We start from the raw sequence: 127825 nt of genomic DNA, 5'->3' as shown, positions 1-127825 counted from the left end.
AACTGCTTTTCTAATACAATAAACTGTAAATAATTACTAGAAATTATTTGATCACATCTTTTTCAAAAACTATTCTAGTGACTGTTTAATTATTTATGGTAGTTCTTAAAATATTGAGTATTGGGTATCTTGGGTCTCTGTGATCTGCGTACTATATCATTACTCCCCTTAGGAAGAGGAACCTTGTCCTCAAGGTTCAATTCAGAAAATTGTTTGTGCAAGGTAGTGGTTATTTCCCAAGTAGCATCTTCTGAGTAGTATATGATGCCATTTAACAAGACTTTCTTCCATAAACTTGGAATCGCGCTTAATCCATCGGTGATCAAAAATAGATTTTGGTTGTAGGAGTGGAGCACCGTCCTTTGCAGTAGGAGGCAGGATATCTGTAGTAGAAGTGATAGTACCAAGCTTCTTGCGAAGTATCGAAATGTGAAAAATTGGATGGATGCAGGATGTAGCAGGCAACTGTAGTTTATAAGCCACTAGTCCAATTCGTTAAATGATCTGGAAAGACCCATAAAAACAACAAATAATTTTGTGAAAGGCTTGTTTGAAGACAGATTGTTGTCGTTTGTTTGAAAACCCAATCATCCTCTTGAAACTAGACGTCACGCTGCTTGGAATTGGCCATTTGCTACATGCAATGGTTGGCACTGGAAATTAAGTTTAAGTTGTTGTAGCAAGGCATCGCAGTTAGTCAATTGAATATCAACTTCATTCACAAGGGAACCACCCGTATGATAAGGAGGAATATTAAGCAGTGGTCATCCGTAGAGTCCTTGGAATGGAGACATCTTGATAGATGAATGGTATATGGTATTGTACCAAAATTCAGTCTAAGGTAATATAGAAATCCAACTGTGAGGTTGTTAGTGGCAAAGACATCGAAGATATTGTTCCAAACTTCTGTTAACGACTTCAGTTTGATGATCAGTTTGAGGGTGATATGTTGAACTCATTTTGAGCTTAGTACCAAACAGTTTAAAGAATTCTTGCCAAAAGTTATTGAGAAATATGGGATCACGATCACTAATAATTGACCAGGGCATGCCATGTAATTTGACAATTGTGTTGATAAAGAGTTATGCAACAATCTTGGCAGTATATGGATGACTCAGAGTGGCAAAGTATGCAGATTTAGTGAGGCGATCGACTACATAAAAAATAACACTTTTACCATGAGAAATAGGTAAACCTTCAATGGAATCCATGGAAATATCTTCCCAAGTTTGATTGGGAATTGGCGATGGTTAAAGTAGTCCAACTGGAGTAAGAGTATCTGCTTTAGATTTCTAACAAACATCACAAGAGGAAACATACTCACGAATGGTCTTATGCATGGATGGCCAATAAAACTGTTGAGCAAGACATTTGAATGTGTGTTGAATACCCGAATGCCCTCCCATAGGTGAATCATAAAATTCTTATAATAGTTTATTCATGATGTCGGTTCAAGGAGGAATGACTATCCAATTTTTGAAAAAAAAATCAATCCGTCTTTCTTTGCATATGGCTGGTCAGGATTTTCCATAGCTAATTTTTCAATTTTCTACAGATAAGGATTTGCCACGAAAGACTGGCGAAGGATTTGTCACCAAAGACTAGCGGATGTTGTCCCATAGTTGTGTATGCAGATTGGATAAAACATGAAGTGTAGGACTGTCATCTCTTATGGATAAAGCCTCTACAACAGAATTTTCTTTTCTTAGTTTGTAGATAATCTCATAATTATAACTAAATAGTTTTATAAGCCATTTTTGTTATTCAAGAGTTGTAATACATTGCTCAAGAAGATATTTCAAACTTCTATAGTCCGTCTGTATATGAAATTTGTGACCAAGAAGGTATGGCTGCCACATCTTAATTACAACAATAATTGCCAACATTTCTTTTGCGTAGGTAGACCAAGCTTGTTTGGAAATGTCCAAAGTTATGCTCATATATGCAATTGACTGAATAATTTGAGAAAGAAATGCCCCAATACCGTCACCAGGAGCATCAGTCTAAATCACAAAAGAAAATTTGAAAGTTAGGTAGTGCAGAGTGGGAGTTGATGACAAAGCCCATTTGAGCTTATTGAAAGCTTGCTCGGTTTCTTCTGACCATCCAAATTGGTCTTCCTTTGAGAGATTGGCCAAAGGCCGAGCTATAATTCCATAATTGCGAACAAACGTTCTATAATAGCCAGTGAGTCCAAGAAATGCTCTAAATTCAGTGATAGTAGTTAGACTAGGCCAAGACTCCATTGCTTGAATTTTGTGTTAATCTACCTTTACTCATTATGGTGTAATAATATGTCTTAGATACTCTAATTCTTGCTCACCAAATACACATTTCTTCAACTTGAAAAAGAATTGGTGTTGCTTGAGAATATTGAATACCTGCTCAACATGTTCAAAATGTAAAACTCAGCTGCTACTATAGATCCAGATATTATCAAAAAATACCAATACGAACTTATGTAAATAGGGACAGAAAATAGAGTTCATGATAGCTTGAAAGGTAAATGGAGCATTGCCTATCCCAAATGGATTACCAGATACTCATTATGCCCATTATGTGTTCGAAACGTCGTTTTGTGAATATCTGTAAGATGAACTCGTACTTGATGATAAACTGCAGTTATGTCTAATTTAGTGAACTGAGTTCCATGTAATTCATCGAATATGTCATATACAGTGAGGATAAGAAATCTATCTTTCACAGTTGCCAAGTTAAGAGCACGATAGTCAGTACAAAACTTCCATGTTTCATCATTTTAGCGTACCAATAGCGTTGGTGATGAAAAAGGACTATTACTGGGTCTAATTAAACCAGAATGAAACATCTTGTTAACCTGTCTTTTAATTTCTGTTTTTTAAAAATGAGCACACCGGTAAAGTCGGACATTGATTGGTTCAGTACCTTCTCGAAGAACAATCTGGTAGTCAACTTCTTTAATATGCGACAACCCTTTTGGATCCTGAAAAATGTCAGAAAATTTGGAAATCAAATTCTGTAATTCTGGCTTAATGGTAGGTGACTCAAATTCTGCATGGGTAACCACACAAATAGTAAATAGAGAGTGTTTTTGGTTCCATTCCTTGCTAACTTCTTTTAGGGTAGTTGATCAAGGAAGAGGTGGAGTGATACCTCGAAGGAGTTCCATCTGTCCTTTTCATACGAATTTCATCGACATATTTTGTCAGTCACAAACGACTATGCCTAATTCGGACAATTATTGTACTCCCAAAACCAAATCTAATCCAATCAAAGGCAATGCATAAAAAGTGAGGGAGAATTTGATACCTTACATTTCCACCAGAACTCGTTCAAATCTTCCCTGGCAACTCATGGGTTGTCCACTGGCAACGCATACTGAAAAGGAATTGGTCAGAATGACAGGAAGGTGAAGTTGATTGGGGGAGTCGCTCACTAATGAAATTGTGAGTCGAACCACTATCTACAAGGACCACTATCTTCTGGTTGTTAATGGAAGCGACAATCTTCATGCTTCGACCGGTCAACCAACCTGAAAAAACATGAAGGAAAATTTCTAGTTCTTTAGCTGCGATCATTTCTTCTTCTTCCTCTTCACCTTCGATTAGTAGCAATTGGGGTTTGCGACACCGGTGGCCGACCACAAACTTTTCGTCACAATTGAAGCATAAACCCTGGGCTCGTCGTTTCTACATCTCCTCCCAAGACAACCGCTTGGTCGATTTCTGCACCAAAGCACCTGGAGACAGAGACATGATTGTTAGGGTTTGCGTCTGTGTATTAGAGTTGAGCTGTTCAGTTCAGGTAGACCGCCTCAGCCAGTTTATCCGAGCCAGGCTTATGGCCTCCTTTAGAGTTTTGGACCGAAATAAACGGATCCCATCAGTAATCTTGGGCTTAAGCCCACCCATGAAAGAGCCAACCAAAGCTTTCTGAGTCCAGCCTCGAACCCTATTGCCCAAATGCTCAAACTCCATTTGGAATTCTCAAAGTGGGCCAGTCTGCCTTAATTTATATAGGGCCTCATCAACATCTTCACACTTAGGTGGCCCAAAACGAGCTCAAAGTTCATTTGTAAACTTGGTCCAGTCCAATTCTCCTCCTTCTTCCCTGTGCATCTTCTTCATCCACTGCCACCAGAGATTTGCCTCCCCTGCCAAATGAAAAGCTGCCAATGACACCTTATTTGCTTATGGAGTATCTGCGAATCAAAGAATTGCTCAGCCCAGCTTATCCATTCGGTGAGATCTGTATCGTTGTAGATCGAGAAATCGAAGCGTCCCAGTCGCGAACTAAACGAGGGTCAGTTTCCTTCAGTACGATCCGTGCCACCGTCTCTGGTCAACCATGCCTGACCTTGTCGACCGACCGCGTTGCTGTTTGAGCCTTCCTTATTGAGACACAAGGTTTCTGTCAATCGCCAAAGGCTTTCTTCCGTCGCGTGGAGTTTATCCACCACACCAATTTCCATTAGGTGATCCTGCAGACCCCCCATACTTACTTTCAATTGTTCGATTTTTTATTTGTTAGTTGACATACCTGCTCTGATACCAATTGATAAAATCCCAATCAGAACAAGAATAGATTTTGAAACATTTTTCTTAGGATGAGAAATCAACCACAATTTTATTGCTGAAATTCTTGTCTCAATACCTTAGACATACAAGCTTAAATAGAAAAGAAAATATACCTGCTTTTCTAATACAATAAACTGTAAATAATTACTAGAAACTATCTGATCACATCTTCTTCAGAAACTGTCTTAGTAATTGTTTAATCCTTTTTTGTAGTTCTTGAAGTATCGAGAGTTGAACATCTTGGGTCTCTGTAATCTGCATACTGTATCAGTTCCATACACTAAATAATCAGGGGTTGTCACTGTTAATTATCTTGATCTTGTTCCTTATCCCCACAGCTAAAAATAAACTTTTGCCGCCCTTCAAAAGTTTAAATTTGGAGCAATGAACCAATCTTTATGATAAAATTTAAATTATTCACAACCTGATCTAACAGGAAAAAATAAATAGTTCATACATACATGAAGTTAAATTTTTTGTTATCTACATCAAGTGTTATATCAGTTTGTACAAAAAAACTTATAGAAGATCTGTACATTTAGCATTTTCCTCCAAAAAACAGTGAAATAATTGATAAATACTGGGTTTCAATTAATCAGGATACAAACCGGAATGTGAAACAAACCAGTAAAAAGCAATACAAGCAGCTACTAAAGATAGCTAGCAGAAGTTAGAAGCCAAAACAGCCAAATAGAAAAATGAGAATATCCTACCATACACATCATACCTTGACTAGTAAAGCAGGCGCTTTCTGTATATATTGACAAAGTTACATTGCACATGTCATCAACATTATTCCTTCCGTGACTAGACCTGAAACTCCCCAGCTCAGAATCGTGAAAGAACTTCTGCCAGGAAGATTACATTCTCCAATCACGGGAGAAATAAATCAAATTTACAAGTCAAGGTCATTCAGTGACTCAATTACAGAAACACCAGCAGATCTTCTTTGAACCGCCTCCAACTAAATGAAGAACATAAAATGACAAGGTCAGCTGGTTGGTTTCTTTCTAAAAGCTGGGTGTATTGTTCCAGAGGAAGAATCTAGTTTGTCTATTCTAGCTATACAATCCTTCATCCTCTTCACAATAATAGGAATAGCAGAGATATTACTAGAAAGTTTGTCTTCAAACAGACGCATTTTCTCTGCATCTTTTAGCTCAATGTGCATTTGTTGTGATCCTTTAATAGATTGGAAGTGTCCTGGATCGATATGGTAAAACAGAAAATAAATTAATAACAATGGGATTATGGGAAATTACAACCTTATAACAATAAAGAGATCAGTGGAGATACAGCACGAACACCATGAACAATATCATGAAAGGAAAGAAAAAAAATGTCTTCTAAAAAAAAGAAAAACTACATCAGTAACCAGGTATAGAAAACCAAGTTTGGATGGGTGGAAATTACAACCAAAGAATTTGATTCAATAAAGATATATTTTTGCAAGTCCGAAAACTTCAGGACGAGAGTCGAACCAATTGCTACTCATCAATATTCTCAACATCTCAAATTGATAACAGGCATGAACCTAAAGTTTCTCACTATACTACTTTGGCTTTAGGGCGTGTGGCATTTATGAGCTCATATCTGGATATAAAATTACAATTTCCAGACTTCTATGAGGTTATAACACTTCGGAATGCTCATGCACCTTTTTATGGATGACACAATAATCAGGCATTTATATAATCAAAAAGACATTTATAACAGAAAAAAAAAAGTGTAATTCGATTCTGTTAGACAAAAATTCCTTTAACGATGCACTTCAAAGATAACATGTTTCGATTCTGGTGCCTAGATTCTCATTGAAAGATGCCAAGGATTTCCACAGTAAAAAGCTGCCTCTAGAACAACAATAATCAGTTTCCCTAACCAACCAGGGCAACTAAGCCCAACTAAATTGTTTCAGTAGTGGTTCAGAACCAGAGTACGTTTAGCATTCTATCAGCATGGAACTACAGCCAAAATGCATTTGACATACACGACGTAAATCTCCCTAAAATTTCACATTTCTTCTTTGTTCTTCTCAGTTTTCTCGGTAACCAAACATTAAGAATCTGATAATCGCGTTTCGCAATAAACACAAAAAAGAAAAGGAGAAAAGCCCAAGAAAGCGTCACCAACCTGGATTTTCTTCCCCTGATGGTCCAGACTCCGAACCAGTTGCAGTGCGGGGCAAGACGGCTCTATGCTCAGAGAGAATCGAGGTCAATGTGTTCTTCAGCTGATCTGGGAGAGTTGCTCTATATTCAGCAACCTTTTCTGCCAGTTGCTTCACATCCGATTCGAGCTTCTCCAAATCTTCTTCCTCGGGGTTGGACCCTAGCTCAGGGTTCCGAAAGTTGAATCGGGTTTTCTCTTCCAGGTCTTGGGGTTTGTTGTTCAACGCCATGGATTTGGCTTTCTACACTGTATAGCTGAAATTTTCTATTTTTTTTTTCCTTGCTTTTCCGTTTATTGAAATCAGGGGTTTTAAATTTGAAAAATTCATGAGATTTTTGGTTGGAAATATACCATTACAAAAACGAAACAAAATTAAATATTTGCCCTAAGCGGGGCAGTTTGGGGGCAGAGTGCGCATCGCGCACCCATTGTACTCTCTCTCTCTCTCACTATTTTTTTTTTTAGTTTTAATAAATTAAATAATATTTTATTTAAAACTATATTATATAATTATATATCGCAAAATTTAATAATAATATGACGTTATAATACAGATCTAGTTAGATTAATATTGCTAATAATTTTTAACGGTATTTTAAAAATATAAAAATCCATTGGAAATAAAAAATAATAATAAAAAAAAAAAGTATAAGATCTTATTTGAATATTTTGAAATAATGTATTTAATCTTTTAAAACGGCTTCCGTGGTACCAAGTTCTCCATTTTAATTTCCCTCCAAAAATTGATGCTTAACATCCTCTCGTCTTTAATCAGATAATCGATTTTCTTTTCTTTCTCGCTTTCTCGGCAGCCAAACAGCAAGCTGTCGCTAACCATAACTATGATTCTAGTTCAGAAACCCTCCATATCGTGCTCAAGTTCAGGCGAAGTATACAAGGCAGAGGTATTTCGATGTCCCAATCAGCAGAAAAGACAACCAATGTCCTTGGTGCCTCCGAGTCCGACGAAGACCTATTCGGATTTTCCTACAATATTAACAGTTGCTACTTCGATTTTTAGGTTTTCAATTTCGTTATATTCAAAGGTGCCGTGTTTGCTTCTCTGGTCTGGTATTTTCTCACTCGTTGATGATGGAAGTTTGCAGAACCCCATCTCCTCCTTCGAAGGTACTTAATTATCTTTCCCTCTTTCCTTCCTTCTCACTTTCTCTCATGAACATCGCATTCCCGCTGATTTTGACTTAATTTGTATTCTTTTCAATGCGACGAGAAGTAAAATCATGATTGGATTCTTCTTCTTTTTGGGTCAAAAGGAAGGAAACACATAAATTTTCATGTTTTTGATATTGCAAGTGCAGAAATTGTGATTCTGATAACTATAGCGTATTGCACAGAGGATGCTGCCGAGAAGTATTGATTCAGAAGGTCCGTATCACCTTCTCTATTGTTCAGGTAAGGGTGATAAAACCAGGGTAATACGGGAGTTGGAGAAAGGAGTAGACATCAACCTTGCTGATTATGATAAGAGAACGGCTCTTCATTTGGCAGCCTGTGAGGGTTGCATTGAAATTGTTGTCCTGCTTTTAGAGAAAGGAGCTGATGTGAACTCCACCGATCGTTGGGGTCGTACTGTAAGTTACACATGTAAAAGTAGATACTTGGCCCGTCCTTATCATTTGTGTGTTGTGTTCTCGGTTTATTTTGAGATTGATAATTAACTTCCGGCATCTTTCATTTGACTAAAATCTGCAGCCACTATCTGATGCCAGAAGCTTCGGCCACGAGGAGATCTGCAAGATTCTGGAAGCTAGAGGTGGAACGGATCCGGTAATCTACTTTATTAAAACACATGTTATGGGTTTGTATCTGCATATATATATATATATACACACATTCTTCTGGCTATTGTTCTTAGTACTGGAGGAGCATAACCATAATTTATGAAAAATTATTAGCTGCCCTGTAGCACATATAAGTCAGTAAACTCCAATTTGATTCGTCACTTAAATTTTGTTTTTATGTTTTTCTTTTTTGACGAAAAATTAAAATACATCAATTGTTTATAGAGCCTGCTAACTCATTGTTTGTCTCCTGAAATATCTTATGATTACAAGTATCCAGCCAAAACTACATTTTTGTACTATAGTTACGTAATAGAACCTAAACTTATTTACTACCATTTAGTGCTTCACAAAATCTATCGATTTTTATCATCAAACTGTTATGAGTTCTTCACTGTGCACATAAATAGCTCAATCACTTGATATTGTTCTTGTTCTTATGTGCATGGCATAAAAATTTTCCTGGACCAACATTAGAGGCTTCACCTTGTATTTGATATCAAGTGCTCTTATTACAATATGAAATAGGGGCTCTTAGAAAATTGTATCTGGTTACATAGCCATGCATGTTATACATCAATTGATGGTTATATCATTCTCCTTGGGATAGGTGGGACTTGATTCCCAGATTCCTTGTTACGAAATTGATTCCAGTGAGATTGACATGGAGGAAGCAACACTTATCGGAGAAGTAAGTTCCTTTGCAATATTTCAGGAAAATATTCAGATCGAGGACAACTTGTCCATCTAGAGTACTTGATTCATTTTATTTTGGTACCTAAAGCTCCCAAAACTCTGATGCTCCTGGTGATACTTCCTTTACTTAAATAATAAAGCACTGCAGGGATCATATGGTGAAGTTTATCTAGTGAAGTGGCGCGGTACAGAAGTTGCAGCAAAAACCATTCGCTCATCCATTGCATCAAATCCAAGGGTGAAGTGAGTTATACCTTTTGAGACAAATCCTATTACGCTCTTTCCTTAATTCATATTTTCCTTTTTTTTCTGAAGGTTTTTTTTTCCTTCTTTTCTGTTAAATATTTGCTGCTTGCTATTTCAACTTAATTGGATCTGGTAGGCCTAACTTTACTAGCCAGAAATTAAGAAAGAAATAAACTGAATAAACAAATCTGAAAGAGTAATTTGAAAAGTGTTAAGAAGGACTCAATATCTAACTATTAATTCTTCACTATCCTTCACACTTAAACTCAGACCATGAAGATATTCTAGCAACAGTTCGACTTCTTATTCTATGTTGATGCCACATTTTACCAAGTACCTAGCTTACATGTTTTTCTTCTTGTATTGTTCCTGTACTAAAGGAATACCTTCATGAAGGAACTTGCCCTGTGGCAAAGGTTGCGCCATCCAAATATCGCACAGTTCCTTGGTGTTTTAAACAATTCTGATCGCTTGATCTTCCTAACTGAATATTTCCGCAATGTAAGTATGTAATTCAACTTATGATGCATGGTTTTTCTATGATTCTGCTTCCTGACTTCACTTCAATCTGCATGTGCTAGGGAAGTTTGTATGACATATTAAAAAAGAAAGGAAGACTAGATACACCAACAGCAGTTTCTTATGCTTTAGATATTGCGAGGTGTGTATATCCAAGCATATGCTCTTCTGCGCTAGACGTGGTAACTATATCATTATATTGCCCAAAAATATTTATTGTAACACATTTTTTTTATACTTTAATTTCGAATGTTATTGGTACATGGAGTTCTTTGTCCTTTCACATCTAGGACTTTCTTTTACTGCAAACTTTTTGACAGTTTGCAATGTGCATAGCTACCTTCTGCCTAACACATGGGGTGCCAACGTAAAATGTGTAAGAAACCTCATTTTTCCTACCTGAATATAGATATTCATGCTTATTCTATTAGTAGTATAAGGAGGTGGCACGTTATACCATGTTATCATCAGAAAGGTCGCTCGAATCTTCATTATAAGAAGATTGCAAAAAAGTCTACTCTTGTACAATGGCAGTTTAGGTAATTCTGGAAATTTTTTCCATAATTAACTGCTCTTCTTTGTATGCATCTACTGTTGTGGGAATACAAACAGTTCGTCTGAAATTGTTCTCTAATGAAGGGTACTTTTCTACTCTAGAGATTATAGGGTTCTCTGTATCCAACAAGTCCTAATTACTCTTTTAATTTCTAAAGATAGATATATAAAGGCAGAAATTCAAAGAAAAATGTCTTTTATCTACTGATTTCATTGTGTGTCGTCCCAGAATGTGATCTGTGAGTGGAGATATTCAATAGAACACACATTAAATCATTCTTAATAATTTGTAATCGGCTTTTATTCCTAATAGAAATATTAAGCTTTTGAATGAGCATAAATGTTAGCAATTAGTATTGTTTGAAAGTTCTTAATAGGTGTTACATCTGTAACTAATTGTTTTTTCTCTAATAGAAATTGTATGAATTAGTATTCCTTTCACTTGAAAGTTGTCTAACCCATTTGCAATTACTCCAACAGTGGGCTGATTCTTTCTCTGATCTCTCAGGGGCATGAACTATCTCCATCAACATAAACCACATGCTATCATACACCGAGATTTGACACCCAGGTACTTTGGCTTGTACCTTTTTGCTAGATCCATCATATGAGCATGGTATTTTTCCCCGTAAGGAGTCAGTTCATCAAAATTGACACATTCGTCTTGCTTCCATCAACCGTCTTACTTATTAGTGTTCTGTGAGACTGACAGGAATATATTACAAGATGAAGCTGGACACCTCAAGGTCACGGACTTTGGCTTGAGCAAAATTGCCCAGGAAAAGGATGCGTATGGTTATAAAATGACGGGAGGAACTGGTTCATGTAAATCTTCTAACAGATATCTAAACCTTTCTTAATATGGAATCTGTGCTTAACTGCTCTTATGAAAATTTTACCAGATCGTTATATGGCTCCTGAGGTTTATCGCCGAGAATCCTATGGGAAAAGTGTTGATGTCTTTTCATTTGCTCTACTAGTACATGAGGTAGCTTTAATGAGAACGCTACTTCTTTTCCATCTATTTTCTATTTACATATTTTTCTGAACATTAATTCAATAACTTGTTAAATTTTTAATTTGGATATGATTTTAATGGCGGTTTTTTCTTAAAAAGGATGAGGTATTCATTTTCTGTTTTGGATTTTATTTGTGTAGATGTTCTTAGGGGGACCATCCAATAGAGCAGAAACTGCAGAACAAATTGCTGACAGGCGAGCATATGAAGATTTCCGACCGCCTCTTTCCTCGATTGTGTATCCTGAATCCATCAAGACGTGAGTTCTCTCCAACTGCTTTTTCACCTTGATGATTCCTTAACCCACATGAAATTAACTGTTACTGTATTGGCCTTATACTCTAGATAAAGTAAGGTTTTTGATAGTTGCCCAGATTTTGGTAGTCACTAGACAAAAGTTATTTTTGGCTCTTTTTGGGTACTTCCAATACTGGATTGTGTAAGTGTAATATTTTTAGGATAGCGATTCAGAACACTTTTACTTCCCTCCTGGAAACATAATCCCAAGAATCATTCAATTGATCTTTCTAAGGGAGGCCTTGTGCTCTTGGGGGAAAATGGACAAAGAAAAGATGCATTGAGTTATTACAGCTATATGAATTATCATCAGCAACTCTTGGATATATATATTTTGAGACCAATGAACATCTGATCAGATTTGGACTGATGATTTGGTTACTGCAGACCATAGATCTCTGAAGATGCTTGTTTTTACTTAATTTAGGCTTCTTCGAGAATGTTGGCACAAGAATCCAGACTGTCGACCTACTTTTGAAGAGATAATAATAAAGCTCGAGTCCATTGAAGAGAGTTTCCAGAAGGAGAAACCCATGGGAGATTGCTGCAGCTGTTCCATCTTATGAGGCAAGTTAATATAAAAATATTTGATTTTACACTGTTAGTTATTCTTCTCACCGTGTACTGTTCTTTCTGTATTTTACCAGAAGAACATTCTGTTCTCTGTGTAGAAACCAGACAATAATCAAAAGAAGATTAATCACATTATGAAGAACAATAAGTACTTACAGGGAAATTATGAGCCTGCTATTAGTAGCTATATTGATATGGTATTTGTTGATCAACTGTAATGATTCTGAGTTTTAATGAATTGATCGAATTTGGAGTGAATAAACTACTGAAATAGTAGTTCAAGTCATAGATTACTTTATTTTTATTCTAAAAAGCTACTGCTTTAGTATTAACCATTAAAATTATTCTCCTTTCTGCGTTGATGAATTGTTTTTCATACATTATTTTGCTGATTGCTCTTGAATCCATTTTCTTCTAAAACAAAAAGAAATAGGGTGTCACCATCAAAATGATCAACATTGTAAACATCTATACTAGGCACAACAAAAATAAGAAGGATATTTTCATTCACTAAAATAATTATGTATAGGATGCTACCTTCAAAATTAACATCATTTCAAAAAACAGTTTATTGATCAGTAAATTGGGTTCAAAGTTTGATATTTAAGACAAGTAAGTGGAATTGAAATTTGAATCCACCACTAAGTAAATGTATAAATCGGAACCAATATATAATAAGGAAGATGAATATTAGATTTGAAAATAATCAAAATTAACAAAGCTGAGTTAAGCTGATCTTGAGTTTTGGGGTCAAGAGTTTTTCATTTTAATTACATTTAAACTAAATTAAGAATTAGATTAAATTTTGAATCAAAAGCTAATATTACAAAGGCAAAATCCAAATACTCAAATATAATTCTCTTTCCAAGTTTTGAGCTTGACCGCGGGGGTAAATAAAACTAGGAAATTAGAAAAATCGTCAATCAGAAGCACAGATGTCTGGGTGGTGTAGTTGGTTATCACGCTAGTCTCACACACTAGAGGTCCCCGGTTCGAACCCGGGCTCAGACATCAAAAGTTTTACATTTTTTCTGCAGTTTGCCTCTGGCTCATATGAAACGCTGTCGTTTCACTGATATGCCATTTTCTCTTTGTACAACTGTGATAGTTCCGCACCATAGACACCCTTAGCTACGTATCTATGCCGCGTCCAACATCCAGACACGTCAGCCTACGTCACACCACAGCCATCGTCCCCAAACGGAGAAAGTCGTAGATTTCTTCCCTAGAAAATGTACATGTAAAATTCAAATTAAAATATTTTCAGTTGAGAAATAACACAATTACTCCGCCAAATTTTTTGGCTTCTTCCCAAACTTTCACCAGTACCTCACCTCAACATCATATATCAGAACTCGCATCCTATCGAAATTTCGAAGCTAGGTTTCCCAATTCACTGAAAAGGGTACGCCAAATCAGAAATTAATTTGAGCATGTATGATGGTTTGCCCATGGCAAGATTTGGAGAAATGAAAGAAGATGATGGATTCTATAAGAAGCAATGCGTTAAGCTGGCACGAAAGGCAATTAGGCACACAAGTCCCGATCCAATGGAAAGACGGCGATTAGTGAAGGGTTTCACCTAAAACCTGGTTAGCTTCATACTGAAGATCCAGGAGATTGTGTAGTGTCAGTGATCTGGAAGAGCTTCTTGGAGAGGCTATTGAGCAAAATACGTTGCAGACAGTTGTGCTAGTGTATTGGCTTGGGGAGGTTAATGGTGATACAAATCTTCAGCCGACGTTCGAAGCAATGAAGAAAATATTTAAATTGAAGAATCTTATATTGCAGGATTTCACATAAAGAGTCTTGTGCTTACAGAAAGTTTTATAAATAGAGTTGAAACCCCTGTATCAAAACATGCTCATTCAGTCTTTCTACACTGACCAGGCTTTTCTTTCGTTTTACTCTTTCTTTCTTTTTCTTTGTTGGGTGAAAACATTGCAGCTGCTGAAAAACTCACGGGGGTCTTGTTGAAATCCAAAAATAACTCAGAATTTAAAAAAACTGTGTTTAAATTCTGCAATCAAAGTAAATGACCTCTAAACTGAAATGAGATTTATATGATTTAAGAGGCTGGTATTGAATAGCACAAGAATTTGTACTAGGAATTCTACTATTTTCTTCTTGAAAAGCCAAGACATTCTAATAATCTCTCCTATCATCACCTTCATGGCATGAAAACATTTAACTTTAGGTTTCTTTCCCAGTTTCCATCAAGGCAAATCATGGCATGAAAAGCTAGGGAATGCGTCTAGCAAATGTGAAAACCATGTAAAAGATCAGATCACTGCACTGCAGCAATGAATTCCACCCATAAAAAGTTACTAAATCAGCAGTAAAAACTTCTCAGCATCAGTACAGGGCCATAGGAACAACCAGCAGACTTTTCCCTTGATGAATTGTTATCTTCTATCTGACCAGATAGTATTCACTCCCCTCCTGCTTTTGCCTGCTGACCACTTCTAAACGATTGCTTTGTTACTCCATAATAGACTGATTTACCACCAGAAAATGTTATGAAATTCCATCCAAAAGCAGATCCTCCAACAATATAAGATCCCGTGGTCTGGCCATTTTCAGTTAGTTGTATCTCATCCACAATGCTCGACTGAGAATCTTCAGATGGTTTCCCAGTTACGGATTCTGGTTGATACTGGTTTGCTGGGCTATTGGTTTGGAACTGCTCTTGTTGTTTTTGTCCAACCCCATTTTCACTCGACAATGGTTGGTTTGCAACCACATTCTTACTCTTTGTTGTGGAGTCTGTTTCTCCTATCATCTGTTGGTATAGCTCCATCATGACCTTCATCTCTGCAATTGCAAATACACATTGAAAAGCAAGCATTTTTTTAGACTAAAAAAGTAGCATTAACAAGCATCAGCTGGGTGTTACCAAGAATTGTTCTATCAGATTTCCTGATGACAAAAGGTTAGGGAATGGATGCATGCATCTCTGATTCTATTAAAAGGAGACAAATAGAGCTTTCCAAGAATTGTTCCCATATAAAGTTAAAAAGAAAATTGTGTAAAGAGCAACATAGTTAACAAAGGAAAACTGAGGGCAAGTCTGAGAGAAGAAACTGACGTACATGAAAATCATAAATTTCTACTGCTAACCAAGTCCATGATGGTTGACAAAATATAACTTAGTTTGCCTGAAGCATGTTAAGCCAGAGATGATATTAGCAAGGCGAAGTAGGATTTATTTATTTATTTATCTATTTAAAGAAGAAAGAAGATAAACCTTGGTCCTCCGTGCTAATAACATCTCTTGTCTTAGACATGTCATGTAAATAAAAGAGAATTTCATGAGCTTACTTTCACAAATTTCTTGAGCTGCCTTGCAATTCAGGAAGTCAGGGGTCCGAAGCACCTTATAATAACAGCAAAATCTTAGGCTCGTATATACTTATGGTGTTGCTAAAGTATAAAGATTCATGTAAGTTAACAAACAAAAATTAAACAAATAGCTTCAATGAGGAAATTGATGTACTCATCGATAAAATGCTGATTAACCATCTCTAAAAAAACAAAACAAAGTAACTAAAACTTGAGATTGTAACAACCAAAATGCACATACTCAAGAGTGGAGACATTGCACAACAGCCAAGTGAGCATTCAGACGAGTACCAAGTAAAAATTACAACTAAGGAAACAAATGTATATTACTTGATAGCTCGCCTCCACTAGTTCATCTCCACATAATCTAACCCATATGCCAGAAAACAACCAGAAACAAATGAGAAGATTACCAAGTAAAGATTTATGCTGGGTATTGATTAGTTAAATCTGGCTGCTGATTAAATATGCTCTAAATTTTATCTTCAACAGTATCCAAATAAAGATTTCCTTAAGCCAGACTTAATCAGTATCTGTTTTCCTATAAAGAGCCCTTGAGATACACAACAGTTTTAAACACACATGCCAGAAACACACACTTAAAGGAATATCAACCATTAGTAATCTACTCTTTTGGACGGAATTGACACATACCAAAAACACTCATAAAAAGGAATATCAACCATTAGGTAATCAACTCTTTTGGACGGAATCGACACATGCCAAAAACACTCATAACAAGGAATATCAACCATTAGGTAATAAACTCTTTCGTATGGAATCGGCACGTGCCAAAAACACTCATAGAAAGGAATATCAACCATTAGGTAATCAACTCTTTTTGATAGAATCAACACATGCAAAAACACTCATATAAAGGAATACCAATCAGTAGGTAATCAACTCTTTTGGATGGAGTCGGCAATGTGCCCACCAAGCAGTGGTCTTGAAACACTCTGCCCAATAAACATTGGTAAAAAGGAAAAATGGTCATAAAAGACTCGGCTCTTTATTGAAGTTGCATGGCATCAGCAATGTGCTTACCATGCCATCCTCGTGGATCATCAAATAAGCTTTCGTGAATAAACCTCACTGGTAACAAAAATATAGCCACTAGATGATCATAAGTTTCATTTAGGCCACAACTATTATTTGTTAAAAAATCACAGGACACGTTTGACCACATCACAGGACTTCAGATGACAATCGGTAATCACTCCTAAAGCAACCCTTGACTAATCCATTAGTCTACCAAGCTGTATGTAAAACAACTACAAACACAAAATATCAAATCACCATACCCTAACTAAACAAACTCAGAAACGAAACTAAATTTCACGTCCTCAAGCATAAAATGAAAGATTTAGGGCTCAAAACCCTATTTAACCCCGCACATAATAAACAAAATTTTAGTCACCCAGGAAGGACCAAATCATAGAGCTTAAAAGTACTCAACGAACCCAATACATAAAATCGCGAAAGAAAAACCTCCGAATCGACAACAAATTGTCATCAAATACTTCAATACCTCGATAAAATGAGGCCGGAGATCTTTGAGAATAAGACGCATCTTGAAGTAGGGGGAATTCTGGATTCCGGCATTAATGTCAAGTGGTCTCTTCTTGCCCCCTTTATCTGGAGAAGAAGGAGCAGAAGGTTGTGGAGGAGCAGTTTGCGCTGTACTTGGTGGAATTGAATTTTGGGTTGCGGTGTCCTGCGCAGGTTTGGGGTCTTCCATGTTTGAAAGCTTTAAAACGTAAATGGAGCAGATGAAGGAAGACGAGAAGTGGAGCAAATGTCGAGAGGTGTTTGGCTCGGAGTGTATTATTACACGTCGGCTTTTAAGTTCTTTTCTTTCTTTCTTTCTTTTATTTTTTTTTTTTAATTGACAAAGAATATAAATTTTTACGTTTGGAAAATTAAATATATTAACAAAATTAATTAAATATGTAAATAATAATTAATTTGTATATTTTACTGGAACAAAAAATTATTTGTAAATTCATTTACTGAAATTTCTAATTGATTTAATCATAAAATAAATAATTTTTTAATACCAAATTTTTAAATGTGAAAAAATAGTCAGAAAGTAAAATAATGTTGGCTAAATTACGTAGAGAGACTTGAAGTTTGAATATAAGTACAAGTGAAATTATTACTTCATAAAAATCATAACCTAATGTTGTACAATATAATGTATTTGTGAAATAGTAATTAAATATGTACACCATATTAACAATATGATTATCATATAATAAAAAGCAGCGGGTGATTATAATTTTAAAAACATTAAAAAAAAATAGTAACTTTAGTTTATACGAGAAAACAATAGGAAAAAAAATATAAGAATTTTGAAAGTCAATAGATTATCTAAAGAAGTAATTAGCAAAAATCCCATTTTAATTTATGAAAAATATTGTGTTTGTTTGTGTAACCTAAATAAAGATGAAGAGACTGCATGATTTAAGTTGTGGTTTGGATGAAAGGACTAATAGTGAGAATGAGAGAGAATCATATTCATTAACGAATTTTGTAGAACTAAAAAGACGATAATAGGAGATGGTTTACTTTTGAAATATATGTGAGACAATGAGTTGTCGTATTAACAACTGATGTTGATGGTCATTACGGTTGTTGTGTTGTTAGTATGGTTTTAATTTTGAATGTATGTTAACCATAAATTTTAGAAATATATAATATATTTATTATTGTCAGATAGAATATTTTTTAGGTTTCATATCAAAATTTAAACTAACTAGGTTCTTTAAATTTTTTTAGTAGAACTAACCTTCTCTGACCTAAAACTTGAATTTGGAAAAAAATAAATAAATAAATTGCGTTAATGCAAACAAAGTAGTTCGAATAATTTGAGTTTCAAGTTTAATTGTCACTCTTAGTGATGAAAAATAAAAAGTGAAAGATAAGTTAATAGTAAATTGAAAGCATAAATTAATAGATTATGTTTATATGGATTCAATAGGATATTCATATGAGGTTAATCATAGAGATTCACTATGGCCTAATATGATTTTTCTACTGGGGATGGACTGGATAGCCCTGTGGTGGTACTGGATGATATGCTGGAGCCACCGAATTATACTGTAGTGGTGTCGGGTGATGCGGTTGGGGAACCGGGCTATATTGTGGTGTCGTCGGGTGGTACTATGGCTGGGGCACCGGATCATACTTTGGAAGTGTTGGATGGTACCGTGAAGGAGCAGGGTCGTACTGAAGTGGCTCAGGATCCTCCCGCTGTAGGGGTGGCTCGACCTGTGATAGCGGATGATGGTCAGGTAGCTCCTTCCTTTCCTCCCGGGCCTGCCAATGAGTCTCTCCAGTATTTCAAACAATTGGTCAAAATTCTCTCGAAGCGAACTCTCCCGGACTACTCGGTTTAATGAGGGTCTTTCTCTCCTAATCTAACTGTACCTGCATTTCACAAGGAATTGTTGAGTGATAATTCATTCTTTGGGATTTCTTAGGATTTTTGTGTAAAGAATGGTTACAAGAAATGCGGTTCTGATACCAACTATAACGGCTCGAAACTTGAAATGAAATAAATTATAACTTTGAATGCGGAAGCGAAATAATAACGTTAGGGTTTACATTCCTTACACAATAATTCTGAATACCCAATAGGGCTACGGAAATGACCCTTTTAAAAGAACAACTAATAATCAAATAAATAAATAAAAAGCAAACAAACTGAACGTCCTATTCCCCACCCTCTTGTGAATCGGAATCTGGATCTTGGTCTTCTTGATCTGAAATGATTAATGAAAGTGTAACACCCACCTAAATTTTTTTTATTAATAAACATATTTTTTTAATTATTTAATTTAATTTATTATATTTTATTTTATTTTAATTTAATATAAAAAATTGAGTAAATTGATAAATGATTAAATTAAAAATAATTTTGGAAAAAATGAGTGAAAATTTAGATTTTGGGAGTATTTTTGAAAGAAAAAACAGAAACCGGAGGTTAAAATATAATTTAGAAAAATTGTACCACGTCAAATGCCCGGTCAGTAGCTCTAACCAACCAGGACGCGCCAAGTGGCAGAGGCGCTGATGCGGGAGGCCACGCGGGGGGAGCCACGTTGGCGATCCGCATAAGTGCGATCGAATGGCTGAGGTCCGTTCCCACGGGCACGGACGACCCAAAGTGAATCTTGCACGGACAGTCCAGATTAGATCGCAATGAACGGTCCAGATTCACTCCTTATTTAATCGCAATCGGACAGTCTAGATAAAAAACGATGGACAGTCCAGATCAAAAGCGGATGGGTATAAATAATCTCACCTGCACCCAAACCCTAACCCTAGCCGCCAGAACCCCTCGTTGGAGAAGACAACCCATCCGCTAGGGAGCTGACCGCCGCCAGCCGCCGCCGCACCAGAACCCTTTCTGACTGCCAAAAAAGGTAAAAAAAATTTTTTTTTGCACGAAATTCAATTTTAAACCCACCCATGGCTAAATAGGAGTGAAAGAACCGGCCAATTGGGCAAAAAATATCGACGAAGCCCAGCGCTGCCATCGTAGGAAATTTCACAAACTACCTCTGATGAGAACCTTCTCGATTCCTGTTTTGTATAATTTTTCCATTGTTGTGATCACCGTTTTCTTCTCTACAGGTTGACCGAAGCGAAACACTCAACTACAACCTGAGCCAGAGGAGCCGCCGCACCAGAGAGCCTCGCCGTCGGTGAGTTTCAATTTTTCATATTTTTTCAGCCCATCGAGACCCTTTAGTGTCAGTGCTCGTAAGAATCGATATAAAATCGACCGAATTCATCTGAAAACAGCTGAGCCAAGGTGGACCATCGCCGCAGGCAGCGACACCGTCGCCGAAGCACGATGGAGTTGTCATGCCGGATTTTTGAAATTGGTCGAGTTGGCTCTGGGACTGATTTTAGATTTATTTGGGATATTTGTAGGTACTATAAGTGCATTTCAGTCCCTGAAGAACAATTCAGGGAACCTAGGGACCGCCCATAGACACAGTAAACTATTTAGCTTTTCAACGTCAAATCAAGTAAGGACCCCTCACCCTATTTCCTAATATAGAATTGAAGTTTGAATAAATAATAATAAGGTATTTTGTACAAATTAAATAAATTTGCATAATTAATTACGGATTGCTAATAGAGCCCGAGCCGGACATTGTTCTCTGTTAATTTTTATTGATTTATTTTACAGTTTAAAAGCATGATGGCATCTGATTTATCTATTTTATAGTTTAAATGCATGTATTAATGTCTTACTTGACGACTATTTGATTTTGGAATTTGAGACATGATTGCATTACCGGATGCATATTTATTTGTTTATGTGATTATGTTTGATTTGGTAATGGAGACTAAGGAAAAATAGGAAAGGGATGTGATTAAATTAACAGATAGAATGATAGCCTCACTAGATATCCTGGGAGATAGTGGACGGACCGGGTTCATAGGGAACCCTACCGTGAACGTTGTCTCATACCGAACGGGGTATGGAGACTTAGTAATTTGGCACTCATACCAAACGGGGTATGGGGACAGTCCATTTTACCCTCATACCGGACGGGGTATTGAGGTTTAATGTCTTGGCGCTCATACTGGATGGGTATGGAGACGGTCATGTAATTGAGATTGTTAAGGAAAATAGTTCACGTATAGCAGAGACACCCCTATGAACCCCCAGGGATACTAGTAGGCTAGTGAAACGAGAAATGGTTATGATTTAGTTTATTGTGAATGAATATGAATTTATGATATGTTCTATGTTGCTGATTGTGCATGAAGTTATGATCTGTATCGTATTATTGTCTCTATAGGTTGTTTTCATAAATTCCACAATGATAAGTGAACGGTAAATGATTTTATGATTGATAAACGAATTTGTTAAATTTAATGCTCCATTAGTTGTTTTGATTATCTACCAACTTTTGCTTCTGTGTCGGTGATATAGTGTGATATCCTTACTGAGCTAGTGTAGCTCATCCTTTATTTAACCATTTCATATCAAGAGGACCTGGTTCCATAGCCCGATCCGCAAGAAGATTGCGGGTAGATGCTAGATACTTTCTATTTTCTATTACTTTTCTTATTTCTCCTGTTTCTTTCAGAGAATTCATCCCGTAATGTTTGTTTAGTACTTTTAAGTTCTTGTATAAGGGATGTAAACTTTAACATTTTATTCTGCTTCCGCACTTAAATTATTATATATTTCCTTTTGGATTTCCAGGGTCGTTACAGAAAGAGTGAGCTACACTAGCCTAGTAAGAATATCACACTACTCTCTGACACAGAAATGAAATTGGTAGAAATCATAAAAATAATTAATGGAGCTCTTAATTTAAGTAAATTCATTTACCATGAATAAAATTATTTACCGTATACTCACCGTAGCGAGATTTCTAAAACTGACCTATAGAGGCAATAACATAAACAATATCATAATCTCATATTCAATCAGTCAGAACAATAACTTTCTCCTTTATCAGCCTACTGGTATCCATGGGGGTCCATAGGAGTATTTCTACTACATGTGAATCTTTATTCAATATTTTTAACTAACGGGCCGTCCCCATACCCCGTTCGGTATCAGCGCCAAAAGATACCATCCCTCAATACCTCATCCGATATGATGGTGAAACAACTGTCCCCATACTCCCTCTGGTATGAGCACCAACATACAAATCCTCGATACTCCGTCCGATATGAGGCAACGTTCACGGTAGGGTTCTCTATGTACCCGGTCCGTCCACCATCTCCCAAGATATCCAATAACACTACCATTCATCCATTCACTTAATCAAATAATTTTCCGTTTACCTTTAATTTTCAGTTTTTCAATTAATTGTAAATCATGTAAAATAAACGATACATGCATTAAGGAAACACAGTCGAATTATCATACAAATTCTAGTGTATTATCATACATTTGAGACTGTAAAATTATCAATCAGTTAAATATTGTGAAAGTAATAAATAACCAGTTCTGACTCCATTAGTAACCTTTAATTATCGATATTTCTAAATTATATAAAATAATATATTATTTATAATTAGACTTCAATTATATAACCAGGAATAGAATGAGGGATTCTTACTCGAATTGATGTCTGATACGCTAAGCTTTCAACTGCGCCTACTGGCGATCTCCAGATTCCCTGAATTTTCTTTCGGGGATTAAAACACGCCCCAAGTACCTAAAAATATCCCAAAGACCCAAAATCGGTGTTAGAAACCCTTTTGGCCAATTTTAAAATTTCGGTACGGCGGCGTCGCCATGCTCTGATGATGGCACCACCGCCCCCAGTAGCAGTTTGTCTCGAGCTAGCCGTTTTCGGCCAGTTTTGGTCGATTTCGGTCGGTTTTGTACTACTCCTTCAAGAAAACACATTAAGAGGCCTTGGTTGGCCAAAAAAAGTAGAAAAACAAAAGTTTACGATGGCGAGAGACGTTCCAATGCGACGACTCTGGTACGGTGGCGAGAGACGTTCGGCTCCCTTTCCGACAACTGGTTCTTCTTCTCCTGCGAGGGGGTCTGTCGGCTAGGGTTAGGGTTTGGTGTGAAGGAAGTTATTTATATCCGTCTCTTTTTAATCTGGGCCGTCCATCGTACTTGATCTGGATCGTCCAATCGTATTTAAATAGAAAATGAATCTGAACCGTTCGTCACGATTTGATATGGACCATCTAATTGCGTTTAAATAGAAAGTGAATCTGGACCGTTCATTGTAATTTGATCTAGGTCATCTGATCGCATTTAAAGGAGAACCGGATCCGGACTATCCACACGCATGAGAACAAATCTGGACAGTCCGATCGCGGTCACGCGGATTGCCAGTGTGGCCTTCCGTGTGGCACTGCGCCAGCGTGCCTTGCCATGCTGCGCGCTCCAATTTGTCAGGGCTGCTGATTGGACGTCTTATGTGGTACATTGTTTTCCAAAATTATTTTCAATTTCATCATTCACCTATTTTTCTTTATTTTCACATTAAATAAAAATTCAAAAATCTAAAAATATATTTCTCCATTAATTTTAAATATATTAAAATTAATTTAAGGGTATTACAACTCTCTCCTCCTTAAAAAAAATATTGGTCCCTCAAATTTATCTTTCTCTCACTCAATCAAACAGTTAGGGATATTGGGCTGTGAAATCTGATTCTATCTCCCATGTGGCCTCTCCCTGTGTGTGATTCTATCATAAGATCTTAATTAATGAAATTTTTCAGTTGCAGAGTACTTTATTTTTTTGGTCCACAATACCGATCAGTACCTCCTCATATGACAGATCCTCCTTGAGTGAAAGAGGCTCGTGGGCCAAGATGTGAGAGGGGTCTGAGTTGTACTTGTGTAGCATGGACACATGAAACACATTATGGATCTTGGAGAGTTCTGGAAGCAATGCCATTCTGTAGGTTGCAGTGTCAATTCTGTCTAAAATTTCAAATGACCTAATAAACTGGGGATTTAGTTTTTTCCTTTTGCCAAACCTACCGATTCTCTTGAATGGAGTGACCTTAAAAAACACCCAATCACCTTTCTCAAATTCTAAATCCCTCCTCCGGGTATCCGCATAACTCTTCTGTCTACTTTGAGCCGTCTGGATGTTCTTTCTGATCTTAACTATTTTGGTTGTAGTCTCCTCCACAAGATCTGGACCAAACAATCTTCTATCACCTACCTCTTTCCAATAGATCGACGATCTACATGGACGGCCATACAACGCCTCGTGCGGAGTCATGTCAATACTTGCTTGGTAGCTATTATTGTAGGCGAATTCTATTAGGGGTAAATGATCATCCCAATGGCCCCTGAAGTTAAAAACACAAGCTCGGAGTATATCCTCAAGTGTGCAAATCATCTTTTCTACTTCTCCATCGGTTTGAGTGTGGAATACAGTACTAAGGGATAGTTTCGTTCCCATGGCTTATTGAAAACTAGACCAGAACCGAGAAGTGAACCTGGAGTCCCTATTAGACACTACTGTCACTGGTACCCCATGTAACCTAACTATCTCCCGGATATACATTCTTGCTAGCTTGTCTAAGGGGTCAGTCATCTTGATGGCCAAAAAGTGGGAAGACTTAGTGAGTCGGTCAATAATTACTCAAATGGCATCATGTCCCTAGCGTGTCCTAGGCAGTTCTGTCACAAAATCTATTGTGATATATTTCCATTTCTGCTTCGGAATTGGTAATGGCTGAAATAACCCGCCTATCGTTGATGCTCTGCTTTGACTTGCTAACATATCAAGCACTTGGAAAAAAAACTCAGCCACATCTCTTTTCATCCTGTTCCACTAAAATTGAGATTGCATACTTTGATACATCTTAGTGCTTTGAGATGCATGACAAACTTTGAGCTATGGACCTCTGTCATGCTATCTCTTTTCAGTTCACTGTCACATAAAACACACACCATGTCTTGCAATCTAAGTAATCCATCAGCAGAGACTCGAAATTCTAAATTAACTCCCTATTCTACATCCTTCTTGAGGCCTGCTAGGGTGGAATCAGTGGATTGAACTTCTTTTATTCTCTGGATCAACTCAGGTTGAACTGTTAGATGGGCCAAACATGTGACTCTTTTCATGTCCTGAAGTTGTATCTGTTGTGTGACCCATGTTGCCCTGCATTCTGAAACCATTAGGTGAGCTAATATACTTATACTTTTTCTTTTGAGTGCGTCGGCTACCACGTTGCCCTTACCCAGGTGATACAAGATATTGTAATCGTAGTCCTTGAGGAGTTATATCCATCATCTTTGATTTATGTTGAGATTCTTTTGAGTGAATATGTGTTTCAAGCTCTTATGATCGGTATAGATCTGAAAGGTCTCCACATACAAGTAATAGCGCCAAGTCTTCAAGACGTGGATACTCGCGGCAAGTTCTGAGTCATGAGTAGGATAGTTTTTCTTATGACTCTTCTACTACTTAGACCCATAGGATATGTCCTTTTCATGTTGCATCAAAACACAACCCAACCCTAGGTAGGAGGTATCACTATAAACTGTATATCCACTTATCCTGCTCAGCAAGGCCAACACAGGTGTGGTAGTCAACCACTTCTTTAGCTCTGAAAAACTCTTTTCATAGTTCTCGTTCTACTCAAACTTGACGTTCTCTTTGTGAGCTGGGTCAAATGAGCAGCTAGACTAGAAAATCCTTCCACAAACCTGTGGTAATAACCTGTCATTCTTGAAAAATTACGAATCTCCTTGACCGAGGTTAATTTTTTTCAGCCGAGCACTGCCTCAACCTTTTCGGAGTTCCTTAACACTCCATCAATTGATATGATGTGTCTGATAAAGGTAGTCTGCTCGAACCAGAACTCATACTTACTCAGCTTTACATACAACTTCTTTTCTCTGAGGACCTGCAAAATCTGAATCAGATGGTGAACGTGCTCCTTTTTTGCTTTTTGAATAAAACAGGCTATCATCGATAAATACAATGATGAACTGATATAGGAATTGTCTAAAAACTCTATTCATCATATCTATGAAGATGGATGTTTAGTCCAAATGGCATGACTAGGAATTCATAGTGTCCATACCTGGTTCAAAAAGCTATTTTGGGAATGTCTTCTATCTTGATCTTTACCTAATAGTAACCTGAACGCAAATCTATTTTGAATAAGACTCTGGCACCCTCCAACTGATCAAAAAGGTCATCGATCCTGGGGATGGGGTACTTGTTCTTGATCGTGACCATGTTCAGTCCTCAGTAGTTAATACATAATCTTAAAGTCTTATCCCATTTCCTTGCAAATGTGACTTCGGCACTCCAAGGGGACACACTACGTAAGATGAATCCACTATCCTACAATTGATTAATCTGTTTTCTCAACTCCTCCATCTTAACACGACTCATGTAGTAAGGGACAACCAAAATAGGTTGGGTGCCTGGTTGAAAATTTATGGTGAATTCAACTTCTATATCCACTAGCAGTCTAGGTAGTTTATCCAAGAACACATTTCAGAAGTCTCGGACTACCGGAATCTCTTGAGTGCAAATTTCTTTCTTGGGTTTGCCTAGTTAGTGAAAACAGTTGGGTTAAAATACTTGATAATAAAAAAATTGCCCTGAGGGAACAAATGTTAAACAATTTTATTAATTTGTGAATGACTTCTCATTAGAAGGGTTGAATACGAGTTTCTTATGAAAATAATCTACGGTGGCGTGATACATCGCTAGTCAATTCATTCTTAGAATAACATCAAAGTCCTCCGTATCAATTTTTATTAAGTCCACTGTTATATCTATGACACATGCTCTGTATATAACCTCCTCCAGTAGTTTTCTACTCCAAAGAGTAGATACAAATAACATAGAATCAAGTCCTTCAGGTAATACATTCAAGTTTGATGCAAAAGCATGTGAGATAAATGAATGCAAGGCACCAATATCAATCAAAACATGTGCAAAATGATTACAGATAGTATACGTACCCTGTATCACGTCTGAATTGGCCTCTATATCCTACTGAGTGAGGTTGTAAGCCCTACCCTAGATAGGAGGTCTGGTCTAGTTCTGATTCCTCAAGCACTCCCTTGCGTAATATTGGGCACTTCGATATATACGACATGTATTGTTGAGGTGATAATAGAGTCGGTCTCCATGATCTTTACCACAGTATTGACAAGTCCTGCCGCATTCCGTTGTTGGAATCTGAAGAGGAGCCTGAGTCATTGGCCTTTATCTCTTATTCTGCTGAGCAGGTTGGTCTGCAGTGTGAAACCAAGGGCCTGAGGTTCCCTACTGCTAGAAGAAAAATACAAAGGTTCCTCTCCACCAATTGTGCTTTAGCCAAAATAACCGAGTAAGTACTGACCTCGAATACATATAGTTGTTGTCTGATCTCAGGACGGAGGCCCCACTCGAACTTTTTTGCTTTTTTGCCTTCATCCATCATGCTCTCAAGAGAATACTGCCCTAACTCTAGGAACTTTTGGGCATATTCTGATGCAGTCATGTCACCATGGACTAGGTGTGTAAACTCTATTTCTTTCAAATGTCGGAGATGCTCTAGGAGGTACTCTACATTAAAGGCTATCAAGAACTGTTCCTAAGTGACTGGAACGGGCAGGGTGGCCTGCTTGAGTTGCCACCAGCGCTCTGCCTCTCCCACTAGCATGTAGGTGGTAAGTATGACTCTCTGTTCGGAAATCATCTCAAGAGTCGTGAAAGTCTTCTCTGTCTCAGTTAACCAGTACTCGGCATCTTCAAAGGAAGATCCCCCTGCAAAAATAAATGAGTTTAGTCTTTTATACATCTCAATATAGTATGGGTCCACCATGGGAGGAGTTGGGTCCCTTGGGAGAAGGACTGGATTATGTTGGGGATAGACTGGATGGCCCTGTGGTGGTACTGGATGATACAGCGGAGGCACCAGATTATACTGTGGTGGTGCCAGATGATGCGGTTGGGGCACGGGGCTATACTGTGGTGGTGGGTGGTACTGTAGCTAGGGCATCGGATCATACGATGGAGGTGCTGAATGGTATTGTGGAGGAGCATAATCGTACCGGGGTGGTTCAAGATCCTCCCGCTGTAGGGGTGGCTCGACCTGTAGCAACGGGGGAGGGTCAGGTAGCTCCCTCCTTCCCTCTCGGGCCTGCTGAGTAAAGATGAGTCTCTCCAGCATTTCAAACAATCGGTCAACATCTCTCGAAGCGAACCCTCCCGGGCTGCTCGGTTTAGTAGAGGTCTTCCTCTCCTCATCTATTTGTACATGTATTTCACAAGAAATGGTTGAGTGATAATTCATTCTTTGGGGTTTCCTAGGATTTTTGTGTAAAAAATAGTTTCAAGGAACACGGCTCTGATACCAACTGTAATGACCCAGAACTTGAAAATAAATAAATTATAAATTTGAATGCGAAAACGAAATAATAATGTTAGAGTTTATATTCCTTACAAATAATTCTGAATACCTAATAGGGCTACGAGAATAACTCTTTTAAGAGAACAACTAATAATCAAAGAAATAAATGAAAAACAAACAAACTGAACGTTCCACTCGCAACACTCTTGTGGATCAGTATCTGGATCTTGGTCATCTTGATCTGAAATGGTTAATGAAAGAGTGAACTACACTAACCTAATAAGAATGTCACACTACTCTCCAACACATAAATGAAGATTAGTAGAAATCATAAAAATAACTAATTGAGCTTTTAATTTAAGTAAATTCGTTTACCATGAATAAAATTATTTACCATATACTCACCGTCGTGAGATTTTCAAAATCGACCTATAGAGGCAATAACGTAAACAATATCATAATTTCATATTCAATCAGTCGGAATAATAACTTTCTACTTTTATCAGCCTACTAGTATCCATGGGGGTCCAAAGGGATGTCCCTACAACTCGTGAACCTTTATTCAACATTTTCAACTAACGAGCCGTCCCTATATCCTATTCGGTATGAGCGCCAAAAGACATCATCCCTCAATACCCCATCTGATATGAGGGTAAAACGGGTCGTCCTCATACCCTGTCTGGTATGAGCACCAAAATACAAATCCTCGATACCCCATCTAACATGAGACAACGTTCATGGTAGGGTTCCCTATCTATCCGGTCCATCCACCATCTCCTAGGATATCCAGTAAGGCTACCATTCATCCATTCACTTAATCAAATAATTTTCCGTTTACCTTTAATTTTCAGTTTTCCAATTAACTGTAAATTACATAAAATAAACAATACATGCATCAAGCAAATACAATCGAATTATCATACCCATTCTAGTGTATTATCATGCATTCGAGACTGTAAAATCATCAATCAGTTAAACATTGTAAACAGTAATAAATAATCGGTTCTAGCTCCATTAGTAACCTTTAATTATCGATATTTCTAAATTATGTAAAATACTATATTATTTATAATTAGACTTCAATTCCATAACCAGAAATAGGGTGATGGATTCTTACTCAAATTGATGTCAAAATACTAAACTTTCTTCGGGGATTAAAACACGCTCCAAGTACGTAGAAGTATCCTAAAAATTCAAAATCAGTGTTAGAAACCCTTTTTGGCCAATTTAGAAATTCCAGCATAGCGGTGTCGTTGTGCTCCAGTGGCGGCACTGCCACCCACGGTGGCGGTTTACCTCAGGCTGGCAGTTTTCAGTCAGTTTCAGCCAATTTTGGTCAATTTTGTACTCTTCACTACGAGAAAACATGTTAAGAGGCCTCGGTTGGCCAAAAAAATAAAAAAAAAAAAACAGAGGCTTACCAGTGGCGGGATTTCCGGTGTGGCCGCTCTGGCATGATGGCGGGAGGCGGTTGGCTCCCTTCCTGGCGACTAGTTTTTCTTCTCCGGCCGGGGGGGTCTGGTGGGTAGGGTTAGGGTTTGGTGTGAATGAGTTATTTATATCCGTTTCTTTTTAATCTGAGCTATCTATCGTGCTTGATCTGAACTGTCCGATTACGTTTAAATAGAAAGTGAATCTGGATTATTCATCGTGATTTGATCTGAACCATCCGATCGCGTTTAAATATGAAGTGAATCTGGACCGTTCATCGCGATTTGATCTTGACTGTCCGATCGCGTTTAAAGTGGAGAACGGATCCGGACCGTCCACACGCGCGAGAATAAATTCGGACTGTCTGATCGCGGTCACACGAATTGGTAGTGTGCCCTTCCGCGTGGCACCGCGCAAGCGTTCCTTGCCACGCGGCGTGCTCCTGTTCGTCAGGGCTGCTGACTGGGCGTCCTACGTGACAAATTTTTTTAAATTACGTTTTGACCCCCAGTTTCTAATTTTTCTTTCAAAAACATTTTCAGAATCCAAATTTTCACATTTTTTTCAAAATTATTTTCAATTTCATCTCCCACTTATTTTTCTTCATTTTCACATTAAATAAAAATTCAAAAATTTAAAAATTATATTTCTACATTAATTTTAAATATATTAAAATTAATTTAAGGATATTACATAAAGAATTTGTTATGGTTGATCAATAAGAGCTGAGAATGAGATGTGCACACAAACAAGATGTCTTTTAGAGAGTTATGAGATAATAATTTCTACTACTAGCCCTTTTTTTTTAAAAAAGAAAAGAAATAGATCCTTCTAGGAGATTAATAGATAAACCTAATGCATATGTTTCGTTTGGGATAGGGGAGGGGAAAGACCAATAATCTTAACACTAATCATCCTCAAAATAGGGTATCACAAAAGATATGTATGTAAAACCTTATAAACAAGGCTTTTTTCATGAGTTTGAGTACTTGTTTCATTATTTAGTTGTACAAGTATTTGTCGGTTTAAACCTAGACTGGAATTGACCAAAATTTTTTTAAGTCTATAGTTTTTGACATAAAATCACACTGAATCAATCTAGTGTTTTTAATTATTTTCATAAATCAATAGAATTAAAACAAATTATAAACTCATAAATCATACTTATTCATAAAAAAAATAGTTAATAAAATTAATAAACAAATAATAATTTTTCCAATATTAATCCATGATTTTTTTTTGGGTAAAATTGTCCAAACTAGGTAAAGGAACATGCCAAACCAAAATTTTGGTCCCTCTAACTTTTGATCCATAAACTAGTCTATTAATTTAGATTTTTTATATCGACTAAATTATAAGCATTATTTAACTTATAATGATTCGTTTGGTATAGAATTTGTCACTGTTGGAGTTTTTGATACTCCAAAATATATTAAATGATTCCTTTAAGATTATATAACAATCTTTACTTTATTTAGGGCAATTTGGCAGTTGAAAGAACCTTTAGAAGGGTAATCATGTTTATCTCTCAAAGTCATATAATCAGAAAACATATTATTTTGATTATTTATTAATTGATGCATGCCTTAAAAACTGCTTATGTAGGCAAAGTATCTCTTCTGGTATTCTATAAGTGAGTTTACATACTTATTTTTATGCACATCGATATGTAAGACAGAGAAATTTTAAGATTCTCAGAATGCAAAACATGTAGGAGATCAATAGGACGTTGAGATTGTCTCTAATGTGGATCTTCTGATAACCAAATTAGTAATGTTAAAGAATAAACAACAAATGAGATTTCAATTATAAGGTAGGAGAAAATATGATAGTAGTATATTTTATTTTTTGGATTCATAAGAGTTTCTATAAGAAGTTAATTGAATTTTAAGAATTTCATTTTATATAATTATATGATTATATTATTATGAACTTTTTTTTTTATTTTTTTCACAACAATTAGTACAAATTAGTAGTATTAGAAGCATATTTAATTAGACCAAAAGTCTATCACTCAAGGGTTTATCTTTGAAATCTAGAGGTTTGATTGTTTTGTTTGGTGTTGAGGTGCTAAAGGGTCATCCATCTAAAAATGTTCTTCTTGTCAAGAAAATTTTTGTACTCAGATCTTTCTAAAAGTCATTAACTTAAATATTTGAGTTAATATGTAATTTATTTATTAAAAATTTAAATAAAATTAAAATAATATCTTTTTTTTTTAATTTAGTAGATTTTAAATAATATGTTTTTTAAAAAATATATTCATGACATAGTAATTAAAAATTTCAACAATGTAAAACTGAAACTATTTTAAATATAGAAGTTCTCATTCATTTTCTTCAAAAAAAAAAAAAAAAAATTGGAAAAAGGGATCATTAAACCCCCTTCTTCATCTTCTCTTCGATTAGTGAAGTTTGATATCAAATAGAAATTGAAATGAAATGAATCCGCGAACAGATAAACTGGTGAGGAGAACAACAATGGTGGCCACTGTCACCGCCTCCTATTTCCTCTTAACCGCTGACTATGGCCCCGAACCAAACGCTCTCGATCCTGTAAGCCTTAATCCCCCTCTGCTGTTGTTGGGTTTTTTTTTTCTTTTATTTTTTATTTTTCAAATTTCGCCGATCTTAGCGGCTTTTCGGTTGGAATACTGGTTGGGAATTTTCTCCTTTTCTTTCTTTCTTTCTTTCCTTGCAACCAAACAGATAACTTGGGCGGGTTTGTCTTTAGATTGCTGGTCATATGCGCTCAATTTGGTAGAAGTTGGAATATTTTTATTTAATTTAATATGAAATTTTAGTTCATTTAAAAAATAATTCCAAACTTGAAGATACAGTGGGATAATGAATTCTAGGTTTCTGGTATCTGTTTGTTTGAAATATATGGTTTGTGTCTGGTACTTTATTAACTGATTTTGGACAGTGTTCATGAGAAGATGTCGCTTGCTGAGTTTGACTGAAAGAATTAACTGAAACTATTTGAACTAGGTGGTATGATTAATTGTGGGAACTCGATATGCAATCAATCTCTTGCTATCTAGTCCTTAATTAAGCATGATAGCTGCAGGTCTAGGGCATTACTTGTATTTGCTTCATATCCACTTGGATAAGCACTCTGTTATGAAATAATAAGTGTCTTAATTTTTAAGGTAATTATTACAAATATCTTAATGGTATATATATATATATATATATTTCTTTTAGTTCTATATCAATCATGTTAGTAGAGAGATTTATGTCGTTGTGGGATGGTGTTCTATTTGTACTTTATTAGTTGTTGGTTTGTTTTTTCAGCTTGTTGTGTGGGAGGCTAATAAGAGAGAAAAAAGGGGAAAGCAGATGTAGTACGCAGTTGGGGAATTAAATTCCCGATAACTGCTCAATCTGCAGATTTAAGAATCTGCCGTTGTTTTCATAAGAGTTTGGTTTTTATGCAGAAAAGTTATTCAAAGTTTCTTGATTACTTATAACTTTAAGAGATCTTTGAGTTCTCTCTTAATGAGCCAATACATTTGGACTAAAATAGGTAGAGGAAGAAAACCACAAAAACAGCAGTTGATACCTACTTATTTTTGGGTTAATCATCTCATAACAAGATCTGTAAATCGGGACTGTAACAATTTGGTATCGGAGCTAGAAGTTATGAGAGATTTGCAGTCTATGTTGAATCTTTTCTAAAAACTTACCAGGAAGATTGTGAAAATGATCGTTTGAAGTGGTAATATCTGGCTGCTTAATCTAAAGATTGTTTTCAGCCCAACCATATTTGCACAATCAAGGAAAAGGGGTTCATACAGACAGAACTATTGGATGGAGAGGCAGTAATGCAGTAGCAGAGAGGAAGAAAGACAGGAACTTCATTCCATACTACATAAAATTGGATTTCCCATGCTTTGACGGACTGACGGATCCTCTTCTTTTGATTGATAGATATAGGCTTTTTTTTGCCATCAACAAACAGCCAAGGAAGAGAATGTTCCGTTGACCTCCTTTTCTTTATAAGGAGAAGCACAATTTTCTGACATTAGAAAGAGACTGATCGTTCTTATCTTGGACAGGATTCAAAAATTTATGTCACTTGTGTTTCGGTCCACCAATTTGCAGCGTCAAATTGGGAGAGTTGAGTAAATTGAGCAGGTTGGTGTGGTGGCTGAATATAGCAAGCGAATTCACTCACATTGGAGCAAGAAGTTGAGATCTTTTTGAGTGGATTTAAGGAATATATTGTTGTTGAAGTGAAATTGCAGAATCCACTGGTTTTAACAACCGCCATGAGTCTGGCACTTCCGGCCAGTGCATGCAGCCCACAAAATTTACTTGCGTGCCATGATTTTTTCTCCCCGTGCCAGACTGACACTAGTCAGGGCTTTATGTTCACTGAACAGCTTAGTTTCAATTTTCCTTTTCTATTCCAACCTTCCAGAGTGAAACAGCTTTTTGCTTCAGAACTGGAGAGAAGACGCATTAAGAGTTTGTGCTTCAATTGTGATTAAAAACTTGAGCCTGGCCACTGTTACAAGTTCCTTTTCTAGCTTGAAGTGGAAGATCCATTACCGATGGAGGCTTCTGGTGAGGGAATATTGGAGGTCCAATGAGAACATCTGCCTTGCCATCAAGCGCTTGCACTTGAGGACAAGTGTAATCTTCACGAAGAGAATAATGTTATGAGACAACGAATATCTTAATTTTTAGAATAATTAAATATCTTAATAGTGCGTGTGTATATACATATTTTGTTATAAATTAATCGGTGTAATTAGTACATAGGTTTAATTCGCTGTGGGATTGCTTTTATTTGTATTTTGATTAGTTGTTGGTTTGTGCTTTCAGTTTGTGGTGTTGGAGATTAGGAGAGAAAAATAGAGAAAAACAGATGTAGTAGGCAGCCGATCCTGTCTGATTGTACCTGGGCTTCTGTAGGGTAGAGTATGATAAATGTGGTTGTGAACTAGTTGAGAGAAATTCCAGCTCCTGCGACTGTAATTTCTTATTACATTAGATTTGCCCTTTCTGCTTACAGAACTTATGATGGGATATTACTACTCTCTCGAAAGAAACAAGATAGAATGCCTAGCAATAACTCTTGACTATTTCAAGTTTTACAAAGCATCCAGCAGATCAGCACCACGTTGCTATCACTAGGATGAGATTTTTCTGGCTGTAGATTTTTGTTTTTCCCTATTCAAATTAATGAGTTGATGGTTTCTATCATTGATAATTTCCGGGTTTTGTATTTGGTTTGGTATTTGTTGCATATTGCTCCCCACCATCTATTGTGCTTTTCCCCTTGATGAGCAACACAAGTTTTTTTCATTTACTGATCTCAAGTATCATTAATTATGAAATGATTTTGCAGAGGGGAAGGACGTTAACATTGTGAACTACACTTATTGTTGAGATTATTGGAGTTGTAGTTATATTGGGTTTTTAACATGATTTTACCATTGCCTGGCTGAGGATTGAAATTTAATTGCAATGGCAGATTAAAAAGGCAATACTGTCAGCAGAAAGTTCCTTTAAGGAGTTCATCTTTGGATCGAAGGAGGTGGAAGAAAACTCAGTGGAGAAGCTGAAGTCCAATGGTACCAAGGGAAATCACTAGGGTTAGGAAGGAAAGTTTCTCATGCTAAATGGAAGACATCAAACTTGTAATATGTAAAACAAGTTTCAGATACTATTTCTTTTGTTTGTTTGTTTTTTTTTTTTTGTCACCCAGCTTTCCAAATTCTTAACGGTGACTTCCATCATTAATGGAAAATAGATCTCCCTTTGCTCAAAGCTATTAACTGTAATTTACTTATGTTACCGTTGGTATGAAAAGTGCAATTTTATTATTGAGATATATAATTTTTAATAAAAAGAAAATTGTTGTTTTAGAAATGCTTGTACTAGGTATCAAAATGTTTTTTTTTTTTTTTTTTTTTTTTTTAAAAGGAATGTTTTGCTGGTTCCTCACAGTACCTCTCGATTGGTCTGTCACATAAAAGAATGGAAAGAGGCTGTTACTCTAGCTAGCATTAGCCAATACTTTTTTATGCGTCAAAATATAAACAAGTGTAAAATTTTGGATCACAAACAACCGTTTCCAACGAACTTTACCAATCCAACTGCTCTCTGACACTCACTTACCACTCTCTCAGTCTCTATACCATGCTTTTGACATGTTCTCTTCATCTTCTTCCCTCCTTCGACAAACCCTAACCCTAACTCCCCCTCCCACCAAAAATGTCCCAACTCACACTCCCCTCCAAACTCTCCCTCTCTTCCAACTTTTCCCCAAAACCTCTCCTCAAATTTCACTCGCGCCTCACCTTTCCTCCCTTCCCAGTCTCCACGCTCCTCCCCTTCAAAATCCTCTGCTCCTCTTCGCCAGACTCTAACCAGAGCATTTTCCCTCCAAAAACCTTTTCCGTAATCTCTCTTCTTCGCGCCATCTCCGATTGGGCTGACTGCATAAAAGAGCGTGGAATGCAACGAGACCGCTCTCTTTACAACCACGAGAAATGGGTTGAACACAGAAGCTCTTTGCGACACGTGCGCCATTTGCTTTCCAGTTTGTCCTCTCGCGTGATATTATCATTGATACCTCCTGTGATTTCATTTACTTCGGTGGCGGCTATAATTGCGAGCTATAACTCTGCTGTTGATATGCACTGGTTGCCGGGATTTTTCCCTGTTTTGAGGGCGTCTTCATTGCCTTATCAATTGACGGCGCCGGCATTGGCGCTGCTTCTGGTGTTCCGCACGGAGGCATCATATTCGAGGTTTGAGGAAGGGAGGATGGCCTGGACCAAGGTGATTGCTGGGACCAATGATTTTGCCCGGCAAGTAATTTCTGGGGTTGACATTTCTGGTGATGAGTTAATCAAGGATGCACTTTTGGGGTATATTATGGCTTTTCCTACCGCATTAAAGGTAGTTTCTTTGTTCATCATAGGTAATTTATTTTGTTTTTAGTTGTCTTAACTTGGGTTGGATTTATGCTTGTGGTAGTACTAATTGGGAGAACGGGATGAGATATGTGTTTGGAAACTGGATATTCAGGCTGATTCAGTAAGGCAGCTACTTATGCTTGTGAAAAATTTTATAGGGAAGGAATTATGGTTCATAGTAAGAGCATTTGGAATATACCAGAGTTTGGTAAACAACTGTTAAATTTTTTATGGATTTTGTTTTTCTTCATGTTCGATAGCTTGGGAAGGAAACTTCAGTAAGAGTATTTACAATGTTGCTTTGCAAAAGAAGTGTCTGAGATTGTTGCTACTTTTGTCCCTTGAAATTTGTCGGCTATGATTTAAGCATAGATGATGACAATTCGGTGGTAAAATTTTACATGCAGTGTCATTTGATTTATGGCTCAGATATTGGCAGAGATCTTGAAACTCTGCTCGAAGCAGATGATCTAGCAGTAGTGGTCAATTCAAAACATCGTCCACGCTGCATTATCGAGTTTATTTCTCAGAGCCTTCACTTGCTAAATTTGGACGAGTCAAGGAGAAATATGTTGGTATCTTCCTTCGATTATAAATACTCCCGAATTCTACTCTATCAGTCAAGGTTTCTGAAAGCAATACCCTGGGTGTTGTATGCCATGTTTTCGATTTGTTATGTAACTTAGAAGGAAAGCATTTTCATATTTATTGACATGCCAAAGGTAAAGCAGTATAAACTTACATATTTTTGTTCTTACAGTTTGTGACTTACATACATATACCCATCAATTCTTGACTGCTTTCATCTTAAGAATTTTTAACTGTTTTATAAATATTTTGTAATTTATGTTTGATTTCTGAAGGGTAGTAAAACTTTTTGTTCTGGACTATTGGAGGAGGAAGGGTTTTTAATAAAAAATTGAGGATAGGTTCTTTAAGTTCCAAATACATGTCAGCTTCGAGAAATAACCATTAATTTTGTGGTCTTACTGCAGGAATCGAAGCTTTTATGTTTGCATGAAGGAATTGGTGTGTGTGAACAACTTATGGGTACCCCAATTCCTCTATCATACACTCGTTTAACATCCAGATTTTTGGTCCTCTGGCATCTAACTCTCCCAATCATACTTTGGGATGATTGTCACTGGATAGTGGTTCCTGCTACTTTTATTAGTGCTGCTTCACTGTTCTGCATTGAAGAGGTATGTACAATTCTTTGTGCTACCAAATCAGTTCTGGATTTTCTTAGTTTTCTTTTCTCGCATAGGCAAGTGTACGCAACACATATGGTCGGAGTAGTCTTCTTTTCACTTGCTTCTCTGTTAGGGTGGAGTTTTCAATTTCTTTTTTGAAGTAGAAATTAGAAATTCTGCTTTTCAAAGAATTTAAAGTATAAATAGAGCTAATTCATGTGGGCGTAGAATAGGAATTGAACCAAATAAGCTGTTATGGCCTTGAGAAACATATCATGGTAGTGTTCTCCATTTGATATAAGAAGTAAATAATGAAAAAGATACTGCTCGAACAGACTTCAACGTTCGACTTTGAACACCATTTGTTAAAATTTTTGAAACAAAATGATGGGAAGGACCTGGTGACAACACCAATTTACCCTTTTGTTCGTATATTTTCTTTTGGAACACCAACTTTGCTATCACTTTTTTTTAAAGAACCAACTTTATTAGTACATTATTCACATTTATAAGTATGCATTCTCTCTTCCCTTGGTGGTAAATTGGATTCATTAAGGACTTATCTGAATGCATTTTAAGTAATTGTAGTCAAATCTAACTCGCCGATCCTTCAGCTTTTTTCTGGTGAAAACGACTGTATTTAAGTAAATTGTCATTCTGTAAGATCACAACAAAAATGCAATTTTTGTTCTTCTGAACAAATATGATATTGAGATTTTGTTCCAGAGTGGGAATGCTTTCTAGGATCACTTCCTGCTCTATCAAGGATTATGCTCATTCCTGATTTATTATAGTTAAGTGAGAAATATTCTTAACAGCCAGCAAGATAACAGTGGGCTGCCAGATTCCTGAACCATTAGCTGTGATGTGTACTTCTAAACTTATTTCTTAGTTTAGGAAGTAAACATGGATGATGATTTGATGGTCAATTTATGCAGGTTGGTGTTCTCATTGAGGAACCATTTCCGATGTTAGCCTTGGAGGAGCTTTGCAGTCTTGTCCGCAATAACATTCAAGAAGCAATCACAACAAAGGAATCCATAAGAAAACAGCTTATTGGGAAAAGAATTCACCATTCAAGTGAGCATTCACCTAATGGTTACCCTAACTCTTAGCTTAGGTCGGCTTGGCCTTTCCATTGTAAATTTTCACTTGGGTGTGTAGAGTAGATCACCAATATACCAGTTGAATTCTATAGAGCTCTGAGTTACTGGATCTTCTGTCATTTTAACCGCACATTATAACAGAGCTCTATCATTTAGACATGTACATATACCTTCTTCACCTAAGGCCGGCTTCTGGATGCACTCAGTAAATATATTTTCTTAGGTTTCTAAATTATCTGTTTAGTGATAAATTTTCCTTGTTCTGGAGCTAAACCTTTATACATATTTTTTTTACTTAGGTCAATTCAGCAACTCTGATAAATAGAGAAAAGTTTACATTAGGCTGCATGGGAGTGAGTGATTGATTTTATATATACTTTCTATCCAAACATGATCCATTGTAATAAGTTTTCTAGCTTTGCTGCTGAAATTCTAAATTTTCGCCTCTCTAATTATAACCCAAAAAAAGTTACTGTGTTTATTTTATAAATTTTTATTATTAGATCAATTTTTTTACATCTTTAAGATGATAATTTAATTTTCTACTGGTCAAATAGAGAATTACGAACACATACAATTTAAGTTAAATATAAAATTTAATGAAGGCTAAAATATTATTTTTATTTAGATCTTCATCTTATTTATGCTACCTTAAGAACAGACCAGAAATACACCAGGGAACTGGAGCCAGGTTAAGTCCAGGGTATTAGTTTTAGTTAATGAAGTCTGAAGTTCTATTTTCTAGGAAGAGAGCATTTGGACTTTCAATTTTCTCACTTTCAGATGACAGTACCATCATCAAGCTTTAGAAATTGAAACAACAACGGCGGAAAGGGTTTCAGGGGTATAGAATTCCTATGTTGAGAACTCAATGTCCAAAACCAACAAAACAAGGAGCAGTAAGACACCATAGCTCACAGAATCTATACAGAAATAGCTCGCTTAAGAACAATTTTCACCTCCAATACCACCCTCTTTTATCTTTTGGCGGGTTTGGGGGAATTAAGAAAAGAAATGGTTTCTTCCACTTTCAATGAATCTGGGAGTAAGTTTTTTGGTGCACAACTGATCAAACCACACCAGGAACGAAAGAACTCCTCACATGCCTATAGAAAAAACACGGGCTAGAAAATCCCAAACTCCTCATATGACACAAGTCAGTTTTCACTGAAGAAAGCAATTTCTTTGTATTGTCACGTATTGATGTTGAATGTAGATTCTCCGTCCATTGGCTGATTGAAAATTTAACAATCATATTAGTGCCATGCTGCCATCTTTCATAAAAGGGACAGCTCGGATTGGACGTAAAATAAGACTTCACGAATCCCCACATTGTCTTTTACTTCTGCCCAGAACTTGCACTTCTCTTAGCTTCAAGAGTTGAAGCCTCCTTAAGTGCCATTTGAGCTTCAGTCTCCATTCCCAATGCAGTGAGGGCGGCAGACTGGAGATAAGAAGCAATGTGCCACACGGGAGAAATGACTTGGGCTTGCATTGCATCATTTAGCGCTTCCTGAGGCATGTCGCTCATGAGATAACACAAACTACGCCGTGCAAATACAGTTGGAGAAACCATGGTTCCAACATCAATGAACTGTCGGTTAAACAAGGAACTGTTAGCATTGTGCATTCAAGTTATAACATTGAAAAACCATTTAAAGGAGGACCTAAGGGAAACATTAACAATAAAGCATGTTTATCACAATCTAACTTTGAGTTATTCAAAACTTGTAAAAGAGTTGAGAACAATAAACTACCAGTCTTGTCTGTCAATTTTCAAATTTGAACCTATCCTAAACAAAACCTGAATCAGGACAATGATATTTTGAAATATTCAGGTGTCAGATCCGTGAGTAATCTTTTAAATCAAGACTTAGGCAATCATATTTAAGTTTGACAGGATAGTAAATGGGCAGTTGCTTTGTACTAGCAAACATGAATTGTTAACAATGAATTGGAAGTATCAGCTCAGAACCTATGCCCCTTAAGCTCTTTAAAATCTATTGAACATGTTAAGTGAAGAACTTAACCTGACTGTAACACTCAATTGCTTCGCTGAAGTCTTTTTGCCGGAAAGCAGCATCACCCTTTTTCTTTGAGTTCAATGTTTCTTGCATTTGGTCAGTCCACATTTGGAAGGAAAGCTGCAATAAACCATAAGCAGGGAAAAATGTCTTAGAAACAACAATACTTGGGGAACACAATTATGGGGAAAAAACATTACAAAGAACCAGTAAATTTTCAGACCTACATTCAATGTGAATATACTCACTTGTCCAAAGGAACTACTTAAAAAACACATTGCATACAGGCCATGACCTTAAGAAGTTATCTATTAACGCACCTCGTTTGTCACTCCTTCATCATCTTTGTAGCCAATATTCTCTAAGATCTCATGTATTGCAGTTAAGTCCCTTCTAGAGCAAGCCTCACCGAGGGGGGACAGAGGCGAGAATGAATCAATATGAGGAATACCCATCAACAAATGCGAAGGAACCTACATTAAAATGAAGTCATAAACAACAAATACTGGAACTTGAGCATGAGGAAACGAATATGGATGAGCACATGGCATGAAAGAGAATGCTGCAAAATGTTACTCCAAATGGTCCATGCATTATGAACATACAGGTCAATTAACTCAAAATCCAAACCATCAAATACTTGGGATTTTCATAAGCACCAGCAAGGAAATTGTTGATTGTTTATATGGAATTCCCTTATGGAAATAACCAAAATTCTAGGAATCAAAACTAGCTAATGGAATAACAGAGTCTGGAAGCATTCTGATGAAAGTTATCAAGCCAAGTGAAAGTGACGGTTCAATATCTTCTTACTACTTAGAAAAGCATAAAAGACTCTTGCCTCAGTTTCCTTTTGAAGAGGTGTCAAAGCAGCCACCAATGACTTTGGATTTGGACGCTCTCGAGGTTCATATTGCAGACATCGAGAAGCCAACCGTACCAACTCAGTGCCATCATCATCAGAAAATTGCCCTTCCAAGCAGGAATCAGTTAGCATCTGGAGATTTCTGTCCCTTATGAGGTCAAGGGCCTGGTAAAAATCATGTAAGTATTAAATCAATCCATAGAAAACTTATTTACATAATCCCCAAAAGAAATGTGAAACATATGCATGTTGTAGATCACGGCAAGGATATTTATCCCAGGTAGTGGTAGGATCAGATAACAAGATCTAATACAACAGTAGTCTCTTCCTCAAAAATGCATTCTTACGTGGCTGGGGGGAATATGCTTTCCACTGAGAAGATCGAGCAGAAGAGTGCCAAAGCTATATATAACACTTTCTGGAGTTACTCTCCCTGTAGAACAAACAGAAGACTTATTACTTTGATGAACTTCCCAGTAGTAATGATTCTGAAAACTCAATCTTGATGAAGATTTATATCATGCAAACACTAACACAAAGAGAAAAGATAATTGAACATTGCATACAAGTCTCAAATGCATCATATCTGTTAACAAACAGTTATGAAAATTATTGTAATGCAGCAGGCAGAGTAAGCAGATCAAAAGATGAAAAGTATACTTTATAGATGAAATGATTAAGAGTTTTGCACTGAATAAAAACTTCAGACAACCACAAATGCCATGCATAACTAAACAAGTATCCACAGGGCAGGCTAGCAGAAAATTAAAATGATATATCACAATTTTCACAGTTAATGCTGCTGCAATCGAAACCCACAAAATATATTTCATTCTATCATTTCTTCTAATATAATTTTCATATTGAAAAACATGCAAGGGTACAAAGAAAATCAACAAAAAATCCCTAATCCCATTGATAAACAGCAAGAGAATAGTTGTAGTTGCTAAACCATACCAGAAAGTTCCAACAACAACAAAAGTTACAAAAAGGGCCAGAGACTGATGCCACTGGAAACAATGGTTTCAATATTGCCCACATGCAATCCTTTTCACAGATGAGAGGACAGATGAGCTATGGATACTAAGATGAAATAAGCCCACTCATATCCCAATAAATCATGTTTAAGTCTGGCAACTAACAGTTTTTTTTCTGAAATCAAATTAACTTTGGGAGGCTACATTAATGGGCCTTTAAACTTGAAAAGAGAAAAAAAATATACAATTGCAAGAAGGAAAATCACCACTAGGGTCAAAATACATAACATATAGAGAAAATGTTATCAGCTAAAGTGAGCATATATTGTTATGGGAAGGGAAATATGTACCAGTTCTTAAATACTCTGGAGGAGTAAATGCCAGATTCGTACTATAACTTTTTCCATCCCTACTGTTCTTCATCAGGCCAAATGTTGAGAGTCTTGGATTGCCATCCTGGAAAAGCCTAATAAAATAAATAAAGAAAAACCATAGACTCTAACAAATAATGTCAGGGACAACTGGCAAATTATCTACCTCATCAAATAAGACTCTGTAAGCATTAAGGTCGTGATAAAGGGCACGCCCTTTGCTTGTGCAGTACTCTAGAGCTTGTGCAAGATGTAAGACAACCCTCAATCGCATTGCCCATTTCATAGGCTGTGTCTCCCCTGGTTAAATTTGAAGAATTTCCACAGTACAGTAAGTTGAACTACTAATTAGTAGAGCTAAAAAGGCACTTAAAGTTTAGACCATGAAGAAATTATAAGTGAAGCTATAAAACACAATTTCCATATTGTGGCCTTAGAAGGAACCACAGATAGCTGGAAATTATCAGGAGCCAATAATTTCAGTCCTGCAACCAGGCCCAGAGTAGATCACAGACAATTACTCAACGTGAGTCTTGTCAACATGGATTATCATGGCACATTAAATAATTCCTACGAATTCAAATGTACATGAGAAAGGTATACAATACAATAAAAATGGGGAAAAAATGTAAGAAGCTGATGTGTTTATAGATTAAACCGTTTCCAAATGAAAATGCTCTCGGTATGTTTTTCTCAAGTTAAGGCCTAATATCAAGTTAACAAGACGATAATGAAACACACCCAGAGCCCACAACAGGACGTAGTTTCAGATGTCCAAAAATAGTTAACGTAAGACATTCACAGGGATGAGCCTTACAATGGAAAAGATGTTTAGCAAGAGTCTCATTGGGCATATATTCTGCTACAAGTAACCTCTCATCACCTTCACAGCAACAACCAAGGAGATTTGCTAATCTATTATTGCGTAGTTGACCAACTGCTCTTGCTTCTTCCTAGTAGATGCACAAGATGATAGTATTTGAGGAGTTCAATAATGAAATACTAGAATCTATTTTTGCATTTATACTGTTAATATCAACTACAAAATTAAAGATGGATGAGGAAGGAGAGAGAGAGAGAGAGAGAAATCTGTAAGCTTGAAGGATGTAAAATTGGTATAGTGATAATGGCTGTCTACCAGAAATTGGCGCGCATCAGGCCATGCCATTCTGTTAAAGCGCTTAATAGCAATCCTCCTTTGATTCTCCAGCTTTCCTTTATAGACAACATTTGGAGCCTTTTCTCCATGCTCAGACACAATATTCTCCACTGCAAAACCAGATGTTGCATTTTTAAGCTGCTCTAGTGTGTACTCACGGAATGCAGGGACATCGCTGACCTCACTGTTCTCGTCATTCTCTGCAACACAGATAACAAGGACTCAAATAAATAAACATCATTGGTGACATTCTCCTCATTCTGGTAAAAAAAAAAAAATAAGTGCACTCCAGCCAATTCTACCCACCAACATCAGGAGCTTCAAGCACAGCAGCCTTGAACTGTGAATTCCAGCAACAAGACGTGATCCTAGAGCAGCTGCACCCCATCGTACTTAAAACTTAAACACTGAGGACCTATCCGCGACGAAACAATATTAATTGCATGAATTCATTCAGCTTTTCAAATACTAAGCAGATATTGCAACACCCGCATCCCTTAATGTTAGGTCTTATTCTGTCTCAGTGTGATGGTTAAGCTCAAAAATTCATGAATCCTCTTTTATTAAGCAAAAGTTTCTAAAAATTATAAAGCTTAGAAAGATGTAAGACAGTTATATTAAACTAAGACATCAAATTAAAATCTTCCATCAGATCAAACGGAAATCCTTCATTAACGATAAAACCAAAATACAAATCAGAAATAAAATGCTTCCAAATATTCCACGTCACCTCTATTAGCATATTTTCTTTCCTAAATCACAACTCCATTCTAACCATCAACTGCAACTAGACTGGAAAAGAAGGAAAGAAAGAAAAGAAGGAAAGCAAAGTAAGAGTAAGTAAAAAAGAGTCTACTAGATTTCCGCAGAAAGATAAATATACCTTATAAAGTGAGCTTCCCTTTTACCCAGTCAACTCTGGTCTCACTGATGCCAAACCCAGAAGAACACACCCAAACCCAGATTCCAAAACCAAAAACCCAGCAAGATCAGAGCTAAACTCACCTCCTTTTTCACAGAAAGTGGAGCAACTCCAAAAAAAAAAAAAGCCCTAATCGAGGTCTCAGCTTTCCACTTAAATTTTTTATGCCTTGAGCCAATCAAATATATATACCCTCGTCTCGATCAAACCGACCTCTACAAGATCCACATTCTCGCCTCAGACAATCAAATCGAAGTTTATAGATCCCAAACAACCATATCTTCACTTTCTCAACTCCACGAATATAAATATACACAGTAAAAACTAAAAATATTTCTTTTTTCCTCCAAACGTGATTACTAAAAACTTACAAGAAAAGGGTAGTAAGAATCTTCTGAAACGAACACGAAAGTATGTCAAGTATGAGAAAATACTGACTGACCAGAACAATCAGATCAGCCCAGGATACTACATGTATTTAGTTAGTTTCTTTTTTGGTGAGAAAAGAAAAGAAAAGTCCAATAATTACCGACATGTCCAAGAGTTTTTAATCAAAGCACCCCCTTCATAGTATCTGGTTACTATTTTAAACGAGTATTTTATTGAACAATTTGGTTGGCATAATAATGAAGCAGAAATTTTTAAAAAAATATATAAATAAATAAAGTTTTGATTTTTTTTTTTTTAAATTAAACTAAAAGCGAAAATAATTAGCACCGCTGGTGATTTTGGATGGATATGGATGGAACTGGAAGTAGTCTTTATACAGAGAACACAACAGAGAGATAGAGTGGAAAAGTCCCAACGGCCAAAAAGTAAACTGTCGACCACGACACAGGGATGAAGATGAGGAAGATGTTTCTTTCTTTCATTATTAACTCTTCTTCCTGCCGTAATCATTTTGAATTCCGACTTTTTTCCTCTTTAAACGATGTCGTTTTGTTTAGCTAATGATCACGCTTTGCGCGCTTTTTACGGCGGTGATATTGGGCCTCATGCTTGATGGGCTCTTTCTGGGCTGACCTTTTTCTATCAACAAACCGTGGTATAAACGACGCTGTATTAACAATGTGGTCGCTTCTATTATCGTTAGGGTTAGGGTTTTTAACGGTTCAAGCGGTGCCACAGCTCTCCATAGCCAGAGGAGAAAACTCTGTTTTACAGGGGTAAACAAGAGTCGATTTTAGGCCATCGAACCAAAAGAGTTATGTCCAAGAAGAACAGCTTAGCTCGTAGAAAGAGACAGTACGAATTTGATCTACGAAGTACGATACTCTCTCTTTCTATATATTGCGATTGATCGCGTTCATGAGATCCTTGGTAGTTTATTGGTCTAAGATTATTGTTATATATTCGATTTGTTAATAGGAGAGAAAGAAGAGAAAGAAAAGAAGGTCAAGAAGCTTGAAGCTAAGAAGAATAAGATGAAAGTAAGTTTCTTCTTCTTCTGAAAGCTCCCTGTATTCGCTGATTACCATTCCTTCCTTGTCCGTATTTTTCGCCTGTGAAAAATGAAATAACTCAAGCTCATACGTGGGCTTGGTGAGAACACTGAAGACCAGAAGATATTGGAGCTTGTATGATTTTGCATGCATAATTTGCAAAGCTCGGCTAAGCTTATTTATCATCTTGTTTTTACGCTGTTTTGAACAAGTTAATTCCATGAAATTATGAAATTCATTTGCGAGCTCAATCTTGTTTTTTTAATCTAGAATTATTCAAGACAATGGAATAACATATACAATCGAGTTAGTGCATTCTAAATTTTGATAATGAAGTTTAGAAATGTTTTTAATTTTTATGTTCTAAATCAGTAAAATATCATGATATGTAAAACTAGATCATAATTTTCTTATTTTAATCAATTCTGTTACTATCTTTAATTCTGTGAGTGTAGTTGGATACTTTGTGATTCAACATCATATTTCTTTAGTCTATTTTGTTGGTATTAGTTATAAGTAATATTGAATCTATAATCCATGAGATGTAATATGTGCCGCATGCTTTTGTTGGTCTTTAACATGATAAAAGTCCTACTGATGTAGAATTGTAAGTTGTAAATTGCAAATTTTTCAATATCAAAAGATTTGCATGTAATTGTAAATCTTTTATCTGATATGGAGGTGTTTAGCTTATTTTTTAGGAACTATTAAGAATCAGCTTACTGTTAGCAAAGATTTATTGTTTCTTATTTACTAACATGATCCTATTCATTTTCATCGGAGTTAATATTCTTGACATGATAGGGTATCTAGAAACCGTAGAGAATTTGAGTGCTAGTCTATATGCAGATTACTAATATCATTGTATAGGCAGACTATTATGATTGATATTAAATAATGATAAAAATTTCAGCTGATGTTTGCAATCATAGATTTCTACACTTGGTTTCTTGTTAATTTTTCCTGAATTTTGTGCTCGTGTTCTTGTCATATTCACCTTCTTAATGGGTAGAGTATTGATTTCATAATGCTAGAGTCATTGGTTGAGAATAAGTTATATAACTTATTGCATGCTGTTAACTCTATATTTATCTATCTCCCGAGTGTAGTGAATTTACAAAAAATAGCTAAAAATATATTTTGTTATCTGTATTAACAGTTACTCCTGTAAAACATTTTTATCCAGTGTTATGATTAATAAGCATAAAGGTTCCAGAAGGTTCCTGTTCATGCTATGTAAGGAAGATGCAATGTCAAATGTGTGATCTACAAAATGTTTGCTCATGAATGAAGCAAATTCCTTTTGTTATACAATTTAGAAATTTAGCTCAAAATAATTTAAGATAAGAGTGGAATTGATTAAAACATTGAGTGTATTTCAATTTTATATCTAAAAAATTTAGAGGTTTAAAACAATTTGGAAGATTATGAATCATTTTTCGAATGTGAGAATTCATTGTTAGAGGAATTCATTACTTCATTTATTACAAGTGAACTGAATTCTCGTAATCTTTTCGTTACAAAAAATGCCCTGTGTTTCATTGGATAGGTTCAACTTTATAAGTTATTAGGTAATAGGTTGCATATTTGATTATTTTTTTTTCTAGTGTAACGGGTTATTTTGTTTTTGTGCATGTTTTGTAAATACTTCCAATGTGGTGTGTTGATCTTACTAGGGATGTGCTATGTGTTTAGGTTGATGGTAGTGGGAAGAAAAAGAAAGGTGCTGGTGGGTTTCAAGTAGGCAAGAGGAAAGTGAAGACCAAGTTGACGGCAGTGACGAAAGCTAAAGTTGCCCAGGCCATGGAGCTGGACAAATGATCTTTGTGCTCAAATTTCTGTAGAACTTTCTAACTTCTGGCAAAAAAACTCTGCATTCCTGTTAATTTTTCTTACCTTGTAATTTAAGTGCAAAAAGTAGTTTTGCCATCCTAAGCCAATTTTGATTACAAAGACAAAGCTTATGTTTTAGCCTTCAATTTTTAGGTTTGACATCATGCAGTTGTGATCGTAAAAACAGATTGTGACAGTACCGAGACGGGGAAGTAAATGGCAACTCAAGACCATACACAGTTCAATCATCATAACTGCATGATGTCTTAAATTGAAAACATCATGCAGTTGTGATGATTGCATTGTATACCGGGATAGGGTCACAATTTTACTTACTTATCTCACTAGTGTCGCAGCCAGTTTTTACCATCTCATATCGTTTCTGATTTCATCCTTAATGAAAATAACTGTGTTGGCTCCGAGTGCTGTCAACTAGGTTGGATGAGTTGAACCAGCTGAAATCATTGAGGTTTCTGCAGATTTACTACTTGGATGGATGGAAGAAATATCATGGGTCTTCTGTTTAATTCAATTCTTATTCAATTATCTGACCCGCACTCAGATACCGATATCAGAATTTCAGGCAATGTTATAATATCAATGAGCTGTATGATAATCCAATCACGTAACTTTTGTCGAAGGAGACCCTACCGGAAGGAAATTTCCTTCTGCGGAAGTGGGAAAAGAATTGACCGCTTTTAGACTTGTAGCTTGTTATTTGTTGAAGATTATCTCTATAGCAAGCTGTCAAGCAGTATGAAACCATTAGGCTCCTTTATTTTTCGGGCAAGTATGGGCACGAGACTATTGATTGTCTGGACATTTTCGGACACAGCACTCTTTTAAAATAGACAGGTAATTCCTTTAGGGACCGGCGTGCACCATTTTTAGTGGGCGAATTCAGCTTTTTCATGCTTGGTTGGCACGAGCCATGTTCGCCTGACCTGTCTGATTTTCAATTTGAAGTTTGAAGAATTGAGAGCGTTTAATATGGAAGAAGAAAGCAGTTAAGGTGGTGTTCGATTTTTGAGGTTGGTTTTCTGCTTCTCGACTTGATAATTTTTCCTTGTTTGAAGAAGAATTGTTGAATTTGTGTATAAAAATTGTAATAATTTATGTATTAAGTAAGCTGTTAAAAGAAATTAGAAGAAAATAAAAAAAAAAAATGGATGGCTGGCTGGCTGGCTGGTGGTGACGTGTGTCGGGGATCGGTTCAGGTGAAGTCTACATCGCTGCAACTATGTACTTTTTATTTATTTATTTATGCATTCATTACCGTCTCCCTCTCTCGTCTTGGAAGGTTTGTCGACTGTGAAGATTCAAATCTGTAAAGAAATTTAATATTTCGAATCTTTTTCATTCTCCTCTAAATTTTCAAGTTACTTTGTCTCCTTTTGAACATTCAAACAAAAAGCAGTAACAAGTTCGTTTTTTATTTTTTAATTTTTATTATTCACCAAAAAGTGGTCCAAGGAATCAAAAATAATACTTTTTTAACACTCTAATAATTTGTAAAGGTCTTTTCAACAAAATAAATAAATAAAAACAAATGTTTAATTCTGTTGTTTCCTAATCCCTGCATGGCTAATTAATTTAATTTTATAATCCCAATAACTTATTCTCATTATTTTACACACACACACGCACACATATATATATACAAATATGTTTGCTCCGACCCAATCAAAATAAATTGTTGTTTAAATTATTTATACTTTTTTTTTTTTTTTAAAAAAAAAAAATATTATAAAAACTTGTATTTTATATTATTATATACGTGAAAACCAACATAGTTTTTTTCCAACATTCTTTGTGGCATTACAGTAATGAGATGACGATCCCCACCCCACCCGACGAAAGTCAACATTGACCCATATGCAACAAACAGATATAAGATTCATTATACGTATGTACATGCATGCATACATACATAATTTATGTATATACAGATAGCTTTCAATGAATCTGCAATTTACCCAATACCCAAAATGAAATTTCTATTTTCCAACTTTTTAACGATTTGGGTTTTCTTTTTGGCCTGGTTTTGTGTAATAATCAATTCCGTATGAAAAATAGTTTCTCGTGTTATATGAAATTTTGATTATTCATAAAACAAAAAAATATGTATATAAATTCTTAGGTTCTGTCGACACTAAATTTTATAACTTGTTGTTTAAAAATTATGATTATATTTTAGAGGAACACAATCACGTACGTTAATTTTAAAGAGAATCTATGTCATCCTCTAATTGTATAACGTTTAATTTAATACTTGTTGCAAAATCTAATAGAAAGAAACAATAGATTATGAAAATCTATATATATAGTGGATGATATTTTATTTAAAAAAAAAAGAAAAGGGTCAATTTATGAGAATCTCACTCAATGTCAGTTGGGAAATTTTGGAGTAAATGAGTTAGTGGGGGGAGCTTGGATTTGAATTGATGGATGGTCCTGTTGGTGCCACTGTTTATTTGGGGGAAGGGGGAGGGGGGTCCCCTAACTTTTGGGTGGCGGTGGGGGTGAGGTGATGTTATCATCTCTTATTAGATATTTTCAGCCTCTTTACCAATCACATAAATTTTCACTCTCATTGCCGTTTGAATTAACGCGACTTGCTTTAAAACCTGTTTTGAGTTTATAGTTTATAGTAATTTTAAGGTTGATGTCATCTTAACTCGTCAATGTTATATTCGAAGTAGCACGTATTTAAAATATTTTTAAAAATATAAATATCATTAATTGAACTTAATAAATGAAACTAACATACCCATTTATTAAAAAAAATAAAATAAAAAATCAGAAATTACAAATTTACTCTGTGTTTTCAGGTTGAACCAAATCCCAACTTTTGAATTTCCTTTTTTTTTTTTTTTTTTTTTTTTTTGGGTATCAACATGATTGAGGAGCCGAGTGCGTGTGCTCGACGCGTCGGAAGCTGCTCGTTTGGATCAGCATTGACTGTCCACACTCTGATAGACGACAGACTGAGACGTATTTAATTTGTTTTTGATATCTAAAAATTTAAACTGAAAATTAAAAAAAAATAAAAATAAAAATACAATAGCCGAGCATTATCCAAGAATAAGCGCTTTTTTCTGTTCCGATATTTTGTTTGCTTCTCCTCAAATTTTTTTTTTTTTTTTTGGTGGAACCCAGTAAACCACTCACTCTCACCCTCCTTCACACGCACAGAGAAGAAAAGAAAGGGAGAAAGATAAGCAGCTTTTTCATGAGCTGAAGAAAGCTGTACCCTAGAAAAATGCGTTGCGATAAGAACTTCTGTGCATAAAACAAGAAGAAGGAAAAAAAAAAAGAAAAAAAAAAAAAAGAAAGCTTACCCATCTGCACTAGGTCATTCCTGAATTCTCTTCCAAAAAAAAAAAAAAAAAACTGTTCCAGGTTTAATCTTTGCTTACCCAATGTGAGTCTTGTCTCTCTCTGTTTCTCTCCTTTCTAGAACTTTTCAACTTGTTAATTCTTCTGGTTTCTTTTACCTTTTACTCTTCAGGTTTCCTTGTGTTGTTCTTCAACTGGTTTTTTTTTTTTTTGTTTATCTAATGGCATTGGCTTCGACTCTGTGTTTTTTTCCTTATTTTGGTTTGATTTCTGTTGGTGATCTTTTTGTGGGTGTTAGGGTTGGGAAGATGCTTGCTGTTAAAGGTATATAATGGGTTGGTGAGAGTGTGGACCTGTTTTACAGTGAAACTGTTCATTATCTTCAATATGAAGCTTTCTTTCTTTTTTTTCCTTGTTTTTTGCAGTTTGGTAAGCTGTAAAATTAGCTTGCGTTTTTGTCTTTTCTTTTAAGTTCTTTGCTTTCGAGATTTTAAACTGCTTTTCACTCTTTCTTTTTTTTTTTTTTTCTTGGGTTTACCGCTTTAGATTCTTCAGTTTTGCTTTTCATAAAAATCTCCTTTTCTATCTTCTTCTTATCTCTTTAGTCTTCTGCTTTACTAGTTTTAAGTTGCTTTGGATCTAGGGTTTTGGTTTTTTTCTCTCTCCTTTTCTTCTCCTAGAGAGATGTGCAAGTGTTAATAATTTTTGTTGCCTCTGTTCTTCTTTTGTTAAGTTTGAACTGAAGCACATCTTTTTGCTTTGGTTTTAGATGATGAAACGAATCTAATGCTTTTCCACTGTTTGTTTAATGGTGATACCAGAATTTTCAACAACTTGTAGAAAATCCGGTCTGCTCTGGGTTCATACCCTTTGTGAAGTTACATTGACCTTTGAAGTTTAGAGGAAATAGGAAGGATCTGTATTTTTCTGGCAAATTGAAAAAAATTAGGTCTAAGGTTGATTGGAAGAGAGATTCTAAGTCCAGGTTATTCAAAGTAAATGCATGGATCGTAGAGATGCAATGTCTTTACCTGGGTCGGCTTCTTACTATATGCAGAGAGGGATAACTGGGTCTGGGTCTGGTTCACAGTCTGCATTACATGGATCTCCTGGCATTCATCCTTTATCTAGCCAAAATGTACAGTTTCAATCTAATATGGGAGGGACTAGTATGGGGTCAACTTTACCAGTAGAACCTCCATCCACAATGTTGCCTCATGGTGTCAATATGGGTGCACCTCCGGGGATGCCACTCGGAGAGCCTGTGAAAAGGAAAAGGGGAAGGCCCCGGAAATATGGACCTGATGGGACTGTTTCGTTGGCATTGTCTCCCTCGACATCTACTCATCCTGGTACCATAACCCCATCGCAGAAGCGTGGCAGAGGCAGGCCATTGGGTACTGGAAAGAAGCAGCAATTAGCTTCGCTTGGTAAGATTTCTTGGGCAATATTCGTTCCCTTTTTGCCTCCTGATTGGATGTGTTAAAAGATTGAGTTGCAACAAAAGATAACTATTGTGATGAGCAAGGCCCCTTGGTGCTGGCAAATCATCATTTTTCCAGTTTCTGTTGGATAGCTAAGATAGCTCATAAGAATTTTTTGGGTAATCCAGAATATGTCTGTCTGCAGTATGCTAATAGCTTGAGGAAATTTAACAATTTAATATTTGCTATCAGAATTGGACTCTTTTTTAATATTTATATTGTTAACCAGCAAACCTAAAAAGAATATTTGGTAATTGGATGTGCTTTTAGTCCAGAAATATTTGAAATGTATCTAACTGGAGCTTTAAATTAATGAGAAAATTGATGGTTAGATTTTGGTTTTCACCAGTGAAGGGTGAGCATGTCTGAAAAGAAAGAGGACAGAGCATTTGTATGTGGCACTTCTTTGACAGCATAAAACCTTTAATTTATTGCTGATACTAGGAGAAAAATTTTATGTTTTTGGTATAATAATTAGACCAGAACTAGTTTTATGATACATGACACTGAAGTAGATATCCAAGCAGATGATCTAATCCAATTCCTAATGAGTTCAAAATTGTTTTTTTCTATCTTTTGGTGTATTTATTCTCTTGTTTTATAATTATTTTAAAAAATTCTCTTGTTCCATAAGCTAGTGGTTTGAGGTTTCACAAATTTTCTTATCTGGATTTTCTAGACCCTGTGATAAGCACAGTTACGAATTAATTAAAACCTGTTTGAGGTTTTGTAACGGATTGAAGTTGTTGGCCATTTATCTTTTATCTGTTTGTTTGCTTCCATTCTAGTTTCTGCTGGGTGAATGATGTTTTGAATTCAACTGTTTTGCTAGGTGAATGGCTCTCTGGTTCTGCTGGGATGGGTTTTACTCCACATATCATTACCATTGCAACAGGAGAAGTATGCTATTTTCTTTCTTATTAGTCTTTGTTTTGTTATCTATCCTATTAATCAAGTATGCAATGAAATTGTAGTTCTGTTTTGTGGAAGGGTCATGCATCAAAGATATGTTTTGTTTGGCAGAGAGCTGCCGTTTGTCTCCTATGTGTTTGTTTCCTTGGCGTCTTCCTTTTTTTCTTAATTTAATGAAAGCTGCCAAGATTTGCTGCATGGCGAAAGCAAACATGATAACATGGATATAGCAGGGCTGATGCAACATATAAATAGAAACAAAAGTAATGATATTTCACTTACAGTGACTGATCCATGCTCCTTTTTAATTTGGATAGAACCTTCTTGCAGGCTTGTTTATCTTGTGGCCCTTTGATTTTATGCTTATCTACATAAAAAAGGAACAATAACACCGATATAAACAGGACTAGTGCGATATATAACTAGAAACAAAACAATGAGGTTTGACTCGCAGAAAATGGTCCTTATACGCATTTAATTTGGATAGAACCTTCTAATGGACTTGAATTATTTTCTAGTCCTTTGATTAAATGCTTATCTACATAATAGTGGAGCATCCGAATATTTTCATAAATGATTTTTATTGTCTCCCTGCTCTTGGTTTGTTTTCTATATATGAAGTTCAATTCTTGTTCCATAATATCATGGGTCGTGGCATTCCCCTTGATAGGTTCTCTGGTCTGAAAAGAAATTTGTTTTCTTTCTAAAAGTGCTATTACTATGTAGGACATTGCCACAAAAATTATGGCTTTTTCACAGCAAGGGCCAAGAGCAATATGCGTATTGTCTGCCAATGGTGCTGTTTCTACTGTCACTCTTCGACAGCCATCATCTTCTGGGGGCACTGTCACGTATGAGGTACGAACCCTTAATACTTTTGTTTTTCTCTTAATGTTGTTGTACATTGCCAAACACACGTGTACAGAGGGCTTATTCTTGATTGGATGATATAATACTTCAGAAAGCAAAAATTTTTTGAACTTGCTGACGGTTTCTGATAGCCCTCATATAAATTCTTGAAACACTTGCTGTGTTCTTTGTCAGCCTTCTATATGGGGTGTGTGTGTTTTTCTGGTTCATCCTCTTTCTTGGGAGACTTGCTTTAAAGTGACAAATTATGTTTGCTTATGTTTATTATGCTACCAACCACTTTAAAACCATTGAGGTGTTTCTTTAATTGTGATGCATCCCCCATATCTACCAACTCTGGGGAAACTTCTACCTTTCTCATATTTTATTAGATATTTTGATCTTCAGGGTCGTTTCGAGATACTATGTCTGTCAGGCTCTTACCTGGTCACCAGCGACTCCCGAAATCGAACAGGTGGTCTGAGTGTATCCCTTGCTAGTCCTGATGGCCGTGTAATTGGTGGAGGAGTTGGAGGAGTGCTTATTGCAGCAAGCCCTGTTCAGGTGACTTCTTAATGCTTTGACCTCCATATAACAGTGTTCTGATTTTTTAACTCTTCTCTTCTTCTATCATTATAAGTTAAATATCTAGGTTACTACGTGAATCTTGTTAGTCCTGGACCCATGAATGGTACGTTACTATGGAAACAGCCGGGGTAACTGTTGGGAATTTTGGCGAATTATCTGCTAATCCTGTTTTCATGCCCTACTTGTATGCATTTTATACTATTACAATGGACATATATATGAAAAAGCAGACACAAACTAGCGAATATAGTTGGCTCATAAATATATATCTGCTTTGGGTAAAGGTAATCCTTGTTGGGAATTTTGGTGAATTATCTGCTAATCCTGTTTTCATGCCCTACTTGTATGCATTTTATACTATTACAATGGGCATTTATATGAAAAAGCAGACACAAACTAGCAAATATAGTTGGCTCGTAAATATATATCTGCTTTGGGTAAAGGTAATCCTGAAACATGGGTGTAAAGCTTTGTTGTAGATTCATAAACTTCTTGCAAGCCTCATGAAATGATCAATTATACCAGGTAATAGTGGGAAGTTTTTTATGGGGTGGCTCAAAGATGAAGAACAAGAAAAGTGAAGGTTCAGAAGGTATGAGAGATGTAGACCATCAGACAGTTGACAACAACCCTGTGACTCCAGCCAGTGTCCAATCAAGTCAAAATCTCATTCCCACCTCTGTTGGTGGTATGTGGACAGGTTCTCGGCCAATGGATATGTGTAACACCCATGTCGATATTGATTTAATGCGGGGATGATTTCCGCTGTTGGTGTATATATCTTTCTGTAACCAAGGCTTCTGGAGACTAATTTTCAAGGACAGAGTAGAGACCATCTGATTTTGGCTTTCTCACTTCATTTACCCATGACAAATGATGGGATTGTACTCATATTTTTAGCTTGACAACGATTTAGTTCAGTGTTTTTAGAGTTGATGATTTCGATTGACACAACATCGGTTGGATGTAGTTGAATCTTTTAAGCTGTTGTACCTTGTTCTTCTTTTTGGCAGCCATGAGTGGGTAAATCTCACTCACTTGTTCTGTTAAGAAGGAAGGTTATTATCTTGGTTTAAAAGGGAAATTTTTGCAGGGGATAATTGAATGGTATTTAGTTGCTGCTTATCCAGATTGTAAGAAAAATGAAATGTGACCCCGGGATTTCTGAAGATGGCTCTTGCAAACTGTGGCAAGGGCAATAACTTTTAGAAGTTAGGACCCAAAAAAAAGAAAAAAACTGCGCCATTAATGGATTATCTGGTGTAAAAAGTTCTGGTCTTTTAAAGTTCTAATGTTAAAATTATTAACATTACATGCATGTAATATATAGATGTACGAGTAATCTCCACTACCCTCTTAATACATATATATATATATATATATATATATCAAAAGTTTGTGCTTTCTCCTAGAAAATTTTTAACGCGGGAAAGACCATGAAAATTTCTCCTGGAAAATTTATGATTACTGCTTAGTGCTTTTACTCCAACCTCCACTTCCTCCACAATCTCTCCTTATGATCCCCTTGCAAGGAAGGCCAAAGCATGTATTAAGACAGATCCAAATTTTACTATAAATTGGTTTTGCTCATATTTGCACACGTCTTGCAATAAACTAAAATTCATGACCAAGATACAGCAGACTGAAGGTACAGCAAAACAATGAAGCTTTACGGAAGAAACATGGACAAGTAAAATCAGAACCTTTTAGAATATGGCAGATGAAACTTCTACTTTCCCACGAGATCACGGAAACAAATTCACAGCATGCTGTCTGTCAAAGCTGGCAGCCTACGGAAGAAATTAAGTGGTGCTGAAGGTGTTCTTTGACGGAACTTCGGATGTCTCATGAAGTATAACCCAGCAGAAAGAGCAAGCACCTGGAATGGTGTCACATACAGTACAATGGCAGCCATTAAACAAAATGTAATGAAGATAGCGGTGGCACGAGGATCCCTCCAGCTTAGTAGTGATTGAATACGCTCTCCTTGAGTAGCTATGTCACCCACCACAGTTTGCATCCTCCCAGCCACACTCCTTAACCTGTCATACCTCATTCGAACTAATTCCGGGCTTCGTGTTGTTGGAAATGTATCAAACTCCTCATCGAGCTCATCAGGGTGCAAGGTATCCGCACAAGAGATTCTTGTATTCATGTAAGGAGGGTATCTTGGGCGATATCGATAATTCCAAATTCCTATTGCAAACATATAGAGGAAGACAGTAGGCAGAATCAGTTCAGGGAAGCACACAAGCATCACAAAGAGGATGTGCACTAGGCCTGTTGTGATCGGGTTTCTCCACCTGCAAACTTCGCCAAACCATTTTCCAACAGAAAATAATCCTGAGAAGACCGACATCAGCCTAAAGAAGTTTGCTTTGCTGCGCCTCATGCTCCAAAGATGAGAATGGGCATCAGTCATGTACTCAACAACTTCCTTTCTAAGAGGAGGTTCTGCTCTACTAAGACGAGCTGCAACAACGTTAACAGCCTGTTGGCGCAGAATGTCCTGCTGCAACACAGACAGTGGCCTAATATAGTGCATTTTTGGCAAAAGTGGACGCGAATATAGAAAAACTAAGTTCGTCATTGATGCATATGAAAATCTAATTGCCAAATGTAGTTCACCCATCTTCTTGACACCAGAAGGGTGAAGAACGAGCAGTGGGTAGGAATGTGTATAAACACGCCCAGTCTCTAAGGTGGAGAGACGGATCCGGACCTTCCCAATTTTCATATCTTTACTACCACTTGAACCATCAATTTGGCAGTTATCAAAAACTCCCACTGTGAGAACTGTAGCTGGATCATATACCTCCCATGTGTATTGCTCATTGTATTTTGGACTGAGATTGTCAATAATTGTGCGAGTTCTGACCCATTTATGACCATACTTGGCTACACAGTAAGTGTCTGATGTCCCTTTACCATCTCTTGTCTTCATTGGATGAAGTCCATCAGCCTTTAGAATTCCAAGCTCCAAGACGCCAATTGATGGCTTCCAGAGTTGCTTGGCTGTTGGCCGGAGATCACTGCTGTAGTAAGTTGATTCATCAAGTACATGGTAACCTCCATCAAGACAGACACGGAGATGGAGTCTGCTAGAAAACTTGTCTTTCTTGGCCTGATCCACATCCATGGAAGCTGAAATGGAGTTTTCAATATTGAACCATCTGCTACGTGTGATTCTATCATCAGCACGCCTCTCAACAGAAGCTAATGGTACGCAGACTTTCCCAATAGTCTCGTCTTTGTTGGGACCTACACGATCTTCGATTGATAGTATCAGATGATCTTCAAAGGGTTCAGCAGCAACAAACATAAACTCTTCATTCCATACTACGTTATGAGTTCGAGCATTAACCAACCTTGTCTGTTGTATCTGATTGCCAATCTGAACCTTCACATATGCTTCTGGAAATCGACTCTTGTCACCAATAATCAAGTCTTGTGCTTCAACCACATTAACACGAACGTACCACAATCTTGGAGAATGATAAACTTTTGATCGAATATTAGTGGATGTAGTTTTAGAACCATCTGTTGGAGTAATAGCATCTGAATGCCAAGCATCAGTAAAAGCTTCATCAGCTTGAGTGCCAAGCCAGACAGCAAGCATCACTTCTCCTTTCTTTTTCTCCCCTTTCTTATCTTCCAGTCGATACCATTCTGGAGCCAAAGGACTATCCGGTGGAACACGACTTGGAATCTCATTCAGATCAAACCGCACAATCCCAACGAAATCATCTTTCACCAGATCCTTATCTTTGACAGAAACTTCCAGTACAGAAGATTGGATCCTGTCCCTAGCAAAGGCAAACACCTCATTCCATTCAGGATTTTGCTTCTTCTCATAGTGCGTCGTAACTCCTTTGTAGTTCCCAAGTTTTACTTCAACATATGGATCAAGGCTCCCTGTTACATCCATCGAAGGAAGATCACGGGCTTTTACAACGCGTACAAAAAGATAAGGCATCTGTTCAACAAGATCATAGGTACTACTCGCTGGCCTATCCCTGCGTATTACTCTCCCTCCAACAATTTGGCCCCCTCCAAGAAAAGGGCTTGTTTCTTTAAGACTATAATCAGCTACATACGATGATGGTCCAGGGAATGTTTGAACAAATGCTGGAGTCTGCAATTGAGACTTCTGCTCTTTCACCTGGTGGTTCACTGCTTGTGGCTGTGGAGCTGCTGGTGTCGGATAACTTTGTGACTGTTGTGAGTTATTTGTGTTTGGAAGATGATGAAATGTTCGTCTTTTCTCATGCTTTCCAGGGGAGAATATATTTGAAACAGCTTCGGAAATTTGTTCCTGAACTTGAGACTGATTTGATCCAGAATCTACCTGCACTGGGGATTCCATTGCAGGAAGTGGGTTTGATGATTTTATGGAAGGATCATCAGTAACAAACACTTTCAGACCAAGCTCTCCTTTCACGCGAGAGAAAATGGATTTCTTCTCCAACGGATAGTGTAAAACAACAGCATCAGAATGTGGTACAAACGATGTTCCCGACAAGCAAATCTTTCCAAGACAGGATTTAGTATTGGTTGCTTTATTATGGTTGTAGACAAAGGCTTCAAGAGTAAGGTTGTATAAGTTGTTTGGATCGGATACATTGAAGTAAAAACTTTCGTTCCAAACAGGATTGAGATCTTTGTCTTTCGTAGTGGTGCGGAATCTCTGATGATCAAAATGAAGCTCCACGAAAGCACTGCACGAGCCCTGACCATCTTTAGGCATAAGGTCATGAGCACTCACAACCTCAACCCCAAGCTTGAGATTGTTCATGGAACTTGTTAGTGAATCAACCCAGGACAACTGGAGGGAAGATAAATAGCTTCTTGCAGGAACTGAGAGGACAATAAGAACCTAAGAAATGAACAAATGATTCAACAATGAGACAAGACAATTAAGTAGAACCTAAGAAATGAACATAGCCAGAAAAAAGAAGAACCATCTTATGCTTAAAGTACTGGATTTCAATTAAGTAGAATTCTTTCTGAGCATTTATATAAGTTGAATCTCAGCAGAGTTTTGAACAGTACTTTGATTTCTTCACGACTGGATAAGCTCTCTCAAGAATTCAGAAACAAACACAGGATAGATATGGTACCAACAAAGGAAACTTTTCTAGAGGATATCAAATCTCAAATCCTAACTTTTGAATATACATATGCTATGCATAACTTAAATGGATTTTTTTTTTCTTTTTTCTATGTAATAACTTAATTAAAATTCCATAAAACGTGTCATCCTTCCATGGATTTCGGTTTTCACAGCAGTCAAACATAAAGATTCATATGTTTTGATTTTTTTTTTTCTTTTTGTAAGATCAAAAAGTAGAATAAAGCCTTCAATTGAATACCAAGTAAGGGGATAAAAAAAAAGAAAAAGAAAAAAGAGGGAAGTACCAAGCATAAGAAAGCTAAGATACTTTTCCTTCTCACCGGAATTTATGGATTAAAAAGAAAAATCAAAAGAGAGACAAAAAAAGAGAAAGAGTATGCCTCCAGCTTTTAGATTCCAAAGAGTATCAATAACAACATTTCTTTTTGCCAATTCTCAATAAACAAAAGAGACGACTAGAATATCTGAATCTTTCAGACATAAGACTTTTTCACTTTCTTGGGAAACAATCAAATACAAAACAAATTTACAAGAATCTACCAAACAAAAATCATGTATTCCTACTTCCAAATTCACAGGAGGAGGATAAATATTCCCCACAAAAATACTTAATCAAATCCCAATTAACTTGTTTTTATCATAGCTGATCTTCTGGGGAAGCTGTTTTTTCTGGAGAAAAATTTGGACCTGAGACGTCGACTACCTTGGCAAAAGGAAAAAGAGTCGACCTTTTAGCCCGATCATGAAACCCAGAATCAGAGAAGCCGTAAATATGATAAAATCTCCTTTTTCAATCTCAAAAAACAAAATCTCGATTCCCAAACAAACACGAAAAGGTTAAGAGAATCAGTTGCTCAAAAAGCATCACACAGTCACAGAGATAAACAGTAAAAGATATTATAACCAACAACAGAGATTCTCATCAAAGAAACAACCCATAAATGGAAAACGTTATTAGAAAAAAAAAAAAAAGGAAAAGAAAAGTAAAGAACTAACCTGGGTTTGAGCTTTTTTTGACAGGTTCAACCGAGTCGCTGGAGAGAAAAAGTTAATGATACAGAGCTTTGGTTATAATCGGAAGATCAACAGAGAATTTAAAACCCAATTTAGTTCCTTCAAAAATTCAGAGAAAGATATAAAGAGGAAGAGAGCGATGGAGTCCTTCGAAAATCAAAAGCGAGTAAAATGGTAACGTTGACAGGAAGAAGAAAGTATATACAAATATGGAGAGAGTCCACTCTTCTTTTCTAACCTGTTTCTGTTCGTATTTTTCTCTGCAGGGACGATGATAATACAAATTTGAACCTTTTTTTTTTATTTACTTATTAACTTGTTCAGTTTTGCCACTCGCGAGTTTCTGTTATGTCGTTACTCGCTCTTCCTTCTAAACACGTGTACGGCTGTGGTTTATTTCCGCTTCTTTGCCTCCATATGTATCTTTAGCACCATTTTATATTCGTGATTATTTTGTGTTAATTTACTAATTACTATTTAATTAAATTATTTATAGATATATTTTCTTATAAAGTTTTGTGAATTTAAAATATTAATGTTTATATACTATTTAATTAATAAATATATAAACTTATTAAAATATAATTTTTTAAATTTCTTAAATTGTTTCTACAATTTTTAATGTCTCAAGTTAAGATTTGAACTCTTATTTAGTAACACACGCTGATCATATCATGCATTATTTAATTAACAGGTATAAAAAATTAAAACAAAAAATTATCAGGTCTTAATTTAAATCCTAATTACTATTAACACGAGTCAAAGTCAATTCTCGATATAATTTATTTAATAAAACATAATAGAAAGATAACTTAAGAGTTACGTCATCAGATACCCAAGTTGCCGTTATGTTTAATTAATAAGATATTAACTGACATTTTTAATTAGCAAACCAAGCAGCCACAACAGTAAACGCCTGCAGCGCTGCGTTTCGTTACTTGAGGTCCAATAGGCAGGCGCGTGCGCGGGTTCAAGTGAATGTGCGAGTGAGATAATGAGCTGCATTCAATTTTTTATATTTAAATAATTATAAAAATTATTGACCTGGGCTTGTCACGTTCTGCATACGTACAAATATACCACCTTGGGAATATTTTTAGGGTTTGGTGTCACCCAAATAATTTCACAATAAATAATTATTTCGTTAGAAAAAAAAAATAATAATAATATAAAATTGTTGGGTGATGAAAATATCAAGTCTGGAACTTCCTGTGGGCTCCATCTAATTGAGCACGTGCCTCGCAGATATGAAAGTGGGCCCCGCATAACCGACGTGCTAGTAAACTTCAATTACAACATTTTCTTTTTTAATTCTTGAAATTAAGATTATTCATTTAATTTTTTTTTTATTAATTAAGAAATTAACAAAATATTTCTAATTTTCTTATTAATTAAGGTCATTCTTTAATAACAAAAAAATTTGGTCACTACTAAATTTCCATTAGTAGTGACCAAAGACTAGCATAAATAATATTCGATCGGTCGAATATAATAAGTTTTCAGTCAATGTCAAAAAAATGTACATATAAATAAAAATAAAAATATAAATTTCAGTCAGTCCGCATTGGTTGACTTTGAAAAAAGAAATGGTATAAGCATTGGGTTTAAATATTTAATTGGAAGATATTGTAACTTGTATGATATATTTTTAGGTCATATTGCATTAACAAAAAGAATGAAATTACATTTTAGTCCTTGATTAACCAATAATTTGCAAAAATTCATCTTAATTAGTTATGAATAAAATTTAGAATAAAAATATAGCCAATATTAATTAATTTAATCGGGAAGAATTACTAATTAGTAAACTAATCAGCGAAATATAAGGAAGATCAATGAGGTTAAATAGGAAAATATATAATTACTTGATATAAAAATAATACTTTTTTTAATTTAATAAATAATAAGGGATGTTGGGTAGAACGTGGGAAGATGAAAGTGTGGACGTGATCAGATCAGCCAAATCCTTCAAATTTTCTCTCAACGAAAATCTCTCTCCTCCCCTAATATTACATTTTCTTTTCCTTTCTTCCCCACCAAACAAAACCCAACCACTTCATCATCGCAATATCATTTCCCATTCTTTCTTTCTTTCTCTCTATCGCATACTCTTGTATGCTCTTCTTCTTCTTCTTCTTCTTCTTCTTGCAGAAACTCTTATCGGACGACGTCGATTACAATGGTTTGTTCATGTCATTACCGTTATTTACATGTTCATATACGGGGATGATTAATGAAATGAGAAATAAAATGGGAAGGTGGTATGATTAATGTGCAGGCAAATTCGGCATCAGGAATGCATGTGAGCGATGAGTGCAAGCTAAAGTTTTTAGAGCTAAAAGCCAAGAGGAATCACAGGTTCATTGTGTTCAAAATTGATGAGAAGATCCAGCAGGTGATGGTAGAGAAGCTGGGAAATCCTGGAGATTCCTATGATGATTTCACCAACTCATTGCCAGCCAACGAGTGTCGATATGCTGTCTACGATTTCGATTTCACTACCAATGAAAATGTCCAGAAAAGCAAGATTTTCTTCATTGCCTGGTAACCTTCTCGAATTTCTACATTACATATTGCGACTGATTATCAGATATTATGGAAACTGATTTTAGTAAATTTGGAAGAGACCTTGAAAATCATGACATATTCATATATCCCAATTATATTTGAGTATCAATCATTTTAATCGTATAAAGGAGTCAACCCTAAAATTCCTACAAAGTTACTCAAGACCCAGTTAAGCAAATTATAATATATGCAAAAATATATGTATGTATGTGTGTATGTATGTATGTATATGGAGAATGTGGGTTAGCTTGTTTGTGGGTGTGTGTATGTATAGGTCACCTGATACATCAAGGGTGAGGAGTAAGATGCTTTATGCGAGCTCCAAGGACAGATTCAAGAGAGAGTTGGATGGGGTTCAGGTGGAATTGCAAGCGACAGATCCTAGCGAGATGAGTTTGGACATTGTCAAGGGACGAGCTCTATAAGTTATGATCTTCAAAAGTCAGCTTCAACCATTCCTGGCCTAGCTAGCTAGCTCTCTCTCTCTCTCTCTCTATATATATATATATTAACTATTGCTTAGTTCATTTCATATTTTCTGGCTTTTCTTACTTAATTTTGTGTGGATTATTTTTTAATTCTTGAATTTATTCTTCGAATATTGAATATTGTAACAGTTAATTTCTTTAATTCTAGATTAATTTTTGTTCAAGCATATCGGAGATTATCTTGTTATAATTCTATTCAAATTTCAATTCCAAAGGATAATCATCTCATGAGTATAGATGTAATATGACATTTATATATAAAACAATACTTGGTTCAAATTTGAGAAGTAATACATTATATTAAAATATAAAATCAAAACAATAAATTTAATCAAATTTTATTAGAACGGATTGAATAATAGATACATTTTTCCAATTAACTTTAAATTTTTCATGAATTATTTCTTTGTTATTTCATATTGAACTGCGATGATTATCTTATAGTCAAACTAAACTTGAATTTGTAATCATGCTTTCATTATAGATTATCTGATTTTTTATACATTTATTTTAATTTCATTTCTTATTTTCTTCACTAATGTAAGATAAAATGATAAATAAAAATTTTAAAATTGAAATAATCGAAGTGAGATACAATGACATATTCATTTTTATCATTTTTTAGTAAAATTTTTATTCATCATGATTAAATGATGCCGATTTTTTTTTTAAAAAAAGAATTACAAAATTTATAATTTCTTTTTGGCCATAAACCTAGTCTCTTGCTATTTCTAACATGTATCATGAAAAATTTTTATTACCATTCTCTAAGTTAACAGAAGACTTAACTATATATATGTGAATTTTTTCTAGCTATTTCTACATACCTAATTTGATGTAGTTTTAGAATTTAACATTAATAACTCGATCTAGCAAGCTGGGATTGCAAAAAGAAAAAAAACAGTAATTTCAAAAAATATCAATACAACAAACAGATTGCTTTATTTGATTTTGTACTCAAGATCTTTTCGGTTGATCATCTCGCATCTCAACTTGTCTTCTCATTCTTCCCTGCTTCTCAAGAAAAGCTTTTAAATCATGAGAATCATAAGGAGGAGGCAGAGAGCATGGAACTCTATCACTAGGAGACATCACCATTGATTCCATCATATATTCCTTCTCTATACCCTCTTTCGCACAAGCCATTGTTTCCGAACAAACCTCCTTCGCTCCTACAGGTATTCTTGGCTTCAACTTCAACAGCTTTGCATATTCATTAAGTAAATGAAACATGTAATCATACACATCTCTCATTTTCAGGTTCTTCTCAATGTACTTGCTTCCCGCTTTCCCTATCTTTTGTGCCTGTTAATCAATTAACTAATCATTAATGTTTTAACACATCTTTTAGGTTAGATTTCATTTTAACAAAATCTTAATATTCAATTGTTCAAGTACCTTATCAATGTGATTATTGCCCCACTCAACAGCAAACTTGAGATCAGAGCACTTATTAGTGGGTCTAATGGGCCAATAGTGCTGCATTGGCATCATGCTTCTCATGAAGAAATCATAGTAGTCTGGCTTAATCAGTAATGTCATGCTATCACATGCTAGTATATACTTCTCACTCACTGACCATGCAGCTCCTTCAATGTAAATTTTATACCTAATTCATCATGTGACATAGGGAATTTATATAAGATTAAAAACATTGAAATTTACAAGAAAAGAAGGACACGAGACCTAATCATTGTAACTATAAAGTATACCTGTGGGTGCATTGATCTTCTAAGTTAGAATTCTTGTACCCTTCTTCAGTTTCTTTAGCCCAATCCTGAACATGTATGTATATATATAGTGTTATCATACATTTATATATGTCCTTATGTATACATCAACTTTTATCATTTAAGTTTTAGAACTTAAATATGGTTAGAAAGCCTGCATTAAGCAGAAAGGAGTTACTGTTCTTTAAAATTAGAGACCATATATGAAGGAACAGAGCCAGAAGAGATTTGTACATGTAATATATATATATATACATATATATATATATGTATATATATATGTACCTGAATATATAGACGAACTCCCCAATCGTGCTTATCAGAAGCATTGCATTTCATTAGGTCTTCCCTAGAAGGAGCCACTCCTGGGTTCCCTCTCCAGAAAGCGTAGGGTTCCCTCTCTGTCCAATTCATTCTCTTGCTGCCTTTTCTTATACCTTCCAACATACTTGTCCATGGCCTTATATTCGTCTCAGCCCTTTCCCAAAAAAATACCCAATTCATGAAATTAAGGACAACCCAATTGAAAAAACCCCAAATTAATCAAAGGGTATTTCTCAAATCAAGCATAACTATACGCGAATCAAATAAAATTTCAACAGCAATGTGGCATTTACCAACCCCAGAAGGTCCAGTCAGGGAAAACAATGTCCAGTGCATCGTCATGGCCGCAGTAATGAAACACCGGCGGCAACGTGGCGTTGGGTCCTTGGTGGTTATTTTTGAAGATCACCGGTTTGTCTTCGCACCAGAACATGAGCTCGAGGTCCGGAACCTTGCCGGGGTAGAATCGGAGAAGCTGCAAAATGCCCCAAACTGTAAACACATCTCTTGTTTGATAAGGCTTGCTGTAGTGCTCTACGTACGCCTTGCCGCCGATAATGATTAACCGGAAATGTGCATGGGCCTTGGCTCTTTCTAGCGCGTCTCTGCTGATTCCTGTGGACTTCCATGGCCGGAGATCCTCGTGTATCCACCGGAAGTAATCGGGGCAGGAGGTGGGAGATGAGTCGTAAGGTTGGAATGTGGAGTAATTTACCGGGCATGTTTCCGTCAAGTTTCCGGTGGTGCAGTTGAGTGGGACCTGGATTTTCTTGGGGATTTTCGGGGAACTCCAGCTGCTGAATATTTTGTCATGGATTGGTGAACCTACAATGACAGACTGAAAATTACATGCATTAAAATGTATGTATATACACATATATATATATATGTTCAACCCATAATATATACACTTCAAGAATTTGATTACAACATTATCATTTTCAGGATCCTTTCATATATTTTTTAAATCACATTTTTAATGTTCTTCAAAGTACTAAATACATATAATTACATACATATATGTGTGTGTGAGAGAGAGAAAGAGAGGGAGAGAGACGTACAAGGTCAATCCAGCAAATGAAGGCACCAGTGAGGAGGAGGATGCAGAAGCACAAGACAACAGTTGTTGAAGCCCATGTCTTGATCATCACTAAACCACACCCACAACTTTCCACTTGACCTCCCACAGATCTAAACCCTATTTCATCAGATCAATACAATATATCCCCCATGTCTTTATATATATATATATATACCCCTGTAAACCCCTTTGCATTTTAAAATTTTCTTCCTATATATCTACACACACATATACCGTTTTCGCAAAAGAAAACTCTCAATTTTATTTCCAACAAAAATTAGGAAGTTTGAAAGAAAAAATAGATTGGGAGTGAGATCATTCCGATCTGTAAAAGTTGCCTTAATTTAGGCGTATGATCTTATCTCATCTGTCATTTAACTTTAATTCAATTCCGGATTTTGATATGATAAATTTGTTTTAATCACTATTTTCCCATTACAATTTACAACTAATGCGCTACTGTCCATTATTTTCCTTTTCAATAATAATTAATAATTGATCACAAGCTCATGAGTCCCAAAAGCATTGGGTAATCAATTTTACTGTATAATTGTAAGTTCCAAACGGTGTCGTTTAACACCAAGTCTTGACTATGAATTTCATACTATATCGGGCTAGACCCTAAATTTACAATATTAATTGAGAGTAAAATTTCAAATCTATCTATGATGCCAATATTCATCCTCCCACAACTCTACTTCTCGAGTGATACTAGCCTTCATCTTCATAATTTCTTGTAAAGCTTCAGGTCCCATAGGTGGCATCATGGTGCAAGGACCCATCTCGCTCGGGGACACCACCATCGACTCCTCCATGAACGTCCTCCATGGACCATTTGCAGGGCATGCCATGCTCTCCGCACATAACTCCACTGCGTCTTCTGGTACACTGGGTTTGAATTTCAGGAGCTTAGAGTACTCTGTTAACAGATGGAGCATGTAATCATACACATATTCCATCTTCAAATCCTCCTCTAAGAATTTTACAGCAGCTTTTCCAATGGCTTGTGCCTGCAGTTAGAAACAATTTTGGGATCATTATTGTGGGATTTACAAGCTTAAAATTTTGAAAGAGTGAATTTTTTTTTCTGGGTACCTGTTGGGTGTGATTGTTTCCCCATTCAACAGCAAATTTGAGAGAAGGGCACTTGTTACTGGCCCTAATGGGCCAATAATGTTGCAATGGCATCAACCCTCTGGTGTAGAAGTCGTAGAAATGAGACTTTACGAATAAACTCATTGAGTCACAAGCTAGTATGTATTTCTCGCTGACAGACCATCCCCATCCTTCTATATATATTTTGTATCTGTCAGGAAAGACAACAACATACTTAGGATACCTAAAATAAAAGAAAGAGAGAAGAAAACGAAGAAGAAGAAGAAGAAGAAGAAGAAGAATAAGAAATAGTTGTAAGACAGTCACCTGTACGTGCATTGATCTTCCAGTCTAGAATGCTTAAACCCTCCTCTAGTTTCTTTTTTCCAATCCTGATAATAAAGTCAAAAAACAGGTAAAACATCAGCATCCAAAATCTAATCTCATCCTCCAGTGACAAGTATATCCAATTCCCTCTTAAGGCCAGTAAAATATAATACGTGAATACATACATACATACATATATATATATATATATAGAGAGAGAGAGAGAGAGAGAGAGAGAGAAATGACCTGAACGAAAAGACGTGTCTCCCAGTCATTTTTGTTATCAACATTGCATTTCATAAGATCTTTCCTATTTGTGTTTGGGTTGCCTTTCCAGTAAGCATAGGGTAGCCTGTTCTTCCACTCTATTTTCCTGCTACCTTCAGTTATGTCCTTCAATATATTTGTCCATGGCTTTATATTCACCTCCGCCCTATCAAACATTATATCCAACCCTGTTAAATCTACATTAAGTGGGCTAAATCTTACCCAATTCATTTCTACTCTATCCATTTAAAGACTTCAAACTTTATCAAAAACATTGAAGAATATTACAACTTACCAGCCCCAAAAAGACCAATCTGGAAACGTATAGTCATCTTTACATTAAGTGGGTTAAATTTTACCAAAATCATTTCTACTCTTATCTAATATGAAGACTCAAACTTTATAAAAAAATATTGAAGAATATTACCACTTACCATCCCCAAAAAGTCCAATCTGGAAATAGTATATCCATCGTGTAGTCATCTCTACAGTAACTAAACAAAGGTGGTGGTGTGGTTGCATTGGGTCCTTGAAAATCACCAGTTCGAACGAGCGGGCGGTCTCCGCAGCCGAACATCAACTCCAAATCTGGCAATCTTCCTGGATAAAATCTTAAAAGTTGAAGTATTCCCCACCAGGTGAACATATCTCTGGTCTGAAATGAAGACCTAAATTTCTTAAGGTACGCTCTTCCGTTTACAATCACTAACTTGAAGTCCGCGGGAGATCGATCAATCATGTCTTTGGTAATTCCGGTCTCTTTCCACGGCCGTAGATCTTCGTGGATCCACTGGAAGTACGACGGGCATGTGGAGTTTGATGGTCGGTCCAGATTGATCGAGGTGTAATTGGTAGGATAGTAGTGAGCCGGACAGGATTGGTTCCATGTTGTGCAATTTAGTGGGAATTCTTGTTTTGGGATTGGAGGTGGTTCATTGGCGGCTACGATTGGTTTTGTCGGCGTAATAATACCTGAAAATATAGGCTAATAAAGCCAACATTTATAAACTGAAATTAGTGACTAATAATTGAGTAAGAGGAACAAAACGGTGTCGTATTACCAAATTTCAAAGTCTAACTCATTTAAGTGCGCCGTTACCCAAAACTACACCAATTTGCCCTTTTTAGGATCAAAACCAAAAGAGAAGAAAAAAATTTTGTTAAAACACCCATTAAAGTTAATTATCAAATGATTATTAATGAGTGAATAATATATTGTGAATGATAATAAATAATAACCAAAAAAGGACATAAATAATATGCATTAAAGATAATAATAACAAAATTGTTAAAATATTTAATTAATTTTTTTTTTTTTAACAAAAAAGAGAAACGAATTGAAATTAATTGTTTGATCCGTTAGAACCGCTTATAAACAAGCTATGTATGGTTTGTACTAAATATTTCCGTTCTGATTAAATGAAAGATTGATATTTTTGTTTTCGTATGTCTCTCTAATTTAAAATAATTTGCATTTCAATATCGAATAACTTGTAGTGTTCATTTTATTCTTAACACAAATATGATAAAAAATTGATAAATTAAAATCTTCACATCTTCTAATAAATTAGTTCTGGTACTTGTAAATAATACCATGATTAATGAAATTCTCAGAAAGAGTAAATAATATTATAGATTAATGAAATTCTCGTAAAGAGATTATTTGAACCAAGCAGAAAGTAAGATTGAAGATCACAAAGTCAACCAAAGAATTATGGCCAAAGACAATTCAAGAAAATCAAGAATCAAGATTTGCTGAATTGAAAGTGAACGTTAATTGATACGAACACTACCATACTGTGCAGGAAAAGAGAAAGGATGGACTCACGTGTATACATACATACATATATACATATATAGGAAAGATGGAGAAAGATGAGAGAGAAGGATTTGATGATGAAGAAGATGAAAAGGAGAAACTTACAGAATCGAAGCAGGTGGTGAGAAAAGCAACGAGACCAACGAGGAGAAACAAGGAGGAGATGATGAGAGCTGTAGTTATGTGATTTGAAGATCGCTGCTGGAACCAGAAGGAAGACATGATTGACTCAATATTATTCCCACCGTGCCACCCTCTCTTTATATTATAATTCCTCTCGCTACAGCTCCTTTTCATTTTCTCTTTATATATATATATATATATATATATATATATATTTATGTACAATATAAAAGTATTTGTTTGGTAGAACAATATACGAGGACTTAAACCTTCATTATCAGTGGGTGGTTATTCAATAATCTGCTCAATTTGTTTATGGAGACGCCTTCTTTTTCTTTATAATATATATTATAAACTGATTTAATTTAATGTGTGGTTGAGAATTATTGAGAACCTCCTATTTGATCTGTGCATGTTTGTTGTATAATTATGTTGAAACTATAAAATTTGAGAGAAACTGAAGAATAAGGGACAGGGTGAGTGAAAGTCTAAAGGAGTGGAGAAGGGAGGGAGACAGACGATGGACGTCAGATTCGTTAATTGTAGATGTTTGTACATGCATCGTATTATATCCATATCCCTTAAGCTTACTGTATTACATTATATAGTCAACAACCCAGATAATATATATATATATATATATATATGCGTACACACGAGTATATACAAATATATTTATATACCATTTCATTTTTCTTTTCCGTTCCCAAGTTGAATACGCTAAGTGGACAAAACTTTAACCTTAAGACGTGCTTTCATTTCTTCTTTTTAAAGCATTTTACACGTTCTATCTATATGTATAAATATAATATGTATACATGCATACGCCTGCGCGCATATATATACATATATATATTCCACTATTTGCTCCACTCGTATTTTTTTAGTGCAAAACATAAAATTAAAGTAAATTTATACTTGTGGTTATGCATCAAAATTGACTCTCAAACATAATTTTGTAGAGATAATTGTTACTTAAAATCTCCTAATTTTGTTTCACTATTTTTCTTTTTTTTTATGTATATATATATATATATATATATTCTCTATAATATTTTAAATATTAAAAATATTGGACATAATTGTTACGTCCTAATTTATTTCACTAATTTTCTTTTAATTTCTTTCTGATGTACATATATTTTAACCATTAAAAGAATAATAATTAAGCATTAATAATCTAACAATTACTCCGATATAGGAGGGTATAAAAATTAAATTGTGGCCTAACTTATCAGAAGAAACTAACAAAATATCTTAGTCTACATGGGATCCAAGAAAGGTTAGATCTTAAATCAAATTTTTTTATTAATCTAAAATAATTTAGCTACTAGTTTAATTATATATTAATTCTTAATTAGTATGTATTTGTAGCGGGTGGAATTTAAAAAAAAAATTATTTTACTAAAAATATATGTAAAAAATGTGATTTTAAAAATAAAAAAAAAAAAACACATGAACTACGTATATTTGTTAAGATTAACTTTTAAAAATTACAAGTATAAATTTTTTTAATAAAAAGTCAAAAGTGAAATTGTAAAACTCAAAAAGTGAATTGATGCCGGTCTTGACCCGAAGGCGGTCTTATTTCTTATTAGTCTTTGGGAAGTAATTATTACTACTTAATCCTCAACTAATAATCCAATAACCCTTTTTCCTAAATTCCTTAAACCCAATAATTTAATTTTTAATTATAAAAAGAAATTGTAAATTTTCTTAAATTTTAAGAAAGAAATAAAAATTTTAGCATTCACTTTTTTTTTTTTTTTAAATTTTTAATTTTTGAATTTTCAATTACGCCCATCAATCAGTCTTCTTCTTGAGTTCCTTTGAGTCTAAACATTTCAAAAAATAAAAATAAATAATAATTAACGAAATTTCAAATACAAGTAAAAGGAGGGGCGCATTAAATCTCAAATAATAAATTATGGAATTTCTAAATCCTAATGCGCATACCTCGCCGGCTCTTCCATTGATGGGCTACGAGATCCAAAGTCTTTTTAAAAAAAATAATAATAATTAATGAATGATAATTAAATTCAAACGAAACCCAACAAAAATATTAAAATTAAGCTTGAAATTACATTTTTACCCCTCATAACTTGCTACAGATGGTAATTATTTATTATTTATTAGAATAAAGTAAAAAAAAAAAAAAAAAAGAAGATAATCCCAATCCCAGTCCCACCCACAACTTCACTGAATCTAAAACTAATTATAGCTTCTAAGATTTTCATGGAACTTCAAAGTAGGGGGTGGCTCTTGAATAAAGTTTTAGAGATGGGATTAAATATACTTAAAATCCCTAATGGCGGATTAAGCTGGACCAATTAAAATTATTAAACTTTTTATTTTTATTTTTAATTTTCTAAAATTATTATGAAACACTAAATTCAAGTCAAAAAAAGCCAAGAGAAAAAACAAGGAGATGATCACAGTAATTTTGAACAAAGCAGTTTTATTTTCCTCGTTGTGGACCGCACAGAGATGATGAAACCGGTGTAAGACAATATTCTAATTTCTATCTTGAATAGAGGTGGAGAAGAGAGTAGAGGTAGCATAACTAAAAAAATAATAATAATTGGGATAATTTATGTTGATTACCATATATGAATCTATCTATTTGTGTATATATTGCAACTTTCATTTTAATAAACATATAAAAAATTATTCAATGTTTCTTCATTCCTAATCTTTTACATGGTATCAGAGTTAGAGTTAGGGTCAGAATTTTAAAGGTCAGATTATATCAGACCAAACTGAGGGTTGAACAACTCATTCCCGACGCCAGAGGAAGTCGACCAGCGATCTCCGACTAGTTCAGAGTGTGGCCAGTTCTTGGATTGAAATGGATGATAATATAATATGTTATTATTGACGTGAATAAGGGCATATAAAACAGTATTGTAAGAAATTGCAAAACCTCCATCAAATGACACAGACCGCTAATATTGTTGCCGCTACTGTTAACTCAACATTTGAGAGAATTGCTATGATTTCAGTTGATGAGTATGCTAAATTCACTTAGTATCCGAAATCTTTAAATAAATTTTCTATTTTTGTTAAACCAGAGAAAAAATACCTTATCAAGTCCTCAAACAGATAAGTGATTGATTCTGGTGCTACAGATTATATAACAGGTAATTTTAATATTTTTTCTAGTTTTCGACCACATAAAATATATTTTTTTGTAACTATTGTTGATGGATCGACATATAATGTTGTGGGTTCGGAGACCATAAAATCCACATAATCTATTACTCTGTCATCTGTATTATGTCTACATAGACTCGCCTTCAAATTGATCTATGTAAGTAAGTTTACTAAAGATTTAAATTGTTATATTACATTTTCTCTTGATTACTGTGTTCTTCAAGAACTTGTGATGAAGTAACTTATTAATAAAAGAAATATATTAGATAGTCTTTACATTTTTTATACTTGGGTACCTCGATCAATTGTCTGCTTTAGTATTATCTCTTTATTTGAAGCACATTGTCAATTGAAACATCCATCTCTATTTGAGTTGAAAAAGCTATATCTTCAGTTTCACGATGTACCCTTATTGAATTGTGAGTCATGTCGGTTTGTAAAATATCATCGTAATCCATCAGGTTTAAGGGTCAATAGACGAACAAAATCTGCTTTTGAGTTAGTTCATTATGACATTTGGGGCATCTGTCCTGTTCCGTCCAAAACTGGATTCAAGTATTTCGTTATTTTTATGGATGATTTTTCTCGAATGACTTGGATATATTTTATGAAGAATCGTTTGGAAGTATTTTTTCATTTTTGTACTTTCTACGCTGAAGAAAAGATACAATTTAATGTTTTAGTACATGTATTGAAGAGTGATAATGCCAAGAAATATATATCAGATTCATTTCAAAACTATATGACACAATACGAGATCATTCACTAATCCTCGTGTGTTGATACACTATCTCAAAATGGAGTCGCTGAGAGAAAGAACAAACATTTACTTGAAACAACTTGAGCCCTTTTATTCCAAATATAAGTCCTTAAGCAATTCTTGGTTGATGTCGTTTCTACAGCTTATTTCTTGATCAATCGTATGACATCTACAGTCTCTGAAATGAATATGACATCAAAGTTATATTAGTAATTCTACATATATCAATGCTAATATGAAAAGTAAGTGGAGAAATTAACTAAGAAAGTGAAATGAAAAGGAGAATGTACTTTACTACGATTACCAACTAAAAAGAGAATCCCAGATTTAACCCATCACAACCTCAATATATGGAGCAAACAAATCTTTGTTTGGTCTAAGTCAAGCCTTTCACATCTAGTGGTCCCATAATAAACCACTTTCAGCAAATCACATTTTTTGAACTCTATTCATAGCCAATAGAGGAGATAAAATAGTGTTCCTAGATATATGATACGTAGATGTTTACATATATATGGAATTTTCTACTTCGAAACATAAAATGATGTCTTTAACATACAAGTCAAATTGTTTCACAATTTAGCTTTTTATGCATAAATATTTTTGCCTCTCTTTTTATATGTTGTAGATAGTGTTGGCACAACCTTGACTAGGAAAGGCAATAGTTAGCAAAAAGATAGCAAGTTTATCTCAAATCATACAAGTTTCTGAAGAAGGAAAACTAATTAAGCTATGATCAATTTATCATAATAAAGTGTTACAATATTATAGAATATTTCCTATATATAATAATATGATTATTTTTTTAAATATGTAAGCATAATTAGGAAGAAAATAATTAAGGTAATTTATGTTGGTTATCATATATGAATCCATCTATTTGTATATATATCGCAACTTTCATTTCAATAAACATATAAGAATTATTCAGTATTTCTTCCTTCTTAACTTTTTACATGGTATTAGAGTTAGGATTATGATCAAGATTTTAGGGGTCATATTATATCAGACCAAACTAAGGGTTGAACAACCCATTCCCGGCACCAGAGGAAGTCGACCAGTGATCTCCGGCCAGTTCAGAGTGTGGCCAACATGGTGATGTATGCGGGAGAAGCCGAGTCAGCAGTTTGCACGGTGGTTTGAGGCTATATGCATTGGGTTTGCCAAAGGAGGGTATTTCGGTGCGTTTTGCTTTCCTGTTCGAGGACAGAAGCTATCAAAGAGCTTGACTGGCCGATTATGTGCACAAAAGCAGAAGGTCAAAGAAGAGAAAACTGTCGCGAAGCACATCGGGTGACAGAAGGTCTTTTTTTTAGTTTTCTGCTGCGATTCGAGGTGTTTTTGCGAGCCCCTTCTGGATTTCAGTTGTCCAGTGGGGTCTGTGGTGATTTTCGTCTAAAAGGAGGCATTTTGGTGATTTCCAACAGCGATGCGTGGCATTCCGACGGTGGCGCATGAACTCCAGCAATGGCGCGTGCGGTGGTGCGTGAGCTCCAGTGGTCATCAGTGAGGTCATGATAGGATTATTGACAACCATGCGTGAAGAGGTACTTTGTTTTCTCATATTTTTTTGATATATTTGCAGTATTTTCTGGATATCTCTGACTATTGAAGTTTGGGTATTCTAAGTGGCATATTTTTAGTTCCTGAATTGAAATGATTGATAATATAGTCTGTTATTACTGCTGTAAACAAGGGCATATTAAACGACATTGTAAGAAATTGTAAAACTTTAATCGAATGACACAAACCACTAATATTGTTGCTGCTATTACTAGCTCAACCTCTGAGAAAATTGTTATGATTTCAGCTGATAAGTATGCTAAATTCACTCAGTATCGAAAATTTTTAAATAAATTTTCTGTTTTTGCTGAATTAAAGAAAAAATGTCTTATATTCTTTTCAAATAGATGAGTGATTGATTCTAATGCCATAAATCACATGACAGGTAATTCTAATTTTTTTTTTTTGTTTTCGACCATACAAAACACATTTTTCTGTAATTATTACTAATAAGTCGACATATAATATTGTAGGTTCAGAGATCACAAAACCAACATCATCTATTACTCTGTCATCTGTATTAAGTTTATATAGACTCGCCTTCAATTTGATCTCTGTAAGTAAGATTATTAAAGATTTAAATTGTTGTATTACATTTTTTTATGATCACTATATTTTTCAAGATCTTATGATGAAGCAGATTATTGGCAAAAAAAAATATCAGGTAGGTTTTACATTCTTGATATTTGGATACCTCGATCAGTTTTATATTTTTATTTGAAGTACATTATTAATTGGGACATTCATCTCTACTTATATTGAAGAAGTTATGTCCTCAGTTTCACGATATACCCTCACTGGATTGTGAGTAATGTTGGTTTGCAAAACATCATCATAATCCATCAGTTCTAAGGGTCAATAGATGAGTAAAGTCTGCCTTTAAGTTAGTTTATTCTTATTTTTGGGGCCTCTGTCCTATGTTGTCCAAAACTAGGTTCAAGTATTTCGTTACTTTTATGAACGATTTTTCTCGAATGACTTAAATATATTTTATGAAAAATCGTCTGAAAGTATTTTCTCACTTTTGTATTTTCTGTGCTGAAGTCAAGACACAATTCAATGTTTTGATACATATATTGATGAGTGATAATGCCAAGGAATATATGTCAGATTCATTTCAAAACTATATGACACAATACAGAATCCTTAACCAATTTTCGTGTGTTGATACACTATCTCAAAATGAGATCGTTGAGAGAAAGAACAGACATTTACTTGAGACAGCTCAAATCCCTCTTGTTCCAAACACAAATCCCTAAACAATTCTGAATTGATGTCGTTTCTACAGCTTATTTCTTGATTAATCGTATGACATCTACAATGCTTGATGGGGATATTTCTTATAGTCTTGTTTTTTCAAATAAGTCTTTGTTTCCGGTGCAACCTAAGATATTTGGTAGCACATGTTATGTTCGAGATGTGTGACCTACTGTGACAAAATTGGACCCAAAGGTCTTAAAGTGCGTATTTTTGGGATATGCTCGCCTTCAGAAATGATACAGGTGCTACTCTTCAAATCTCAATAAGTACTTAGTATCAACTGATGTGATTTTTTCAGAAAATATATCGTTTTTCTCCTCATCATCCAAGTCTACAGAAGGTGGACGACGAGTGACTCATCTATAGTTTCACACCAAGTGCTTTTACTGAACAAATAGATAAAAGTGTTCCTCTATATGATATGCCTCCAACTCCACTTGAACAAGTTGATGATAGTATTTGTGTACCTCTAATCCAAGTAGCACCATCCATTGTCTATGTTTATCCTAAAAGACAACAAACTAATGATACATGTTCTGTACCAGATTTATCGTCATCTGATTCTGCCTCACAAGACTTTGATCTTCATATTGGTTTCCGTAAAGGTGTTTGTTAGTGCACCATCCTTATGCAAAGTTATCTCATTGTTAATTTTATATCATATGACCATCTATGTCCCTTGTCAAGTGCTTTAATTACTTATATAGATTCAACTTCTATACCCAAGACAGTAAAAGATATTTTGAATCACCTTGATTGGTGTAATGTTATACTTGAGAAGATAAATGTTCTTGATGATAATCATACCTGAAATCTAGTAGATTTACCTAAAGGAAAAAAGGTTGTAGGGTGCAAATGAGTATTTGCAATCAAAATGAATGCAGATGGTTTTGTGGCAAGACTTATACCTCGACTGGTAGCAAAAGATTATGCTCAGACTTATGGAGTAGACTATTCTGATACATTCTCTCCAGTGACCAAGTTTACCTCTATCCGTTTATTCATATCTATTGCAGCCTTCGGAGATTGGCACTTACACCAGCTAGATATTAAAAATGCATTTCTTCATGCTGATCTCTCAGAAGAAGTGTTTATGGAACAACTATCTATGTTTGTTGCTCAGAGAGAGTACATAAAAATTTATCATTTAAAGCAATCTTTGTATGATCTGAAGTAGAGTCTCTGTGCGTGATTTGACAAGTTTAATGAAGTAGTATGTGAATTCGGATTGAAGAAGAACAAGTATGATCATTCAATCTTTTATAAACAATCAACAGCTGGTATTATACTTCTTATTGTTTATATTGATGATATTGTGATTACAGGAGATGACTGTACAGAAATATCATTTCTCAAGTCATTCTTGCATACCAAGTTCAATACCGAAAATTTGGGACAATTAAAATACTTTTTGAGAGTTGAAGTAACAAAAAGGAATGAATTCTGATATCTCAGATAAAGTATATACTTGATCTACTTGCAAAAACAAGAAAGTTGGGAGCTAAAACATACAATATACCAATGGTATCAAATGTACATCTTACAAAAATGATGGTGATCCCATTGATAATCCAGAGAAATACATGCGACTAGTTAGAAAATTAAATCACCTCACTGTAACTCGGCAAGATATAGCATACCATGTTAGTGTTGTTAGCCAGCACCTACAGTCAAACATTAGGAGAGTTTGAAACAAATTTTGTGTTACTTAAAAGGTGCCCCGATGCTCAGCATTGTAACGGCCTCGGAAATTTAAAAGAAAATGTATGTATTAAAAATTCTAAAAATTTTGATTAACATCCCTTACATAATAACAAAAAACGTATTAAATGTACGAAAGAATAAACTAATTAAGGTAAATACTAGTAATGAATGCTATAAATAAAACTATGAAATCTTTAGACGTCTACTCGCCGTTTTCCTGCGGGACAGGCTCGGGAACCAAATCCTCCTGATCTGAAATGCTTAAATAAGGAATGAGCTACACTAGCCCAGTAAAGACATCACACTATCTTACTGTCACATAAGTAAATGTTGGTAGAAAACAAAAACGACCAATGGAGCATAATTTATAACAAACTCATTTATCAATAATAAAAATTTTTATTGTCCGCTTACCCCGATGAGATTCATGAAAACAATTTATTAAAACAATAACATTATAACGATCATAAAATCATGCACACTCTGTAACATAACACATGTTATACTTTTGTACTTCAATAATCAGACAATAATTCTCCTCTTTTATCAGCCTACTATTATCCCTGGGGATCCATAGGGGGTCCCCGCTACACGTGAACCATTAACATTAATAACCTGATTCCAGGGCCGTCCCCATACCCTGTCCGGTATGGGCGCCAAAACCATAAATCTCAATACCCCGTCTGGTATGAGGGTGAAACGGACCGTCCCCATACCCCATCCGGTATGGGCGCCGAAACACATAAAGTCTCCATACCCCGTCCGATATGAGAGACTACGTTCCCGGTAGGATTCCCTACGGATCCGGTCCGTCCACCATCTCTCAGAATATCTAGTCAGGCTGTCTACATTATCCATTTATCAATTCACATAATATTTTTCCCATTTTTCTTGGTCTCAATTATCAAATCAAACATAAACATGTAAACTAGTAATGAACACCAAACAAACAACACAACATCGGGTTCACCATAATTCAAACTATAATAAATAAAACCGGGATTCATGCATACCAAATCATAAAATAACTAAATCAAGTACCATACTGCATTTAAAACTATAAAATAGATCAAACAACAACTGACCGACAAATACACTAGATTCGGGCTCCATTAGCGATCTTAAGTAATTATACACAATTCATGAAATACTGTTTTATTATTTATTGAGGTTTAATACCGTGATAGAAAATAGGGTGAAAAAACCTTACTTGTTTCGGGGTCTGAAATCGGCTTTACACTGTGCTTACAGGCTGTCTCTAAATTCCCTGATTTTTTTTTCGAAAACTGAAACACGCTTCCGGTACCTGCACGTGTCCCAAAAAATCCCAAATCAGACCCAAGTCCCTTTTCGGCCAATATCGGAATTCCAACGGCGACAGCACCGCCGCTCGCGGCGGCGATCCGCCTCGGGTTGACAGTTTTCACCCGTTTTCTGCCGAATTTAGCCAAACTTGCATTGGTTCCTGCGATAAAACAACCCTAGAGCCCTCGGTGGGCCAAAAAATTATGAAAAACTGAGACTTACAGGCGGAAGAGCTCTCGGGTGCGGCGGCTTCTCTGGCACGAATCACGATTTGATGTTTTACTCCAATCAACCTGTAGAGAAAAGGACGGTGATTACAGTGGTGTAAAAATTGCATCGAACGGGAACCAGAAAGGGCCTCATCGGAGACAAAAATTGATAGAAGCAGCGGTAGTGCCGTTGGACTTCGGCGGTATTTTTCAGCCGATTGGTCGGTGGTTTGGCTCCGATTTTACCATAGAAGGATTCAGCATCAAAAAACGAGCCAATGGGAGAAAATTTACCTCGTTTGGCAGTCAGAAAATCCTCCAGTGCGGCGGCGGGTGGCGGCGGCCGGCTCCTCCGGTGACTGGTTCTTCTTCTCTGGTGAGGGTACTGGCGGCTAGGGTTTGGGGTTGGGTGTGGGTGAAGTTATTTATAACATTCTCCTTTTGATCTCAGCCGTCCATCACGATTTAATCTGTGCTGTCCAATCACGATTAAAATAGGAATAAATCTGGGCCGTCCGTGCGTGATTCAATCTGGGCCGTCCGCACGCGTGAGATCTGGGACATCCGTGCGCGTGAGATCTGGGCCGTTCGATCGCGTGCATGCGGATCGCCCACGTAGCTCCGTCCCGCGTGGCCTCCCGTATCAGCTTCCTTGCCACGCGACGTGTTTTGGTTGACCGGAGTTGCTGATTGGGCTGCTGACGTGGCTGCTGACGTAGCACAACTTTTTTAAATTACGTTTTGACCCCCAATTTTTTATTTTCTTTTCAAAAACACCCCTATAATCCAAATTTTCACCCATTTTTTTCAAAATCAATTTCAATTAAATCTCAAAAATAATTTTACCCTATTTTATTATTATTATTATTTTTATTTATATTAAATTAAATTAAATTAAAACCTTATAAATTAAATATTAAAATAGAATAAAATTAAACAAAAATTCTAATAAAAATTAAAATAAATTAAATAATAAAAATAAAATTTTTTGGGTGTTACAACTCTCCCTCTCTTAAAGAAATTTGGTCATCCAAATTTGCTTCTTACTCTTTGTCGAACAAATAGGGATACTGAGCTCTAAAGTCTGATTCGAGCTCCCAGGAAGCCTCCCTTGGCGTGTGGTTCTGTCACACGACCTTTACAAATGATATTTTCTGGTTGCGGAGTATCCTGCTCTTTTAGTCCGTGATACCGACTGGTACTTCTTCATAAGATAAGTTCTCTTGGAGTGGAAGCAGTTCATGAGCCAAAACATGATAGGGGTCCGTGTTGTACTTACGTAGCATGGATACGTGGAACACATTGTGGACCTTAGAGAGCTCTGTAGGCAGCAGTACCAATCCTGTCTAAGATTTCAAAAGGTCCAATAAATTGGGGGTTCAGTTTTCTCCTCCTACCGAACCTACTAATTCCCTTAAAAGGAGTGACCTTAAGGAACACCCAGCCGCCTTTCTCAAACGCTAACATTATAACCATCATAAAATCATGCACACTCTGTAATATAACACATGTTATACTTTTGTACTTTAATAATCAGACAATAATTCTCCTCTTTTATCAGCCTACTAGTATCCATGGGGATCCATAAGGGGTCCCCGCTATACTGAACCATTAACATTAATAACCTGATTCCAGGGCCGTCCCCATACCCTGTCCGGTATCGGTGCCAAAACCATAAACATCAATACCCCTTCCGGTATGATGGTGAAACGGACCGTCCCTATACTCCGTCCGGTATGGGCACTAAAACACATAAAGTCTTCATACCCCGTTCGATATGAGAGACTACGTTCCCGGTAGGGTTCCCTACGGATCCGGTCCGTCCACCATCTCCCAGGATATCTAGTTAGGCTGTCCACATTATCTATTTATCAATTCACATAACCCTTTTCCTATTTTCCTTGGTCTCAATTATCAAATCAAACATAAACACGTAAACCAGTAATGAACACCAAACAAACAACACAACATCGGGTTCACCATAATTCAAACCATAATAAATGAAACCGAGATTCATGCATACGAAACCATAAAATAATCACATCAAGTACCATACTGCATTTAAAACTGTAAAATAGATCAAATAATAACTGACCGACAAATACATCAGATTCGATCTCCATTAGTGACCTTAAGTAATTATACACAATTCATGAAATACCGTTTTATCATTTATTGAGCTTTAATACCGTGATAGAAAATAGGGTAAAAAATTTTTACTTGTTTCGGGGTCTGAAATCGGCTTTACACTGCGCCTACGGGCTGTCCCTAAATTCCCTGAATTTTTTACCGGGAACTGAAATACGCTTCTGGTACCTGCACGTGTCCCAAAAAATCACAAATCAGACCTAGGCCCCTTTTTGGCCAATATCGAAATTCCAGCACAGCGACTCTGCCGTGCTCCAGCGACGGCACTGCCACCCGCGGCGGCGATCCGCCTCGGGTTGGCCGTTTTCAGCCGAATTCAGCCAAACTTGCATTGGTTCCTACGATAAAACAACCCTAGGGCCCTCGGTGGGCCAAAAAATCACGAAAAATTGAGACTTACCGGCGGTGGAGCTCTCGGGTGCGGCAGCTTCTCCGGCACGAGTCGCGATTTGATGTTTTGCTCTGATCAACCTGTAGAGAAAAGGACGGTGATCACAATGGTGTAAAAATTGCATCGAACGGGAAGCAAGAAGGGCCTCATCGGGGGCAAAAATCGAGGGAAGTCGCGACGGCGCTGCTGGACTTCGAGGGTGTTTTTCGGCCGATTGACCGGTGGTTTGGCTCCGATTTGGCCATAGAAGGATTCAGCATCGAAAAACGAGCCAAGGGGAGAAAATTTACCTCGTTTGGCAGTCGAAAAATCCTCTGGTGCGGGGCGGCGGGTGGCGGCGGCCGGCTCCTCCGGTGACTGGTTCTTCTTCTCTGGCGAGGGTACTGGCGGCTAGGGTTTGGGGTTGGGTGTAGGTGAGGTTATTTATAACCTTCCCATTTTAATCTCAGCTGTCCATCACGATGTAATCTGAGCCGTCCGATCGCGATTAAAATGAGAATAAATCTGAGTCGTCCATCGCGATGTAATCTGGGCCGTCCGTGCGTGATTCAATATGGACCGTCCGCACACGTGAGATCTGGGCCGTCCGTGCGCGTGAGATCTGGGTCATTCGATCGCGTGCATGCGGATCGCCCATGTGGCTCCGTCCCGCGTCAGCTTTCTTGCCACACGACGTGTTCTGGTTGGCTGGGGCTGCTGACGTGGTACAATTTTTTTAAATTGTATTTTGACTCCCAGTTTTCGATTTTCTTTTCAAAAACACCCTCATAATCCAAAATTTCACTCATTTTTTCCAAAATAAATTTCAATTAAATCCCAAAAATAATTTTACCCTATTTTATTATTATTATTATTTTTATTTCTATTAAATTAAATTAAAACCTTATAAATTAAATATTAAAATAAAATAAAATAAAACAAAAATTCTAATAAAAATTAAAATAAATTAAATAATAAAAATAAAATTTTTTGGATGTTACAAGCATTGTGTTCAGAAATTATGAGCGTACTCACATCGAATATTTTACAGATGCTGATTGAGTTGAATCTAAAATTGATAAGAGATCTACTACGGGTTATTGTATTTTTGTTGGTGGTAATATCATATCATGAAAAAGTAAAAAGTAAACAGTTTTATCTCGCTCAAGTGTAGAGTCCAAATATAAAGTTATGACACAGTCGACATGCGAAATCTTCTGGATACATCATCTGTTAGATGAAGTGAGCTTGAAACCCACATCTCTTGCAAAACTCTAGAGCGATAATCAGGTTGTCCTTCATATTGCCTCAAATCATGTGAATCATGAAAGAATCAAACATATCGAGGTTGATTGTTACTTCATTCGAGAGAAAATTTAGGAGAACTTTATATCCATTAGTTATGTGAAGATAAGAGAAAAATTTAGTGATATATTCACAAAACCTTTAAATGAAACACATATTAAGTACCTTCGGAAGAAGTTGTGCATGATTAATATCTATGTTCTAACTTGAGTAGGAGAATTGGAATATTATAGAATATTTCTTATACATAATAATATGATTATCTTCCCAAATATGTAAACGTAATTAGAAAAAAAATAATTAAGGTAATTTATGTTAGTTACCGTATATGAATTCGTCTACTTGTATGTATATCGCAACTTTCATTTCAATAAACATATAAGAATTATTCAGTATTTCTGCCTTCCTAACCCTTTATGTAAAAGAAGAACAATGACTGATGTAGTCGTCTCATCTATTGTGGGGAGGGTTGCTGACATGCTGCTGCAAGAAAGACAATACTTGTGTGGAGTAAGGGACAAATTGGAGCAATTGTAGAACGAGTTAAACTGAATGCGCTGCTTCTTGAAAGATGCAGATGCAAGGCAAGACGGAAGAGAAATCATTCGCAACTGGTTAGGTGAAATCAGAGAAGCTGCTTATGATGCAGAGGATATCATTGAGACATTTGGCCTCAAGGTAGCATCTAGAAGGGAAGGAGGTCTTAGAAACACCCTCAAAATATATGCTTGCATCTTAGATGAGGCAAAAAATGTACACAAGGTTGGTTCACAGATTGAGGAAATTAAAGGTACATTTTCAGGCTTAGCCAATACTAGCCTATGGTATAAACGAGTTGACAGACAAAGAAAGGTCTGGTCCTTCACGCAAGAGGCAACAAGAAAAGAGACAATCTTTTCCTCATGTTGAACAAAACATTGTTGGGTTGCAGGATAACATTAAAGAATTAGTCACAGCTCTTGTTGATAATGAAAAAACTTTTTCGGTGATGCCAATATGTGGCCTTGGTGGTCTGGGAAAGACCACTTTGGCCATGAAGGTCTATCATCACAATCAGTTCAGGGATCATTTTGATAGTTTTGCGAAGGTCTACATTTCCCAACAATTTCAAAAAAGAGATGTCTGGCTGGGAATTCTTTTGGCAGTCAAATGTGAGGATAATAGGAAAGGAATTCAAAAAGAAAGGGATAGAACTCAAAAACTAAGAGATGAAGAATTGGCGCATGAATAGCATGGATTTCTAAAACAAAATAAGTGTCTGGTGATACTTGATGATATCTGGAGCACCGGAGCCTGGGATAGTCTAAAAGTTGCCTTCCTTCCAAAAGGAAACCAATGGTTGCTCACCTCTTGAAAGAAAAATATAGCTCTGCATGCAGATCATAGAGGTCTCCTCCATGAACCACGATGCCTGAATAACAAAGAGAGTTGGGAATTGCTTCAGAAGATAGCATTTTCAAGAATAAATGACCAGGGTAATTTCTCCGCTTATTTCCAATGGTTGGTGTTCAGTTTTTTTTTTTTTATATATAAATAAGGTTGGTGTTCAGGTATTTTTTTAAAAAAAAATTCAAAATAATAATTTAATCAAGTCTTAAACTAGTTGCCACAAAGAACAACATTGTTTATATTTGTTCTTAATGTATTAAAAAGATTGGTTGAAAGCAGAAGTAAACAATTCAAATGCCTGTTTCCGGTATCCAATAGCACAAGTTTGACAATGGAATCATATATACTATATATATATAAGATGACTGGTAAAGACAAATTAATAGGTGTTTCTACAAGATGTTAATAATGACAAACTGCAAATTGTACACTTCTTCTATTTGCTTGAGAGGAAATAAACAAGCTCCCTAATAAAGGAAAATAGGTCCTGTTTTTGGTAGAATATAGCAGTTCAGAAGTTAGGAGCACTTAACATGTTTTCTTCAAGAAGCTGTAATAAAGATGACAATTTCTAGCCTCCAAGAATCCGCTTATTATTGTTATTCTTACAATTTAAATATTTTATATTCTTCTGCAGACTTCAGAGTTGATGAACGAATGAAAGAGCTAGGAAAGCAAATGGTTAAACAATGTGCAGGCTTGCCATTGGCCATTAAAGTGCTAGGGGGGCTCTTGATGACAAAACCTGTGTTAAACCAATGGCACACAGTGCATGAGAACATGAAAACATATATCACAAATGGCGTTGGTTTTTGACAGGATTGTTCTGAAGTTTATGACCAAGTGTTTGTATTAAGCTACGATGAATTGCCACTCGAACTAAAACAGTGCTTTCTTTACTTTGGCCATTTCCCAGAGGATTATGAGATATCAGTAGATAAATTGATCAAATTTTGGATTGGAGATGGACTAATAATTCCACATGATGTGCACGACAAAGGAGAAGCTGAAGGAAGACTGTTGGAGGATATAGCAGAATGCTACCTTGATGAGCTGATAGAGAGGAGCATGGTTTTAGTAGGACGCAGACACACTGCTAGTTAAAAGTCTTAACTTGTCGGATGCATGACATTATGAGAGATCTTTGTTTGTATAAAGCACAAAAGGATGGGTTCTTGGAGGTTATTAATCTTCAGTCTCGAGATCAGAATGATGGAGTTTTATCCTCTTCTTCTACTGGTAAAATTTTTCGGCTGGCTAAACATGTCAACCGAGTTAACGGTGAAAAAGTTCTTAACCAGAGGTACATTTAGAAGTCCTCATCTCAGATCACTCGTATACTTGAGCAGAAATGAGGATTGCATTACAAATAATAGAAGTTGGAAACTACTGAAGCCAATGTTCAAAGGTTTGAAATTGTTGAGAGTCCTAGATCTTGAAGGAGCTGACATTAAAGGTGGGAAGTTACCAAAAGATGTTGGTAAACTCATCCACTTGAGATTCTTGAGTTTACAACTCAGTAATGTGTCAAGGTTTCCATCCTCTTCGAGGAATTTAAGGTTATTCGATATTTTAGATCTACGTGTCAGCAGTGCAATGCACATGTACCCAATGTAATATGGAAGATGAAAAGGTTGAGACGTTTGTATCTCCCGAAAAAATGTGATGATTAAACAAGGTTGAAGTTGCATAACTTAACCAACTTAAGAACACTTGTGAATTTTCAAGTGGGAAGCTGCAACGTTAGAGACCTAATCAACCTTAAGAATCTTAGAGAATTATCAGTACACCGTTCTCCAAAAAGTAGAAATTCCAAAACGATCATTCCAGCCTCACTAAGCAACTCATCAAAGCATCTTCAGTACTTGCGACTGGGAGGTTCGTATGAATGGGAAAATGACTTAAAACAGCCAGCACCGCTGGTCAATATAAGCCCATTGTTTTCAGGTTATACAAAACTGTCTCAGCTGGTTTTATTTTTGCAGATAGAGAAGTTACCGGATTACCAGCAGTTCTCCTGTAACATTGCTGCCTTAACCTTAGGGTATTGTAAACTTGAAGAAGATCCAATGCCAACTCTAGAGAAGCTATCAAACTTAAGGAGCCTTGCCTTATTGTCAGATGCCTTCATCGGGAGCGAAATTGTTTGCTCTAGACAAGGTTTTTCACAACTCCACTTGTTAGGTCTATCAGACCTTTGCAATTTAGAGGACTGGAAAATGGAAGAAGGGGCTATGCCTAATATCCTTCGGTTGCATGTTGATGCATGCAAGAAACTGAAGATGCTTCCAGACAGAATGACATCCCTCACAACTCTTAAAGAACTGAACATCTACGAAATGCCAAAGGCATTCAAAAATAAACTGAACCAAGGAGGAGAGGATTTCTATAAAGTCCAACATGTTTCTTTGATCGAATTTCTGCACTGTGATGAGGAATGACCAATACTGGCCAGCGCAAAATCTTTTAGTTCTAATCTGGTGTGAGCAATTTCTAGAAATATGTTTCTGATTTATTCTTATCTTTATTCGTCTTTTTCTTTGAAAAGAAAATCCTCAGTGGCTATCTTTAATGAAGTGGAATATCTTACTCTTTTCCGAATTTTAGTTATCTAGGGTGGAAAATTCACATTTTTGCATAATTTGCTTCTTTTTACATCCTCAATATGTATTTTCTTTAAGAAATTCAATATTTCAATAATTAGGTGGCAATTGTACCCAAATAACAAAACAATTACCGCAACCTCGTAATGACGATCTTAATATTTATTATCTCGTTAAGCATGTTTTCTTCAATAAACAACTCATGATTGTAGGTCGATATCATGTTCAAGCAATAAATATATCAACTCCAACTTATTATGCTTCTACAAACATAAGAATAGAAAGTGATCATGAATCATTAATAATAAATTACAAACGATGTTTACCTTTCTTGTATTTGTAAGAAGGATAACAGAAGATAGTGATACAAACCCTGGAGATATTGCAGGCACTAGCTCCTTTGCTACAATGTTATGGTGAAAGCCTCATAATTTAAGGGTTTCAATAGCCAAGTGTTAAAAGGTGGCTTTCCTTTCAAAATCTTTGAAGTTAAGAAGTATTCTTGAGCCCTATCCTGTAGAAAACATTACCACATCAAATTCCTGAGAGGGGTAGAGGATAACATTGAACATGCAACCCTTGCAACCAACAGGTGCATATAACTATTTACAGAAGAAACAAAAAGCAATATGGGTAAATCTCAAGCACACTCTGACTAGGACACAGCACGACCAATTTATGCTGCCCAAGGGACATTGTGAAACTTGAACACCATATGGAAGTGAATCAACCCAACAAAATTTTTGTTCTTGACAAATCTGTAAATTCTTCCTTTTTAGGCATTGCTTTTATATCTGGGTTTAACCCCTTTGGTGCTTTTCAATGAAATTCCAATTTTCCTTTTCAAGAAAAAAGACAACAACAATAAAGTTAATCAAGAAATAAAAGATTACCTTGAGCTCTCGATAGGAAATTTTATTGGTTAGGTGTTCAATTTTGTGCTCATGCCTTACTGACAGGAAAATCTCTAACAAACGCCTTCTGAGATATAAATGAACCGCAAAATAATACTAATAATCATAAGCAACAAGCAATAAATTATGTCCACAAGCAGACTTTTCATCTTACTTGCATATAGATGACTGAGTTGATGGAGAAAGTGCCCCTTTAGCAGAGGTTCCTTGCTTTCTTCCAGTGGTTCCAAGAATAACTTCATGCAAACCAGACTTATTCCAGCATATGGAGTACCTGGGAAACAAAATATATTGCACAATGTGGAAACTAAAAATAAGTTGCATATTGAGACGGGAACATGTTCATATTTACCCGCATGTCAAGGTAGTTAGAGCAGTCTCAGAATGCTGAAACTCCATTTGTGGTATTGGGGCCGCCCAAAATACTGGCTGAAAACAGCTTGCAAAAACTTATGTTAATTGCTTATTTTAAATAATTTTGAGACAAGACACACTTCACAAACCTTATTCACATGGAAAGACTTTTTTAGCTCATCTGAAAGTGGCACAACTCTATTGTACAGAGATCTTCTCAAGTGATCCTCCAAGGGAAAATTATCTGTAGAGTGTGGAGATTGTCCAACAGTAATGGAAGAGATATAAACAGGCTGAAGGAAGTGAGAAAGCAAAGCCCCTAAAAGGAGGAAGAAAGACGAAGTCATTCAACATTTGCTAATCGAGTGAAATCAAAACAAATAAAAGATATGTCAACTTAACATGCTGAAGGAAGTGAGAAAGCAAAGCCCCTAAAAGGAGGAAGAAAGACCAAGTCATTCAACATTTGCTAATCGAGTGAAATCAAAACAAATAAAAGATATGTCAACTTAACATGCATTCCACACATACACTGGCATTGCATGTCAACACCCAAAGCAAGTAGAATTGATAAGTGGTACGAATAATGTTTGAACTCCAACAACATTCCATAACTGAATTTCTGAACTTTCTGCAAGTGGAAATTAGCAACAGCCTAAACATCATAGATGAATTATGCAACAAACCTTGGACTCCAAGAACATTCCAACGAGCTATCTTGTCAGAGCAGCTAACTGATAATGTTGTCTCGCCACGACCGGGCTTCCTCTGAACAATGTCCACGAGCTGTGAGACATCTGCAAACCTTTCCATTTTAGGAATCTATTTGTTTTCAGTGAACCAATTCTACATCAATGTCAATCACCCTTACAATAAAAAAATTTAGTAACGACAAACAATGTGCAAACCAGAATAGTCACAATATCATCATGAAACATGCAAGAATCGCAAAATGAACAAACTGAAGACAAACTAAAGAGCCAGCTTCCAATAGCCCTTTAGAGTTTTCATACTTCAATTTGAAGTGTTGTTTCCGTTTTTTTTTTCTTCTTCTCTCTGATCTTTATCCCCTTAGAAAAAGGGGAAAAAATATTTTCAACTTTAAGTCATCAAGGATAAACATAAAATTACACAACAACAGAAGGAGGATAATAGTAATCGAAGACATTGAGAAGGACACTGCAAAATCCTCTATTACCATTATTCTGTTCTGAAGCTTCTAGACTGTCCATTGACGACATTTGACCTCCTTCTCTAAGAGAAATATCTTTTAAAGAGAGTGAAGTGCTGCCACCTTCAGAAACAATCTTAGGTCAATAGCAAAGCAATTGCAATATGCGTTTGAAAAGGAATATCCACATTTATTCAAAAGAAAAAGCCAAAGACAAACTATAGAGAACTGGAACATTTAGGAACTAAATAAAAGGCATGAGCAAGATTTACATGGCAACTGAGATATATAAAGATGCAACTGCCAACCAGCTCCTAACATGTACTTGACTTGGCCCGAATGATCTGGGTCCACCTGGAAAAGAAAGTCTCCATTCCCACTCTGTTCATTCTCCAAATAACATCCGTGCTTATCTATAAGCTCATTCAGGCGCTGAATCTCTGCATAGAAGAACCTGGTGTAAATGTTATTAAGAAAGCAAAGAAAAAGAGTCTTTTCCTAGATTGGAAAGAACTTGATAATTTATCCCAAACAAAAAGACTGTTTTCCCCACTATGACTCATTAACAGAATTCGAAACGCCACGAACTGATTTTAGAGTAATGAAATCAAAAGTCCCATCTACATATTCCCAAGTGGTGACTGTTGGATTGTCAAGAAGCGAAGCGACATAAAAAAAACAGTGGGATTACACAAATTCCAGAGGATTAAACATAAAAGGACACTAAATCCTAATGAAATTCAAATTTATTATGATACTATATCATAATAAACATCCTACTTCCAGAAAATTAAAATCTCAAGACATAAAAGGACACTTAGATGAAATTTTACATAATTAGTGGCCTAACAGTGTAGAAAAATATGACAAAAGAAAAGCAGTTGAGCATAAACCTCATCAAAGCTCTCCGTGCGATAATTTCGGCGTGCGAATCATTCACGATATCACCTTGCGGGCTCAGTAGCGACCAGCTAACGCACTTGGTCCCCGTTCCTAGTGCAACAACCTCCAATTCTGTCCATTTAAAAAAAAAAAAAAGAGCTCTTTACTTCAGAATTCCACCATCTCAAATCATTAACAAGGAAACGAATTAAATCCTATAGCCTTTAAGAAACGATTTAATAAAAAACCTTGGGAAGAAGAAGAGAGGAGGAAAGAGGCCAAGACAGTGACTTCGCGTCCCTGAGGCTTTCCCTTCTTTGGAAGAGACCTGTACACTGAAATAACCTTCTCTGCCACTCTCTCTCCCCATTCTTTCTCTTCACTACAAGAAGAAGAACGCTCATTTGAAATGGAATTGGCAGCCTGCATGCTCTACCTTTCGAGTCTGATCAGCTCCGATTCTGATAAAAACGATTTTCAGTGGCAATTCCGGATTTTGGAGGGTTGGGTCTGGTCAAAGAATGTTTGACTTGTTAGTGTTGTTATGACTGATTAGGCCCAAAATTGATCCGGAAACAAAAATCCCTGGGCCAAGTTCAATCTCGAATGGCCCACTCGCGCACGCGTGGGGTACCGAGGCTATTTTTCAAGTGCTTAGTTCAATAATTTTATAAAAAATTTAGGTTTTTTTAATTAATTAATTCATAATGTTTATATATTTTTAATTACACAACCATAATTTTTTATTTCTTTTACATATGATTAATAAATAAATAAATAATCTAATTTAAATCTTATATAAAAATAATTTTGGGATTAAAAATCTGTCAACTCGGTTGGTAAATATATTTGACTAATTTGAAATAGACAGTCATTAAAGTTAAAAAAATTAGTTTACACGACCAGATTTAATAAAATTAATAATTTAATTTATTAATAAAATTATCATGATTAAATTAATTTAGTTTAACAAGTCATAATATTCTTTAAAAATAAATATTTTATGATATTTAATTTTTTTTAATTAAGAGAGCTATAAAAATTTTACATAACTTTTTCGTTTATTCAAGACAAAATAAAATTAAAATTAAAATTAAAATTAAAAAGCTCAGTTACTAATTTTCAATCAATTGTCTTGTCCCTCCTTTTGGTGTTTAAAATATGTAGGCAAAAAATATCTTGTCTCATTGACGGGTACAGTTTTATTATAAATTTAGGCTGGCATTAATTAATAAAACATAATAATAATATGTAGTAATCATAATGTAAGTGTGATTTTCGGTGGATGTGATGGATTATGACTATTGAATGACATAAATTAAGGTATCAAATTCAATATTTAATTATTTTTTTAATACTACTCCCACAAATTTTAAATTCCCATATAAATAGTTTTGTTCTTCAATTTAATTAAAAAATTATATTTAATGTCTGGTAATCGATCTAAAAATATTTTTTAACAATCAAATTAGAAAATAAATAAATATAAATATAAATATAAATAAAAAAGATGGAGACACGCAATTAAATTAATTAATTGGTTTTTAAGAATAAGAAAATTAATATCATAAACTAAATAGCCTTACGAAAATATGAAAGGCGAATTGCCAGTAGGTCACCAGCAAATCAGTCCACATGGTGGAGTGAACGTTACAGACCAATTACGTGGGCCCTTTGCTCTTTAAACGTCACTTTCACATGTTCACCGGCTGATGCGTGTCTACCCACTCACTCCACATATCCCACCTGCTTTCCCTTCTCCTCCAACGCCCCCTCCCGCGCGTGCTTACACCGTTCGGTACTACACAGAATATTATCGTCATTTAATTTTTTAGCATTCAGTTTTTATTTTATTAATTAATAAATTACAAATAACTATGGTAGCACGCGTCACGAAAGAGAGTGTGGAATTGGCTCTAACATGCTCCTCCTTTGTCTTCTTCCAGCGTGTCAAATTCGTCAAAAAGCATTCCAATACAGTGGGTCCGCGGTGTGGACACGTTTTTAGTTCCTCTGTCTATCTCCTCTCTACACGACGTCGTATTGCCCATGCCGACGATTCAAGCTAACTCTACCGCGCGTACGTGGCACTATTTAACCGTTTTACCTGTCGGCATAAACCATTCATTGCCACTTTGCGCTGGACCCCATCGCTATCAGTGCTCCCCATAAGCGATCACCGTTAGATCATATCAATCTCGACTGCGAATCTCCCTGTGGATACGATCGACGGCTTTCGAGCAACACGTACAATAAAAAATCTATCCTCTACATCATGGATGAGCTCGACACTGGTTAGACTCGTACAGTTGAGATTGAGGATATAAGAAGGCCAGTGAGAGAGCTTACCGATATTTTGGGGGAGGCCACAAAAGAATTACGTATTTGCTGCTTTTGCGAGTTATCCGTTGGAGATTATTCAGCCAGTAGAAAGGTAATTATGGCAGAGGAGCAATTGAAGAAAGTTGAAGCCGAATCGACGGCGGCTCCGGCTCCGATAGAGACGACGAAGACCGTCGCCGAGGAGAAAGCAGTAATTCAACATCCAGAAGAGAAAGTTGATGACTCCAAGGCTCTCGCTCTTGTTGAGAGTAATCTCTCTCTCTCTCTGTTAATTAAATTTTTTATCGTTTAGATTATGCAATTGTGGTAAATGATGTTTCTAAGATGCTATTTCCGTGCGAAAATATCTGCGCGATTGATTTATATCATGCGTCTTTCCTATGAATGAGGAAGACACGATTGTTTGGTTTTGATTGATTGTCTCCCTTATTTTTCTTTTTGTTAAACACGAAGATGATGATTATGTATGGATATCGAGTTGTGCAAGGAAATTGAGATGTTGATTTTGAAATAACTGGGCTGGTTGGTAGTTCATATGCAGTTCTGTGACTGACGCGATTCCAGTTCCCAGCCTATGCTTCAATTTTCGAGCGTGATTTTGTTTTGTTTTAATTATAAACCTTGTCTCCTTTTGAAAAGAATAGTATGATTTTTCTTTTTAGTTTTATTGATTTTTCTTTCTCAACTTGTCTTGTTTGATCACTGAATTTGGCATTTTCTGTTCCCTGACCAGGAGAGGAAGGTTTTAGCTGTTGTGAGGATTTTTATCTTTTGAAAACAGAGTTTAAATGTATTTCCCAGGTTTTTAAAGTCTTGAGATTGATGTATTCATCTCCTTCCTCTTTTATTGGTTTTGCTTTTAATTTTTAGTAATTGAACAGTTGGAAAAGATAAATGATGATTACTTCGCTTCCTCTTTTTGTTGTTTGATTGGTTTAGTATCTTATAAGATTTATGTGGGGACAGATTTAAAGGGGATTTTAGCTTTAACAAAAAAAGATTCTGTTAACAAACTAAAACATAAAGGTAAGGTTATATAATACAGATAAGATTGTAATCCGCATATAAAAATAAATTATTATAGAGATAAGATCATATTTATCCCTTTAATTTAAAAGTTTATTTTATATAGATTTTTCTTGGATGCTAAATATTTTATGTCAGATAAATTTCCTCCCGCTCTTGAAGACATTATTCCCGTGCTTCATTCTTTACATTTATGGATATTATAGCATGTACTAAACGAATAATACTAACCTTTTTGGACAGTTCTAAATCAAAAGTACTTGTCCTTTGTCTCATGATTCATATTGAGGCGAGAAGGATGTTATGCGTTTCCTTTAAGCTTGCTAATCAGCTGTTCAGTACCAACATATCCTATTATAACTTGTTCATGGAGAATCTCTACAATGCTGGAAATAAATCTGGTTCCCAATTTAGCCCATGCTAAAAGTCGAGATTCTTTATAGTTCAGCAAAAGAAAAGCTAATGTTGTTTGATGCCACAAGCCATATTGCTCCAATATTTTCGCGGAAAGAATCTTCATTTTATCGTATCTTCTTGTATTTGGACGTATAAATTGATAAACAAAACTGAGTTATACAATTCCTACAGTACGCCACTGAGGATAGCTGTTGTTAAACATAGTAATGGTATATGTAACGGTAATTCTAGCATCTTTAGCTGAGCTATTCTGGCTGCATATGATAAACATAGAACCATCTTGAATTTCATTTTTCTAGATGCTTGAAAGTTTCATGTCTTCTTTACAGAAACTGGACAATCTGCACCAAAGAAAATTTCAGGTGGATCAATTGACAGGGGTAAGTACTGGGAACAACTCTTGACTCTTGTTTTTTATTCCGCACGATCCACTATATAAAGATAGATGATAGTGTTGAATTTTTTTGGTTCCATAACTATGCAAAACTCTGTAGTTCAAGGAAACACTACAATAAGTCTTAGAATTCTCTTCATGATTCAGGGAACATGTCTTATCTGATCATGACTCTTTTTGTTAAAATTCCATATAGTTTGCGATGAGTGATTTCTTTTGCTTTCTATCTCAGATATTGCCCTAGCAGACCTTGAAAAGGAGAAGAGATTATCTTTCGTCAAGGCCTGGGAAGATAGTGAGAAAACAAAAGCAGATAATAAGTAAGGCTTTCTCTAAACTTCCTCTTTTCCCGTAGGACCAAAGACTTTTATATAGCCAAATTATACTGCAAGCAGGAATCATCAACGTACAGATAATCTAATTCGGGAGGAGTAAACTTAAATGTTCCTAACATCATCGTTAATATTGAACTTTTCTTGCATCTTCAATCATGATCTCTTGTTGTCTATGATCAAAAATGATACTTAATTAGAAAATGAAAAAAAGGAAAAGTAGTATACATCTTAAAAAATTTTCCGATACACCGTTGCTGATGATTAGATAGTTAAAACTCTATCAACTCCATTGACATTGTCGAACAGGGCCCAGAAGAAGCTCTCTGCCGTTGCCGCATGGGAGAACAGCAAAAAAGCAGCTACTGAAGCCCAACTAAGAAAGATTGAGGTAACTTCAATTCAACTTTTCTATATATATTGAATTCTCTCTCCATGATTCAACAAATCGTAGATTTTAATTCCTTTCTGCGTATTGGGAGAGAAAGAGGTAAAACTGAATCATGACTGACGTTCTAGTTTGAGAATAGCAAATCATAAAATAATGGATAAAAAGCTTAAAATGATAAATTCCGTTTGTAAATTAGAACGCATGAGTATGGTGTCATTTTACCTTCTTAGGTTCAACTCTGAAGGTTTTCGAAAATTGACAGGAACAATTGGAGAAGAAGAAAGCAGAATATGCAGAAAAAATGAAAAATAAAATAGCTTTAATCCACAAGCAAGCAGAGGAAAAGAAGGCAATGGTTGAAGCAAAACGCGGAGAAGAATTCCTCAAAGCTGAGGAGATGGCTGCGAAGTACCGGGCAACTGGCCAGACTCCGAAAAAGCTCCTTGGTTGTTTCTAAGTTAAGAATTTTTCAGCAAGTAAATTTAATCCATCCAGTTTCTTTGCATGTTTCTTCTCCATGGCAGTTGAGTTTTCACCTGTACATTTCTCTTTTCTTTTTTCTTTCTTTCACGTTGTTTTTGTGTGTTAACTTTGACCGGAAATTCAGTGAATGGTTATTTATTGAGTGTATTAATATAGGAATATTGTGTTTGATCTGTTTAGTAATTTTTCATTCGTGTTCGAGATGTATATTACAAGACCTAGCAATTTACTTCCCGCATCATAATACGGTGTACTGAAATTAAACTAGATTTGACTGTTTAATTTCTGAGTGTTTTTTGCCAAGCAGTGAAGATTGAAAATTCTGTGTGCAAAATCTTGATTCAAGAATACCAAAAGGTTGCCAGGAATATGTTAGCCTCCTTTTTGTTCTGTAAACTGGGTTGGTGCAACAACTAAAATCTAATATGCTAATTAAATGCTAACTATCATAATAAGACCTCACACTGACCGGCAAACCAATGCTAAATACCTTTTTCACTCTCAGCTATCAAGCTTTTCTCTTTCACTCCTCTCCAGTTGCTATATGTTACAACACACAAAACCCAGTTTTTTCATTCAAGCAAAAACTAAGCTAAATCAATAACCAGCGGCCAAGCTCTTTAACCATGCTTCAAAAGGGAGCAGGTCAAGGAGCTACCAGTACTTGACAATAAACCAGAAGACATGTCATAATTATCAACATTTTCTTCCAAGAAGCTCATATCATTGTTAATAGGGAAATCCAACAGCAATTGCAGAGCTGTGTCCGACGAATCCTCCATTTCGTTGGAGCACGACGAGTCAGACGCAACCAAAAGTTGATCAATGCAGGACTTGGAGCTTTTGCATTCCGTATCTTCTTTCTGGGTCCTTGCAAATGCTAGAGTCGTCGAGGATCCTGCTAAGTGGAGGCCATTCTCAGTGTTGGTAGCCGATGCTGATCCACATTTTGTGGAGGAAGACGACTGAGAAGCAACTCCAGAGCTTTGCCCTGCAGTTTTATCCAACTTCCGAAAGGATTCTCCAACTTCAGAATTCCATATTCGTAGGAAGTAATCAGACTCTGTGTTTCCAGGAATCGGAGGGTTGAAAAGCAATGACTCCCTTGACAGGCGAGCCTCGGCTTCAAGCCTGGCACTTTCCCACTGTGCCATGTGACGAGTCACCGGAGAAGCCGGTGTTTTAGCTGTTGATCCGCAGAAGGCAAATGGCTCGTGAGTCTGGGGATCGAGTCCCATGCAAACTAGGCGCTTTTTCAGGTGGGTGTTCCATAAGTTCTTGATCTCGTTGTCTGTTCTTCCAGGTAGCTGAGCAGCTATGGCTGCCCATCTGATAAATCATCGACACGTTATTTAACTATGTGTGTGTGTGTGTGCGCGTAGCAATGGTATCCGATAAACGAAGTAAAGAGATGAATATGGAGAAGATGTACCTGTTTCCAAGAATGCCATGAAGCTGTATGACAAGCTTTTCTTCCTCAAGAGTGAAAGGGCCACGTTTTATGTCTGGCCTGAGATAATTTGTCCATCTGAGGCGGCAACTCTTTCCACAGCGGAGGAGACCTGAAATTGAAGGCATTATACATCAGAATACGAACAAAAGAAACACAGATCAGATTAAAGTAAGACAAAAAGTGATGGACAAATTCTTTCTTTTAGAAGCCAAGCAGAGGGTAAGGAAAAGAATTTATAAATATGAACTTTATACATCTCTACAAACTGTAACTAAGCTCAGACAAAAACAGTGTAAAGTAGCCATGAGCTTGTTCAAAACCCAAAACCAATAACTCAACCAAGTCCAAATCAGTCCCACAAGCCATACGTATTCATGTACATATACATATATACAAACTAACCTGCAAGCTTAGGGAGAGAACGCCAGCTTCCATGGCCATTAGTCTTGATATAGTTAACAAGAAGCTCATCTTCTTCAGGAGTCCATGGACCTTTCTTCAATCCCTTCTTATCACAACAAGGAGTCCTCCCCATCTCTCCTCTTTATTACTTACAACACAACTATAACCCTCACCACCAAACCCTTCTGTAATGTTACTCTCTTTTTTTTTTTTTCCTTTGTGGAGAAATCAGAAAACAAACAAGGTCCAAAAAGAGAGAGTAGTGTCTTCAACTCGCAATAGCTGTCAAACAAATCATCATGGCGTCCAGTGTTGCAGAGTAGACTAGAGAGAGAAAGAGAGAGACGGGTTTTAAAAGCGGATTCTTCTCTGATCTTATCTAGGGTAATCGAAAGTGAATATCAGGCATTAATAACTGCGTGGGTGCGAGATTGGACGATCAGCGAGTTTCAAGCTGGCTTGTTCATTAAATACACACACAAACACACACACACACACACACACACACACACACACACATATATATATATACGTATGAATTTATATTTTGACAATTACGGGCTATAGTACCCACACAATAAAAAAAAAAAAGGAAATGGCGGAGCAGATTGAAGAGAAATTAATGAGAGGATTCTTTAATCTTTATTGAGTTTTCTTTTTTCTTTTTGCGAGTAGCACAGAACAGTAAGGAGAGGGGGAAGAAAGAAGAAAAAGAAAAAAAGCATAGTGAAGAAGAAAGCGAAAGCATTAATGGTGGATTGTCGTAAGGAGGAGAGAGAAAATTTATAGGGAAAGAGAGAGTAATGCAATGACAGTGACTTGCAGGGTACGAACACACACCATGAAATGACTTATGTATGGCCGGTATTTATTGCTGTTTGTTTGTTTAATGAGAAAATGGAAGGGGGAAAACAATAAAGAAGGAAAGAAAGAAAATGAAGTAATCGAGAGGGAGGGAAAGAATACTTAAATATTTCCAAGAGAGAAAAAGAAAACGGAGGATTGAAGGAAAGGTTGAAGAAGACTGGTTTTTTCTTTCGGGGTTTCAGTTTTTTTCTGTGTTTTATTGGGGAAACAAAACAGGTCAATGATGTAATAATAAACAAATATTGCAAGTCAAAATTTGGAATCACAAACCAACGAGAAGGAGACACGTACGCAACCATAAATTTCCTACTGTTTTGGCAGTGCTTGCTTTGCTTTGCTCGTTACTCTCTCTCTTCAGCGAGAGGATTGGATAAGACACGCCATATGATATTTTGTTAACTTTATAGTGTGTGTGTCAAACTTTATATTATAAAAAAGAGTATAACTATTTTTTTATCATATGGTTTATTTTTGTAGATTCAATAATGAAAAAGAATAGATATAAATTTAATTTCCATTTTTATTTAATTCTATATTTGAATAAACATTTATATTACTTTCTAACATTTAAAAAAAAAAAATGACATTTTGATTGAAACTGTATAAATATTAAAGTGGATAAGAGTTTTTTATTAACATCAATGTCGTATTCGCTAAATCTTTTCATTCAGTCGTTCCCCGAGAAAACTTTAACCATTCAAAATCAAACCTTTGTCCAAATAACTTCGACCCTCGCGACGAAGAAAACTTTGAATTCACTAATATTTTCCCACAAATACAAGAGTGAATGATTTGACAAAAGTACAGTATTGCTTGCTTGCTGGCTGGCCTGGCTTGACTAGAATTCTACAAGATCAAATAAATAACTAAAAAAAGAGAGAGAGAACAGGGCGATGAAATAAATGCAAGAGGTTGGGTTAAATAGCAATAAATGTGGTCAACAGAAAGTCAAAATGCAGGACGTATCTTGAGAAGATTGCTCCAGTTCGACACATGATTTAGTCACTGCACGTTTATCTGACCCAACACATACCATACGAATGACCATTTTCCCTTTTGTTAAAACCATACAACCATCTGTAAATCTATTAAATTATACCTTCTTCCCTCTTACCAATAATGATAAAGGCCCCAAGATCATAACCCAAGTCATTCCCCACCTCTGCTTTCTTGACCTTCATTAGGGTGCATTAATTTAAATTTGATTTTGATTTTTTCTGTCCACTGTACCAGTTTGAATTCCACAAAACTGTTAAAATCTTCAGATAAGATCGAAGTTCGGTTATTAAAGAGAAGATTCAACCCATGAACAAATTATTGCCACAAACTACATCTTTATTAATAACTTGATAGAAATATAATACATTCATCAATTAAGTTCAAAAAATAAGATTTTACTCAAAAACTATTGAAGAAAATACCAGCAACCCATTGAATATTTGACTCTAAAATGACTTGATGATTGATGAGCATGAATTACACAGTTCTACTGACGAGCCTGGTCGTGGCCCCAGAGAATAAAGATTACTGGTAAATACAAACAAACTAACACACACGAATTACATCAAGTAAATTAATACACAACCAGTTGCTTGCCTAAAACTGGATGAGCTTCATCGGGGTGGCAATCGAAAAGTCAAATAGAGACAGATAATGTATATAAGGTCTTTATGTCATAGTCTTATTATTAGAACTTAGATAAAGGCGAACAAGCAGCAAACATTTAAGAAATTCTTTGCCACAAACTACATCATTGGAAATTTCACCAGTCATCAAACTAGAAATAGGAGGAGACAATACCAAACCACCTTGTTAATGAAAGAAAAAGCTGGGCCCAGCATCGACCTGGGATTTTCATAAGACCATTTTAACTCACCTACAATCCTGTCAACGACATCTCAGGACCATTAAAATCTGGAAACCAATAAAAACATTCCAGGCAATCCAGGCTAATACGCATACAGCATCAACCATTCATCTTCCCATTAAGAATACCTAATTCTTATATGTGCCATTCACCACACAGATATTGGAGCGCACTCCTTCGCCAAGCCTAAAAGCCATGCAAAAATTAGCATACAGTCAACTTCCATGCCACATTAAGCCAAACAATAATAAAGTATCAAAAAGAGTTTGTATTAGTTCCTCTGTCATAGATAACCACCAGAAATATGAAAGTGCATCAGCCAAATTTATATGTATGTTAATCCCATCCAGACTGTGTTTTTAATTAGGGCCAATTTTTGGTAATTAGAGTTAGTATTACTTCACCACTTCAACATTACAACTAACAACTTTAAATACAATTATTTAACTGTAGTTAAAATCCATTTATCTGGTACTAATAGATTAGGCATCATCTCTGCTGTACGACAATTATGCTTTTACTTGGTTTCTTGTGACAGATGAAAATTCCCCTACTGCTACCTCAAAAAAAAAAAAAATTACAAGATAGCAGAATGTCAACCATGAGCTTCTTTTATTTTTTAACAGCTGAAAACAGAGATATGGCGAGTTCTTTAAGAACAAATGTAGATGACATAAATAGGATGCACTCTATTGTCATCACTCACCAGGCTACCAACTGCAGACAACATAAGATGTCAACCACAAGTTACCGGCAATAAATTGCCTGATCAATATGTGGAGGAATTTGTTTGATTTCAGTTCCAAGTTCTTGCTCAATCCTGTACCTGTTGTACATAGATACATTAACATTTAGATAAACCAGGGGGACGCTAAGTAATAGATCTAAGGTTCTAATCCAAAGCAGAGAAAACACATACAAGTTGAAGCGGTCCTCATAAGTGATCAAATTCACAGCCAAACCAAGATGTCCAAACCTTCCGGACCGACCAACCTGTGCGGGAAATCAATGTCGATAAGACTGAACATACCAATTGAACAACTAAAATGAGAAAAACCATGTCTAACATACTCTGTGCAGATATGTCTCTGAGTTCTTTGGGAAATCAAAGTTAATCACAACATTCACAGCTTGGATGTCTATCCCACGTGTAAACAGATCTGTAACAAGCATTGGTCAATCGTTAGACTAGGGAATTCATTTAATACAACCTTGTGTTAGGTAAATCACTCAAAATAACGGCCAAGAATAAGCACGATATAAATAATAAAACAATAACAGTAAAAATAGCCCAAGATCTCCCACATATGAAGGGCTCGGTAGTTCCTCTAAGAGAAGACCCGGCAAATGAAAACAAGAAGCAGGGTGTAGGAAACAAACACTTCAAATTTTGATACTTTTTCACTCAAGAAGATCCCCCCACCAACATCATACCCAATTCATGAAAACCTAAATGCCTGTATATGTATAATAAGACATCAACACACCAGTACAAACAAGATTCCTGCATGCACCATTGCGGAAATCATGGAACACTCTGTTGCGGTGGTCTTGCAACATCTTTGCATGTATGTAAAAGCAAGAATAACCAAGTTCCGTAATTTTCTTAGCCAACAGTTCTACACGATTCACTGAATTGCAGAAGATGATTGATTGATTGATTTGCAACTGCACATGAACCATAATTATCAATCTTATTCAGACATAAGTCAGTTTAAAGATGATTAAAAGCCAAATGAGATGAAACCTTGGAGAAAAGTGTATTTAGACAGTGGACTTTCTGTCTTTCTTCAACAAAAGCATAATATTGTGTGATACCCTTCAGAGTAAGCTCATCCATAAGATTAATGATATAAGGCTTTTGCAAATATCTATCTTTAAAGTCCTTAACAGTGACAGGAAATGTAGCTGAAAACATCAAAATCTGACGATTAGCTGGGAGAAACCGTATCAGCTGCTCTACAGAAGGTTGAAACTCGGGAGACAAAAGCTTATCAGCCTGAGATATGTAAATACACATCATGTCAGATTTTTTTAAGCTCTCATTGTTAATCACATACAAGCAATCTAATGTTGAATTTATTACACATGCAGACAGCAAGGATTTGACACCAAAATTGGGGTTTCAAGTTAAAACTAAAGAGCCAATTCCTTTGAAATTATTGTTAAACTTTCGAAAGGCTTGAAGGAGCTTTTTAAATGAACTAACAGTAAGCTGCATAAGGAAAAAACACAAATAGAATTGACTTCCAGTTGCTTGTCAAATAATTAACTTCCTCACATGAAACATGGAATGGATATAAATAGAAACGATTATCTGGACATACTACACAATGGGTAAGTTTACCATTGCTAAGATGCCAACACTTACCTCATCCATAACAAGCATGGAACAATCTTTCAAAATGCAAACACCTTTTTTTGCAAGATCTAATATTCTTCCAGGAGTTCCAACAAGCAAATGGACTGGTTGATATAAACGCATGATATCATCCTTCAGACTTGTACCACCTGTGGTCACCATGATTTGAATTTTCAAATGCTTGCCAAGCTCCTTACAGACTTGTGATGTCTGAAGAGCCAATTCTCGAGTTGGAACAAGGATAACAACTGCATAAAAAACTTACATCAGCCAGAGCCCAAAAGAAGAAAAAAAATTGACTAAGAAAATTTCAGATTTGTAAATAGCCTGCAATATACTGAGAGTAATATGGGAAACGCAACGCCAAAGGAAGAAGATATGAAGTTTCCAGGTTTACTATTTCAAAATTGGGCAGTCAGTCATAAATCAAAACTAGAGTTTAACTGAGGGCATATAACTGAAATGCCATAAATTCTTTTTAGAGAAAAAATGAGATAATTATTGTTCCCGCATAATAAAACCATCTAGAATTGTGTTCAAACCAAATTTTAATTCACTTTATGTCATGATAAAAATCACAAAAATGACATCAAACAACTATTCTAATCATATAGAAACAGAGAAGAAAAATTTACAGATATCACGGACCAAACCTTGAATAACATTGTTATCTTGATCAATTTTTTCCAAGGCAGGAATACAAAATGCAGCTGTCTTCCCAGTCCCGTTTTTAGCCCTTGCAAGAATATCACTACCAGTTAAAGCAATTGGAATACTTTCTTCCTGAATTGGGGATGGCCTCTCAAAACCCTTTTCGTATATTCCCATAAGAAGTTCGCGTTTCAGAAAATAATCCTCAAATTCATTCCCTTTGGTGGCTGTCACATCCTGCAGAAAATATTACAAAATGAAGATTAAGAAAATCTAGAACATCATCATGGCTACTTAAGGATGCGTTCAACAAGTGCATTGCATGTTCTTCAAGAAATTTCCCAAGTGATAATAAAAAAATGTCTAGGTGTTAGAAAATAGAAATTTTAATTTTAGAATACAGCAGTTTTCCACAGGTACAGAGAGTTATGGGACCTTCAAACAGCATCCTGTCCACCTCATGTTTAGCAACATGAGATACAACAACAGTCAGCTGAGTCAGATTTCAGTACCAAGTGCTTGGACAATAAGGTAGAGAGCTGCGGGTTAGTGAATGAAATGATTGATAAGACAATCACTGGAGGAAGTTCATCAGAGTCTTTACTCAAAGAACCAAAAGCTAAATGATCATCAAGGGAGGCTGAAGGCAGAATTGCAAAAATGCTACGACTTTTAAACGAGCAAGCTCAGTGACAGGGAAAAGAAATAGAATACATTAGGGGTTGGAAGACGAATCAATAGCAACATAATCGCAATATGTTAGGGCTCAGTCTGAGGGCAACAGGGTTAAATATCAGAAGTTTACTAAGAGTGGAGGAAAATGCAAAAATAGTTACAAACCTCAAACGAGTCACGTACCGACAGCTTGGGTGTCATGTCAAGAAAATGGACCTTGGCTTAGTCAGGAAGAGCTAATGGTCATCAAAAGAAGATGGATATGAGGTCAACCAGAGGCCTATAACCATGGGAGGCCAAAGGTGAAAATACAACATATAAGTTAAACTTTTACCTAATGTGTAGGGGCATTCTGTAGTCATCAAGAATATCTCTGGGAGCAATTTGTATTGGGTGAATAAGGATAAGAATATGAAAGTCTCCCTGCTCCATTCCCGACTAACCATACCAGCCTACACCCTTTAAAGGAAACAACAATCTAAAGAATGGAAAATAAATGCAAATGCAATGGCGAAGTTTATTCAATATTAAAAGAGGGGTTCAAGAGAAACATAAAGATGAATATCTTCTTGAGAAAAAAAAATAGAGACATATTAATCACCCACAACCATACCTCTGTTTTATAGCGAGTATCAGGTGGTGGTATCTTTAGCCTAGCCTTCCAATCCTGTGCACTGAAGATAGACAGACATTTAATACATGAACAAGTTTATAGTAACAAATTACTAAAACAAATTCCCCTGAAAAAGATCAAAAGATCTATTCTTTTCCAAATCACAAATTAATTGTTTTATGAAAAGTAGCAGTAAAAGTATGAGAAAACAAATGGCAAACAACCTCGTACTATATTTTTTTATATATCACAATCAAATCGCTATGCAGAGTAGCAATTAGAAGTATGAACAAAAACATAGAAACTAAGCTTTGTATCTTGGTTGGAGAATATTCTATGAATTAGAAGAATTTTTTTTTTTTTTTTTGAGATAAGAACTAGAAGAATTTATATAGATGCAAGCTGTCATTATTTATCTGAAGAAATAAAGTACTCATATTAGGACAAGCTATTACGTTTTATCAAGTTTAATTCTCGAGTTCCCAGGTTTTAAAAGAAGATATTAGATGGGTGAATTACAGCATCAAGTTCACTCGTGCCATGGGTTTTAAAGCATCAAATCTGAAAAGACACTGGGAGGACTAATAAGCCTCACTGAACTAAGAGAGAACCCCAACTGTATTGCAATCAACTCCTAAACCTACTCCAAGCCCCAAAAAACCAAATTGCACGTGTGTGTGCATGTTCGTCTCTTGCAAACTCATGAGACACCCTTGTATAAAGATATGCTACCAGTGGGCATTTTTTGCTTGCACCAGGGCATCCTTTACAGGCCAGACCGAGCTTAACACCTGGAACTTTCCTGATGTATAATGGAGTAACTCTAGATTGCCTAAATAGATCAGAGATCGTAATTCTATTAGCTATAAAACTATTATACTACCTAGGAGTCTATTATTATAATTCTAGAAACTTCAGGATTTTAAACATATTAGTATTTAGTTTTCCTATTTGTATTACACTTATTATTTTCCAACACTATTAATACTGTTATTTCTTGGTTTAACCATATTTAATAGAGATTACTAAGGAAACATTATAAAGATATTTTGAATCTCACTTTCTGATACGTATTCAGTTATTCAAAAATGCTCTGAGATCTTCTCAAATTTCTAGTTGTGTGATGCAATCAAATTATTAAATATGATATTTAAGACTTTTTAAATGTGATGTCCAAGAAACCCAATGAATGATATTTAAATTTTTATCCTCAAATTCCTAACTAGGAAATTAACCCTATTCTGTCCTACGTCAGATGGAATGTAAGCTTAAAAAAATACTAAATTCAAAATCTCAAAACCCTATATCTAAACAACCCCGAACCATATGGAAGAAAAACACATAGAAAATTGCAAAAAGAAAGACAACCAAAAATCTACAAACCATGACCTAGTCTACTTGTCACCGTTCTAGATCACAGTCACCAGTGGGAGTTTATCAACATAGCCGCCAACACCAGTTTTAGAACACTTTAACAGGCAAACCAGAAGCCTTGCTGCAAAACTCTATCAAAAAATGATAAGTCATTCAACAAAAGCCTGCGGTCATCTAGTGACAAAAAGATGGTGCATGAGCTACACACATGCCCAGCCATGAGTAACGCTTGCTTGATCTGAAGTATTCTAGTCGAACACTCATTCAAAGAAACCCACAGCTCAGTTTCTTAGCAGCACAATTGGAGACAATGCAAAACACCATCATATACAATTTACGAAGAACAGGATACCTACGAATTGCACAAGTAACGCTACCAATCCAAAATTCAAAAGTTGCCCAAGCCACTGACAGAAAACAATTGAAGGTAATGCTAAAAATATTAGCAAGAAGGAAAATATCATAGCTTCTGAGTTTAATGGACAAAGAGATCCCGACTTCTTCCTCGAGTAGCTTAACTATATGAAAAAATACTTTAATTTGTATGACATACCATATGAATGAAGGGTCAGATTTGCAAAAATAAATTTGGTTGGACACACAAAGTTATAATGATACAACATTATTGAGAATATAACAAAGAGACAAATAGCAATCTAAAATGGGATTTACCTCCAAACTACTTTGACAAACTTCAGTCTTACCATTTTAATTCAAGGCAACGTGTTAATTAAGAGCTGCTATTTGAATAATTAAAGATTCGGAGTCAGTTAATGGAAGAAGATAGTCAATATGCATCCCAAATCAAGGGAGGATTAACAACTGATATGAAAAAAGAGTTAACTCAACACCTCCTGTAACCATAGCACAAACTTACAATGCTGCCATTGACATGGAAGAATATTAGAAAATCCACTTCCAAAAACATTTGAGTTTCAGGTCAGGGAATCCACTCCTAAATATACCTTTGGATCAGAAGGTGTGTTCAAGAATGGTCAATGTCAATTTCAAGACTCCTTCTAAAGCTACGGAAATTGTCTGTTTTAGTTGTACACGTAGACATGGGTTACAAATGGCCAAAGAAGAATAACTTGCATGTTGGAATGAAATAAAAGTGAAGATGAAAGGAAAAGATGGTGGTTATCCTATAATAATGACGGTTTACCTCCTAGTGGACAAGTAAATACCTCTCTTTCGACTGTGTAGAGTGCATATCCTTAGACCCAAAAGTCAAAGAGCAAGAAAAACCACCACGTGTTCCTATTGCTCAAGATTTTTCTCCAAAAGACAACTCTACGGAAGTACCACGTAAGGATAAACTTGACAAACCAATTGGCCAATATATTGATCAAACCTTCCTGCCAGGATTTCACATTTCTAAATGATTATGTTCCCAAATTTTTTGGCATTAACGAGAATGATAAGGACAAAGATTTTCTGATTCTATTAGTATTACTATTTCTTAGTTCAATCACACTTAATAAAGGTTGCCTAGAAAATATCTTCATAATCTCACTTTTAGATATAATTCAGTTACTCAATAAAATACTCTCAGAATTTCTCAAACTTGTTGTTTGATGCAATCAAACCATTAAGTCTGATGCTTAAGACTACGTCTAAAAAGCCTCAAGTTAAATGTCTACATTTTTATCACCAAATCTGTAAGTAGTCAAATTCACTCTAGGCTAACGGAATGATAAATCACAAGGTTGCCATTGCCCCCCTAATTCTAATATTTAACCCACTTTCACCTAGTAAAATTTTGCTTTCAAAAGTCGATATCACCGGAAAACTTGGTCATTCTAAAACTCCCGCTTACAACTCAACACACTCGGATAGACAATGTCTTTCTTATACGCAGGAAATACACGGAGAAAGCCCTTCAAGAGAAATAGGATCCTCCGAATTCACAACAAGGGCAAGAGGATCCTCCGCATTCACAACCGCGCCACCAGCAGGAAACAAAATAATAAACCGAAAAATACATTCATACAAAATACATATATAAGCCCGAACAAACATAAATGCAAATATATGTCAAAAAGCGTAAAATGGAACTCACTTAGGGTCAACTGCTTCAGATTGAACGGTCTTTTCGACCTCATCAACTGCGGCGTCGTTGCTGTTTCCAACCAACTGAGCCCGCCTGAGCCACTGCTGCTGCTGATGGTGTTGGTGTTGTTGTTGTTGTTGCTGCTGATGTTGGTGTTGAAACTGCTGATGATTCTGCGCAAATCCCCGTTGCACGTACTGCTGCTGTGGCTGAGTCCTAGACTGAAAGCTAGGATTCGCATTCACGGCCCCGCGGCCTGCACCGATCCCTGGAGGATATCTCCCTCTACTATTCATCGCACCCTACCGATATCAAAATCGAAGAAAGAAAACCCTAACTAACAAACAACCTATACAGAATAACCTAGAGAGAAATCGAAATTAGGGTTTCTCGCAAGGGCTAAACTCCAGGAAATATTAACAAAATCTAGGGCCAACAAAACGGAATGGGTAACAAGCTAGGGTTTGCGGGTTGATAGGATCGAAAATTGGGAGGTAAAATAGACGAGAACCGAGCACCTGATCTCCGGAAAAAGAAATGAATGCTGTAACTTATGGAAGAAGAAATGAGTGGAGGGAATTGAAGGATTGGATTAGTTTCCTTTTCGGAAGAGAGAAACAGAGAGGAAACGGGGGGGGAGATGGGGGTTTAAGTGAAAATGGAGGAAGGAGAAGGAGTGGTTAATTTCTCATTGGGTTGCAGCGAAGGAAATGACGTATGCACCGTTTTTAGGGCGTCAATGGATTTTCCCCATTTTTAATAAAATAATTTGCTCGATGACCCTCCGCTTTTTAGTTATTCCCGAAATCACCGACTTTATTTTTTCTTTTAAATTATATAAAACTCTTTAACATATGTTTCTTTTAACATATTTATACTTTATTCATTTATTTTTTCTTCTCACCGCTTTTTTTATATTTTAATTTTAATTTTATATTTTGTTTTTAGTTGAGAATATTTTATTCTAAAATTATTTATTTAATTTTTTTTTTGTAATTTTTATTCAGTTTTTCTTTTACATTAATCTTTTATTTTATTTATTTCATAATTTTATTAATTATTATTTTAATTGTTTTTTTTATCATTTTTATGTTTTCTACTTTATTTATTTTCACATTTTTTCTAATTTTTTAGTTTATTTTTGGATTTTTATTTGATTAAAAAATTAGTAATTTTCTATTTTTTTTTCTCAAAATTAATGTCTTAGAAACTTATAATTTTCTCAAACAAAAATAAATAATGTTCCTATTTATTGGTAAAGTCATACCATATGTATGCTCTATATCTGTCATATAACATTTATGTTTATCATATAACAAATTTAGGTTACATGGATTTCTTTCATTTTTAATTTTTTTTAATAAAAATTACTAAACTACTTTTGTTCATGCTATATATTTTTTATCTTATAAATATTTATTTTTATTAATTATTTTATTTTTAAATTTTTATAAAATATAATGTAATACCCACAAATTTTTTGTGGTGATTAAATAATTAATAAATATAAATTTTATTAATTTATTTTATTTTATTATATTTTATTTTATTTTATTTAGAGTAAAAAATGAAATAAAATTGATAGAGAATTTAATTGAAAATAATTTTAAAAAAATGGATGAAAATTTGGGTTATTGGGGTATTTTTGAAAAAAAATCAGAAAATAGAGGCCAAAACGTAATTTTGAGAAGTTTCGCCACGTCAGACGTCGGTCAGCAGCCCTGACCAACCAGGACGCACCAAGTGGCAGAGACGCTGACGCAGGAGGCCGCTGGGAGGGGGGGCCACGTGGGCGATCCGCGTGCCCGCGATCGAACGGCTGAGGTCCGTTCCCGCGCGCACGGACGACCTGGATGCACTCCCTCCCAAACGGAACGGCCACATTCAAACACGATCAGACGGTCCAAAGTGAATCGCGATGGACGGTCCAGATTGAATCGCAATGAATGCTCACTCCCTATTTAATCCCGATCGGATGGTTCAGATCAAATACGATAGACGGCCCAGATCAAAAGCGGATGGATATAAATAACCCTCATCCGCACCAAACCCTAACCCTAGCCGCCAGAACCCCTCGTTGGAGAAGCCAACCCAGCCGCTGGGGAGCCGACCGCTGCCACCTGCCGCCGCACCAGAATCCTTTCCAACCGCCAAAAAAGGTAAAAACTCCCCCTTTTGCACGAAATTCAATTTTAAGCTTACCATGGCCAAATCGGAGTGAAAAGACCAGCCAATTGGCCAAAAAACACCGACGAATCCCGGCGCCGCCGCCGCAGAGAATTTCACATTTTCTCGTAAAATTTCTACCATTGTGATCACCATTTTCTTCTCTATAGGTTAACCGAAGCAAAATACCCAACCTAACGTGAGTCGGAAGAGCTGCCGCACCAGAGAGCCCCGCCGCCGGTGAGTTTTAGTTTTTCGTATTTTTTCGACCAACTGAGATCCTTTAACGTGTTTGCTCGCAGGAATCGATGCAAAATCAGTCAAATTCGATTGAAAATAGCCGAAAACGGCCGACCCGAGGCTAACTACCATCGCCAGAGCACGGCGGAGCCGCTGTGCTGGATTTCTAAAATTGGCCGAGTAGGCCCTATGACTGATTTTAGTTTTATTTGGAATATTTGTAGGTACTATTAACGTGTTTCAATTTTCGGTGAAAAATTCAGAGAACCTAGGAACTGCCCGTAGGTAAAGTAAACCGTTTAGCTTTTCGGGCGTCAAATCGAGTAAGGATCCCTCACCTTACTCCCTATCATATAACTGAATATTAAATAAATAATAATATGATATTTTGTATAACTTTAGAAAATGTGCAAAATTGATTACAGATTGCTAATGGAGGCAGAATCAGAGATTCTCTACTGTTGTTTTGTGGATTGTTTTACAGTTTAAATGCATGATAGTACCTTATTAATTGATTTTATAGCTTTGAATGCATATATAGTTTATTTTATGTGTTTACTGCTGAATCGAGAAAAAAGAATGTTAAACGGTAAAAATTGTGTGATGAAATTAATAGATGAAATAACAGCCTTACTGGATATCTTGGAAGATGATGGACGGACCGGGTACGTAGGGAACCTTACCGTGAACGTTGTCTCATACCGGACGGGATATATGGACGACCTCTTTCACCCTTATACCGGACGAAGTATTAAAGTTTGATAAATTGGCACTCATACCGGGCAGGGTATGAGAACGGCCCATAATTGAGAATGATAAATGAAATAGTTCATGTGTAAGGGGGGCATCCCTATGAGCTCCCATGGATACCAGCATGCTGGTGAAAAGGGTGGTAGTTATTGTTTGGTTTATTGATAATAGATATGGATTTATAACATGTACTATGATGGCTGATTATGCATGAGATATTGGTCTGTATGATATTATTGTTTTTACAAGTTGTTTTCATAGATTTCACGATAGTAAGTGAACGAAAAATAATTTTATGATTGATAAATGAATTTGCTAAATTTAATGTTCCATTAGTGGTTTTCGATTTTATACCAATTTTTACTTTTGTGTCGGTGATATAGTATGATATCATTACTGGATTAGTGTAGCTTATCCTTTATTTAACCATTTCAGATCAAGAGAACTAGGTTCTAAATCCCAATCCGTAAGAAGATTGCGAGTAAGTGCTATATATTTTCTATTTTCCATTTATTTCCTTATTTTTTGTGTTTCTTTCAAAGAATGAATTTTGTAATGTTGTTTAGTACTTTTAAGTTATTGTGTAAGGAATGTAAATCTTAACCTTTTATTTCACTTCCGCACTTAGGTTATTATATATTTTCTTTGACTATTTTCGAAGCCGTTATATATATTTATAGTAAAAATCATTAATTTAGAGCGAAACACAAGTTCTATCTCGTTTATTATTATAAGAGTGTCTAAAATTTTTTTAAAAAAAATTATTTGATTTTTATGTCAATATATCGATAATTTTGACCAACATTAATCACAAGAAATAAATTAGATCTTTTGATATTTTAAAATGCTACAAGTAATATTAACCTTACTATTTATTAATTAATTTCATCTCATGTGACAATTTGATGAAAATAAACAACAACATGATAAACAAATAAGTGGCAATAAAAAAATGTAAGAAGAACATAAAATATGCACATATATTTATTGTATTTTAAAACTTTATTATACCAAATAAAATAATAAAAGAATTGGCTGTGATTATTTTTTGTTTTTAACAAAATATGAACTTAGTTCTAATTATACTAAATTTTAAAGATTTCCATCTAATTTGTCATTGTTTTAACTAAAACATAGTATATATAGTTCTAAATTTTAACAATGTTTAAACTAAATGATCTATTTTATTCATATTACTCTTATTTTAATAATTAAATAAATATAATTAATTTATTAATCTTAATATTTATTATTTTTAATGAACGACTATTTTTAGTAATACTTTTAAAATTTATAATACAAACTACAGTCACTCAAACACCACTAAATGGTTTAAATTAATTTTTTTGCAAAAAAATGACATTTTGCATAATTACCGAAATGATAAAAAGTGGGCGTCGATGCAAGATAAAAAAAATAAAACAAAATTAATATATCGTGTAGCTATAATAAAAAATGGAGGTCATACTTTAAAATACCATATGAACTAGATGATAAATTGCATAATTTTTCAATAGTTAATGAAAATTAAAATACAAAACAACAGACATAATGATATGTTAAATATAGAGACATTATAAATTCGGTAACCAATTCTTATAGCCTTAAATTATAATGCATTTTAGTGTTACTTTTTAAGTCTTTATAAAATTACTGACCAATTATTTATTTGTAACTTATTGTAATTTAGTCCATGTAATTTCAATTACATATTCCATGGTTACAATAGACGTTTTACTCTATAACACATTAGCTCAATGATGAAATTTCCTTATCTCATCTCTCATACAATAAATATTTAATTCCTAAGACAGTAAATCAACGATCCAACCTCTCTTAACATTATATTAAACAGGCTTTCCCTTTTACTCAATTTGCCCACCTACAACATGACATTCTCCGACTGTATACGCTATAGAATATAAACTGATGGACTCTTTCTTAGAATCCGACTGCAAAGCAGATGAAAATAAATATTGAATACATATATATATATATACACGAGGAAATCATATGCAAAAAACAAATAAGTATTGAGACAGTACATAGATTGGTCCAGCATTATGAAACTGCATGGATATACTATATTTCTCCTCCTCTACGACAGTAAGTTGTGTTTTACCATCTTCCATTTTCAGCAACTGTCTTTTCTTCAATACCATTTCCTGAGGAGGATGCCGATTCCATTCTTATATTCTCAAGCTTCTCCTTCAATCCGGTGATATCTAAAGCAGAAAGGATATCTTTTCTGATCTCTGCTTCCATTTTTTCTACTTTCTCTGAACTAGACCCTCTAGCTATCTCTGCCTTCAACTCCTCTATTCTCCCACGAAGACCTGAAACGTTTATCGCTCTCTCGATTTCATGGGAAATCTCTTTGTTCACATTTGCTATCTTCTCATGCAATTCTGAAGGCAGAGTTGACATCTTCCTGTTAGTCAACCCAACAATTTCCAGGTTAGCTGACTTCAAAACCTCCATCAGCTCTTTTTTAGTGTTAACTACTTCCTCTAGGAGATCCTTATCCAATGAATCTCCTTCTGACACCTTCTCTTGAGCAGCTCTCAGATGTTCCAGTTTTGTCTTAACCTCAGCTGGAACTTGCTTATTAATTTCAGCTTTCAGTTTCTCACTTCTCTCTTTCGCCTCAATGACCCTGCTAACCGTGTTTAGCTTTTCAAGCTTCTGTTTTAAACCCAGATAAGCCCCTGGCCGCAACAAATTTTGTTTAAACTTCTGCATTATTTTCTCCACTTTCGCCTGCAAATTGGGATTAAGTGGTTGATCTGGGAGTCTTGATAACTCCAACTTAAGTGATTTGAGTTCCTCTTGCAAGCCCATTGAAATGAATGCTTTAGTAATCTCCTTATCTACATCTTCCTTGAGCTTTTCAATTGCCTGGGTAGTGATTGGATCATATGGCACCTTTGCATCTAAAATCTTCCCTTTTAGGTTCTCAAGCTCTGACTCTAAATCAGCAGCCTTAAGCATGTTGACCTCAGAAGGCTTCATGTTCCGTTTTCTCTCCGGGTCCACAGGGATGCCTTCCTGGAATCCCCCAATTGACCGAAATTTTAGCATCCTGTGGCGGAGCAGGTCTTCCGTGTCCATATTTGTCAGTTCCTATGTTCATTCAATATTGTATTTAACCAATGGATAACTGGGAAAACCATGCAAATTAAAGATTGATGAACCAAAAGATGAAGACAGCACTTACAAAAAAAAATGAATCAGTGGGATTTAAAAAGAAAACTCCTTTTCTCTAAGCTTGACATTATGCAATCCATTTTAATGGAAGAAAAGGGTGATGCTACAAAGAATGAGAGAGTAAACTATTACTGTCCAACTGTTCCAGTAAAAGAATTTTTTGTTCTCCTAAAGAAATTCCAGGGAAGGGGACAGATTCTGACAAATAGATAATCGCAAGTTTTTGCCACATCACAAGATGCAATCTCATATGAGAAATGCCTCCCACAGAAACATATATAACTAGTATGAGAATGCAAGAAACCAGAATGGAAGTTATTCAATTATGGAATAAAATCTGAATCCCCAGATGCCTGCAAATAAGATTTAACTTTTAAAATTATACTTTATAATTAAATTTATTTGCAATTTTGGGTTGGTATCTTATGAAGTAACACTTACTTCCATGGCCTGAGAGACTGCAAGCTTAATTTGCTGGGAAGTCCAGAAAGGATCTGTATGTGCACCACCTAGAGGCTCCTGTGAATGATAGAAGCTATGTCAATGGTAACAAAAAGGGAGCACTAATGATACCAGAAACTTAAGAAGCTATAATTTTTTTTTTTTTGACATAAAAAGTATGAAGTGTAAAATTAATATAGGCACCAAAAGAGTCCCACTGATGTACCAAAGAATTTACATATATACCAACTTGTCAATAAGGTCCCTTAAATCTTCCATCAACTGTGGAGAATGACCCAATAACAAAAAAATCAAGAATTTGGAATTATCTATTTTTAAGCAATTATAATTATTGTTCTATTAGAATATGAGACAGTAGAGCTTGTATAATTTATGAATAAATTGTCTCAGTATCTATTCATGTGTAATAAGTATCCTATATACAGCATGTTACAAGTGGTAGAGTCCTAGTGTTACAATATTCTAATATTACAGTACAAAAGTTAGTTTTATAACTGAACAAAAGAACAAGTTTATTTACTTCCAGGAAGAGCTTGTTATGTCTTTCTCTTATCTTTAGTTATCCCTTTAGAACTTGGGCACTGCAACTCCATGGAATAATTTCGAAAATGACCAAAGATAGTATATTCTTTTATCCCATATATGAAGAGTAAAATACAGTTAAATGGCTTTCTTAACTCAGTTCCTTTAAAATATTTGTCTAAGATTATTGGATTCCATGAAAAGCAACAGATTTTGGAGGCAAATTTAAACTCTTCACATCTATTAGTAAATATTTGACATTGCAATGATTGCACGTGTTCCCATCAGTTATTTGTTATCCCAAAATAGTTGAAGTTATTAATAGTTAAATTCTAGGCATTACTCAATGGGTTACTGCATCATTTGACAAAATGAAAATCTATAAGATAACCAAATATCACAAAGATTAGCTGATACAGAATTCCTATTCTGCCAGCCAAGCTTTAATCAATATAGAAAAAGAAGAGCCAATTCTACTTTTTTATTGGGAAACAGTTCCTACAATTCACCTGTAATCTTAAAATGGCTAATCTCAAAAAACAAATGTTGGAAAAATCAGAAACCACACATTTCAAGAAAATAGATAAAGATTGAAGGGCTTACAGGTATTATACCATCAGCAATTTTGAGTCTGTAATGTTCTTGTGCTGTTATTCTTAGTTTTTCAGCAGCCTGTACAAATTAAAACAAAAATATGAATAAGGAAAGTGGCCTATTTTCTCAAATCTGACTAAAGAAAGTTACCTTTTACCTTAGGAGCTGCCTGGGAAGATTTCCACAAGATTGCGGCACATGCTTCAGGACTGCTCAGAGAAACAGTGTAATACCCGTAATTAATTTTAAAAATTTAAAATTAACGTATAAAATATAATTTTTTTAGTTTATGAATTTTATTTAATGTAAAAATTAAAAAAAATAGGTGAAAAATGAAATTGAAAACAATTTTTAAAAAAAATTGTACAAATTTGGGTTCTGAGAGTGTTCTTGAAAGAAAAATCGGAAATTAAAGGTCAAAACGCAATTTAAGAAAAATGTATCACGTAAAACAGCTCAGTCAGCAGCCCCGACAATTTGGAGCGCGCTGCGTGGCAAGGTATGCTAACGCGGTGCCACGCGGGAGACCACGCTGGCAATCTACATGCCCGCGAATAGACGGTCCGGAATTGTTCCCGCGCGCGTGAACGATCCGGATCCGTTCCCTCCTCAAGCGCGATCATATGGTCCAAATTCATTTCTTATTTAAATGTGATCAGACGGTCAAGATCAAACGTGATGGACTGCCCAGATTAAAAAGAGACAAATATAAATATCTCACTTCACATCGAACCTTAACCCTACCCGTCAGAGAAGAACCAGTCGCCGGGAGAGAGAGCTGACCGCAGTCCGCCGCCGCGTTGTAGCCACCTCTGACCGCCAAAAGAGGTAAAAAAAAATTCATTCGCTCGAAATTCGATTTTAAACACCCCATGACTAAATCGGAGTAAAAGAACTAGCGGATGAACCGGAAACCGCGGGTAAAGCCCGGCAGCTCCGCCACGGAAAAAATAAAAAACCACATCTGATGAGGCCATTCCTGATTCCCGTTTCGTGCGATTTTTTCACCATTGTATTCACCATTTTGTTTCCCACAAGTTGACCGAAGAAAAACACCCAACTGCGAAAGTGAACCGGCGGAGCCGCCGCATCGGAAAACCCCGTTGCCGATAAGCTTCTGTGTTTCGACTTTTTCGGCCAACCGAGATCCCTTAACGTGTTTTCTTGAAAAGATGAGTACAAAACCAGCCAAAACTGGCCGAAAACAGTCAATCGCGGCGGCGGCCAGAATTTCAAAATTGGCCGAAAGAGAGTTTTAACACCGGCTTTGGGTTTTTTGGGGTATTTTTAGGTGCTTGAAACATGTTTTAATCGAAAAAAATTCAGGGAACCCAGTGACCGCCAGTAGGCACTGTTGAAAGTTTAACATTCGGACACTGATTCGAGTAAGAATCCCTCACCCTATTCCTTGTTACGGAATTGAAGGTTAATTATAAATAATTTGGTATTTTGTACAATTTAGAAAATTTCGATAATTAATCACAGATTACTAATGGAACCAAAATCGATTATTATTCATTGTTGATCCTGTTTGATTGATTTTATTGTTTCAAATGTATAATATTACATTGGAGTTGGTATAATGATTCAGTTGCACTTCCTTGATGCATTTATTGCTTGTTTTGCGTTATTTACAGTTAAATTGTGAAACTGAAAATTAAATGTAAACGAAAAATTATTTGATTAAGTGAGTGAATGAATGGTAACCTTACTGGATATCCTGAAAGATGGTGGACGGACTGGGTACATAGGGAACCCTACCGTGAACGTTGTCTCACACCGGACGAAATATCGAGAATTAGTATTTTGACGCTCATACTGGATGGGGTATGGGGACGATCCGTTTCACTCTTATACCGGACGGGGTATTGAGAAATAATATTTCTGGTGCTCATACTGGACAAGGTATGAGAACTACCGGTTAATTGACAATGTTGAATAAGGATTTACGCGTAGTAAGGACATATTTATGAACCCCCATGGACACCAGTAGACAAGTTAAAAGAGAAAGTTGTTGTTTTGATTAAATGAATATGAGATTATGATATTATTTGTGTTATTGTCTTTATAGGTCAGTTTTGAAAATTTTGCTACGGTAAATATGTAATAAATGATTTTATTTATGATAAATGAATTTATTTCAATTAAAAAATCTATTAGTTATTTTCATGATTTTTACTAACCTTCATTTTTGTATTGGTGAGTAGTGTGACATTCTTACTGAGGTAGTGTAACTCACTCTTTCATTAACCGTTTCAGATCAAGATAAATAAGATTCAAATTCCGATTCATAAGAGGGTTGCGAATAGAATGCCCACCTGTTTACTTTTCATTTATTTCTTTGATTTTTCGTTTTTTTTTTAAAAAGGTCATTCGCGTAACTCTATTAAGTATTCTGAATTATTGTGTAAGGAATGTAAACACTAACCTATTATTTTGCGTCCGCATTCAATTTATAATTTATTTTTTTTTAAGTTTCGAATCGTTACAAATAGTCAGAACAAGCATTTATTATAGAATTCTCGACTGGGGAACCCTTCGACAAACCGGCGGTAATAACCCGCCATCCCTAGGAAACTGCGAATTTCCTTAACTGTTGTCAGCCTTTTCCAACCAAGTACCGCTTCAACCTTTTCGGGGTTCACCGACACCCCTTCCTTCGATATAACATGTCCTAGGAAGGCGGTTTGCTCGAGCCAAAATCCACACTTGCTCAACTTTGCATACAACTTCTTTTCCCTGAGTACCTGGAGGACTTGGGCAAGATGATGAGCATGTTCTTCTCTACTTTTTGAGTAGACTAAGATATCATCGATGAACACGATGACAATTTATCCAAAAACTCTCTGAAGATTCTGTTCATTAGATCCATAAAGATGGCCGGGGCGTTGGTTAGCCCAAACGGCATAACCAGGAACTCATAGTGTCCGTACCTGGTTCGGAATGTCGTCTTGGGGATGTTTTCTGCTCTCACTTTTACCTGATGGTAACCTGATCGTAGATCTATTTTAGAAAAGACCTGTGCACCCTGCAACTGATCGAAAAGGTCATCAATCCGGGGAAGAGGGTACTTGTTTTTTTTTTTTTAATTGTTACCTTGTTTATCCTTCTATAATCAATACACAGTCTCAACGTTCCATCCCTTTTTTTTTTTTTTTTGCAAAAGTAACCCTGGCACCCCATGGGGAAATGCTGTGTCTAATGAAGCCACTGTTTTGTAGCTCAGTGATTTGTTTCCTTAGCTCTTCCATCTCGATGCGGCTCATTTGGTAAGGAGCTACCGAGATGGGTTGGGTTCCTGGCTGTAAGTCTATGGTGAACTCGACCTCTCTGTCCCCTGGTAGACCGGGCAGTTCATCCGGAAATACGTCTAGAAAGTCTCGGACTACTGGAATCTCTTGGATACAAACTTCTTTCTTGGGTTTACCTAGTTAGGGAAATACAATATTAAGGCACTGGGAATTAAGAAGAAAAGAATTTGTCATTAGGGAAAATCAGTACCGAATAATTCTATTAACTTGTAAATGGCTCCTCGTTGGGAGGATTAAGTACAATCTTTTTGTTAAAGCAATCTATAGTGGCGTGATACACCGCTAGCCAATCCATTCCTAGGATTACATCAAAATCCCATGTGTCTAACCCTATCAGGTCTACCCTCAATTTCCTATCTGCTATCTCCACGGCACATGCCCTGTAGACAACCTCTCCTAGCAATGTCTCCCCTACTAGCATGTAGGAGGCAATGGCAGCCCTCTGCTCAAGAACTACTCCCAAGGTCTCGAAAGCTCTTTCAGTCTCTGCCAGCTAGTATTGGGCCTCTTCAAAAGAGGATCCCCCTGCAAAAGTAGAAGGGTTCAGTCTTCTGTACCTCTCTATGAAGCCGGGGTCGATCAAGGAAGTAGCGGGGTCCCGAAGTAGAGGAACTTGGGCCGGCTGAGGGTTAACTGGGGGACCCTGTGGTGGCACCTACTGATGTGGTGGGGGTACTGGAATGTGCTGTGGCGGCGCCTGCTGGTACCGTGGCTGTGGTACAGGGTCGTACCGCGGCTGTGGCGCCGGGTGGTACTGTGGAGGAACAGGCTCCTGCCGGGGTGGCTCGAGATCAGCCTACTGTAGCGGGGGCTCAACCTGCGCTAGCGGAGGAGGTCCGGGTAACTCCCTTCTCTCCTCTTGCCTTTGCTGGGCAGTTACGAGAGCCTCCACCATCTCAAATAGTCTGTCTAAATCCTCCCGAAGCGAATTATCTTGGGCCGCTTGGTTTAGTGGGGGGCCTTCCTCTCCTCATTCCCGTGTACTCGTCTTCACAAGTAATGATTGAGTAACGATATATCGATGAGTATTACTCTAAGGCACTATTGTGTAAGGGATGGGTCCGAGGAAATGCGGCTCTGATACCAACTGTAACGGCCCCGTAAATATTAAAATGAAATGAGTATTTAAATATATCAAATGCGGAAGCGAGATCAAAATTTCAGTTAACATCCCTTACACGAAAAACCAGAAACGTACTTAAAATATAAAAGATTAAACTAACTAAGAGAGAAACTCGAAAATAAAACTATGAGTATGACTACAGAGTCTCTAGGTATCCCCTTCGTCATCCTCCTGCGGAACGGGCTCGGGAACCATGTCTTCCTGATCTGAAATGGTTAAATAAGGAGTGAGCTACACTAGCCCAGTAAGAACATCACGATATCTCACCGTCACGGAGGTAAAGGTGGGTAGAAAAACACAAAAGACCAATGGAGCACAATTTACAATAAACTCGTTTATTAACATGAAAACCTTTACCATCCACTTACCTTGGTGGAATTTATGAAAACAATATGAGAAAAACAATAACATCATCATAATCATTTAATAATCTAAGCTGTAAAACATAACACTTATCACGCCTCTTGTAATTCAATCATTGTACAACATATCCATTTTTCTCATTTACCAGCCTACTAGTATCCGTGGGGGTCCATAGGGGTTCCGCTACCCGTTAACCTTTAACATTCATAATTAGTTTCCAGGGCCGTCCCCATACCCCGTCCGGTATGGGCGCCAAAACCATGAACCTCAATACCCCGTCCGGTATGAGGGTGAAACGGGCCGTCCCCATACCCCGTCCGGTATGGGCGCCAAAACCATAAACCTCAATACCCCGTCCGGTATGAGGGTGAAACGGGCCGTCCCCATACCCCGTCCGGTATGGGCGCCAAAACCATAAGATCTCCATACCCCGTCCGGCATGTGAGACCACAATCCCGGTAGGGTTCCCTACGGACCCGGTCCGTCCACCATCTCCCAGGATATCTAGTCAGGCTGACCCCCATAATACAATTATCAGTCTATACAATCTTTCATTTTCCTTTTCCTCAATCAACATCATCAATTCACTTTTAAACAAGCAAATCGTAATTCATACCAACAGACAACATACAATATCAATTCTTCAGTCATTCAACCCATAATTAATAAAACAGTAATATATGCATTCGAAACTATAAAATGAACACATCAAACCCCATAATGCATTTAAAGCTGTAAAACAGTGTAAAACAGGCCAAATAACAGTAAATCATCAATCACACTAGACTCGGGCTCCATTAGCAACCTTAAGCAATTTCACACATGCGTTAATTCAAGAAATACCGTTTTATCATTTTGAACTTTAATACCGTGATAGGAAATAGGGTGAGGGGTCCTTACTTATTTTCGGGATCCGAATACGATTCACAGTGCGCCTGCAGGCTGTCCCTAATTTTCCCTGAATTTTTCCCGGGGAACTGAAACACGCTAACAGTACCTGCACGTGTTCCAAAAAAATCCAAATTAGGCCCAGGGCCTCTTTCGGCCCAAATCGCAACTCCGGCACGGCGGCTCCGCCGTGCTCCGGCGACGGCGCCGCCGCTGGCGGCGGCGAGTCGCCTCGGGTTGACTGTTTTCGGCCGTTTTTGGCCGAATTCGGCCACACTCGCATTGGTCCTTGTCAGAAAACAACCCTAGGGCCCTCGGGGGGCCAAAAAATCACGGAAAAGCGGAGCTTACCGGCGGCGGCGCTCTCGGGTACGGCGACTCTCCGGCGAAGTTCGTGTTTTGGTGATTTGGCTTCGGTCAACCTGTAGAGAAAAGAATGGTGATCACGGTGATATAAAAATTGCATCGAACGGAGGCCGGGAAGGGCCTCGTCGGAGGCAAAAACCGAGAGGGGGCGCGGCGGTGCCGCTGGGCTTCGGCCGCGTATTCCGGCCGTTTGGCCGGGATTTCGGCTTCGATTTGGCCATAGGAGGAATCAGTGGGGAAAAACGAGTCGGGGGTATGAAATTTACCTCGATCGGCGGTCGGAAATTTCCCCGGTGCGGCGGCGAGTGGCGGCGGGTGGCGGCGGTCGGCCTCTGGTTCGTCTTCTCCGGCGAGCGGCTGGCGGCTAGGGTTTGTGGTCTGGTGTGGAGGTTCTATTTATAACCCCTTGCCTTTTGATCACAGCCGTTCATTTTGTTTTAATCTGGGCCGTTCGTTTTTGATTGAATCTGGGCCGTCCGTGCGATTGAATCTGGGCCGTCCGATCGCGTGATTGATCTGGGCCGTCGGATCGCACCCACGCGGATCGCCAACGTGGCTCCTTTCGGAGTGACGCGATCTTGCCACGTGGCAGGCACTGGTTGGCCGGGACTGCTGACGTGGCTGCTGACGCAGCTGCTGACGTGGCCCCCCTTCTTTTTTTTTTTTTTTTTTTTTTTTTTTTTTTTTTTTTTTTTTTTTTTTTCTTCCCCTCCTTCTTTCCGGGTGCTACAACTCTCCCCCCCATAAAGAAATTTGGTCCCCAAATTTGCCTCATTACTCTTGATCAAACAGATGAGGATATTGGGCCCTAAATTCTGATTCCAGCTCCCAAGTCGCCTCCCTAGGCGTGTGGTTCTGCCACAAGACTTTTACAAATGATATTTCCCGGTTACGGAGTATTCTGCTTTCTCGGTCTGTGATACTGACCGGTACTTCTTCATAAGACAAGTCCTCTCGGAGTGAAAGCGGTTCATGAGCCACGACATGAGAAGGGTCCGGATTGTACTTGCGCAGCATGGATACATGAAACACATTGTGAACCCGGGAGAGCTCAGGGGGCAGTGCAAGTCTGTAGGCAGTGGTACCAATCTTGTCTAAGATTTCAAAGGGTCCAATGTATCTGGGGTTTAATTTTCCCCTTCTGCCGAACCTACTAATTCCCTTGAAGGGGGTGACTTTAAGAAACACACGGTCACCTTTCTCAAAGGCCAGGTCTCTCCTCCGGGTATCAGCATAGCTCTTTTGCCTACTCTGAGCTGTCTGGATGTTCTTCTTGATCTTAACTATCTTGGACGTGGTTTCTTCCACCAAATCCGGGCCAAACAATCTTCTATCGCCCACTTCCTCCCAACAAATCGGTGACCTGCACGGACGCCCGTATAGCGCCTCGTATGGGGCCATGCCGATGCTTGCTTGGTAACTGTTGTTGTAGGCAAACTCTATCAGGGGTAGGTGGTCGTCCCAATGGCCTCCGGAGTCAAGGACACAAGCTCGGAGCATATCCTCCAGTGTACGGATTGTCCTCTCTGATTGTCCATCGGTTTGGGGGTGGAAGGCAGTACTAAGGGACAGCTTTGTTCCCATAGCTTGCTGGAAACTATTCCAGAACCGAGAAGTGAATCTGGGATCCCTGTCGGACACCACTGTTACTGGGACCCCATGCAGTCTGACTATTTCCCGGACATACATTCTTGCCAACTTGTCCAACGAATCAGTCATTCTGATGGCCAGGAAGTGGGAAGACTTAGTGAGTCGGTCAACAATTACCCATATGGCATCGTGTCCCGATCGTGCCTTGGGTAGTCCCGATACGAAGTCCATGGTGATGTGTTCCCACTTCCATTCTGGAATCGGTAAAGGCTGAAGCAACCCCCCTGGGCGTTGATGTTCTGCCTTGACCTGCTGACATACCAAGCACTTAGATACAAAGTCGGCTATATCTCTCTTCATCCCATTCCACCAGAATCGGGGTCGCATAGTTTGGTACATTTTTGTACTTCCTGGATGCATGGCGAACCTTGAACTATGGGACTCTGTCATGATGTCTCTTTTTAATTCATTGTCGTCTGGGACACACATTCTGTCCTTGAAACGAATCAATCCGTCGGCAGAGATCTGAAATTCTGAGTTTACTCCTTGTTCTGCATCCTTCTTGCGGTTTACTAGGGCGGGGTCGACTGACTGGGCTTCCTTTATTCTTTGGATTAACTCGGGTTGGACTGCTAGGTGGCTCAAACATGTGGCCCTCTTCAGATCTTGCAGTCGAACCTGCTGCGTAGCCTCAATGGACCTGCATTCCGAAACCATCAGATGGGCTAGGGTGCCTGCACTCTTCCTGCTGAGGGCATCGGCTACTACGTTGCCCTTACCTGGATGGTATAGGATGTCACAATCATAGTCCTTGAGGAGTTCCATCCACCTTCTCTGACGCATGTTGAGATCCTTCTGAGTGAAGATGTGCTTCAAGCTCTTATGATCGGTGTAGATCTGAAAGGTCTCTCCATACAAATAATGGCGCCAGATTTTCAAGGCGTGTATGATTGCGGCAAGCTCCAAGTCATGGGTAGGATAGTTCTTCTCATGATTCTTTAGCTGTCTAGACCCATATGCTATAACCTTTCCATGCTGCATCAGGACACAACCCAGGCCCAGATAGGAGGCATCACTATAAACTGTATACCCTCCTGATCCGCTCGGTAGAGCCAGCACGGGTGCAGTAGTCAGTCGCTTCTTCAATTCTGAAAAACTCCTTTCGCAGTTCTCATTCCAATCAAACTTTGCATTCTTCTTTGTGAGTCGGGTTAGAGGGGCCGCTAGACTGGGGAACCCTTCGACAAACCGGCGGTAATAACCCGCCATCCCTAGGAAACTGCGAATTTCCTTAACTGTTGTCAGCCTTTTCCAACCAAGTACCGCTTCAACCTTTTCGGGGTTCACCGACACCCCTTCCTTCGATATAACATGTCCTAGGAAGGCGGTTTGCTCGAGCCAAAATCCACACTTGCTCAACTTTGCATACAACTTCTTTTCCCTGAGTA

General features: G+C 36.4%; 18 protein-coding genes and 1 non-coding gene across 42 annotated transcripts; 9 read left to right on the top strand and 10 right to left on the bottom strand.

Moving 5' to 3' along the window:
- Positions 1–5126: 5126 nt before the first annotated feature.
- On the bottom strand, positions 5127–7182 carry LOC110819488 (uncharacterized). Its single transcript, XM_022048707.2, has 2 exons — positions 6687–7182; positions 5127–5759 (listed from the first exon to the last, which is right to left on the bottom strand). Exons 1-2 carry the CDS (start codon positions 6952–6954, stop codon positions 5548–5550), a joined length of 480 nt encoding a protein of 159 aa, XP_021904399.1. The 5' UTR covers positions 6955–7182; the 3' UTR covers positions 5127–5547.
- Positions 7183–7406: 224 nt separating this feature from the next.
- Positions 7407–12717, top strand: LOC110819418 (serine/threonine-protein kinase 12-like). 4 transcript variants are annotated; one of them, XM_088220251.1, is made up of 13 exons: positions 7407–7853; positions 8081–8317; positions 8439–8513; positions 9138–9218; positions 9372–9466; positions 9850–9970; positions 10051–10130; positions 11052–11114; positions 11256–11368; positions 11446–11531; positions 11702–11820; positions 12286–12425; positions 12530–12717. In XM_088220251.1, exons 1-12 carry the CDS (start codon positions 7815–7817, stop codon positions 12422–12424), a joined length of 1248 nt encoding a protein of 415 aa, XP_088076377.1. In that variant the 5' UTR covers positions 7407–7814; the 3' UTR covers position 12425; positions 12530–12717. The 4 variants fall into 4 exon arrangements, with proteins under 4 accessions (XP_088076377.1, XP_088076376.1, XP_088076375.1 ...); XM_088220250.1 differs by having other exon boundaries at positions 12509–12717; XM_088220249.1 differs by having other exon boundaries at positions 12286–12717.
- Positions 12718–13368: 651 nt separating this feature from the next.
- Positions 13369–13442, top strand: TRNAV-CAC (transfer RNA valine (anticodon CAC)). The gene has a single exon. It is a non-coding gene; the product is annotated as a tRNA-Val (tRNA).
- Positions 13443–14474: 1032 nt separating this feature from the next.
- LOC110819524 (uncharacterized) lies at positions 14475–17598 on the bottom strand. The gene is made up of 3 exons (XM_022048762.2): positions 17302–17598; positions 15753–15807; positions 14475–15245 (listed from the first exon to the last, which is right to left on the bottom strand). Exons 1-3 carry the CDS (start codon positions 17509–17511, stop codon positions 14863–14865), a joined length of 648 nt encoding a protein of 215 aa, XP_021904454.1. The 5' UTR covers positions 17512–17598; the 3' UTR covers positions 14475–14862.
- A 14721-nt stretch (positions 17599–32319) lies between these two features.
- On the top strand, positions 32320–35814 carry LOC110819615 (UvrABC system protein A). Of its 2 annotated transcripts, none has more exons than XR_015819206.1 (2): positions 32320–32589; positions 35393–35625. XR_015819206.1 is itself a non-coding variant. In XM_022048874.2 (2 exons), the coding sequence occupies exons 1-2, from the start codon at positions 32476–32478 to the stop codon at positions 35636–35638; spliced, it is 234 nt and encodes a 77-aa protein (XP_021904566.1). In that variant the 5' UTR covers positions 32360–32475; the 3' UTR covers positions 35639–35814. The 2 variants fall into 2 exon arrangements, 1 of the variants encoding a protein (XP_021904566.1); XM_022048874.2 differs by having other exon boundaries at positions 32360–32589; positions 35519–35814.
- A 282-nt stretch (positions 35815–36096) lies between these two features.
- Positions 36097–39608, top strand: LOC110819596 (Bestrophin-like protein). Of its 2 annotated transcripts, XM_022048836.2 has the most exons (4): positions 36098–36951; positions 37376–37543; positions 37964–38170; positions 39100–39608. In XM_022048836.2, the coding sequence occupies exons 1-4, from the start codon at positions 36262–36264 to the stop codon at positions 39274–39276; spliced, it is 1242 nt and encodes a 413-aa protein (XP_021904528.2). In that variant the 5' UTR covers positions 36098–36261; the 3' UTR covers positions 39277–39608. The 2 variants fall into 2 exon arrangements, with proteins under 2 accessions (XP_021904529.2, XP_021904528.2); XM_022048837.2 differs by lacking the exon at positions 37376–37543 and having other exon boundaries at positions 36097–36951.
- Positions 39609–40103: 495 nt separating this feature from the next.
- Positions 40104–46417, bottom strand: LOC110819606 (serine/threonine-protein kinase BSK3). Of its 4 annotated transcripts, none has more exons than XM_022048859.2 (12): positions 45547–46417; positions 45394–45455; positions 44970–45078; positions 44643–44863; positions 44322–44457; positions 43671–43804; positions 43484–43589; positions 42504–42589; positions 42133–42321; positions 41612–41764; positions 41298–41411; positions 40104–40861 (listed from the first exon to the last, which is right to left on the bottom strand). In XM_022048859.2, exons 3-12 carry the CDS (start codon positions 45049–45051, stop codon positions 40607–40609), a joined length of 1476 nt encoding a protein of 491 aa, XP_021904551.2. In that variant the 5' UTR covers positions 45052–45078; positions 45394–45455; positions 45547–46417; the 3' UTR covers positions 40104–40606. The 4 variants fall into 4 exon arrangements, with proteins under 4 accessions (XP_021904551.2, XP_021904552.2, XP_021904553.2 ...); XM_022048860.2 differs by having other exon boundaries at positions 44970–45070; XM_022048861.2 differs by lacking the exon at positions 45394–45455 and having other exon boundaries at positions 44970–45070.
- A 232-nt stretch (positions 46418–46649) lies between these two features.
- LOC110819607 (uncharacterized) lies at positions 46650–49279 on the top strand. The gene is made up of 3 exons (XM_022048863.2): positions 46650–46850; positions 46954–47015; positions 48723–49279. Exons 1-3 carry the CDS (start codon positions 46793–46795, stop codon positions 48846–48848), a joined length of 246 nt encoding a protein of 81 aa, XP_021904555.1. The 5' UTR covers positions 46650–46792; the 3' UTR covers positions 48849–49279.
- A 2430-nt stretch (positions 49280–51709) lies between these two features.
- On the bottom strand, positions 51710–62444 carry LOC110819432 (FT-interacting protein 3-like). Of its 5 annotated transcripts, none has more exons than XR_015819048.1 (4): positions 62163–62444; positions 57736–60908; positions 54878–54962; positions 51710–51847 (listed from the first exon to the last, which is right to left on the bottom strand). XR_015819048.1 is itself a non-coding variant. In XM_022048613.2 (2 exons), exon 2 carries the CDS (start codon positions 60825–60827, stop codon positions 57792–57794), a length of 3036 nt encoding a protein of 1011 aa, XP_021904305.2. In that variant the 5' UTR covers positions 60828–60908; positions 62163–62444; the 3' UTR covers positions 57598–57791. The 5 variants fall into 5 exon arrangements, 1 of the variants encoding a protein (XP_021904305.2); XR_015819047.1 differs by having other exon boundaries at positions 51710–51832; XR_015819046.1 differs by lacking the exon at positions 51710–51847 and having other exon boundaries at positions 52705–54962.
- LOC110819433 (AT hook motif DNA-binding family protein) lies at positions 53203–57132 on the top strand. 2 transcript variants are annotated; one of them, XM_088219780.1, is made up of 5 exons: positions 53203–53629; positions 54516–54583; positions 55322–55453; positions 55853–56008; positions 56558–57132. In XM_088219780.1, exons 1-5 carry the CDS (start codon positions 53203–53205, stop codon positions 56789–56791), a joined length of 1017 nt encoding a protein of 338 aa, XP_088075906.1. In that variant the 3' UTR covers positions 56792–57132. The 2 variants fall into 2 exon arrangements, with proteins under 2 accessions (XP_088075906.1, XP_088075907.1); XM_088219781.1 differs by having other exon boundaries at positions 56512–56697.
- Positions 62445–64121: 1677 nt separating the features above from the next.
- Positions 64122–65400, top strand: ADF11 (actin depolymerizing factor 11). 2 transcript variants are annotated; one of them, XM_022048616.2, is made up of 3 exons: positions 64122–64362; positions 64459–64724; positions 65023–65400. In XM_022048616.2, the coding sequence occupies exons 1-3, from the start codon at positions 64360–64362 to the stop codon at positions 65171–65173; spliced, it is 420 nt and encodes a 139-aa protein (XP_021904308.1). In that variant the 5' UTR covers positions 64122–64359; the 3' UTR covers positions 65174–65400. The 2 variants fall into 2 exon arrangements, with proteins under 2 accessions (XP_021904308.1, XP_088075908.1); XM_088219782.1 differs by lacking the exon at positions 64122–64362 and having other exon boundaries at positions 64444–64724.
- Positions 65401–66155: 755 nt separating this feature from the next.
- On the bottom strand, positions 66156–68724 carry LOC110819576 (uncharacterized). The gene is made up of 6 exons (XM_022048819.2): positions 68352–68724; positions 67584–68128; positions 67252–67444; positions 66949–67013; positions 66635–66845; positions 66156–66541 (listed from the first exon to the last, which is right to left on the bottom strand). Exons 1-6 carry the CDS (start codon positions 68436–68438, stop codon positions 66194–66196), a joined length of 1449 nt encoding a protein of 482 aa, XP_021904511.2. The 5' UTR covers positions 68439–68724; the 3' UTR covers positions 66156–66193.
- Positions 68725–68881: 157 nt separating this feature from the next.
- LOC110819575 (uncharacterized) lies at positions 68882–72593 on the bottom strand. Its single transcript, XM_088219779.1, has 6 exons — positions 71985–72593; positions 70495–71045; positions 70040–70226; positions 69794–69858; positions 69467–69677; positions 68882–69381 (listed from the first exon to the last, which is right to left on the bottom strand). The coding sequence occupies exons 1-6, from the start codon at positions 72174–72176 to the stop codon at positions 69031–69033; spliced, it is 1557 nt and encodes a 518-aa protein (XP_088075905.1). The 5' UTR covers positions 72177–72593; the 3' UTR covers positions 68882–69030.
- A 13738-nt stretch (positions 72594–86331) lies between these two features.
- Positions 86332–89609, top strand: LOC110819574 (putative disease resistance protein At1g50180). Its single transcript, XM_088219860.1, has 8 exons — positions 86332–86631; positions 86711–86930; positions 87159–87254; positions 87806–87976; positions 88085–88239; positions 88335–88471; positions 88545–88781; positions 88877–89609. Exons 1-8 carry the CDS (start codon positions 86332–86334, stop codon positions 89607–89609), a joined length of 2049 nt encoding a protein of 682 aa, XP_088075986.1.
- A 384-nt stretch (positions 89610–89993) lies between these two features.
- On the bottom strand, positions 89994–93595 carry LOC110819598 (denosine deaminases acting on tRNA). 8 transcript variants are annotated; one of them, XM_088219395.1, is made up of 10 exons: positions 93341–93595; positions 93104–93224; positions 92483–92664; positions 92238–92333; positions 91726–91836; positions 91189–91358; positions 91038–91114; positions 90840–90959; positions 90665–90749; positions 89994–90280 (listed from the first exon to the last, which is right to left on the bottom strand). In XM_088219395.1, exons 1-10 carry the CDS (start codon positions 93519–93521, stop codon positions 90227–90229), a joined length of 1197 nt encoding a protein of 398 aa, XP_088075521.1. In that variant the 5' UTR covers positions 93522–93595; the 3' UTR covers positions 89994–90226. The 8 variants fall into 8 exon arrangements, with proteins under 8 accessions (XP_088075521.1, XP_021904534.2, XP_021904532.2 ...); XM_022048842.2 differs by having other exon boundaries at positions 89994–90285; positions 90665–90752; positions 91189–91283; XM_022048840.2 differs by having other exon boundaries at positions 89994–90285; positions 93341–93594.
- A 1702-nt stretch (positions 93596–95297) lies between these two features.
- Positions 95298–98657, top strand: LOC110819426 (Remorin family protein). Its single transcript, XM_022048605.2, has 5 exons — positions 95298–95683; positions 97208–97258; positions 97505–97592; positions 97914–97995; positions 98258–98657. The coding sequence occupies exons 1-5, from the start codon at positions 95533–95535 to the stop codon at positions 98450–98452; spliced, it is 567 nt and encodes a 188-aa protein (XP_021904297.2). The 5' UTR covers positions 95298–95532; the 3' UTR covers positions 98453–98657.
- A 161-nt stretch (positions 98658–98818) lies between these two features.
- MYB17 (myb domain protein 17) lies at positions 98819–101374 on the bottom strand. Its single transcript, XM_022048604.2, has 3 exons — positions 100334–101374; positions 99911–100040; positions 98819–99807 (listed from the first exon to the last, which is right to left on the bottom strand). The coding sequence occupies exons 1-3, from the start codon at positions 100464–100466 to the stop codon at positions 99099–99101; spliced, it is 972 nt and encodes a 323-aa protein (XP_021904296.1). The 5' UTR covers positions 100467–101374; the 3' UTR covers positions 98819–99098.
- A 1480-nt stretch (positions 101375–102854) lies between these two features.
- LOC110819449 (DEAD-box ATP-dependent RNA helicase 8) lies at positions 102855–111518 on the bottom strand. The gene is made up of 10 exons (XM_022048646.2): positions 110805–111518; positions 107369–107429; positions 106083–106317; positions 105439–105677; positions 104815–105066; positions 104555–104735; positions 104139–104227; positions 103987–104060; positions 103774–103893; positions 102855–103253 (listed from the first exon to the last, which is right to left on the bottom strand). Exons 1-9 carry the CDS (start codon positions 111089–111091, stop codon positions 103815–103817), a joined length of 1497 nt encoding a protein of 498 aa, XP_021904338.2. The 5' UTR covers positions 111092–111518; the 3' UTR covers positions 102855–103253; positions 103774–103814.
- A 4397-nt stretch (positions 111519–115915) lies between these two features.
- On the bottom strand, positions 115916–119035 carry LOC148253705 (acetyl-coenzyme A carboxylase carboxyl transferase subunit alpha, chloroplastic-like). 3 transcript variants are annotated; one of them, XM_088220041.1, is made up of 4 exons: positions 118894–119035; positions 118757–118814; positions 117600–117677; positions 115916–117074 (listed from the first exon to the last, which is right to left on the bottom strand). In XM_088220041.1, exons 2-4 carry the CDS (start codon positions 118757–118759, stop codon positions 116070–116072), a joined length of 1086 nt encoding a protein of 361 aa, XP_088076167.1. In that variant the 5' UTR covers positions 118760–118814; positions 118894–119035; the 3' UTR covers positions 115916–116069. The 3 variants fall into 3 exon arrangements, with proteins under 3 accessions (XP_088076167.1, XP_088076168.1, XP_088076169.1); XM_088220042.1 differs by having other exon boundaries at positions 118746–118814; positions 118894–119034; XM_088220043.1 differs by having other exon boundaries at positions 118746–118814; positions 118887–118926.
- Positions 119036–127825: the final 8790 nt, after the last annotated feature.

This window comes from Carica papaya, chromosome 5 (assembly GCF_054855325.1).
Source record: "Carica papaya isolate Zhongbai chromosome 5, ASM5485532v1, whole genome shotgun sequence".
Lineage (NCBI taxonomy): Eukaryota > Viridiplantae > Streptophyta > Magnoliopsida > Brassicales > Caricaceae > Carica > Carica papaya.
This window is presented reverse-complemented; position numbering and strand designations above follow the sequence as displayed.

Coding starts and splice junctions, on each gene's coding strand:
- LOC110819488 (XM_022048707.2), bottom strand. CDS start 6,954: ATGGCGTTGAACAACAAACCCCAAGACCTGGAAGAGAAAACCCGATTC. Junction 5,760..6,686: donor ATCAGGGGAAGAAAATCCAG/GTTGGTGACGCT, acceptor ATATCGATCCAG/GACACTTCCAATCTATTAAA.
- LOC110819418 (XM_088220251.1), top strand. CDS start 7,815: ATGATGGAAGTTTGCAGAACCCCATCTCCTCCTTCGAAG. Junction 9,219..9,371: donor AAGCAACACTTATCGGAGAA/GTAAGTTCCTTT, acceptor AAAGCACTGCAG/GGATCATATGGTGAAGTTTA. Junction 11,532..11,701: donor TTGCTCTACTAGTACATGAG/GTAGCTTTAATG, acceptor TTATTTGTGTAG/ATGTTCTTAGGGGGACCATC.
- LOC110819524 (XM_022048762.2), bottom strand. CDS start 17,511: ATGGAAGACCCCAAACCTGCGCAGGACACCGCAACCCAAAATTCAATT. Junction 15,808..17,301: donor TCCGGCCTCATTTTATCGAG/GTATTGAAGTAT, acceptor TGTTATTATAAG/GTGCTTCGGACCCCTGACTT. Junction 15,246..15,752: donor AGCTCAAGAAATTTGTGAAA/GTAAGCTCATGA, acceptor TTGCAATTGCAG/AGATGAAGGTCATGATGGAG.
- LOC110819615 (XM_022048874.2), top strand. CDS start 32,476: ATGAATCCGCGAACAGATAAACTGGTGAGGAGAACAACAATGGTGGCC. Junction 32,590..35,518: donor AACCAAACGCTCTCGATCCT/GTAAGCCTTAAT, acceptor TTGCAATGGCAG/ATTAAAAAGGCAATACTGTC.
- LOC110819596 (XM_022048836.2), top strand. CDS start 36,262: ATGTCCCAACTCACACTCCCCTCCAAACTCTCCCTCTCTTCCAACTTT. Junction 36,952..37,375: donor CTTTTCCTACCGCATTAAAG/GTAGTTTCTTTG, acceptor TTTTACATGCAG/TGTCATTTGATTTATGGCTC. Junction 37,544..37,963: donor AGTCAAGGAGAAATATGTTG/GTATCTTCCTTC, acceptor GTCTTACTGCAG/GAATCGAAGCTTTTATGTTT.
- LOC110819606 (XM_022048859.2), bottom strand. CDS start 45,051: ATGGGGTGCAGCTGCTCTAGGATCACGTCTTGTTGCTGGAATTCACAG. Junction 44,458..44,642: donor CTGATGCGCGCCAATTTCTG/GTAGACAGCCAT, acceptor TGCATCTACTAG/GAAGAAGCAAGAGCAGTTGG. Junction 43,805..44,321: donor TGCTAAACATCTTTTCCATT/GTAAGGCTCATC, acceptor AAATTTAACCAG/GGGAGACACAGCCTATGAAA.
- LOC110819607 (XM_022048863.2), top strand. CDS start 46,793: ATGTCCAAGAAGAACAGCTTAGCTCGTAGAAAGAGACAGTACGAATTT. Junction 46,851..46,953: donor GTACGAATTTGATCTACGAA/GTACGATACTCT, acceptor ATTTGTTAATAG/GAGAGAAAGAAGAGAAAGAA. Junction 47,016..48,722: donor CTAAGAAGAATAAGATGAAA/GTAAGTTTCTTC, acceptor CTATGTGTTTAG/GTTGATGGTAGTGGGAAGAA.
- LOC110819433 (XM_088219780.1), top strand. CDS start 53,203: ATGGATCGTAGAGATGCAATGTCTTTACCTGGGTCGGCTTCTTACTAT. Junction 54,584..55,321: donor TTACCATTGCAACAGGAGAA/GTATGCTATTTT, acceptor ATTACTATGTAG/GACATTGCCACAAAAATTAT. Junction 56,009..56,557: donor TTGCAGCAAGCCCTGTTCAG/GTGACTTCTTAA, acceptor CAATTATACCAG/GTAATAGTGGGAAGTTTTTT.
- LOC110819432 (XM_022048613.2), bottom strand. CDS start 60,827: ATGAACAATCTCAAGCTTGGGGTTGAGGTTGTGAGTGCTCATGACCTT.
- ADF11 (XM_088219782.1), top strand. CDS start 64,444: ATGATTAATGTGCAGGCAAATTCGGCATCAGGAATGCATGTGAGCGAT. Junction 64,725..65,022: donor AAGATTTTCTTCATTGCCTG/GTAACCTTCTCG, acceptor GTGTATGTATAG/GTCACCTGATACATCAAGGG.
- LOC110819576 (XM_022048819.2), bottom strand. CDS start 68,438: ATGATCAAGACATGGGCTTCAACAACTGTTGTCTTGTGCTTCTGCATC. Junction 66,846..66,948: donor GAAGATCAATGCACCCACAG/GTATACTTTATA, acceptor ATGATGAATTAG/GTATAAAATTTACATTGAAG. Junction 66,542..66,634: donor GCAATAATCACATTGATAAG/GTACTTGAACAA, acceptor ATTGATTAACAG/GCACAAAAGATAGGGAAAGC.
- LOC110819575 (XM_088219779.1), bottom strand. CDS start 72,176: ATGAAAAGGAGCTGTAGCGAGAGGAATTATAATATAAAGAGAGGGTGG. Junction 71,046..71,984: donor TCACCACCTGCTTCGATTCT/GTAAGTTTCTCC, acceptor TGGCTTTATTAG/CCTATATTTTCAGGTATTAT. Junction 69,678..69,793: donor GAAGATCAATGCACGTACAG/GTGACTGTCTTA, acceptor CTTTCCTGACAG/ATACAAAATATATATAGAAG.
- LOC110819574 (XM_088219860.1), top strand. CDS start 86,332: ATGCGCTGCTTCTTGAAAGATGCAGATGCAAGGCAAGACGGAAGAGAA. Junction 86,931..87,158: donor AATTCTTTTGGCAGTCAAAT/GTGAGGATAATA, acceptor CTCTGCATGCAG/ATCATAGAGGTCTCCTCCAT. Junction 87,255..87,805: donor TTCAAGAATAAATGACCAGG/GTAATTTCTCCG, acceptor ATTCTTCTGCAG/ACTTCAGAGTTGATGAACGA.
- LOC110819598 (XM_022048839.2), bottom strand. CDS start 93,521: ATGCAGGCTGCCAATTCCATTTCAAATGAGCGTTCTTCTTCTTGTAGT. Junction 93,225..93,340: donor CCTCTCTTCTTCTTCCCAAG/GTTTTTTATTAA, acceptor TTAAATGGACAG/AATTGGAGGTTGTTGCACTA. Junction 90,960..91,037: donor CTAACTACCTTGACATGCGG/GTAAATATGAAC, acceptor TTTGTTTCCCAG/GTACTCCATATGCTGGAATA.
- LOC110819426 (XM_022048605.2), top strand. CDS start 95,533: ATGGCAGAGGAGCAATTGAAGAAAGTTGAAGCCGAATCGACGGCGGCT. Junction 95,684..97,207: donor GGCTCTCGCTCTTGTTGAGA/GTAATCTCTCTC, acceptor TCTTCTTTACAG/AAACTGGACAATCTGCACCA. Junction 97,259..97,504: donor AGGTGGATCAATTGACAGGG/GTAAGTACTGGG, acceptor TTTCTATCTCAG/ATATTGCCCTAGCAGACCTT.
- MYB17 (XM_022048604.2), bottom strand. CDS start 100,466: ATGGGGAGGACTCCTTGTTGTGATAAGAAGGGATTGAAGAAAGGTCCA. Junction 100,041..100,333: donor TTCTCTCCCTAAGCTTGCAG/GTTAGTTTGTAT, acceptor CTTCAATTTCAG/GTCTCCTCCGCTGTGGAAAG. Junction 99,808..99,910: donor CATGGCATTCTTGGAAACAG/GTACATCTTCTC, acceptor ATGATTTATCAG/ATGGGCAGCCATAGCTGCTC.
- LOC110819449 (XM_022048646.2), bottom strand. CDS start 111,091: ATGAATAGTAGAGGGAGATATCCTCCAGGGATCGGTGCAGGCCGCGGG. Junction 104,228..104,554: donor CAGGAATCTTGTTTGTACTG/GTGTGTTGATGT, acceptor TGCTTGTTACAG/ATCTGTTTACACGTGGGATA. Junction 104,061..104,138: donor CAGAGACATATCTGCACAGA/GTATGTTAGACA, acceptor TTTCCCGCACAG/GTTGGTCGGTCCGGAAGGTT.
- LOC148253705 (XM_088220041.1), bottom strand. Junction 117,075..117,599: donor CAGTCTCTCAGGCCATGGAA/GTAAGTGTTACT, acceptor GAATGAACATAG/GAACTGACAAATATGGACAC.